Genomic DNA, 144,179 nt, shown 5'->3' with positions numbered 1-144,179 from the left:
CATGAATTTATCCAGTTCCCTTTTAAACATTGTTATAGTCCTATAGTCCTTAATACTGCATGACAGCAAGATTAAAAATACATATCAATAAACACATTAAGTGGATTAACAACTGTCTGACCGATATCAAAAAGTAGTTGTCAATGTGAAATTATTATCAAATAGGGATGTTTCTAGTAGGGTTCATCAGGGACCAGTTCTAGGCCTGACTGTTCAATATTTTTATCAATGGCCTGAAAATAAATGCAAAGTGACTGCTAATAAAATTTGCAGATGACATAAAGATTGGAGGTACAATAAATAATGATGACTTCAGGACAGTCATACAGAGCAATCTGAATCACTTGGCAAACTGGGTCCCATCAAACCAAATGTGTTTTAATATAGCCAAATGCAGTGTCATATATCAAGAAACAAAAATGTCTGCTATACCTACAGAATGGGAGACTACATTCTGGAAAGCAATGACACTGAAAAGGATTTAGGGGTCATACTGGACCAGTAACTCAATGTGAGCTTCCACCGAGATGATGTGAGAAAAAGGGCAAATACAATCTTTGAATGCATGAACAGGAAGTAGCAATAGGGAGGTCATTTTACTTCTGTAAATAGCATTGGTGAGATGAATCCTGGAATTTTGCATATAGTACTCGTGTAAACATTTTTACAAGCATTTTGAAAAATTGAAGGAGATACGAAGAAGAGCCACAAAAATTATTTTAGGGCCAGAAAAAGTGTCTTACAGACAAAAGATTTAAGATGTTTTGCTTATTTAGAGAAGATCAAGAGGTGATTTGATTACAGTGTACCTGTATCTTCCCTGAGGAAATTATTTCATATTTTCTGAGGTTACTTCATGCAGTTTTACATATAAAATAATGTTAGGAGGTTTAGTTTCCTAGAGTTACCTTTATAAATTATTTGAATCACTATCTAAGTAAGGGGAGAACATCTAAAAAAATAATCTCCTGGATTGTATTTTGCACATATAGAGGAGAATTCCATCTCCACGTGGTTATCTAGATAACATAATTGTATTCTCAGACAGGGTATTCAAGTTTTAAGGTTATTATGGAAAGAGAGATTTGATGTACATCCTTCAGATCCTACTTCTGCAGAATGGTTATTCAGAATATGTGGAGGGGGAAAGTGCTCAATGGTATGTAGACTGCATAAATGTGGTTTATTTTGTTTTCATAATGATTGAGAAGATCTGAGCTGCAAAATGTGATACATTAGCAAATTTGGAAATGCCAAGAATTCAAAGTCATTTATAAAGAGATTGATAGATTGTGTTCATCTCCTAATAGGATGAACAAAGGGAAGAAAAAGATATTTGGGACTAGCAATAATTGCCATTCTTGATCTGCCCTGTGTATAAAAAGGGGGCAGGGATGAGGTGAGGATGGCTCATGGAGTTAGTTAATTGTAGAAGTCAACACAAGTTCCTTCCCTTAAGTAGGGAGATTCTGGAGTTTCCTGCATAGCTGTAAGCTCCATGAGGCACAATTTTCCTGGTGTTGCTACTGTAGACATACAGTTCTGTATCACAACCACAAATGAGTCCTAGTGAAAGTACATTCCTGTCTCCTGTCACTTCATTTAATAGGGCTGTGCTAATTTCTAAACTGTGTCACTTAAGCCTAAAGACACCAAGTAGAACAACTAAAATATTTCCCCATGCATCACTCAGATGGCTATTGAATGAAAAATCAGCTTCATGGCAGATGAGCGCCCTGGAGGTTGTTCAGTTTGTCACAACACATAAAGGCTTTTTAACACAACTGCATTAGCTCTCACCCAGGAAAAGCTAAAGATGGATTTAATATTTCATATGGATATGAAGCGTAATGCTTTTTGTAGATTATCTCAACAAAAAGATCTGCCTCCGATGGTCCCACATGACAACATTTGAACCTTTAAACTTGCCAGAGTTTAAAATGTGCATATGAATATTATGGCTTTGCAAAAGTTCCAGCAAACATCATTGAAAAGTTATAAACAATAGTAGAAGAAACAAAACCAAATATAGCTCAAATATATATAATAACAAACATGACAACACATTAGCTGATGATGATACACAAAGTCTGTCAATAGCACTGGAGAAAGCTATAGCTGAAGAATACAGTCTGTTCCCCACCTTACTCTTTTCTGTAAAGGGAATTGTTCTCCAGGGGCATCTACTGAAAGCATGTACCAAAGAAATGAGGTTAGTTTTATTAATTTACTTTCTTCACAACTGAATAGCCATAGCTTTATTCTCTTGTTCCCCTTGGCACTACTTTGTTCCTTTCTTTAATAACAGTAAATGTGAAAAATCAGGATTTGTTCTATTCAGCTTCATTTCACTTTGAGCGCTGTAGGGAGATGAGATTTGAAAATGTTCACTGTAATGTATAGGATATCTGGTGGATTCACTTTACTGATGATGCAGTATCATTGCAGATGGCTCACTTTGGGATGTACAGCTTTATTAGAGCATTAAGTCTTGAACTCCTGACTCCTTTTGAGTGGCACCCAGCAATTTCTAAGGAAGAATTGCTGAGATCTGTAAGTGGTGTTTCTCTTTGAATAGTTCCGTTGTTAGTGCAAACAAAGCCTTCCAGCAGATCCAAACTAAGCTGGAGAATCAAAATGTGAAATATGGGTCCTTCTTCTCCTCTGACTTATATCATGCATACTTAGTTGCAACTGCACAAACTGGGTGCAAAATGGACAATTATGATATGAAAGCAGTTTACACATGCATTGTGCTAACTTTGCACAGCTGTACATGACTGCATAAAGAGAAGGCAGTGGAGAATCAGGCTCAGGGGGCAGATCCCTGGCCAGAGCTGTAGACATTGGGTATTGCCAGACAGGGGAAATACTAGGATGGAATAGAACTGGCATAGCTGGCTTTATGCCACCCATTTGCCCCACCTCCAGAGGGCAGCAAATGGAAGAGCACAAGTCACTTTGATCCTCAGCCAATTAGGTGGTCCCTGTGGGACCAGTGTAGCTGAACTAATTCAGAGCAACCTCTGTGCTCCTCTAAATTACACTGGAGGCCATTTTAGCTCCTGGCTGGAACAGGATCAGGGGCCCAGAAAGGTGATTTCAAGCCACCATTCTGCCTGCTCTCCAGAAATGTGTAAATTTAGCACATGCAAGGCTGTTGTGGTATCCAAGTTATCTTGCTAATTAGCTGCCACCTTAAAGCACATTTTTGCATTAGGGCCAGGGAGCCATGCTGCCCTTAGGTGAGCTCCAGATGGAATTCAGCCTCAGGTAAGCTGAATTCCTTCCTGAACAATCTGGATTGTTGGGTAGCGTGCCTGCTGCTACATCCTTTCAGCATGTTCAGCATTCACACACACTGCTGGCATATACACGAGAGTGAGAGCATGGCTGTGCCTCTTCTGTTGTCCAATATGTAGTTTCTCATGTACTCCTGGACATACATGGTGGGAGAATTCCCTGTTTTCTGGATAGTACAAGGACTGTGGTTGTGCCCCACTTCAGTGCAGGGCTGCGAAGGGGGAAGAGAGTAATAGCCTAATTTGTATGTACCTCTAGATCAGCCAAGCACAATGTGGCCTAAGTATGGCTCTTGATACCAGAAACAGTTTAAATGCTGTTACTGATACAATAAACTTACAATAAATTTCAAAATAGAGATTTTTTAAAACCTGTAAACTGTAAAAACAAGTAGAAAATGTTGGGCATTTCTGAATATGGAATATCAAAGAGAAGAGGATAGATAGTATGATTACAGCTGCTGTCAGTAGCTATGAATTATAGGTAATATAATTTATTATCAATCCCATTATTACCTGTAGGGGTAGTATATTTTTCAGCAGGCCCCCTCCTCTAGAAACCTGCTGAGGTACTAATTTATATTACTATTGCTGCACAGAGTAATTGTGAGTACCTATCAATTGATACATGGCTGTGGCTAGAAATCCTATGAGGTTGGCACAGAAAACAGACTGGGATTTTGTGACTGTCACTGGCTACATTGCTGATCTCAAGTGTTTATGGTGAACGAGCCATACCATTAGATGCAAGTTTAACAATGTTTTGAATTTAATCCATGAACTCTATGGGGACTTCACTATTGTTTTTAACTAGAAGCTGCCCAGATACTAAGATGATGGGCAGCAGTATAAAAGTATCAGGTAGGTAGATATTTAAAACATGATATTTTCCAACATTTCTTTCCCTTTTATTATTAGGTTGGATTTTTAATGATATTTAGGTATAACATCTCAGACACACCTCATTTTATAAGGCATAATTGGTCATTTCTTGGCAGATCTTTAGATTACACAGTTTACTAAAGGGCACAAATATCTTTCATCATAAAATGTTAATTTTAACAACTAAGTAAATACACTGTAACTATATAGCTATGATTTTAATTTTATAAAAGCAATGCTCATACAGATAAGTATGAATGCTACATTTGATACCATCCAATAGGGATATACAAAACTGCTATTTCTTACAAGTATTTTTTCTTCCAATTGAATGAAATGGAAAAAAAAATATGTGTGAGAGGTACATTTTGGGTTTGGCATATGGAGAATGAAACACACAAATAATCGGGTTGTGTGGAACTATCAGTAGAATATTTAAGCCTCAGAGGTTCTGGGGCTTCAGATGGGGAGTATGCACTCTGTATGTAACTAAGGAAGAGGACTCAGGGCCTGAGTCTCAGTTACTCCATTGCTAACCAGGGGCGGCTCTACAAATTTGGCCGCCCCAAGCAGTCATGCCCGGGAGGCGCCCCCGAGCTGCGGGAGCAGCGGACCTCCCGCGGGCATGACTGCGGAGGGTCCGCTGGTCGCGCGGCTCAGCTGGACCTCCCGCAGCTGCGGGCGGTTTGCTGGTCTGGCGGCTTCGGTTGAGCTGCCGCAGGCATGCCTGCGGGAGGTCCAGCCGAGCCGCGGGACCAGCGAACCGTCCGCAGTCATGCCTGCGGCAGGTCCGCTGCTCCCGGGGCTCCGGTGGACCTCCCGCAGGCATGGCTGCGGCAGGTCCGCCGGCCCAGCCTGCCGCCCCCCCAGGAAAGGGCCGCCCCAGGCGGGTGCTTGCCCCGCTGGGCTCTGGAGCCGGCCCTGTTGCTAACCTTAGGAGAAAGGGAGAAGCAGAGCTGTCATTAAGCCAACTTTGCACACACCATGTTCTAGGATTGTGAAGAGGCCTATGACAAGTCAACTAAGCTTCAGTCTAGCTGAGAAAAACCTCAATGGCTGTTGGTTCTTTGACTTTCCATGGGTCTCCTGGGCTTCACAGCTGTAGAAGGATGTTTCTGACTCTTGGAATGAATGCTCTCTCTCCATCAGCCACAGCCTGCCACACTCAGCAATCTGCACTGTCCCCTTTCCTTGTTGCCAACTCTTGGGATGAAATTGCAACTAGCATGGTTTTGGCCCCTGTGGAAACCAGTCTGGCATGAGAATCGCCAGCTCTCACTTGATAGTCCTGGGAAGAGGGAAGGTGGAACTCCTCTGATTGGCTGCCTTCCTCACTTCCCCACCTCCTAGGAAAAAGAAGGGCTGTTGCAGGAAGGAGGCAGGAGCCCAGAAGGGATTTTGAGTAGGAACAATGAGAGAGGGAGCAGCCAGCACTATTCTTACAGGAGGGGAAGAAGAAAGAGGGACCAGAAAGATCCCAGCAGCAGCTCAGGCTAGCCCTGCTCTCTCATTCCCCCTCCCCTACTATGAAAAATGGGCTCTCTGCTTCTCCCCCTCTCCTTTCATCCCTGCAACACCAGGCCTGGGAAAGGGCAGAAGGAGACAAAGAACTCATGGAAGCACCCTTTCTCTCAGGCCTGGCTAGGGGGAGAAGAGAAACTTGCCTCAGCCCTCTAGGCTGAAAGGAGTAGATAAGGAGCGGTGCACTGAGGGGCAAGGGGCAGATGTAGAGCGGGGGGTGGAGTGTGGTAGCATTATGTGGGACTGGGGTGGTGCATAATTAATGAATTGGTTGGTGGACACGTAGATCTAGAGCTGCTGTGGCACATAATTCATTATTTATTTTTTTTAAGGAAGAAACTAGTGGCTCTGCTACCACCAGGGAGTATTTTATACATTTCTATATAATTTCATCTCAGCTTGGTGTTTTAGCAAGAGCTCCCACAAGGGTCAAAACCACCTTACTTTATAAATTTGGAAGAGTTGGCAACATTCACTGGCACACACACATTAGTGATGGCCAGTTAGAGTTATATATGTGTATATATACTATAAAATAATGAATTCATCCCCATAAAGGCATGATAGTTTTTTAAAAATGATTATCTCATGTTTATTGGCCTGCCTCTTGATTTATATATATTAATTCATTATTTTTGAACTTTTGACATTGGCCATGCTCCCCTATTCCATCTTTGATTCCACTGGACTGTCTCCAATTTGTCCACATCTTTTCTAAAGGGGGAATTCCAAAATTGGCGCAGTAGTCCAGTTGAGGCCTCATGCATCCTGAGTAGATTGGGACAATTATATCCCAGGAGTGACATACAACACTCCTGTTAATACATCCCAGAGTGATAGCCTTTTTCACAACTGCATCACATTGTTGACTCATACTCAATCTGTGATCCACTATAAACCTCAGATCCTTTTCAGCAATAGAGCTGGCTAGTCAGTTATTCACCATTTTATAGTTAAGCATTTGATTTTTTTTCTTCCTTTGTGAAGTGCTTTGCACTTCTCTTTAGTGAATTTTATCTTGTTGAATTCAGAGCAATTCTCCAGTCTGTCAAGGTGTTTTTGAATTCTAATCATTTCATCCAAAGTGCTTGCAACCTATCCTAGTGTGGTGTTACACACATATTTTGTAAGCATATTCTTCATTCCATTATCCAAATCATTAATGAAAATATTGAATGGTCCCAATCCAAGATTGTCCCCTGTGGGACTCCAAAAGATCTGACAGACTGTACCCCTATGTTCACCACTTTTACAAGACTCTGGTAATTTTGCACAAAGTATGTCTTGTGAGGTATCATTTAAAAACTCATAATTCACTGATCATTATTGTCCTGGTAAAATATGTGTGGCATCACTGTATGTAAAGTTATAAGATTCTCTATGATGTTACTAAGGCATATTCCAAATCTGGGGAAGCTGCCCAAACCAATTTCTTAGAGACAAAGGGCAAACTGATGCCTCAGCCAGGTGTCAAGAAAATAAAATGGACCTTGGAAAGACAAAAGAAGCATCATTGAACTGGGGGAGGGGTTCTGGCTGAAAGATCCAGCCAGACTGCTGTAAGCATGTGGGAAGAGAAACCTTTTTGCTTTAAGTTCATTTTGCTTGCTAAATTAGGTATTAGTTTGCATTTTACCTTTTATTTCTTAGTAACCAATTATAACTTTTATGTCTCATTACTTGTAATCACTTAAAATATGGCTATCTTTCTGTAGTTGATACACTTGTTTTATTGTTTTATCTAAACCCGAGTGTGTTTGGATTGAAGTGTTTGAGAAATATCATTTGAAATAACAAGGTTTGTGCGTATCATTTTCTATTAATGAAATGACAGACTTTCTATGAGCTTGTGTTGTCCAGGAGGGTACTGGGCAGTAGAAGATGCCCTCATGCTTGTTCCCTGGGCCACTGTTCCTCTGTCTACACAACAGATCTGTCTTGGGATCTCCTTTGGCATCCTCTCAGGTCACTCTTTGGAGCCCCTTCCTCTATCTGCAGTCACTTGTCATCCTCAGCCCCCACAAATTGCAAGGTCTGTGGCAGTTTGACTGTGAGGCCTAGGCCTGGTCCTGGCTGCTTGGAGCCCCAAAAGCTTCTCTACAGGAGGCTGCAGCACCCAACTGCTCTCCAGCTCAGTCAGCCCAAACTGAACTGAGTTGCTCCATTTAGAACTCTGCCTCCACTGGGAGCAGAGGAACATGTGTCTAGAGTAATTCCTTAACCCTCACCTGAACCATGTGGGGTTTGTACACCCTGTCAGAGTGAGGCAGAACTAAGATGATATCAGGGCACTGTGTCTCTGCAATGCAAATATTGGGGGGAAGGATTGTTTTTCCAGCCCTCCCCACATTGTTTACTACCCTCACAATATCTGGCAGAGGCAAGAGTAGGGCCTGGGTATGTTTCCTCCCCCATGCACACATGGGAAGGTTGGTATGAGAGGAGACAAATGCAGGGACCTGAACAGGGTGGGGCAGGAGTAGCCACTGTGTCGCACATAATTAGGTCAGCCACTGGGAAACAGATAGGATTCCCCAACCCATCCCGGTCCCACCTTCCAGCAACCACAGGTCCCATCAGAGACATTTGGCCTGGCAAAGGAGCAGTAGCATGTACACCAGCCACAAAGGTGAGGTGAGGGACAGGAAAGGGTATCAGCAGCTGAGTGGAGGGCAGGGGAAGTTAGTGCACAGGGTGCCAGATGACAAGGAGGGTAGGGCACCAGGTGCCCAGGAGATTCTGTAGGAATGGCAATAGAAACTGCCAGGATATCCCTTCCCAACATGGAGCCAGCTGTCCTCACCTCCTCCCTCAAACCCAGTCTTAGTAGCTCCTCTCACTCCCCTTCCTGTCCCTCCAATCTCACATTGACAGGGTGCTTCCCCTCCCCACTCAAACCCCCAGATATAAAACAGGAGCCTCATGGAAATGATAACCCCCCACTACAATTTAGGAAGTATAGTGTTTGGGATGGCAATGGACATTGTGTGTGTTGGAGGAGAAGCTGGCTCACTATACCAATCTGAATAAAGCTATTGCAGCATTTCACTAGCCTCAGACACTACAGTCCTACTGCTAGGAGTTTGGATCATTATATGTTTTTAAAGTAATTGGGACCTCTGGGAAGGAATATGACCTTTGGTGAGATTTGATTTATGTTTCTGGACATGAGTCTAAACTACAGGACAAAGAAGTTAGCAAGGCAGAAAAGCAGTTTTCTCAGAGCAAAACCTACCCTTCTGGTTGATATTCAGAACTGAGCTTTATACAAATTGGAGCACAAATCAGGCCTAATCTTTTTTTTCTCCTCAACAGTGAGAGGTCTTTTCAGGTGTTTTTAGGTGTTTTCAAATAGAGACACAAATATGAAGCACAGAACTACTCCATACATATAAAATATGCTTTAAAACATATTGCACTCCCTAAATATAAAGCTAGCATGTGAAGTACTCTGCAGCCTGAAGGGGATGTGACTGGATGAGGTGGGGTGTGTGCCTAGGGGCAGACTTCTCCATCTGCTTGCACCTGAAGGTACACACCACACTTTTTTTAAAGCTACCCCTCCAGGGTATGTTCTAGCAACTTCCCAGGAGAGTTAGGTTTTTCGTTTTCTTTTGGTCTGGTTTGCTTTTTGGGAGGAGGGGAGGGGTTGCCTTTGTTCTCCATAAGCAGAATGAATCAACAACTGTCATGCATCCACAATACAGCTGTGGCTACAAGAGTCACAATCTAGCCCAAATTGTGTGTGTGATTCATTTCTTTCCCTAGCCGTATAATGAAGACATATTGTGTTAGACTAAAGAGCTAGATGACAGCAGATTTTTTACCAGAAAAGTTTTGGTTGTTTATTCTTTGTTGAGGCCTTTATCTTTCAGCAGAAACAACTTTTTTCAGATTTTAAATTATTTTCTTCTCAAACTATACTGAATTGGACTGAACATCACACAGCCAATTGCATGCACATTCTCCTGGTTTAAGTCTCCGTTGTGTCTATCACCTTGGGATGATTACCTCTGTATTCCTAATATGAAGATGAAAAGCTGTCTTGACTTATAGCCAAGACAGCTTGCCTTGTTCTGTTTGAGTCCCATATATTAAACCGGCTAATCATGAAGACCAAATGCACAGGTTTTGACAGCTAGGAAACAGAAGCCCCCTAAGAATATTTATCTTAGGTTAAGGATTCACCATCCTACACTGTAGAAAACTGGAGGCTACTAAATTCCTTTGGATTATTACAGTAGTGTCATTAGCCCAATTATGATAAAGGATGTGTCGGTTGTTATATACACCTGAAAATAAATGTAACTCAGCCACAGAAATTCATACTGATCTGTAACCTCCTTGCAGGGCCAAGTCTATGCCTAGTGTAAGACTAAATCATTTTAAAACCACATTTTACACCCACTGTATAGTCTTTATATGAGAGGGAGTCCCATGTCACAGAAGGGATGCACAGTTCAAGAAGAAGGGGATTTCTGAATTTACTGTATGTTCCCTAATTAGACTCAATCCCATGGAAGCCTCCGGTAATTTTGCTAGTGTAGACTATACTTAATCTATATTTGTATTTATTGTTGTTTTCCAAACTAAAAATATTTTAATAGAACAACCTTCTTGGGGTCTGTTTTTCTTCTGTTTTATGATTCTAAAATTTTATTCAAAATATTTATTTTGTTCATTTTTTTTCTTCTCACCCAAAGTCTCAAATAAAAATTAGAATCAGATCCTGCCCTCACTTTCAACCTTGCAACCCTACTGAAATTAACGGGGTTGCACAGGTGTATATGAAGGCAGAATTTGGCCCTGCCTTTAAAAAAAACAGTGTGATCTTAAAGGAATTCTATGGAAATTCAAAGCCCAAGAGATTTCAAATTAAATGAGATAACATTCTCAGAACTACCGCCATTGAAATATCAGAGAATATGACATTTGAGAGGAATTGTAAATTTAGGACCAGATTTTGCTCATACCTAAGGCTATGTTTTAGTCATGGGTATTTTTAGTAAAAGTCATGGACAGGTCATGGGTAGTAATAAAAAATTCATAGCCCATGACCTGCCCATGACTTTTACTATATATCCCTAACTAAAACTTGGGCGGGGGTGCTCGGGGGGGGGCGGGATTGTCCAGGGGTGCTGCAGGTTCTGAGGGAGGTGGCCCAGTACCCCACTGTTGCTGCGGGGGGAGGCGGGAGGAGCACTGCTGGTGCTGTGGGGGGGAAGGGTTGGCTGGGCTGGCAGGTTCCCTACCCGGCTCTGTGTATCCCTGTAGCTCCTAGGTGGTGGAAGGGCCAGGGAGCTCTGCTCGCTGCTTCCGCCACAAGCATTGGCTGTGCAGCTCCCATTGGCCAGGAACCACAGCCCCTGGCCCCTCTACCGCCTTGGAGCTGCAGGGCCATGCCTGTGGGAGCTGAAGAACCCCCCACCCAGAGGTAAGTGCCACCCTGCACCCCAACCTTCTGCCCTTAGCCCTCTCCCACACACCCAAACTGCTGCTGTTGTCCCAGGGACTGCCTGGCTCGGGCAACCCCTGAGCCAGCACCGGCCGCTGAAGAAATCACACTGTGACACTGTGACAGACTCACATCCTTACTCATGCCTCATGAGTTCTTACCTTACTTGGACCGCTTGTGGACTAAAGCACTACTGAAGAGAGTAAGTGTAGCAATGTCTGGCCCTTAGAATAAAAAAGGAACATGTTTAATAGTAGAGATCTTAATATTTAAGTTATCTTGGTCAGAATGTGTTATTTAGTAGTGTAATTTTTAAATTTACTTTTGTTAAAGGATGGATCAGAAGATTGCTTGCTAATGTTATTTTCAGAGGATAAGTAAGTTTAACTATCGAATTTAGAATTCTATGACCCGTTTTTTCTTTCAGTATTTCATCATTTAAATGGCCACTGATATTGTATACACGACAGGAACCTAGGTAGACGTTCTCTTTTATGACTGATCGATCTCACAAACACTAAGTTTTTTCTCTGCAACTTTCTGGGCATTGGAAGCTATTGGTATTTAACTAAAAAAACAGCAAGAGGAAAAAGAAAATTAGAAATTAAAGAAAGAAACAAGTATCCTAAAGAGAGGGGGGATAAGTAAGGGCACAAGGAAGATCTGCTTTCTCTTGCTCCTTTTAAGAGTTAGAGTGTATTGAGAGGGAGAAAGAAGGGGACACTTTCCTCCTCACTCAGAGCCAAGACTGAAATTAAAAAGAGCCGGTGACCTTATGTGTTATTGCTGTGTCATAAGCCGCTGCTGACATTTTCAATGTTGGCAAAGGGACCATTTTCCAAATAACTGAAGGGTTGGACACCCATTCTGGTGAATACAGGATTTTTTGAATGTATTATCTTAATTACTGTTGCCTCCAAATGAATACAGCTTTCCAGCTGTTCTTAAATAGCTCCATCCCCACCATAGCACAAATCTATTAATCCCGTGTGATCTATTTCATATTGCATTTTAATGTTGCATCAGTACATAATGATATTTCATCACAATAGTGCAATATTATAAAAGCCTCAGGATAGAACCAAACCTCTAAAATAATAAATTAATAATAAAATAAAATAATAAAACAATGCAAGAATCTTGAACTGTTCTGAATTTAAGATCCAAAATATTGAATGCTAATCTATATTAATAGATTTTATTTCAAGGATCTTATAGAACTGTCCAGATGCCTTTACCAGTGTGTTGTTTTATAGGGTTTTTGGCCCACTACTCCCATTTATTATAACCAGAAGACAGATCACACCAGGTCTCTGTTTTGAGGCCATCTTTACAGTGTGAACTACCACATTTCCCCACCTCCTTGCACTTCCATGCCATTATGTCTTCCTCAGTCTCTTCCTTCCAACCTTGCTTAAGACAAGATTGTGGCTGGCCTGTATGTGGGTTTCTAGTAAAGAGTGGAGTAGGGTGGAAGGGAGAAGTACCCCCACCTTTTGCACAATATGTGTAATGACTATATGTGTAATTCAGATTTGCAGTCTGAAGCAGGGGAGGTTCCAGGCACGTGTGTGCAAGCGCGTGCCTGGGGTGGCAAACCACAGGGGGCAGCCTGCCGGTTGCCATGAGGGCAGCAGTCAGGCTGCCTTCGGCGGCGTTTTTGCGGGAGGTCCACCGGTCCCGTGGCTTTGGAAGCAATTTGGGGGTGGGTACGCCAAATCCGTGTTACCGGTGGACCTCCCACAGGCGCGCCACCGAATCCACATTACCGGCGGCCCTCCCACAGGCGTGCCGCCGAAAGCCGCCTGCCTGCTGTGCTTGGGGCAGCAAAATACATAGAGCCACCCCTGGTCTGAAGGTCTCCTCTACTGCTTTCTCCTTGGTCCCCAGAGGGTGCATGGTGCCTCAAAAGTGTTTGAGGGAGCAGAGAAGAGCCACAGTGAAGACAGCACAAATAGAAAAGGAAGTTGCACTCTACAAAAGGATGCAGAAGTGGATGTATTCCTCTTCACACTGGGAGACCATTTGCCTCCTTGGGTCAGAATGTTTCCTGGTGCTCCTCTTCAAGAGGTGCAGCTGAGCACTACCTCATACTATGGGCTGTGTCTTAAAGGTAAAACCTTTTATTTATATGAGCAGTTAAAGTTTTTCCACCAATGTACCTAACTCCTTGTAAACCCAGTATCAGCCGATTTGCAATCATATATCAGCTACAAGCTGCAAGATCACTGAAATAATGGGCATTTAAAGGAGAAAAATAGCCAGGATGAGTTAAAACAACTCTGCCAGTCTGAATTTAACATTCATATATTTAAGTCAATCAGCGAACTTTGAGGGTATCAGAGTGACAGAAAAGTAGAAATGAATTTATTCAGGCTCTCCAAATATTTCTATTGCAGTTGCCAAAACAATGCTTGTTAGCACCTTCCATCCTGTTTTCTTTAGAGCAGTGGGTTCAACCTGACTAGTACTGATTTATCTGCTTTATTTATTTAGATATTTTGATGCAAATAAAGTAACATGATAAAACATATTTCCTAGTAGGTATACTTGCCATCTATTAAAAATATAAAATATTGCAAAACCAAAACAGCAGCATATTCTCTTCACCACTATGTACCAGAAACCCCTCAGCAAGAACGTATTTCAGATATAGGCTCTCATTCTTCCATTAACTCAGTGCAAGAATACCCCTCCAGGTGGATGGTACCCCCTAGCTCCATCTTTAGGGGTCTGCTCCTTGTGGCATGCATTGCAGGGTCAAAAGTTATGTCCAAATGTCCCCAAACGTCACATTCCTGAAACAAACAGTCCTGCAAATGTGTCAACCCTCCTAACAAATGGGCTTTTGCACTTGCTTAAAGGTCAACAAATTTGGTTTGTGATCAAAAGCTCACAGGCTTTCCAGAAGAATGCTCTACCAGTAGTTTTGGCTGTTACTGACTTTAGGAGCTAGCTCCTCCTTGAACATTTCTGCTGATCTCTGCTGTGGCATAAAGACACACATAAAAACCCGGAGGAAACTGTAACAAAATCAAGATCTCAAATTCCTTCTGAAAACCAGTGCAGAGCCAAAGCAATGATGGCAAGTTGACATGTTCTCACAATGACATAATCTATTTAACAAGTAAGCTTGTGAAATAGCTTCAACTTCCAACTAGATTTTATGTGTAGCTCCATGTAGGGTGCAATGCCATAAAAAAAATCTAGGTGACCCAATGTGTGAAACATGGTACAGCTGATCAGAAAATGGAAAAGAAAAAGTGATTTTTTTAAAGTTTCTCTTTCTATTTTTAATCAAAACTTCATTTCCACCTTGTTTCCATTTCTTACATTTATAAACATGTTCCATCAACTCTGCCAAGGACTATAGTTGTATTTATAATACCTCAAGTTTTCTGACGTAGAAATCAGCTGATAGAATAGCAACATCATTATGGACACCTGATCACTGTCTATTGCCAACAGAAGGTATTCAAACAAAATGACAAATGCAGTCTCTGTGCTGTAGCCTGATCTTTTGTTAAAGGAAAAAGACAGGTCAAAAAGAATGAAGCATGAAAAGAGATCTGTAGACTTAGCTAAGAAGGGATCTCATTGGAGTGAAAACTGAGGCAAAGAGAGGCAGAGAAGTATAGAGTAGCAAAGTTGTTGAAAAAAAATTGTTCAGCAAAAGAGAAAACAAGGCATGTTTCAATGTAATCTCTAAGGTGAAAGAGTAGTTGAAGATAAAGGGGAAGGAAGAAAAGATGGAAGAAAAAGTGATTATTAGCATCCAGTTCCTTATACTAAGCAATCAATTTTTCATCATTCTTTCATACCATAAATATTTGGGTTTTGCTCTTCATTGTTTGCAATAATGCCTTAGAAGCTCTGATTTTTCTCCCCTTCCTTTGTTTCTCTGTATGGCACAAGTTAACATGGATCTCCCTTATTGTGTGCCAGTCTCATAAATGATGCAATTATATACCATCAGCACAGTTCCAAAACAAGGTTTGTTAGATAAACTTGCCAGCACAGGGAGTACAAATTATGTAGTTCTACAGAAATTGGGCACAAATGTAATAGGTTCATACATAAATTATAGCTATTGTTTGTTTGTTTGCTTTTTACTTTCTTTGCCACAGCAACATGGATTTAACAATAAATATTGAATATCTAGAGCATATTGTATCTGGATTCTACACTACAGAACCTCTTTAAACTAGCCTAAATATGATCTTAGTATATAGCAATTTATAAATGTTGCGTATAATCATCAAAATATGATTTTTCCTCAAAATATTGTTTCCATTTCATAGATGCAAAAATTGAAACAGATTTTGCGTTACCGTAGCCACAGAGGAGGTCAATACCACAACTAGGATTAGATGAGAAGTTAAGGAAATAAAGCTTTATGCTAACACTACTAGGTCACATTTTTTGTTTTGTTTTGTTTTGTTTTCCCCTCTTCTCTGTTTAGCAAGCTTGGAAATTAAAAGAAAGATTAGGAAAGGCTGGTTCTCATGAAGAGGAAGGAGTATTTCATTTTGGGCTCCCAGTTACCTGAATTTAAGGAAGAAACTGCACTAGACAGGGAGTTTCTCTTCAAAAAAACTATGCAGAATTTTGAGATAGTATCTTTACCATCTGATTTGCACCTTTCTGAGAATGGTTGATTAGTTCAGTTAGTTGACAGTGCAGCTAAAATCTCACTGTGGGATTAATGACAGGACATTTGGAATTTGGTTCAATATCAGTTGAAGACAGCAAAAGGCACCTTTGACTTCATTCAGATCTTAAGTAATAAGTTACTCTCTCAATAGAAGTGTATAAAATAGATGAAGGAAACAGTATAAGAGAAGCAGTATTGGCAAATCGCTTGAGTTCCTTTCCAGGGTAACACATATCTCATTGGTTATGGCTCTTAACAAAATAGAAGCAAAGATCAATGGATAAAAGAGAGAAGTATGGATCACTGACCTGTTATGTAGCCAGTTTCTCAGGTCCTATATGTCAGAGGCCTAGGACACACTCAAAAATTCATGAACTCAAGGATTAAGCATTGAGTAAGATAGTTTACGGATCCAAAGGCCTAATTATTGATTAAGCACTATCTCAGATTGTATCAAGAGGGAAGGAAAAAATATTAGTGTTGTTTAGGCTTGTAATGTAATTTACAATAAACTTTAAATTGCTAAATTTGTCTTCCTGTATTTAAGATACTCAGACAGCTATCAATTTCCTTCTGTCATGGTATCTGTTTTGCTAGCTCCTCTTCCTAATTACATATAAGAGAAAGGGATTTGTTCCATTCTTTTCCATTATACTGCTTTTCCTTGTTAGCCTCCAAAACAGCTGCAATGAGTTCTTTTACTTTGCTGCCTCCTTTAACGTTGACTTTCAGGTAAGTCCCTACGGTCACAAGTTAGAAGCATTGGAACATTTATTTCTGGGGAAGAGAGGAAAAATTAAATGGAGTTTGCCAGTCAGGAGACTTAGTTTCTATTGCAGTGCAAATCCCTAATGGTCAGTCACAATTCTGACCATTCCAAATTGTAAATGGCTGTGCAGCGTTCAATACCTTGAGTTTATTTCAGGAGAAAAATTGAAGAAAATGTTCCTACCTAGAGACTTGCTTCTAAATCCATTCTGAATGGCTATGTTGCTGCTGTCTACTTGACAACTGTTCGTTTAAAGTTGATCATCATTTACAAACAAGCAATGATATGTGAAAGTTATGGCTAAGAGTCAGATTTTAAAGGGTGAAATATAAATATCAGAAAGTTTGCACATGAAAAGGTTTATTTTCTGTAAAGAAAGATTATAGGTAGGAAACAAAACCATCATAGGGATCCTGATCATGGTGTATTTTCCTCCATTACCCTTTGTACAATACTATGCTTATCCAGTGCATCAAGAAAAAAACAAAAACAAAAAAGGCAAAAAACCCCAAAACAACCATATGACAAGTAATTTTAATTGTCTCAGAAATACTATATCTTTAAATCAAGCTTTAGCCACACAACTTCAATTAGTATTAAAAGAAGTTGATTGACAAAAGTTCAGTCAAACTGAGCAAATGCCTATGTTAAATACTGTGATTACAGTAAACTCTGAAAATATAATAAAGAGATATACCTTACCTGTAAGGCCTGAATCCTGAACAGTGAGGGGGTGAAGAAAGGATCCCTCAAACCATTCTGAAGCCATTCATGAAGGCTTGTGTTATCTTCCCTTTCTTCAGGGGCTTTGGTGACAGGATCAAGTGGAAACACATCCAGTGGCCCTGCCTCCAAAGCTCCCCTTCATGGTGTGGCAAAGAGATCTCTGTAGACTGTGTCAGTTCTGCAGCATGCAGGAGTCCACACTTCCTACAGGGGATCCCACATCCTGTATTTTCAACTTCATGAGTATGATGTTCAGTGATTGCCGAGGATGGATTCACAAAAGGGACTTAGGCACTGCAAGGTTCAGTGTTGCTAGGGCCGGCTCCAAGCACCAGCTGAGCAAGCTCGTGCTTGGGGCGGCAGATTCTAAGGGGTGGCATTCCCTCGAATCCTTTTTTTTTTTTGCTTTGGCCGCCCTGCAGGTTTTTTTCTTTTTTGTTTTTGGTTCGCTGCTCTGGCTGCCCTGTAGGGGGCGGCGGCGTGGAGGAAGGGAGCACCCTGCTGGGAGCGGGCTGCGCCCTCCGTCTACCCCAGCCTGTGCCAGGTATGCAGCAAGCCCGGCAGCCCGCATCCTTCCCTCCCTGCCGACCGGAGTGGCGCGGAGCCCTCCAGGCAGGCGGCGCAGCGGGAGTCCTGGCCGCCCCCCTTCTCTCTCCCTCCCTGTTCCCTCCTTCTCCCCCTGTTGCCTGGGGCACATCTGCTATGCCAGGAGTCCCCCTGCACACACACTCCTGCTGCTCTGCACGGTTTGCTTTTTTTTTTTTTTTTGCCTGGGGCAGCAAAAAAGCCAGGTGTTGCAGTGCCTAACTTGTAGGCCCTCTGCCTCCTAATGTAATTCACAACCCATGTTAGGTGACCAGGTTCCCTACAACAGGTTTTCTCAAACAGGGGGTGGCCCCTTGTGTAGGGAAAGCCCCTGGTGGGCCAGGCCGGTGTGTTTACCTGCCCCGTCCGCAGGTCCAGCCAATTGTGGCTCCCACTGGCCGCGGATCGCTGCTCTGGGCCAATGGGTGTTGCTGGAAGCGGCAGCCAGTAAGTCCCTCGGCCCACACCGCTTCCAGCAGCTCCCATTGGCCCGGAGCAGTGATCCATGGCCAGTGGGAGCCGCGATCGGCCGGAGCTGTGGTCAGGGCAGGTAAACACACTGGCCTGGCCTGCCCGGGGCTTTCCCTACAAAAGCGGCAACCCCTGTTTGAGAAACCCTGCCTTATACTATGCAAGGGAGAGTTAGGTGCTTAAGGAGTGGGATCCACAAAAAGCCATCACACTGACTAGGATGCCACCTAAACTAGGCAGTAGAAAATGCTGAGGAGAGGGGTGTGGGCTGAGCCTCACCCCTCAAAGGGAGTCAGGTGGCTAAGTCCAAGCCAGAAGTAGGCATCTATTTCCACTCATGCTTCTCAGCTCTGAACCTACTCCTGGAGTTTGATGCCTAAACCAAGTCAGTCCTTTTTCCAGAAAAACTGAGAGAAGGAGGAGGTGGTGCTGGTGCCTCCTTTAGCACTTTTAGCCCAGTAATTAAGGCACTGGCAAAGGATGTGGGAGACCCAGGTTCAATTCCCTCTCTGCCTCATGAGAAGAAATGATATGAACTTGGTCTCTCACCTCCCAGGAAGGCAACCTACCCACCAGAATATGGAGTAGCCCGGGGCAGGTTTCTCTTAGTCTCTTCTGGTGATGTGGTTTCATTTTATCTGAAATACTTGAATAGTCAGAAATTGAGACAGCTGTGGCCTGGCAGCTCAGCCAGTCACCTAAAGGAGGAGTGACCAAGGTTTTAATCCCCCCTGCTCCAATGACTATTTAATTATTAGTACCAAGTGGAATAGCTTCAACAAGAGAACATGAGAGAACAATGCTCCAGAATACCATATAGCTTCGTGGTTAGGGCACTCACGTAACAGATCACAGAACAATGATTCAAAGCTAGGTCTCCTAGGGTGTCCTGATATTTAGGCGTTTGTCCCACGTCCCAACCGATGTTTGGTCAGGACACTATTTGTCCCGCTATTTCGCGGCACTCACCGGCGGCAGTCCATTTTTTTTATTTTATTTTTTTTTGCTCCACCGGCGGCGCTCTGGTTTTTTTGCTCCACCGGCGACCCCTCCTCCCCATGTGTCCTGATATTTTCTATATTCCTCCCATCTGGTCACTCTACCTATACCCAAAGTGAGTGCTCTGACTGCTGGGCTAGAGGGTATAAGGAAAGCAGCACCACATCTTCTCTTGCTGCCATTTTGTAAATCTAACCCCTTAATAATACTTTGAAACAAAACTTTTCACATTGAATGAAACATTCTGTTCAACTTAAAACAGACCAAAAGAGGTCAGCATCAGTTTGATCTGAACCATTATTTCTTCTCAGAATTGCCACCCAACTGGAAAAATCAGTTGTTCTCCCATCTCTACTCATAAAAATTGTCCAGCGTGTTTTTTGGGTTTTTTTTATATACAGTATTTAATATTAGCTAGCCAATCAGCTGGTCAGAAATTCCCAGATAACATTTTTTCATTGGCTAAGGCAGATTTGTCAAAACCAAATATTTCAGAGACTGCTTGATGAAACCTACCAGGATTCCAATGGAATTCTGCCTAGTAAGCATGTTCTGAACCCTATCCTGTTTCCTGACAGCTTGCCCACCCAACACCTAGTGGCCTGATGAAGAGTTGAGAGTTTGGAAGCCCTGGAAGATCCAGAACCCAATCTCCCAACCTCCCAACTCAGCCAGGACTACCATCTCTGACTCAACTCACCAGGCAGGATGATGGAGAGGCAGGAACTTGGAAAGCCTGGCTCTAAGTGCCTCAGTAGCCTGGGCTACAAGGATCCACCAGGTGGAATGTCACAGAGCCAAGGATCTTTTCTATTTTGGAGAGAATATCAGAGTTGTTGGTTTTTGTTCCAAATAACAATTAAACCAAATTTTGAAATATTGAGATCTTCCACCAAATGGAATCATCTTTCTCCACACAGATCAAGGTACAACATGTATGCTATTCAGTTTTACTCTGTTTAGTTTCTCACACTGTTCTGAGTGCCTGCACAGTCTTGAGCAGGGGTGGCCAAACTTACATATGTCTAAGCTACATATGACAGTCTCTAGCAGTTTGAGAGCCAGGACACACCTACCAGGGTTTGGGGCTTCAGCCCCACTCCTACTGAAGTCCAAAGTCCTTGGAAGTGCACCCCAACAAAACTATTTTTGTTACCATAATGTAAGTCCTTGACAAACTTTTGTCTTTACTTACTTTCATTTCCCTGGGTTGGATGCACCCTATTTTGTTCCTGGATGCTACAACTGGTGGAACCAAGAAGTAAGTGAAGAAGGGGAAGAGCAAGAGTTCTATTGCATGGGATCTCCCTGCCCCGAACACGAAGAGTCCCATCTACAGTAAACTACGCAACTGGGGCTTTGTGGGTAGGGAAGGGCTATGTCCAGGTGCAAAGACATAGAACCAAAATCAGTCCATCATTTTCTTGTTTGAACACTTCTGAGTGTAAATGTTTTATTTTAATATTACTTATTGATATCAACATCTATGTATTATTGGAGATGTACAGTGTGCTAAGCACTGAAGAGGCCAGCATCCTTGCTCCTTAATAATGTGCATATCTACAATGCACAGTAAAATGGGAGGTGGTATATACCATTGAACAGCAACCAACAAAACTTGTCAGTGTTTTTTTCCTAACACGGCAAACGTAATAAGTATATAATATAATTTTAGAGGGTTTTTTTAAATTTCTTTCTTCTATCTAAATCTCTCCTCACTTCCCACTCTCCAAAGTAATATGTAAAATAATTACAAACATAAAAATCCCTCCAAACCCATCCTAACCTTGGGGTATGAGAAACCTTCCTCTAAACTCATGTAAATTTGCTGTCAATTAAATAGTGTTGGAGGAAGATTCAAAGACTCATCACTTAATCCACCATCGAGTTCTTAATCGAGTTCTTTCAGGCAGAGAGTTTAAAATAGTCTCCAGACCTTATAGAAACTGTCAGTTTTATTTTTTATTCTTGCTGTTTATTCTTCATGAGCAGGATTCCCAAAATCAGTGATTTCCAGAGTAGTAATGAATGTGGGGAGATTTTATCCAGCTTAGCAGAACTGTTTTCTATGATGCAAAAAAATGACAGCCTGAGGCATCCCTTGACTGAAGGAAGAGAAATTTAATACAGACAATGTCCAGGTAGGTGTACCATAGGGTTTAGACTCTAGAGACTTCAGTACTAAAATTACTACACCTATACTGACATTGTATCTTCTTAGTATGAGACCATGGAACACAAACACCAGCAATAGACCCAATATGCCACTTGTGTACCACATTTCAGAAATGTCAAGTCAGCCCTAGGAATACATTTCTTTCTCAGCAGTTAGTCAATGTTCAATGTATACAGGATTTTCTACTTTGTTTCTCTTTCATCAGCTGCAATGAAATCTCTGGGAATTATCTTTATTACCTCATTCCACCATTATTTATAAGCATACTGTTCCAGGATGCATTCCCACTTAAGTCTAACAAATATTCCTTTTTATTTAATAATGTGTAGGTGGAAGATAGACATTTACAAGGTTTCAGGTGTAATTATTAGATTCCAGGAGTGAATGAGACAGGGAAATATATACATCACACTTCTATAATTTTATAAAAAGTTTCAACTGAAGGTATATATACAAAGTAGACTCTGAGAAGCTTTGAATGTCTTCTATCATGTTGTAGTTCTGAAAAAAGGGGCTGGTATGGGTGGTAAAGATACAGGTCAATGACAGGTCTTTTCTTCGAGGAGAGGTTCAGGGAGAAGTGTCAGGCTCTCTTTGGTAATTGCCAAGGCTCAATCTGCGCCCCCCCCCCAATTGAAGTAAAGAAATAGTCTCCCACTGGGTTCATTGGGAGCAGATAGAGTCCTAGGAACACCACTGACTCTTCTTGCAGTATCTCTAGGTTTTATGAGCTTGGATCCTAGAGATCTGTCATGTGTCCAGGCCACACCCACACCATCAGTGAAAGGCTGGAAAAGTTTCATCTTAAAGAGCAAAATAAGAAGGAAAATCTATGAACAGAGATAACCTTACAGAATTCCCACTAGAGTCCTCCTCCCACTAATGTTTCTTCTGTGGGAGGGGACAATCAGACACCACGTCTTTAAAGATTTGCCTTAAGTCACACCCTAAACCTATATTGACTCAAGAGTAGAATCACAGTAAAAAAGCATGTTGTTAGTCATGTTCTTCACATTTAGAACTGATGAGGTTTATTTTCACTTTTCATCTAAGTTGTGTGATGAGAATGATATTATACTATGTTTAAGCACAAATACCCTGCATGTAATATTCATTATTTAGAAAATAATTCAGCATTTTTGTTAGACAAATAATGGAAATATTGTATAGACCCCCAGCTTTTTGTATGGCAGTGCTCCTGCTAATGTAATGTACTTTACAACAACATTTTTAATAAAGTGTGGGTGCATCTGAGACCCATCTTTTTCTCTAATGCATGGAAACATGCATAATTAATTCCTCATGCTGAACTGAAATTTTTTGACTTAATATCTAGGATGAAGCTTAACAGTTTCTTAGATAAGCTCTCAACTCTTCAGGTTAATGCAGGAGCACTGAAATGTGCTCTCTAATTGGTAAATGGATGGATTGCCTGGAGATGTACTTTGGCCTACAGCAATAAGAGAGAAGGGTTCATTCTTTATACATTATTTATGGCTATTTGTTTTCTCTCATTGCCAGCTGCATTATGATCTGCCATTACCAGTCTGCTGATTTAGATACAGTGAAATGCCTAGACCTTTACATCAGTCCCTTTAGATGAAATGCCCCCCCGTAGGAAAGAATGGAGGAGAAAGTGAGTGAGTTGCACAGTATGCTAAAAGGAAGAAGATCTTTGTTTACCGTTATGGGATAATAGAGTAAAGGTATTAAAATTAGCATGAATTGAGGTCATAATTGAAAGCTTCCTAGAATTCTTCCCCCCTTATACAAAAAGTACTCTAAATGGATCTGACAGCTTCCAACCACAAAGTCAATCTGGGAAATGTATCAACATGGCATTAGAAGAATGTACACTTATACCTTCTAGTCTTCTATTTTCCATAATATGCTTCATAGGTTTCCTGATCTTTTCTTATGCAAAGTAGTGTATATAGTCGTTCATAAGCCGAATATTTTTGGTAAAAAAGTGACACATCGAAGAGTGGAGATTGGCTTATAAATGGGTCTACACCAAAATTTGATGATTTTAAACTCTATGGAATAATTTAATTGAATATCTAATACATTGTCATTTTGTTTACCTGGAGTGTCTGCAGGCATGGAGCTCCTCAGCTCCCTGTGGTCACGTTTGCCGACAATGGGAGCTGCAGGAAGCGGAGGCTGCCACTTACCACAGATCCCATTCGCTGGGAACGGTGAACCGCGGCCAAAGGGAGCTGAGGGGCTCCATGCCTGCGGATACTCCAGGTAAAAAAAAATCTTGACCCACCAGCGGCTTACCCTGATGGGCCGGGAGCCAAAGTCTGGTGACCCATTTATTGATGTCAATACTGCAGCCTTTTAAAGTTGCAAAGGCTTTGTTTAGTGGACTAGATTGGCTTGAAATGAATACTAAAAGAGCAGTGCTGCAGATTTGCATGCTATTTGACCCATGCATTTCACCAAATGATACACCTTCCAAGCCAATCAGAAAACAATAGTACTATAGCACTAGTGTCAATCTGCTACTGTGTAATTTGATTTCTTCATGCATTTCTACCATTGGGCCTCATAAATCTCAAGCCAATATGAAAGTGGGACTATTGAATGGCTGGAAAAAGTGTGGATAAGAGACCAGGAGCACTTTTCAAGAAACCTGCTATGCTCGTTTGGGACATGTTCAGGGTACACAAAATGGGTGAGGTGAAAAATGTGGCCAAAATATGAAAACAACTTTGATGTAATACCTGGAGGCTTAACTTCAGTTCTACAACTGCTTGATATCTACCTGAACAAACCCTTTAAAGACAGGCTACACAAAACATGGTCTGAATGGAAGAGCTCAGGCATGGTGAAGTTGACAAATGGTGGGAATCTTATAAAGCCCGAAATCAATCTGGTCGCCAGTCGATCAAGAATGTGTGGGTGTTCATTTCCTCAGAAATGATAGAAAAATCATTTCGGAAATGCTGTATCAGGAATGCACTTGACAGGTCAGAAGATGATGCCATATTTGATGATGACACAACAGAGGCTGATGATGAGAAGGAATCTGAGTCTGAAGACGACACTGCCAACATCTACGATGACAATGCAGGTACAGCTGTGACTGAAGCCGAGTTTAATGAACTGCTTGCTGAATCAGAGACTGATTCAGACTTTGAAGGATTTTAAAACTTTTTAAAGTCTCATATTGTTCTAAGTTACTTGTTTTAAATATCCATTTACTGATTTTAAATATTGATTGTAATTTTGAAGGTGAATACATATTTCTTCAGTTATTATTATAACAGGTTTTTTGTTAGATTATATTAAAATAATTCTAGCAAAACTTTTGAATGTTTCTTCTGATGCCAACTTTTGAAATATAGCAGTGGTCGGAAAACTTTGGACCCCGGCCCATCAGGGTTAGCCACTGGTGGGTTGGGATGTTTTGTTTACTTGGAGCGTCTGCAGGAACAGAGCCCCTCAGCTCCCAATGGCCACGATTTGCCATTCCCATCCAATGGGAGCTGAGGGGCTCTGTGCCTGTGAAAGCTCCAGGGAAACAAAACATCCAGACCCGCCAGCAACTTACCCTAATGGGCCAGGAGCCAAAGTTTGTCAACCCCTGAAATATAGGGTAGGCTTATGGAAGGGTCACACAGTTTTTGCTATTTTTACCTATCCATCTTCAGAGGTTGGCTTATAAATGAATGGGCTAATGAACGAGTATATATGGTATACTCTATTACAGGGGTCGGCAACCTCTGGCACGCGGCTCGCCAGGCTAAGCACCCTGGCTGGTCGGGCCAGTTTATTTATCTTCCGTGTCGGCAGGTTCAGGGGAACGCGGCTCCCATTGGTCATGGTTTGCCATCCTAGGCCAATGGGGGCTGCGGGAAGCACCACGGTCCAAGGGACGTACTGACCGTGGCTTCCCACCTCCCCCATTGGCCTGGGACGGCAAACTGCAGCCAGTGGGAGCCACGATCAGCTGAACCTGCCGATGCGGCAGATAAACAAACTGGCCAGGCCCACCAGGGTGTTACTCTGGCAAGCGCGTGCCAGAGGTTGCTGACCCCTACTCTATTATATAGTAGACAAACAGTATTTCTTTCTGCACAGTGTCTCAGGAGTTCACTTGACAATAATAAATAATATCATTTTGAGCCAAATTCTGAAACATACTGAGTAGCAACTTACTCAACAAATAGTCCCATTAACTTCTGTGGAATAAAGTACCATGTTGTGTGAGTATGGGTATCACAATTTTGTCCACACAATGTGCTACTTCTGTGAGGTTCATAGTTATCTCAATTCCCATTAATTTCAGGGAGTGGCAGGCTCTTAGTACCTGACAGGAGACATCCAGCTGTTTGCAGCACTGGGCCTAAATCTTCTCTTTTTATTATTTAACAATAGTTAACTATACATAAAAGATTTAAAATTCTGGCCATGCTGAATCATCTCACCAAACTGTTGAAAAATCTTAGCAACGTTACACAAGGCAGTGGCAGGATTTGGCACACACAGACTCCTGACCATGAAATCTCCACTGATTTGGGGTATCTAGAAACATCAGAGTTAACTTCAGCTTTATTTTAGAAAAAGTTTCTAGGTCCTTTCCTTGTGAAGATATCCTTGAAAAAGTAAAATTACAGAAACCAATCCAAACGTTGAAAGTTTGTCACTTATTTTCCTATGGATCACAGGCTCCTTATCCCTTCCCTTACCCATGGCCAGCCAAGGCTTTTAGGTCTGTGCCATGGTCTCTTGTCTTTCAGGTGTCAGTTTGCAGCTGTAGAGAACAATGCCATACATGCTGCCACATATAGTGCTAGGGCCCTTGTAAACTTTCTTCAAGCCAATTGCCTGTAGCTGAGCCACTTCTTCCACTGCCTAGAAGGAGAAGCAGCTTAATACTGTGAGAGACAGTGTGGGCTAATGGACTAAGCTTGTTAGTGAGAGCAATGGGCCCCTGAATTCAAATCCTGACCCTGGCACTAACTACTCCCTTTTGATCTTAAAGCATGTCTACACTGCAAAATTAAGTCAACTTCAGTTACATCAACGTACAGCTACTGCAGTAATTAAATTGGTGTTCTATGTTCACTCTAGCTACTTCTGTTGGTGGTGAGTGTCCTCACCAGGAACGCTTGCACCGGCTGTCAGTGTGGGACATTGTGGGGCATTGACAGCCCCAGTCCTGCCCAGCAGGCCTTTGTCTGGGCTATCGGTTGGCCTACATTGACACTGGGTTGACCTAACTACACCGACCTAAGTGCTACACCTCTCATGGAAGTGAAGAAGTCGGTGTAATGAGTGACTTACATCGGCGGGAGCAACATTGTAGTATAGATGCTTACAGAGTTAGATCAATATAAGCTGCCTTATGTTGATTTAACTCTGTAGACCAGGCATCAGTCAAATTACAATCCTTTTGTCTGAATTTTCCCATCTCTAAACCAGGGAGAACTATATGAGGAAGGAAAATTGTGATATTTATATAGTGTTTTTGTCTTTTATCATTTTCCTGTGTGACTCCATTTCACAGTGTAGCGATTGGTCTGGTTTCATCCACATAATTATTGTTATTTCTAAATATTAGCAGCTATGCATACATCCTGGCACAAGCAGCTGGGCTCCATTTCCACAAGGAGTTTGGCTATGAGGGTTAACTGGTAACCTAAAGATGCAAACACAACCAGTGTGGAGTGTTTCACATGTAAAGGCAACCTAAAATCTGATGAGCAGTATTGACAGTGCAGTGAAATCTGGTCTTGTATTAATGAGAGTGCTGCTCTGTGACCAAAAAGTTACTCCTGCTTAGCAGCAGAAGCAAGCCTATATGAGAATGTGTAGCTAAGCACCTCATTAGAGTGTTGATAATCACCCAGAAACCCCTGTTCTTTCAACATACCTCTATTCATACACTACCCCATTTTACCTTGTGCACTTACAAATTGAGAATAGCTCTCAGGCGGGTTGCAACTTGCTACTGATTGGTGAGGAGCACGATGCTTACATTTATTTTGCACACACAGGTAGCCTCCACTTTCACTGTACTGCAACAGACTTGCACACATTGGTGTACATCACAGAAGGCCTTGCAGAATCAAAGCTTCAGTGGGATTTTTTGTGTGAGTAAGATTATCAATTTGGCCCTGTATATAAATGCATTGATAGAAGCTCAGTTGAGCTATTTTGCACACACAGGGATTGATCATAGAGTCAGTACTGAAGCAAAACTTTCAGTTAAGTCCCGTCGTATCTTTCTCCCCAAATTTCTCTCCATATTCTGCACAGGGGGGAAGAAGGGGGCAAATCATCCATGGGCCAGATCTTCAGTTGGTGTAAATGGGTGTAAAGTACTATTGAGTTCCATGGAGTTACACCAATGAAAAGTGATTTGGAATCTGTTAAAACTGAATTGAGCTATTATTGTCTTTTTAAAGTTTGTACATACATTTATTTTTTAGCTTTGAGATTTCCCCTTCTCTGTTGCCTCTAGAATTGATGGGTTCTGGCTTTGCTTTATCCTATTCCACTGCTCTGTAATAGTTGGGCTAGATCCTTTGCTGATATAAATCCTTGTAGTTCCATTGAAGTTAATGGAGCTATGTTGATTTTCATCAGCTGAATATCTGGCCTGTTTTGCTTTCGAGAGACTGTAAAGAATGGAAGTGAAATATTTTAAGTGGCATTAGTTCATGCTGCAGAGCTGCAGATCCCAAGTTCACATTTTCTTTGTTCTTGTGCTGTTTTGTTTTGCTGCAAGGTTTTGTTTTCTTTAAAGCAGGGGTCGGCAACCTCTGGCACACAGCTCGCCAGGGTAAGCACCCTGGCGGGACGGGCCAGTTTGTTTATCTGTCGCGTCCGCAGGTTCGTCCGATTGCAGCTGCGGGAAGCAGCGTGGGCCAGAGGTTTCCGACCCCTGCTTTAAAGAATTCCTCAAGTACTTTCTCCTATCCTCACAATACAGAAAACACCTGTTCTCATTTTCCAATATCCTCTTTTCAAACAATATTTAACTGTGATGCAATGCACTCTTTGTATTTTATTTTTCACTCTTTTGCATCCCAGTTGGTAATTAGAAGATGATTTGTCATCTGATTTGCAGAAATTATACTTGACAGTGTGTTAAGTAATTGAAACTGAAAGCAAAAAATGCTACTGGGAAAAAGGAGAAAGTAGATTCCCTTATTTACCAAAAAAAAAAAAAAAAGGAAGGAAGGAAGGAAGGATGAAAACGTTTCTTTTAGGCACTTAATATAATACATGGCTGATTTCAGAATTCCCTCAAACCTCTGGTAAATCCTACTCACACAGGTAAATAATACTGATAAATAGATACAATGATTAAAATAATAACTACTTGGACAGTTATTCTGATAAATTAACAGTAAAATGCTAACAGTATCAGAGAGAATTATGGTTTAGCCTATAAATAAAAGCATCTTGCTAGTCTCAGCTGATTTCTTTTTCGAAACAGCCCTTTATGATAGTGGTGTTTTGCATACATCTTGTATATTTTAGCACAACTGTCTCCTAGAAATTGAATTATTCTCTGGGGAAATGATGGTCTGTCTAGGTCATCGTAGGGGCATTTCCAGCAGATCAAGGGATGTGATCATTCCCCTCTACTCAGCACTGGTGAGGCCTCATTTGGAGTACTGTGTCCAGTTTTGGGCCCCACACTACAAGAAGGATGTGGATAAATTGGAGAGAGTCCAGCGGAGGGCAACAAAAATGATTAGGGGGCTGGAGCACATGACTTATGAGGAGAGGCTGAGGGAACTGGGATTGTTTAGTCTGCAGAAGAGAAGAATGAGGGGGGATTTGATAGCTGCTTTCAACTACCTGAAAGGGGGTTCCAAAGAGGATGGATCTAGACTGTTCTCAGTGGTAGAAGATGACAGAACAAGGAGTAATGGTCTCAAGTTGCAGAGGGGGAGGTTTAGGTTGGATATTAGGAAAAACTTTTTCACTAGTAGGGTGGTGAAGAACTGGAATGGGTTACCTAGGGAGGTAGTGGAATCTCCTTCCTTAGAGGTTTTTAAGGTCAGGCTTGACAAAGCCCTGGCTGGGATGACTTAGTTGGGTTTGGTCCTGCTTTGAGCAGGGGGTTGGACTAGATGACCTCCTGAGGTCCCTTCCAACCCTGAGATTCTATGATTCTATGATTCTATGATCGTAAAAGTAGATTAGTTAAACAGTTCTGGAAATCCCACATTTCTTTCCACTTTTAGAGTTAACCTGTGGATTAACAGATGCTTGTTATTATTTAATCCCTTGTCATTTAAAATTAATAATTTTACAACAAACAATGTAAAAAGTAAATTCTAGAGAAAAAAATATTCAAAAATCTATTTCCTGAAATAAGTAATTTAAAGGTTTACATTTAGGACAAGTTACACTCTATATTTTTCTAAAGAGATGCAGTATGGCTGGGATTAACCCTTTTAATTAATATGAAATTCATACTGTTGTGATATACTCATTGTCAGATTGAGGCAATGCAATGAGAATAAGAAAACTAAAATTTTAAAATGTCAAGTCCAAGTTGTCAGCTAACAATGCAGACATCTACTGTCGTGTATGTTAATTTTGAGGTATACTTTAAGGGGACATTTGCTAGCTGGAAAATGAGATTATAGGCAAAATAATATTAACCTCCCTTCATTAAGCCTTCTTGGATGACAACAAGCAAAGAATTTCAGTCTTCAACAGAAATTCCATTGTTCTGGCTAACTCCTTTATGGTAATCTCCAATGGTGTTTACTCAGTTGTCAGACACATAGAAGAACATAAATTGTTGGGCAAAAGTCAGCATGGTTTCTGTAAAGGGAAATCATGTTTTACTAATCTATTAGAGTTCTTTGAAGGCATCAACAAACATGTGGACAAGGGGGATCCAGTAGACATAGTGTACTTAGATTTCCAGAAAACCTTTGACAAGGTCCCTCACCAATGGCTCTTACGTAAATTAAGTTGTCATGGGATAAAAGTGAAGGTCCTTTCATAGACTGAGAACTGGTTAAAAGACAGGGAACAAAGGGTAGGAATAAATGATAAATTCTCAGAATGGAGAGGAGAAACTAGTGGTGTTCCCCAAGGGTCAGTCCTAGGACCAATCCTATTCAACTTATTCATAAATGATCTGGAGAAAGGGGTAAAAAGTCAGATGGCAAAGTTTACAGATGATACTAAACTGATCAGGATAGTTAAGACCAAAGCAGATTGTGAAGAACTTCACAAAGATCTCACAAAACTAAGTAATTGGGCAACGAAATAGCAAATGAAATTTAATGTGGATAAATGTAAAGTAATGCACATTGGAAAAAATAACCCCAGCTATACATACAATATGATGGGGGCTAATTTAGCTACAACAAGTCAGGAAAAAGATCTTGGAGTCATCGTGGATAGTTCTCTGAAGATGTCCGTGCAGTGGCGGTCAAAAAAGCAAACAGGATTTTAGGAATCATTAAAAAGGGGATAGAGAATAAGACGGAGAGTATCTTATTGCCCTTATATAAATCGATGGTTTGTCCACATCTTGAATACTGCGTACAGATGTGGTCTCCTCATCTCACAAAAGATATACTGGCACTAGAAAAGGTTCAAAGAAGGGCAACTAAAATGATTAGGGGTTTTGAATGGGTCCCATATGAGGAGAGATTAAAGAGGCTAGGGCCTTTCAGATTGGAAGAGAGGATACTAAGGGGGAATATGATAGAGGTATATAAAATCATGAGTGATGTGGAGAAAGCAAATAAGGAAAAGTTATTTACTTGTTCTCATAATACAAGAACTTGGGGCCACCAAATGAAATTAATGAGCAGCAGGTTTAAAACAAATAAAAGGATGTTCTTTTTCACACAGCACACAGTCAACTTGTGGAACTCCTTGCTTGATGAGGTCGTGAAGGCTAGGACTATAACAGGGTTTAAAAGAGAACTGGATATATTCATGGAGGTTAAGTCCATTAATGGCTATTAGCCAGGATGGGTAAGGAATGGTGTCCCTAGGCTCTGTTTGTCAGAAGGTGGAGATGGATGGCAGGAGAGAGATCACTTGATCATTACTTGTTAGGTTCACTCCCTCTGGGGCACCTGGCATTGGCCACTGTCGATAGACAGGATACTGGGCTAGATGGACCTTTGGTCTGACTCAGTACGGCCATTCTTATGTTCTTATGTTCAGTCATGTTGCTATAATAGCACAAAGTGACTTTCTCATGAATGGCACTATCTGGCATCCATGATCCTAAATTATCTCTCAGAAAAAGAGTTATTTCTTCTGTTAAATGCTTAGAAAACCTCCAGAACTCTTTTCTGTGAACTAAAGATGCAGTCTTCCTTTAATCCTCTGCCCAAGCCTTCCCCAATGGTTAAATCCTCTTTTCTTACCTGACTAGTAAAGCTGAAGTCAGCAGGGGACCTTGGTGTTTCATTTCTCTTATTGAAATCTGTCCGAAACCGATTGCGGTTCGATAAGCTTTGTATTGGGAGAGGAAAAACCAGCTGGACCAGAATTAAGTTTAAAGCCAAGTGGCTGCGTTTATTTGGGGGAAAGTTACAACTTGGGCCAAGGGAGAGAGGCAATTTTTAGCTGGGATGTTGTTAGGCAATATAAACAACCCAAAAATCATTAACAGTACAATTCTATACTGCTCACTGCACCACACTGGATAGGCAGACACACCAATAACACAAGATGGGAATCGGGTTCGTCAGGGCGGTGCCCGGTGCAACACAGGAAAGAGACCCACAGGCCACTGCCTCAACCGCCCTTGCTTTCACACTAAGGGTAAACCCAGAGTGTGGTGCGGCTGCAGTTGGGCAGATTCCACTCACACAGATCGCGGGGACAGGAACCCCTTGGTCAGCTAATCCCCAGGTGGAGACAGCTCCCAGACACAAACACTCCGGACAAAGACAGAGCAGTGACTCACACACTTAAAACAGTTTACAATAAACAATTTATTAAAACCTTAGAACAACTATACACCTAGGCAATTGTGCAATTATGAGCTCAATACTTTAATCCTTAACACTGTGTACACACGTGGTACTGGGTTAGGGAGGGGAAAAATAGGAGGCTAGATAAGCAAACTGCCAGAAATTAGAAAACAAATACCGCACTCCAGGCGCAGCTGACCAGCAGAGCAGACACCAGAAGCATGATGAGGTGCCAGGAACAGGTCCAAGGCGACAACGAAGACGACACAACACGAGCTAGCTATACCGGGAGGAGACCCTGGCCGAAAGGTTGATCAGGTCCTTCAGCTGACACGCGGATACTCCACACAGATTTTGGGGGGAACCTAGTTTTATAGAAAGGGTCTCACTCACTAGTGTCAACATCTGATTGGTCCCTGGTTCCCCCTCCCTCCAGGCTTCGAGCTGTTGCCCCCCACGCCGGCAGGATTTGCACACGGCACACTGGGGTATCTGGGCACACTGGGCAGAATTAGGTCTCTGCATACAGTACTCTGGAGTTGCTGGGCAGAACTAGCCTGACCTCCAGACGACCGGGCCCAAAAAGAGCGGGAAAATGCATACTACGGAGTTGCTGGGCAGAATCAGGTCTTTGCACACTGCACTAGCCTGACCTTTAGACGGCCCAACAGAAAAAAAAAGCAGGAAAGTACACACAGCACTTTAGTGTTGCTGGGCAGGATTAGGTCTCTGCCCTTTCCTATGCAACAAGAACCTGGTCCAAGATGGAGGCTGCCTTGTCCTTTTAACAGGACAAGATGGCCGTGGACCGACAATTGGCCATACAGAGCCATAACTGCGTATCAGGTTGCGACAAAATCTAGAATGTCTCAATTTAAACCTTGTCGTGAGTTCAGATATCAAGATGAATGCCAAATTAAATATTAGAGAGACACAAGGTGGGCAAGGTAATATCTTTTATTAGACCAACTTCTATTGGTGAGAGAGACAAGCTTATCTATTGTCTCTTTAATATCTTAGGACCAACACAACTACAACACTGCAAACAAATTAAATATTGTCACAGTATTTACTTGTAAATCATCATTAAGATCAAGTCATCCTATGGCTAAACATTTGTAAATAAATCATCTACGTATTGTCAAGAGAATGAACCAACGAACCTATTGCAACATACAGAATATACAGATCATGTTGCTTTTCTCCACTTTACAAGTGTTGCTCATACTTCTTAAGTAGACTTCACTTGGTATCAAATAGGCTTTTTCTGTCCTTCCCCAATTTTCTGTACCATCTTGCTAGCAAACCTTCTGCATACCATATAAATCTGGCCACCTTCTCCCATATCTTCTGTCTGAAACAGGTGTTCCATACTTTGTCACACATTATTATAGCATAGCCTTTGTAATTCCTGAGTCAGACAGTATCTTTTCTCCCTCATCCCCCCACTCCCATCCCCCAGTGCAGGGAAAATTAAGGTAAACAATTGTGACAGTGTACCAAAGAGAACATCCAACTTTCCAAGAAAGGGGTTAAGTCTTGAAATGAGGAGTCATGAAGAGAAATGCCATTACTATCATTAAAATAAATTAATCTGTTTTAGAGGAGACGGTCAAAGGCACAAATGGGAGTTACAAATCTGGCTCCCATTGATTTCCAAATCTCCCCCTTTTACAACTATGAGAGGGAACTGAACAAGGTACAGGAAGGGAGAAAAGACAATATGCTCCAGTGCTTACAGGAGTAGACTGAGAGCCAGCAATCATAGGTTCTGTGACTTTTGGTAAGTCGTTTACCCTTCCTATTTTTCAGATTACCCTTCTATAAAATATGTTTAATAATATTTATTACAGCTGGATGAATGATTTGTAATGAATATCTTTGGATTGTCACTCTTTGTTCACAAATTATCCACAGATTAGTCTCATTAACACTGGGTGGCGGGGCATGGTTAAATGATTTTCTGAATTAATTAATCTAGGCAAGTTTGTGGGTACATTAGGTAAGAGACAAAGAGGAATAAGGGATATAAGGTTTCCTCTTATCCCCCTGTGCTGGTTACCCATACCATGGGTAAAGCCATAATGATCCCAAAGTACTTTGAGATCCTCAGGTGGAAGATACCCTGTGAGTACAAGGTAATAGTATTAATAATGAATATTTACCATTAGAGCCACAGGAGGGTGTAGTGGATGAAGTGGGGGTGTTACTTTAGAGTTTTATATAGTAAAGAGTTATGACATCTCCATTTTTTCATGCAACATTGCACTCCAGCTCAGAGTTTTTGGAAGAAATCTATTTCAATACCTTATGTGAGATCTATCCGTTATTTGTTTAAATATGATCTCTTCATCCAATTTAGCTATCAAATAGGTTTCAAACCTTTTTCCTCATCAGATCTGTTCAGACATCATCATGAAAGCTTTCACTGTGATTTGAAAAAATATGAATTTCTGCCTTAGGTTCTTCTCATTACACTCATTAAAAACTTTTCCCCTCAACTGGATAACACATAATTCCTTAAACATTGTGCTTAAAATAAGATAAAGTTCTTCCTGAAGTGGAGATGGTGCACCTTTCCCAATTTCCTCCAGAAGTAATTATTAAAGGTTCTTGGGTTTTAGGTGTAGTGTGTATCTGAGAATTTTTGGACTAATATAACCCCTATGGAAGCACTACTCTAAATGAGTAAGGATTACTGCCATGAAAACAGGTTGCAGGATTGGACGCTTTGTTAGTTTATAATGACAAACATTAGACCCAGCCTATCACAATCTCCCTGGAACCCTGCAAAAATGTGTGCTTACTTTGACTTTTCCTATGCAGAAATTTTTATTCATACTTATTCACGTACTATCAGGACTAAAGGAATTTTCTTTTAATGATGTTCTTACATCCCGAGGATTCTGATCTCAGTTCTGCTGGTGGAATTCCACTTCAACAGAATTATTTATAATTTACACCAATGTACTATATGGTGTTTGGAATCAGGACACATTCTTTAAGGGCTTGAATCTATCCTTTTTCTCAAATAATCTCAGTGAAAACCATAGCACTACTGAGTAAACTATTATTCATGGAAAGGATGGCTGAATCTGGACCTAAACTTTCAAGGTCCTAATACTCAAGCCAGACTATCTTCTTCCTTAACAAAACAAAATAATACAATTAACTTCCTTCCTCCTTATAGAATTCTTAGCCATCTCTGATTGGCACTCCTGGTTTTCAGAAATTTCCATGAATTGACTGTGTCCTCACCCATTTGTTCTCTTCCTCCAATTCTGGTGCCTCTGTTTGTCTTATAATTGCACAGAGTTGTCCATGAAGTTTTCCTCCACCATCCTGTGTATGCTTTATTAATGCCTGATGGAAATAAGGTGAGGAAGATAGAAAAATGAAAGCCACCCAGAAACAAAATAGGGAGAAATTGGATGGAAAAATGGCAGAATTCAATTGTGATACATCTCCAGAAAAAAAGATGACTTGACAGGAGGAAATAAAATGATGATAATGATGATGGGCAATTGTTCATTGCCGAGTATGATCATCTTCCATTGGAGTTATGGGTCCTCAGGTGGCTAATAACACCAATCCTTGAACCACAAGTTTTATTGCAATGAGGGCAGATGTTTTCAGGCTCAGAAGGAGGCTGTTGACCATGACTGGAAGCCAGTCTCTCCTTCCTTCTGCACCTCTGGTCCTCTTCAGCTTGTCTGCGAGCAAGTTCAAAATGCAGGGGACCATCACGTAAGACTTCACTCCATTTTAAGCGATCCTGGGTAAGTGTCTCCCAAGTGTCAATGTCAATATTACACTTTTTTAGGTTGTCCTTCAGTAAGTCCTTATAATGCTTCCATTGTTCACCCACGTTACGGTACCCTTCTTTCAGCTGAGAGAACAGGACCTGTTTTGGGGGGCGATGGTCTGGCATCCGGACATGTCCAGCAGAATTGCTGATGGCTGATCATTGCCTCGATCCTGGTGGTCTTTGCCTCTTTCAGGTCACTAATATTGGTGCACCTGTCTTCCCATTTGATCTTCAGAATCTTACAAAGGCAGCGTTGATGGTGCCTCTCATGGACTTCCAAGTGATGTCTACAGGTTGTCCAAGTTTCGGACCCATAGAACAGTGCTGAGAGAATAATGGCTTGATAAACAAGAACCTTGGTGTCTGTTTGAATGTCGTGATCTTCAAAAATCCTGTGCCATAAATGAAAAAAAAAACTACACTGGCACAGCTCAGGCGATGTTGAATTTCTTCATCAATATTTGCCTTGGATGAAAGATGACTTCCAAGGTAGAGGAAATGATCAACGTTCTCTAGTGCCACTCCATCGATTTTGATAGATGGGGCATGTAATACTTCATTTGGAGAGGACTGATAGAGCACTTTATTTTTCTGATATTAAGAGTGAGAACAAGACACGTGTAAGCATCAACAAACACATTCAGGATAGTTTGAAGATCTTTCTCAGAGTGGCAAAGAGTGTGTTGTTCATCAGCATACTGAAGTTCCACAATAGATGTTTTGGAGATCTTACTCTTGGCTTTCAGCCTGCTAATCCTAAACAGCTTTCCATCCATTCTGTAAATGATTTCAACGCCAGCTGTAAACTTCCCAGCAACTAGATAAAGAATGATGGTGATAAAAACCACAAATAGGGTTGGAGCGATGATACAGCCCTGTTTTACTTCTGTTTGTACTTTGAAACTTTCATTCTGGGAGCCAGTGCAGCTCAGAACAGTTGCTTTCATGTTATCATTTAGCAAATTTAGGACATAGATGTATTTATCAGGACATCCAATCTTAGAAAATACAGTCCAGAGGGCATGGCGATTCACTGAATCAAAAGCTTTAGTTAAATCAATAAAAGCCATGTACAGTGGTTGGTTTTGCTCCCGACACTTTTCTTATAGCTGCTGTGCTGTGAAGATCATATCCGCAGTTCCATGACATAGTCGGAAACCACTCTGTGATGCTGGTAAAATTTCTTCTGATGGGGCAGAAGGCAAGTTGCAAGGCTCCATGCCAGAACTTTTCCTGTAATGGCTAGGAGGGAGATACCATGATAATTTCTACACTCTGCTTTATCCCCTTTCTTGAAGAGGGTGACAATCAGGGCATCCCTCATTTCACTGGGTATCTCTTACTTAACCAGATTTTAAGGATAAGTAGGTAAAGCTGCTGAATTAGCTCTGGTCCACTTTAAAGATTTCAGCAGGGATTCCATCTAGAGCTGCTGACTTGTGTTCTTCATCTGCTTGGTGGCATTGTGTACCTGATACAAATTAGGACGGTCTCCAAGCTCATCCCTAAATGGTTGTTGAGGCATTTGCTAAATGACTTCATCTGCAACCATAGAATTATGGTTAAGGAGATCTTCAAACTGTTCTTTCCAGCAAGAATTGATAGCTTTGTTGTCCTTCAAAAGTGTGGCTCCATCCTTAGAGAGAAGAGGATTCATACCATGGCAAATTGGCTCATAAACAGTTTTGGTGGCACTAAAGAAACCACATATATTGTGGATGCCAACAAGATGTTGGAGTTTTTGCACTTTCTCAGTTCATCATTTGTTCTTGAGTTCTCTGGTTTTACATTGTACTTCCACCCTTGCCTTCGCATGGGATTCTCTCTTTATATTACAATTTATGTCATTCTGCCAAGCACGAAATGCCATTCTCTTCTCATTAATGAGTTGCTGAATTTCAACATCATTCACATGAAACCAGTCCTGATGTTTTCTGGTTTGGTAGCCTGTGGTTTCTTCACAGGCATTGATGATTACTGCTTTCAACTGACTCTAGTGTTCCTCAATTTCTTCCAGAAACTCCGATGGGAGATTTTCTTCTAAGACTGCTTGAAAGTGGTCACACTGAATAAGGTCCTTCAAATCTTGAATTTTCAACTTGTGCCTGAGCTGCTTCTTTTGCAGCCTCCATTTGAGAGTGATCTTAATTTTCATTGTGGATTGAATAAGGCGATAATCAGTCCAACAGTCATCAGCATTTATCATTGCTCTTGTGAGAAGTATGTTACTACGATCTCGGGCATGAACTATAACGTAGTCAAGCAGATGCCAGTTATTTGATCGTGGATGTCTCCAAGATGTTTTGAACTTTTCCTTTTGTCGGAAGAGAGTGTTCATAATAATAAGTTCATGTTCAGCACACTTGGTCAGAATTCCATTTGAATTGCCTTTGCCAACTCTGTCTTTCCTGATTGTTTCCTTCCACAGGTCTGAGTCTTGTCTCACACTGCATTGAAATCCCCCAGAAGGATGATCTTGTCTTCTGTAGGGGTCTCCGGTAAAATGGTTTCCAACTGAGAATAAAAATCTTTCTTTACATTCTCATAGGCATCCAGTGTTGGTGCATAGGTGCTCACAATATTGCCTGTTGATTTTTGGTAAGCCTCAATCAGAGTGTCGTAAACTGCACATTGATGCCAACTGGTACCTCAGAGAGGCACCTTACGAGCTTGTTCTTTATGACAAAGCCCACTCCATGCAATCGGGGTTCATCTATAGATTTTCCATTCCAGAAATAGGTGTATCCTCCTTTCTCCTCCCTCACCTGTCCTTCATCAGCTCTTCTAGTTTCGAACAAAGCAGCAATTTTGATGTTAAACCGACTCAATTCACGAGCAATAATGGCTGTACATCACTCTGGTCAGTCACTGTTTGAGTTGTCCATCAGGGTACGTACTTTCCAAGTTCCAACTTTGAAGAGTTTCTTACATTTTCGACCACTGAGGTGGTGATCCTGCTGGCGCAGCTATCCATCCAGGAAAAACAGAGGCAAGACTATATTTAGAGGACCTTTTCTAACCCCCTCCCCATGTGGGGTGAGCAGAGTGGATCCTAGAAAGGACTGCTCAGTCGTGGGTGCAGCTGCTGAGATGCTCAACCAGCCTCAATCCTCAAGCAAGATGACTGTATCACACGCCCACCTCCTGTGTGTCGGTCTTTAACTAGGAACTTCCATATTTCACTGTCCTGTTCCCATCACCATTCACCGATTGCCACCAGATTTTTGACTTGTGCAATGTTATTTTTCTCCAAAACTGGAAGATGCCTGTGCAGGACTTCTTTTAAAGTGGGGAGACTGGTGAACAACACTCACCACACTATCATTGACAGATAGAGGACTTGAAACCAATGGCGTGGGCACCCTTCATCCACCTTCACAGCCGTTGTAATATTCCACAACAGTTTCACCTCCATTGTGCAGTTATCCTCTGTCTGCTCTGCTATTAGGGACCTCTTGGATCACACTTTGTCTAGAACCTTGCCCTTGACCGTTCTGCCATGGGTAGCCCAAATGGAGTACATGACTCCAGGCAACATCATTCTCGGGGTCATTGAGACATGCAAGCCTCTCCACCACTACAAGGTGGTGATCCATGCAGAGGAGAAGCAAAATAATGACCACAAGAAAGCTGAAGGAAAGGAGACCTGAATTATATCAGATTCAAATTAAGCACAGGAGGAAATAAGTTGGGGATGGAAGGATGAAAGAGAACCAAGGATAGACTTAAATCAAACCCCCAAGGGTTAAGATTTAGTTTGTGGTGGTGCAAAATCAACATTCTAATGAATCAAAATAGAAATATTTGCAGTATCAGCCAATTCAAAACAATTTTCTATATTGGCCAAAAAATGTTTGAGTATTATTAAGGGTGACACAATCAGGGCCTGATCCAAAGTTCAGTGAAATCAATGGAAGTATTTCTATTGGTTTCAATGGGTTTTTGTCCAAGCCACCAGTCATTAGCAGGACCCTGAAGATTGTAACAGATACTATGATTGAATTAACTGAGGGCCACATTTTGAATTCCTTACTCACAGTAATCAATTACTAAAGTGAGTGATCTCACTGACCCCAATGAGACTCCTCATATGAGCGACAGCTCAGGTGAGTTAGGCATTTGCAATCTGGCCTTTATAGCTAATGGAATAGACTGATCAATAGTCTAACCTGATTGGTCAGAATAGGGTAACCACATACTTCATTTTATTTCCAGTTTACAGGAATTTTTTAATCTGGTTAAAGAAATCTTAATAATTTAAAAGCTGCAGCTTCCTACACCCTTTCCAAAGGGAAAAAAAATCCAGAGAATCGAGAGTGGGGGGGAATTGTTAGAAAATACATACTATGAAAAATGTTAATGTGTTATTCTACTTGACTCCAAAACTTTAGAAAAGGAAGAAAAATATATACAGTATTTGAATAAAGGTGCTTCAAATATGACATATGATGAGATTTTGCATCTATTTTGTAAGATAGTTCTGTTTGTTTAGGTCAGGACAGTGATGTATAGAAAGGCTTAGAAAGAAGACCTTGTGTTCTAATATTGATTAGAAAAACATTTTAATAAGTGTTGCTCTATTATATATATTGAATCAATCATACAAACATTCAAAGGCTAACATTAGGTGAACATATATATATATCAGTCATGCAAGATGTACTATATTACTATATCTCTTAAACATTTTTTCCAGCATACAAAAAAGACTGTAATGTTAAAACAAAGATATTGGTTATAATTGTCTTTCTTAAATCAAGGCAATTTTTTTCATATCTCAATTGCATTATTCTGTAATGTTTATAATTTCTGAATACATAGTACTTCTCTACCTATCATAGTTTGCATCATAATGCAAGCATCTTACCTATTTTTGTATTAGAACAACAGGCTTCAAAGTCTCGAATAAAAATAATCTGATTGAATCAGCCTGGATTTTTCAGAGTGTATTTGTCCTATTGATTAGTAGTGTATTTAATCTGCATACAAACTTGACTAATTCATAAGCCTTTGTTTGCTGCCCTCCTCACCTCCTTTATGAAGGATGCCCTCCATCTTGAATAATAATAAAAAATGCAGATGTAGTAGAATTATTCTATGTATAGTAGGATAATTTTCTATTACACTTAAGCTAATTAAGTGATTAATGGAATAGGGGAAGAATGTAAATACTTCAAAATAATTAGTTTCTTAATAATGCATTGTTACATTAATTTACAGTAGTATAATTGCCATGATATATTGATATGCACTATAATTAACATCCCACAGAGGCAGAGATTAGAAATGGGAAAGATCTATTAGATGACCTAGTCTGCCCCTTGCAAATGCAGCCCTAAATTATAGCCTTGAGTACTTTGTTCAGTTTAGCTTTAACTGACTCACAAGTGTTGGGCTTTCCTCCACTTCCCTAAGGACTTTGTTCCATCATTCAATAACTTTACTAGTCTTATAGATTCTTAATATTCTTCACTTTTAATCTGCTCATTTTTTGTCCCATTTTTCCATGATACATCCTTTGAACAACCCTAATAATTCATCCACCTCTTCAATGTGTTTACACTATTTCAGCATTACAGGCAGTTCTCACAGTGACATTCCTCACTCTTCCTGTTGGTATGCATACTTCCACCTTTTCATGTTCTCTGTATGTATAAATATCTCCTGTCTGTGTGTTCCATTCTATGCATCCGAAGAAGTGAGCTGCAGCTCACGAAAGCTCATGCTAAAATAAATTTGTTAGTCTTTAAGGTGCCACAAGTACTCCTGTTCTTTTTGCAGATACAGACTAACACGGCTGCTACTCTGAAACAATTCCTCACTCTGACATCACAACCCCTCCTGCCCTATTTGTAATTTATTTCTTTAGGTCCACATTTTCAACAGTGCTCAGCACCCAGAAACTTTTCAAAATCTGGCCTTATTTTCTTTGGATTTGAGCATACATATATATATATATATATTCAAACAATGCAAAGAAATAGCTGAATAATGTGTTTTTGTTGGTGGTGCTATAAACAAATTCAGCAGCTCTTCTTACACAAGTAGTGGGTTGCATGGCTCTGACTATGGTCAAGATTTTCAAATATTGAAGTCCATGACATTCTGAGTGCTTGAAAATTTAGTCTGTTTATTTAAGGGTTTAAATAGAGATTAAGGAGCCAAACTTTAGGCATTTTTTTAAAAAAGAGCCAGTACATTTACTAACTTCTCACAGTGCCAGACTCTGCTCCTCCTTTTATTTTTCATGAATAATGCCTTGCTCACTCAATGCTTCCATAGAAGTCAATGTGTCTACTCACAGAGTAAGGGACTACTCATTGTGAATAAGGGTATTGCAATCAAGAGGGAAGTTTTCCAAGGCACAATTAAGAGTTTTGCATTCACTTCCCATTGACTTTCAACTCTCTTTATTCTTTTGAAATCCACTCTCTCCACCCCTTGAGAAAATAGTGAGCAAGTTTATCTGAAACCAGGCAGAGGCTTATGGGATAGGTCCCACTCCCTGTGACATTAAGAGAAAAACCAAAACCAAAAACGCAACAGTTAAATTCAATGGGAATGGAATTAAGCCTTATTGGCCTGATCCAAAGCCTATTGAAGTCAATGGGAATCTCTCCATTGACTTCAGTGTGCTTTGGATTGGTCCTTGTATATAGATCAGGGGTCGGCAACCTCTGGCACGTGGCTCGCCAGGGTAAGCACCCTGGTGGGCCAGGCCAGTTTGTTTACCTGCCACGTCGGCAGGTTTGGTGGACCGCAGCTTCCACTGGCCATGGTTCACTGTCCCAGGCCAATCGGGGCAGCGGGAAGTGGTGCGGGCGAGGGATGTGCTTGCCGCGGCTTCCCTCCAACCCAAACAAACTGGCCCGGCCCACCAGGGTGCTTATCCTGGCGAGCTGCATGCCAGAGGTTGCTGACCCCTGATGTAGATAATACCAGCATTAGAAAGATTGCTCATTATCTCTGAATTTCTTTGCAATTTTATTTCAGGCATCCAATGTATTTTTAATGAATTTCCATTTTTAAATTTTAATTCATTACTAGGTATGCCAAATATTAGAGACACAAGGTGGGGGAGGTAATATCTTGTTTTGGACCAACTTCTGTTGTTAAAGAGACCAGCTGTTTGTGGATAATCCGTGTGCAGAACAGGTAGTAAATGCATAAAATGCTTTAATTGTTAATACATTTATACCCAGCTTTTATTTTACAATAGGCTGAAGAGAAACATCTGGAGCATGGATTGAAGTGCTATATTAATGTTGATCCAGTGTATGGCATTATTTTGTATGTCTAAAAAACACTAATAAAAGATTAAGTGTAAAAAACCCCTCAGAACACAACATGAGGATTGGAAGACAAAATACTGCCAGAAGCAACCACAATAAAATGACCTCTGTCTATTACCCCCTTGACCAGCTTATAAAAAGTAGTATTTTTCAGTCTGCTGTTTTCAGAAGTAACACTAGAGTTATGAAACAGTGCCAGGATTTGGATTTTAGGCTGGCCTCTCTCCTAACAAATGCACATGTGATGTGATTTATGTAGAGCTACAAGGAGCTTCCCCAGCAAAACCTCCATGTCCATCTTCCCGGTCTCTGACACATTCCACTTTCTGTATCAGGGCCTCCCAGCAATAATGCCAACCTATAGCCCCACTGTTACTAAATCCATGTTTTAGTTCATTACTAAATTAACAAGTTTGCTTTATCATTGTTTGTTTCACCTCTTCCAATGTGGCTTCAGTATTTTTGGAGCTATCAAATGGTTTGGGTTTTGTCAGGATGAGTTAGAGCCAACACACATTTGAGCATCTTCAACCATAGTCTCGTCATATTGTTTATTGATTTCATTACAACAGCATTCCTCATAATTATGTTTAATTGAGATGTACCTCTAACACTTCAGAACAGGCACAGTCATTTAATTAAAAGTTGCCAACTTAAAGCTTTTGATAGCAAAATATAAATCTAGGTATCAAGGCCAATCTCAAAGCCAAAACTATGGAGAGAACAAAATTTCTTCCAGATAAATACAAATAAATCAGACATTAAATATAATTGGGCCCTCCTCAATTTAAAAAAGGATCTTTTTACAGTACATGAACAGTATTAAGTTTGTTACTGACATCCATGAAAACTGAGTATAGAAAACTGGACAGTAGAGGAAAAATAAGTCTTTTGACCTTCATTCAAAAACTCAGACATTATTGTGTTAGGGTTTCCCTTTCCAATTTGCATAATAATGATAAGATTATTCTAATGTTTGCCTTAACACTTAGCATCCAGAACTGTTGACTTTATTCTTTTCTCGCCCTGAGAATCAGCTATTGAAATATTGTTGGCTGGTCGCCTGACAAAATTTTTGGCTCAACTTCAGCATGGTTGAAAGCAGCTGCTGCATTACTGGCAATTACTAAAATTAAGTAAGCCCCAAATCACTACATCTCAGTGGTGGGCAACTTGCAGTCCACGGGCCGCATGCAGTTCATCAGGATAATTCACTGGAGGGCTGTGAGACAGTGTTTACATTTGCACAGCCGCCCACAGCTTACAGTGGCCGCGGGTTGCTATTCCCAGCCACTTCTTTACTGAAGTACTGAAAAATGTCTTTGTTGCCTTCAGTGGGTGCTGGTATAGACACTTTCAGATCAACACACTAACAAAGTCATCTAGGCCTATATGAGATCACCAGCCTTATAATTTTGCTTTTGTTTCACAGTGCAGATGGGTGATGTATTTTGGCAGCATTTTTTTTTTTGGTAGAATTTAGCCACACACAACCACATGCTTTACCCCAATTGTCCTGGGAAGGCTTTATATATTCTACATATGAACCCAAATTTTCAGTAGTACACATACAAAGCTTTGCAAGCATAATTTCCATGTACAGTGACAGTTATAATTGTTCGTGCACACATGCTCAGTCTTGTATGTACAATTGCACTCTCACACTTATGAAAAAATCTGGGCCTTGATATTATTCTAGGTAAATGGACATGCAGGCATCTTTTCACTTCTTATTCAGGCAAATGTACCACTGAAACCAAATCCTTTGGCCTGAGCAAGGAGTGAACAAGATGTGTAGAGTATGAGTGAGGTGAAGGTGGAAGCATGGTTAGCAAGTACATCTTTAATAACTTATTTATATTGTGAAGCTACACTGATGAGACACAGAATTCTCCATAGTAATGCCATATTTTTATCTTGGACAAAGGGGATCCAGTGGATATAGTGTACTTAGATTTCCAGAAAGCCTTTGACAAGGTCCCTCACCAAAGGCTCTTACGTAAATTAAGCTGTCATCGGATAAAAGGAAAGGTCCTTTCATGGACTGAGAACTGGTTAAGGGACAGGGAACAAAGGGTAGGAATTAATGGTAAATTCTCAGAATGGAGAGGGGTAACTAGTGGTGTTCCCCAAGGGTCAGTCCTAGGACAAATCCTATTCAATTTATTCATAAATGATCTGCAGAAAGGGGTAAACAGTGAGATGGCAAAGTCTGCAGATGATACTAAACTGCTCAAGATAGTTAAGACCAAAGCAGAATGTGAAGAACTTCAAAAAGATCTCAGGAAACTAAGTGATTGGGCAACAAAATGGCAAATGAAATTTAATGTGGATAAATGTAAAGTAATGCACATTGGAAAAAAATAACCCCAACTATACATACAATATGATGGGGACTAATTTAGCTACAACAAGTCAGGAAAAAAGATCTTGGAGTCATCGTGGATAGTGATCTGAAGATGTCCACGCAGTGTGCAGAGGCGGTCAAAAAAGCAAACAGGATGTTAGGAATCATTAAAAAGGGGATAGAGAATAAGACTGAGAATATATTATTGCCCATATATAAATCAATGGTACGCCCACATCTTGAATACTGCGTACAGATGTGGTCTCCTCACCTCAGAAAAGATATGCTGGCATTATAAAAGGTTTAGAAAAGGGCAACTAAAATGTTTAGGGGTTTGGAGAGGGTCCCATATGAGGAAAGATTAAAGAGGCTAGGACTCTTCAGCTTGGAAAAGAGGAGACTAGGAGGGGATATGATAGAAGTATATAAAATCATGAGTGATGTGGTGGTTAAGTCCATTAATGGCTATTAGCCAGGATGGGTAAGGAATGGTGTCCCTAGCCTCTGTTTGTCAGAGGATGGAGATGCATGGCAGGAGAGAGATCACTTGATCATTGCCTGTTAGATTCACTCCCTCTGGGGCACCTGGCATTGGCCACTGTCAGTAGACAGGATACAGGGCTAGATGGACCTTTGGTCTGACCTGGTAAGGCCGTTCTTATGTTCTTATATTCCTAAAAGTTAATGAATAGGACATGTTTACTTAAGTCATTTATAAAGCTGAGAGGAAAGTACCCTTAGGGTAAGTCTATACTACCCGCTGGATCGGCGGGTAGTAATCGATCTATCAAGGACTGATTGATCACATCTCATCTAGACGTGATAAATCGATCCGTGAATTGATGCCCGTACTCCACCTTGGCAGAAGAAGTAAGCAACGTCGACAGGGTAGCCGCGGCAGTCGACTCGCCACTGTGAGGATGGCCAGGTAAGTCAAACTAAGATACTTCAACTTCAGCTATTCAAATAGCGTTGCTGAGGTTGCGTATCTTAGATCGATTTCCCCTCCCCACCCAGCGTAGACCAGTCCTAAGAAATTCAAATGTACTGTTTTCATAGAGTAGGTTATATTCAGGCTTCTGATGCATTGGCTTTTGCTCATGTGCATAAAGATTATTATGAAACTTATTCATGAAACGTGCAAAATGACTCTCCTAGTTGTGAGCTGCTTCTTCATCTGACCAACACACAGAGATTACTTTCTAAGCATGCAGTGAGTGGATATTAAATTTCTATTCTGCACCCAGCCAGTAATCTTAAACCACAATGCTGGTCTGGGCAAGGACTCAACACCCCAGAAGGTAAAAAGTTTAACATTTTCTACAATTGCTAGTCTTCTTGCTTATTTCTTACTTCTCCATAAATTTGATTCCCCTGTCTCGGAGATTCAGAGCTCCAATGGCTTCTTCAAATTCTCACGCTGATTATAAGATTTACATTTAGCTTTGCTATCATCAGAAACAATGATGTTTATATAACCAGTCACTCCTAGCTGACATCACTCAAAATTTGATCAATGAGTTTCAAATACTTGACCCACACTCTATTGTGTGTGTATATATATATTTACTTTATAACATATGTATGTGTGTGTGTTGTTAAGTAAATGTAAACAACAAAAGAACTTGACCAAAAAAAACCCCTGATCTATTCTCAGACATTCTGTGAACAGAAAGGATAAGGCCTGAATGCACAAAAAGATTTAGGCATTGTTCTGCTGAGTGCCTAGAAAATGACAGGTTCTTAAAGCCTGAGTTAGGTGCCTGAACTCCTACAAAATGAATGGGAAGAGACAGGCATCTTAGGCTATAATTCACAGATGCTATCCAATGAGAGATGCCAACAAGGGGGGTTGGGTGTACTAAGCACTGACCCTCTCATGGCTGCAGAGAGGCACCTCTCTGTTTGGGATATTCAGTTCCAAACTCTTTCTTGATGGTAGGTGCCTATGGTGTTATCATGCAGCAGAGGAGCAGGAAGTTTTATCTTGTAACTTTTAGTCCAGTGGTTAAGATACTCATCTGGCATGTGATAGATTCCTGGTTCAAATACCACCTCCAGAAGGTATTCAAGCAGTGATCAGCCACCTTTCAAGTGTGTGCTTTAACCACTGAGCTATGAGATAGTCTTATATATGGCTCCCTCATTCTCTCTTATTGCCTCTGGATAAGTAATTAAAGAGTAATAGGAGGGAGGGGCAGGATGCTGGGTCTCCCGCATCCTAAGTGCAGTAGGCACTAGGCTACAGAGCATCCCCTCCCTTACCTTCCCTCCCAAATGACTCTAAGCAAGTGAGTTTAGGTAGCTACAGGATTCAGTGGGAATTTTGTGTATTGCAGTGGTCCCCAAACTGGGATTTAAGTACATGAAAGGTAGACTTAGACATCTAACTTCTTTTGTGCATTTCAGACCTATTTTTTTAACTGTTCCCCTCCTCACCAACTTCAGGGTAACCTGGAGGCCCATTGGTAGGTTACATCTGTGTTCATGATTTATTTGATTGTGGCAGTTTGGCATAGGTTCAGAGCAAGTGCTTAAGCAAAGCAGTATTCAATTCCTAGGTAAACCCAAGTTTGGGCACACATGTATAGGGGAGAGTGTCAACATTTGTGTGGGGGAAGGGTAGTGGGGAGCCTGACAATGGTGCTGGAACCTCAGTTATTTGGGAGGAGGAACCTAAGGGTTGTATCTGACATAGAAGAAACCAGCACTGGACTAGTTCTTGCTGAAGAGTTACACAAGTTGTGGATATTCAATATACTGTGCTTGGCATATCCAGGGATATTTTTGTTCCTTGTAAGTAGGGCTGCCAAGCGATTAAAAAAATTAATCACAATTAATCACATGATTAATTGCACTGTTAAACAAGAGAATACCATTTATTTAAATTTGTCTGATGTTTTCTACATTTTCAAATATATTCATTTCAATTATAATAAAGAATACAGTGCTCACTTAATATTTATTTTGATTACAAGTATTTGCACTGTAAAAAAACCAAAAGAAATAGTATTTTTCAGTTAACCTAATACACGTAGTGTAGTGCAATCTTTTAGTCATGAAAGTTGTACTTACAAATGTAGAATTATCTACAAAAAACTGCATTCAAAATTAAAATTGCACATTGTTTTGAGTCTGCAAGTCCACTCACTCCTACTCGTGTACTGCCAATTGCTCAGACAAACAAGTTTGTTTACATTTGGAGGAGACAATGCTGCCCGCTTCTTGTTTACAATGTCACCTGAAAATGAGAACAGGCATTCTCATGGCACTGTTGTAGCTGGTGTCACAAGATATTCATGTGCCAGATGCGCTAAAGATTCATATGTCCCTTCATGCTTCAACCACCATTCCAGGGGACATGCGTCCATGCTGATGACGGGTTCTGCTCGATAACAATCTACAGTACTTGTATGAGGTGAATTGAAAAATACTATTTCTTTTGTTGATAATTTTTACAGTGCAAATATTTGTAATAAAATAATATACACTTTGATTTCAATTACAACACAGAACATTTAGAAAAACATCCAAAGCATGTAATACATTTCAATTGATATTTTATTGTTTAACAGTGCAATTAAAACTACGATTAATCAACAGCCCTAATTGTAAGGCAATGAAGATCAATTCTTACCAACATCAGTGCTGCTATTTACTAGTCAAGTTCTCAGGAAAGTGCTGCTATCAGGCTCATCCCACACTCTCTATTTCCCCTTTCCTCCCCCACCCCCCCCCACCCCAGTCTCTCTAATACTGATAGAAAAAGACTTAAAACTGTTAGGTCCATGTCACACCATTGGTTTGAACCCAAGATGTCCATGGGTTTGGGTTTTTTTGGATGCTCTGTGAATGCATGCAAGGATATGGCCCTATCCGAGAATAATACATACTCTCCTCTTTACTTGACATTTTCAAAAATAACCTAATTATGTATAGAGGCTCAGAGGGAGAAATCCTGGCCCCACTGAAGTCTCTCTCTCTCTCTCTCTCTCTCTCTCTCTCTCTCTCATCTCAATAACCCCCCCACCACTCAGTCCCTCATCCCACTTCTCCTTCATAGTCATTCTCTTCTATTTTAGAAGATTACAGACTGGATCGATTTATTTAAAAATCCCTTGTGTTTCAGTCCAAAATACAGATTAATTTTTTTTCTGATATTAAATGTTATTTGAAGGTGAGTTTATGTGTGGAAAGGACACCACTGTTCAGAATACGTTCTATTTTTCTTTAGAACTTTCTAAGGGATTCTTGACCAACTGCTTGTTTATGGGCCCAGTCCTGCTATTCCATAAGCAGTCTGTGGGGCTGTGTATCCTGTAGACTCAGCTATTGCCCTTGCTCTTGCTGCCCACCTGCTTTTCCACACAGACCAAGACAATATATGCTCACACTGGAGGATATGAACAAGACACCACTGCACATGCCCTCCAGGGTCATAAAATCAGTGTATTGGTTCCATAGAGGGTGTGACACAAAACCAATTAAAATCAATGGAAGGAATCCAATTGACTTCAGATGACTTTTGATGAAACTCTAATTATTCTCCAACTGCACTAGGTGTGACAAGTCACTCAAATATGATGGTAATAGGCACCAATATAAGAACCTAGATAATCATACAATACAGACAATAATAAATCCTATATTTTAGTAGCTCTCTCCTTCTGTGTGTTTCTAAATAAACATAAAAAACCACACTGGACAATATTAAATGAATTAAAGCATAAACCGGCGAAATAAGTTTTTACTCACTTTAAATACTTATATTCAGCAGTTAGTAACTATATGAGGCTACTTGTCTTAATTTCAGATCATTGAACAAAAGACTGCTACTTAATCAAAAGGGTACAATGCCCATTGTATATGTGTCTGAACACACAAACCTGGAAGTTACTGAAGGATCAAGAGGATATATTAATAAAGCAAGATTATAGTTAATTGCACATTTTCTCTGTATACTTAGTGACAAAGTAAGAAACAACATTCTGGAAGATTATATTTGAGTGTTTCCATTAAGACATTGCCAGACTTGCTTGCTAGCTAGATAGTTGTTCCTTATCCTCCAAAAGGTCGGCAGCTTTGCAAATTTGATAGAAAAACAAAAGGCAATTAATAGCTAATCAATGAAAGGTCATTTCTTTTCTGATCTAGATTAGGTGCTTCATCAAAGCTAACATTTTTTCAAGGCATCATCACTGAAGTTAGTAACAATGAGCATATAGATGATTTGTTTATATAAAGTTTATATTTAAATAAAGTCAGGGAAAAATCTGAGCTGGGAAACCTAATTGAAGATTCAGATCTATAAATGATCATTTTTTATTTTTATTTTTTTAAATCAGAGGACCAAATTCAGAATTGATATATTAGTTGGTGCACATTTAGCTCCTTTCCTCTTCCCCTTTATGTTATCTTAAACCTCTTACATTCAAACTCCCTTAGACCTAATTACCTTCACTCTATCCATGTTTAAGGGGTCGTAAATTGGTACAATTTACTATTCAAGAAGATTGAATTACTGTAGAGGGCTACTTAAATTCATACCTTCTGACTTTTCAGTGTGTAAATTACATGAATTTAGATCGGCTTAAGCATTGATAGATCTGAAAGGGTTTTTAGGGCAAGATAATCTAAGTTGGGGTAAGGGGACAAAACTTATTCCACTTTACAAATCACTTCTGACTACAGGCTACTCCTGTCAGTTAAATAATGGACACAACACTGGGTTTCAGTTTGTAATGTTTGTATATGTACGATTATTTTTTAAATTACCTTATAAAATTATATTATACTACCAAATTACATCTAAACTTTTATCACTTTCCCAAACTTCCTCCCTTTAATACACAGAACCATTCATGTCACGGGTTGGCAACCTCTGGCAAGCGGCTCACCAGGGTAAGGACCCTGGCGGGCCGGGCCAGCTTGTTTACCTGCCACGTTGGCAGGTTTGGCCGATTGCGGCTCCCACTGGCCGTGGTTCGCCGTCCCAGGCCAGGTGCTTACTCTGGTGAGGCGCATGCCAGAGGTTGCCGACCCCTGATCTATGTCTAGGTGGTAATGAACATAGATAGTTATAATAAGAAAATTAAGTATATTTCTCAATAGTAACATGATTAAATTGTTCTCTAATAAGTATAAAATCTAAATTCATAGTTTTTAAGGACACGAGGAACCAGTGATCATTTAGTCTGACCTTCATAGCAAAGGCCATAGAATCTCAACCAGAAATTCCTGCAGTGGAGGGAACTACTCAAGAAATGTTTCTACCAATGCCTTATGAAGAACTAATATCACTTCCTCATCCTACTTGACATTCCACTGTTTATACATCAAAATCATAGAATCATAGAATCGTAGAACTTAAGATCAGAAGGGACCATTATGATCATCTAGTCTGACCTCCCGCAAGATGCAGGCCACAAAAGCTGACCCACCCACTCCTGAAATAATTCTCTCCCTTGACTCAGATGCTGAAGTCCCCAAATCCTGATTTAAAGACTTCAAGTAGCAGATAATCCTCCAGCAAGCGACCCCTGCCCCATGCTGCGGAGGAAGGCGAAAAACCTCCAGGGCCACTGACAATCTACCCTGGAGGAAAATTTCTTCCTGACCCCAAATATGGGGATCAGCTGAACCCCGAGCATGTGGGCAAGACTCTCGAGCCAGACACTCAGGAAAAAGACTTTCAATATCCCAACATTGACCCTCAGTACTAATTACCAGTGGTGGCACGTTATTGACCTATTGATTAAATCACGTTATCCTATCAAACCATTCCCTCCATAAACTTATTAAGCTTAATCTTAAAGCCAGAGAGGTCCTTCGCCCCCACTGTTTCCCTCGGTAGGCTGTTCCAGAATTTCACTCCCCTGATGGTTAGAAACCTTCATCTAATTTCAAGCCTAAACTTCCCGACTGCCAATTTATATCCATTTGTTCTCGTGTCCACATTAGTACTGAGCTGAAATAATTCCTCTCCCTCCCTGGTATTTATCCCTCTGATATATTTAAAGAGAGCAATCATATCAAACAAAATCAAACAAAAGTTTGTGATAGCCATTTTCCACCATAGCATCACTCAGGGAGCTCACATTCTAAACTGTTTTTTTTCCTCTGGATAGGTCTTAAATAGATAAGTATCCATAGAGAAGAGGAAATAATCAATGCAGGTTGATCTAAAGAGATGGTGTCGTAGATTTGGTTGAGTACTCCTTGCTAGAAACTTGACAGACAGCTGTGAGGAGATCCAAACACCGAATCTCACATGTCATTCACTTGCAGGGGCTGGGCAGAGTTTTGGTATTGTCCCAGACTTTGGTCTCTGCACTAGGAATGTATTCCAGGTGCAGACATCATATCTGGCACCCATCTTGGCAATGATGATGCTACAGTCCAATTGCGTTGGCCTTGAAACAACTATTGTTTCCCAAAGCCTCAACAGTAGCTCTTGCACATTCCCCAGAATCCCACTGAAAGGCTGGACCTTCTGGTTTACAGTTTACATCTTCAGGGACATGTGGTAGCAGGCACAAATAGACACAGGCTCTGCAAAAGGTTTCTAACTGAAAAACGCGTTACTTAAGAAATAAAGCACCAAAAGAAGACAGATGATTTAGAAAGCCACAGACACCCTGAATGCAATATCCATCCCACTAGCCCAGCCTTCCCTTGACAGTCCTTATTGTGTGTCTGTGCTCAGGTATGCAAGGTTCCCCCCATCTAGGCTTCTGCAGCAGCTCTCCTCAGCTTCAGCTGGTGCCAAGTAGCAAAAGAAACAGAACTTGCTTTTTATAACCTTCCAGTCTCCTCTATTATGTGACCTCATCCCCCTCAACAGGTGAGCAGACCCCTGCCAGATGACTAGTGCCCTGGTGAGCCAGTTATCTTGGTTAGAAGCCAGCTTCTTGTGAAGATGTTTCTACTTGCATAGAGGATCATCAAGGTTTAATGACCCTCTGTTAGCCCTGTGCCACGATCTTTGATATCCCAGTCCAACATGGAGGTAAAAATAACTGAGTAGGCAAACTAACCTCACATCCACAATGGAATTTGCAGACTGATAAAACTTCACATGAGTTCAAATTTCATATAAAATTCATAAATTGTACATAGATTCCCCACTTTGTCACTGATGATTATTTCAAGATGTACTTGTAGCCATGTTGGTCCCAGGATATTAGAGAGAATGTCTTTTATTGGATCAACCTCTGTTGATGAGAGAGATATGCTATTGAACTTACACAGCTCTTCTTCAGAGCTGGGAAATGTAGAGTGTCACAAATAAATACAAGGTGGAACAGATTGTTTACCGTAAGTAGTTAACACTCATTTCAAAGGACCATTCAAGGTGAAGTGGGCCACATTGTATTTAGCTGTGACACTCCACCTTGTGTTTAGCTGTAATATTCTTATGTTTCCAAGACCTAATGGAAAGCTTTGTGTAATGCCGGGTCAACACTGCATACCTATATCAGTGTAACTAAGTAGCTCAGGAGTGTGGATTTAGGGAATGAAGTTATATCAACCTATCCCCCTGTGTAGACAGTGTTATGTCAATAGGAGAGCTTCTCATTGACTGAGGGCTTCTCTACACCACAAAGTTAAGTTGACATAAGGCAGCTTACATTGACCTAACTATGGAGGAGGACACACTGGAATGCTCCTCCCACTGTTTTAACTCTCCTGCTATGCAGACATTGAGAGGCGCAGATCTTAGGACAATGTAGTTAGAGTGATGCAGTGTCACTGTAGACACTGTTGCTTACATCACCCTTTTGGTCTCCAGCAGTATCCCACAATGCCCACCGTGACTGTTCTGGTCACCAATTTGAAGTTCGCTGCCCTGTTGCCGGTACATAGGTTTGTGCCCCTCCCTTTGTAAAGCCCAGGAAGTTTTGAAATTGCTCTTCATGTTTGCTTTGTGTGGAGAGCTCGCAGAACATCTGCCCAGCTGAGCATGCCAGCTCCACATAGCAAACATGCTCCTGCCTGGAGTTCCTGGGAGGTGGTAGATCTCCTGGGTCTGTGGTGAGAAGAGGCTGTGGGGAGAAATCACTGTAGGGAGGTAGGGGAAGAGAATCACAAGGACCTCCCTATACTCTCCATGTATCTTCTGGGGCCTCAGCAATATCCAAGGCACTCCATCCCACAGGAGATTAAACACAATGACAGCCGCACATACAATCAACTGTCACAGCCTTGTTGGTGTATGTGCTTGTGAATTCCCTGCTCCCATCCCCTTTAAGATACTTTCCCATCCATGAATGAAGTTTACCTCAGCATTATATAGGTATGACTGCATGGATGGGGAATAAAAATCTACTTATGGAAATTGAATTTCTCTTTATTATTTTCTATCATATAGAGGCTGCTGCTAACATTCAAGACAATAATAATAGGTTCATGTGCATTGTTATAGTCCAGGGGTTGGCAACCCCACCCTATCCTTGACTGAGCGCCTCTTAAAGCCTTATGTTCATAACACACAGCACAATACTAAAGAGCAGTTCAGGATCCATGATTTCTGACAGAGATGGCTGACCCACAGGTTACCAGGGCAGTTGAAAAGCAACTGGAAACCTAGCAGGATGCTCATGGAATGATGGAATTGAGAAACCTGCATCATGTGATGCTGAACATGCCTCCAAGCTCTTCCCAAAACACCCTGAAGCCAGTTGCACAGCGGGATAGCTCGCCTCACTGCACTGCTCTGCCCTGGTCTACACTGAGCGGGGAGGGGAGGGTCGACCTAAGATACTCAACTTCACGCGAATAGAGTAGCCGAAGTCAGCGTATCTTAGGTCAATTTACCTGGCCGTGAGGACGGCGGTGAGTCGACCGCTGCTCTCCCCCATCAACTCCGCTTCTGCCTCTTGCAAGCTGGAGTTTCGGAGTCAATGCGGAGCTAGTTCAGGGATCGATTTATCCACGTCTGCACGAGACATGGTAAATCTATCCCGGATAGATCAATCACTACTTGCCGATCTAGCAGGTTGTGAAGACCTGCCATCTGTGTCAATGCAAGAGCTGCTACTGTGGACAACACAAGGAGCATAGTGTGGACATGAAACAGTGGTTTAATTATAGTGGTGGCTGTACATTGACATAACTTAAATCCACTTAACTTTGTAGTGTAGATATAGCCTTAGCTATTGCCTCTCAGGGAGGTGGATTAATTATGCCAATGGGAGAAACTTTCCATTGGCATAATAGCATCTTCACTGAAGTGCTAGAGTGGTACAGCTGCATCTGTGCCACTGTATGTGAAGACAAGCCCTAAGTTCAATAGCTTGTCTCTTTCACCACCAGAAGTTGGTCCAATGAAATATATTACTTTACCTAACTTTTCTATCTAGAATAGAATTAAAGAGTCTACTTTTATATTCTTTTTACATAGCATGCAACTGAGTTATTATAAAGGAACTTTATTCTGCTATCTGCTATATCTTTACAGTGTAGTGTTTCATTATCAAGCATGTGACAGCATGCTTATCAGGACGAAAAAAAAGAATAGCAAGCCTAAAATGTATAATATAGGAATGAACAAGAAACATTCAATCACTTCATTTTGCATCCTCCAAAGTGAAAGATAAATTTAAAAGTTTTCTAGTACATTCATTGTTAGAAGTACACATTTTAGTCTTAATAAAAGTGTTTAAATGATAATAAAATATCTGTTGTAGCTATTGAGCTTCAGTAAATATGGGACATAAATTTAGTTGCCACCTCATTATACACTTATTATCTACTAAATTTTTAAATAATTTCATTCTTTGTGATTGAAAGGCATAGTTTAAGTATTTTCATTAGCAATTGATTAGAAAACTACCACTATAGTAAAATAAACGCCAACTAACATGCTAATTTTTGGCAATTAATTGATATCCAATCAACTCACTACAGTTATTTTGTTAAACACCAGTTATATCCTCAAAGTCCTTGCAAGTTAAATGTATCAATTACGGTGGAATAGCACATTTATGGCTTGCATAGTTGGGTTAATGATACAGCCTTATACCATTACTTATTTAACTTTATTAAACCTTATTAAAATGTTTTGTATTTTGTGTTCAATAAACATTGTAATCTAAGTTAGATAGTTGAATTAATTAAGTGTTAAATTTTTATGTAACTTGGAATGTTACAGAAGAACTGAACAATATCTTTGGACAGAAAGATATCTAAACTTTTTCTCCTACTTTTACTTCATTCTGAATTGTATTTAGATTTAAAAGAAATATTAGTGTATAAATAATTCATCCATGCAGCTCTGACAAAAATGCTAGATACAAAAGTAATACTGAGAATAAACTTAAACATGTATGACATCAAGAGTAGAGAAAAACTATCTTACAAACCACACACTCCTTATGCAACAGAAGCATATTATTAGCTGTGTGCCATACCTTAACAGACAGGATATGAAAAACTCACCTACCATGTAGGTTGGTAGATACCTTCCTGTTTACCAGTACTGATTTTATATAACACTTGCTTGTGATCATCTCTGCATGATAGTTAATTCCAGGAAAGATATACAATATGTATCTTGCCTTAATTGGCCACTCAAGGGACAGACAAAATTGGTTTATTAAAGTGGGTAATTTTCTAAATTGGGACAGAATTGTACTCCATACTTTCTCCAGTACTTTGGAGTTGTCTCTTAGGCCTGGTCTACACTGGAGGGGGGCTGGGAATTGATCTAAGATATGCAACTTCAGCTACAAGAATAGCATAGCTGAAGTCGACGTATCTTAGATCAACTTAGAATCACGTACTTTGCATCCTCACGGCATGGGATCAACGGCCGCCACTCCCTTGTCAACTTTCCTTCCGCCTCTCGCCGAGCTGGAGTTCAGCAGTTGACAGGAGAGTGATCGGGGATCGATTTATCATGTCTACACTACACGTGATAAATTGATCCCCGATAGATCGATCGCTACCCACTGATACAGCAGGTAGTGTAGACATACCCTTAGAGCAGAAGAGTGCTGTTGTGTAGAGGTTCCATTGTATGTCACAAGAGGGTCTAAGGAAATGACAATTGCTTCACTGATTGGAAGATCTAACTAGCCCTTCTGCAGACTAATGGGTATTGCTGTTTAGAAAGTGTTCAAACATTATTTTGTAAAATTGTATTTTTATTAAACAAATTAATATCACTGATGCTGAAAATGTGTTGTAGAGTTAATGTTCTACTTCCAGTAATTAAAAATGTGATCTAATACCATGATGCTAACAAAATGTGATCTAATACCATGATGCTAACAAAACATGTCAACAGTGAGAATGAGGGTTTATTCTGTGGAAAGAGATGCTTCCCCCTCAACTCCAGAGAAAGAAGTCATTTGCCTGGTATTAGACTTAAGGTACTATCTAGAGGCTGGATGCACTCATTTACAACACTTTTTTTCTCTAGAAGCAGTGGAGGACAAAGATGGAAGCTTAATTTATCTACAAGAAAGCATAAGGAAAGAGCAGGATCTATTAAGTTAACTGATGGTTCTAGCTATGCATTCATATGAAGACGCTTATTTCCCTCTTGCTGGATATGCCTAACTCCTATTTGAATGAAAGGAAATAAGGAAAACACATCAAGAGGAGACCATACCCCTTAATTATTTTAGGATTGATGCTTAGATTTCTAGCTGATGCTGGTAGGATCAATAGTGTCACCTTTGAACAGATGCCAAGTTGTTTGTATTTAGGTCTCAAATATTGTGATGAAATCCATATGTCTGCTAGACTGGTATTTTAAAAGGGCTTGGGGATAGTATAATGTATTTGTAAAACATTATTTATTTATGCATGTATTTATTTGGGTAGCTTAGTTGGATGTTAACAGACTGATGAATTAAAGAGCCTGGTCCTTCTTTTTCTTTTCTTAATGTGGCATGGTATATGAATCAATAATATTTTTTCACAGTTCTCCTGGCTTCCTCATCTTGCTGATGTTTGTACTATATATCATTTAATATTAAGACTGTCAGCATAACTTCTTTAGTTTTCCTAGACTCAAGAATTAAAAAAACAAACATGTTTTATCATTCTGAAAATGTATTAATATGAAGTTATGAGTTGCATTTAACTGCTAGTCAGTTAGAAAAAGTGAGTTAAATTGGACACTGGTAACATTAGTTGCACAGACATAATTGGATATTAAGTCATTTCCAGACAGATTTCCATTCAGAGTATTTTTCCCTTAATTAAATGTATAACAATGATGCATCAAATAAAATAAAACATAATGTGAACTAAATTGAGCTTGAGAAATTAGAGCTAGATTTTGTAAATGGCTCCTATTTTTCAATCTATTTCATTTTCTCTCTAGTATTTGGGGGCAAGATTCCTTACTTATTTCAGTCCAAGCCAACTACAGTCTTCACTGATTATACAGAATTCAATGACTTGTACATCTTAACTTTGTTGTTCTTAAGTTTAAAAGCTTTATCTAACAATACATGGGTCAAATTCTGCCTCCTCTACTCATGATGAGTAGAACCTTCCTATGTGATTAGTCCCACTTGTTTTCCATTTTCCACCTATAAAGCTCCTGTTTCTACCTCTGAAAGATAGAAATGTGACATGTGACCTTAAACTTGTCACTAGTACAGGATTAACGTCCCAACTATACATACAAAGTGATGTGGTCTAAATAAGCTGATACCAATCAAGAAAAAGATCTTGGACTCATCGTGGATAGTGTTGGAAAACATGTGCTCAGTGTGCAGTGGTAGTCAAAAAAGCTAACAATATTAGCAACCATTAAGAAAGGGATAGAAGGATATCATAATTCCACTATATAAATCCATGGTCAATTCATACCTTGAAAACTGTGTGCATATCTGGTCCCCCATCTCAAAAAAGATGTATTAGAATTGGAAACTGTACAGAGAAGGGCAACAAAAATGATTAGGAGTATGGAACAGCATCCATATGAGGAGAGTTAAGAAAACTGGGACTGTTTAGCTTAGAAAAAAGAGACGACTAAGCGGGGAGGGATACAATAGAGGTCTATAAAATCATGAATCGGGTGGAGAAATTGAATAGGGAAATGTTATTTACCTCTTCACATAACACAAGAACTAGATGTCACCCAATGAAATTAATAGGCAGCAGGTTTAAAACAAACATAAAAAAGTACTTCACACAATGCACAGTCAACTTGTGGAACTATTTGCCAGAGGATGTTGTAAAGGCCAGAAGTATAACTTGGGTTCAAAAAATAACTAGATAAGTTCATGGAGGATAGGTCCATCAACGTGTATTAACCAAGATAGGACACAACCCCATTTTTGTTTAAATGGCAGTTGTTTGGAGCTGTTCATTGGTTAGGTGTACTAGAATAAGTCCCAAAGGAGAGGTATGTGTAACAGATATTAATTCAATAGTGAATCTATCTACAGTAGAACCTGTTTTGTTTTTTGTTTTTTTAACACCAGACTTACAAATGACTAGGTATGCTAATCATTTTTCCCCAATAGGGGGAAAAAATCACATCAAAAAATTAAAGAACGAGTCAACATTCTGATGCCTCCAATATATTGGAAATCACTTTGCAGTGGTTTGAATGATAAGAGGGAAAAGATGCAGTGCACCATACTGCAACTTATGCATCATACCTATTGTCATTTTGAGATGTTCAATTTTATGAACTCCTATTGGACCAACTCCTTTTATTGGACCAACTTTGTCACAAAAGCTTGTCTCTCTCACTGGGACGGGGTGCTCAGCTCAATGCTATGACGGTGCCTCCTCCTGGCCATTCTGGGGATTAGTTTTTCCCACAGTTGTATGCCATCGCTCTGTCCCTCTCAGTCTACAGCCCCACTCTCGCTCCACAAGTTGCTGCTGCCGCTGCATGATTCATCCATCCAGCCACATCACTATTTGCATTTTCCCCCTTCAAGGTACCAAATTCTTCCTTTAACTCAATTCACATTGAGTAGTATTTTTCACTTTGAGTAGACCCATTGTGCGACTCTTTGATGCATAAAATCAAATTCATGTAAATAAGTAGATAGGAAACTGACCCTTTGGACTAAGAGTGTAATTTTCAAAAACACTCAGTGTTTTGGGGCTATCTCTGCTCACATTGATGTGAATGATTAAACTCCATTGAACTCAATGGGAGCAGAGTTAGGCCAGCACTGAGTGCTTTTGAAAATCCTGTCTACGTTCTCAGCTTGCTGTTTAGAGAAAAGAATCAAAGGAGCTTCCTAATTCTAGTCAACATGTAATACAGATCATGAACCAAACAGTCTATACATAAGAGTCCAAATTTTGCTCTGGTGTAAATCTGGAGTAGTGCTACTGACATCTATGAAACTACTTGAAATCTATATCAAGTGTAATACTGAACAGAATTTACCCCACTTTGTACATCTAAGTGGGAAACAGAACTGAAAATAGTTGCTTTTAAACTAAGCCCTTCAAGCTACCAAGTGCATTTAATTTTGGAGGCATATTGCTGAAAAATGCAACAAAAGACTGGGAAAGTTTAATGTGTTTAGCTGTGCTACTAGGCTGAGTCAGTAATGAGATGCAGTGAGAGCCTTAGTGTTGGGATAAGGACAATAAGTTGAAATACAAGAAAATAATTGAAAAGTTTCAGCAATATTGCAGCTGCAGCTGGGTGAATAGAGAAAAAATAATATGTTGTGCTTATAACACACAGAATATTTCATCACATTCTAATTTCACTTTGACTGCGTCAAAGCCTCCCATTTTTATTCCTTCTTTATGAACATTTGTATGAGTAAAATGTGGTGGTATGAATGGCAGCAGAAAATGAATTTCAAGCCCATTCCTGAGGTTTATTTTATCATGCAACAAAAGTAATTTTATGACAAAATTAATTTAATTAAGAGCAGAAGCACCTTCTATCTTACTGGGAAACAGGAAAAATATCTTGTGACTTATGCAGCCAGTCACAAAATATAAAAACTCACAGCGGACAATTAGCTATGTGTAGTCCAAAAGGTACAGCATGCTCGGGGAGTAATCTGTAATAGGAGAAAACCTATCTAATTGAAAAGAATAGTCTACCAGTTGGTAATTAGGTCTGCACCTTTGTCTGGCTCTGAATGCTGGGCACGGAGGAAGAGACAGGTGTAGATCTTGAATACAGTAGAAATGAAAAGGTTAAAATGGATCTCTGGAGTTACAAGGATGGACCATGTGAAGAACAAATGAATTAGGGGAAGGGGAAATTCACTGAGCTTTTCTAGAAAAGCTGTAGGAATACAGGTTTAGATTGTTTAGGCATGTGAAAACAAGATTGATAGAATATATAGGAAACATGTTAAACTTTAGAAGTGTAGGGTAAGAGAAGGTTTTGAGGACCCCCAAACAGATGGATGGATATCATACAAAAGAATTTGACTGGGTACAGATTTTTCACGGAACTGCTTCAAGACAGACTAGAATGGAGAAGGACTCAAAAAGCCAATGCCATATAGACAGGACTAAGGCTAGAACAAGGAGAAGGAATCAAAAGTTAGATCATCATATAAGAAAAAAGAAACAAGACCGGGTGACTCAGATGATGAATCACAAAATATTGAAACTCAGAGGCATACTCACAGCAGATTACAAACCATATACTGAATCATACATTATCATTCTCAGTATTATTTACAGAAATCAGTTCACAATGTGAAATCCAAAGTCTAAAATTAGTTTGTACAAAAGTTTAAACAAATTTGAAGTGTAAAAGAACTTGTAAAAATCACAATCTGTATATGGATGATCTGAGAACAAGAAAAAGGGCTAAACATACCAAATAAATTATTCATTGTGAATTGTTTTCCGAGATTTAATTGCTATCCCAGAAAATATTTGATGTTCAAAAGGCGCATGTTCTTTAGTGGATATCAGAAGATGCAAGAAACAATTGATCATTATCTGGCTGAATTAAGAATCAAGATCAAATTCCTGCGAATTTGTACAACACACAGACAATTCAATTAAACACAAAATTTTGGTATATAATAAATACAAATATAGAAGTAAGATCACTAAGAGAATTTGATTTAGGAAATTGATATCGGCATACATAAAGAAGCAAGCAATGGACAGCTTAAAGCATGTGATCAGGCTGATAGTGTTGCAGTCAGCAAAAGGCAAGGCCAGTTGAGACAGCAGTCAAAACCAAATCAGACAAAGCACAAGTATTAGCACACAGCAGTAATCTGTCAGAGGTGGCAAAAGCCATACCCAAAAAAGGGTCTGGGATATGAAAAGACATATACAGCACACAGAAAGCCAAATCAGTTTGCAACTGAGTCCTGTTGTAAGCATAAAAAACTCATACTTCACATAGGACAGTACATGTACATTCATTAGAATGTAGCCTTATTGAGGAATTGGTGATTAATTGATTAATTAATTAATATAGATTGATCTTTTAGACCACAGTGGTCAATAAAGGTTGAGTCTCCTGAGCGCTATAGCATCGGGAATATTATTTGTATCATTAGAATAAGGGACCCTAGAAGCACACGAGAAACAACTGCAATTTATCAGAAGTCCCTTTAGTAACAAATCTACTAAGCACATAAACAACTCCACAAACAATGAAATAAAATACCAAATAGAGATAGCGCAAAGTATTTAGCCCTAAGACTGGCATTACTCCCATCTCCCATCGCTTGCTGGGGGACTCTGGAATGTCAATCATTATTTTCCTTATCATCACCACCACTTGTTGTGGTCATCCTGGTGTCTCCTCATACATTCTCCTCCTTCTGCTCCCCCAGCAAACAGGCTTGAGCTATGCTTACAATTCTTAAGGCTCATACACATACATAAAAGTTCCAATTCTTTTCCTTATCCTAATCTCCACATCCCACTAATTTAGGGGTGCCCCATTTCTCATTGGCTATCCCCTTAGTTCCCCTTATTTTCATTAACATTTATGACAAATAATTACCATAGCAACTTATGGACAAGCTAAAATTCCCCAAGACATTACTATTGGTCATCTTGAGATATTAATAAACTGCAGCATATTTTCCAGTCTATTGCTGCATAGTTTCCAGAAGATCAGCACTCAACACATCTTTTACTGTAATGTTGCACATTACTGGTACAGGATTATCTTTCAACCAACTAGTCATGCGAACCTGGTTCAGGACTAAGGCCTTGTGTGGCTAAGGAGACTATGGAAGCCGCAGCCACCACATCCCTCGCCCTCACCCCGCGCTTCCCGCAGACCCCATTGGCCTGGGACAGCGAACCACAGCCAGTGGGAGCCGCGATCGGCCAAACCTTCCAACGTGGCAGGTAAATAAACTGGCCGGCCTGCCAGGGTGCTTACCCTGGCGAGCCGCGCGCCAGAGGTTGCCGACCCCTGTTTTAAGATGAATATGTTACAGATCTGAGGCCTGTAGGCCTTGGTTTACAGCTTAATTTTACTTAGATACTTAATACTCTCTCACCAATACTATATACTTATCAATCCTATACCCCTATAATATTATCCTTCATATTTCCTAAATTTATATCTACAACTTAAATCTATTAATCACACATTGATTACATGTGAATTAACCACAAAAAATATATAACACAATTGAATGATTATATAAGGTGATTAGCTATAAGAGGAAGAAACAGAACAAGACAGTAAAACATAACCATACTAATAAAAATGCAAAATATTTTATTGGTTCATGAACAAAAGAACACATGTGACAGTCAGCAAGTACGGCATACAAATCTTTCCCTTAAAAACTCAGGATACCACTAAAGATAAACATAAGTGAAAAAAGTAACATAATTGTAAAGACTATACTAAAATCTATGATTGTGCTTAAGTTGAAACCAAAATTGTACCTTATTGGGCCAGGAATTTTTTTTTTCTCAAAGCCACATTGGCTGGTTAGATTAAAGAAAAATATGAGTTTAGGGAGTTTGAGGTCCTGGAACTAAATTCTCTATTCTATAGAACTTAATTTGTTTCATGAATTTATTTCACACAGTGAATGTAAAAGCTCATGTATATGACATTCTGAAATATGAATCATTTTATGCAACTAGTGGAATAAAAAGGGATAATCCAACTGAACAACTTATTAAAGTGAATCCTAACATCCTTCAAGTGGTGTACGCAACAAATAATGTTATCTGATATTTATCTTATTTTATATCAGGGGTCAGCAACCTCTGGCACGCGGCTTGCCAGGGTAAGTAACCTGGAAGGCCTGGCCAGTTGTTTATCTGCCATGTTGGCAGGTTCAGCAGACTGTGGCTCCCACTGGCTGCGGTTCTCCGTCCCAGGCCAATGGGGGCAGCGGGAAGTGCCGTGGGCTGAGGGACGTATTGGCCTAGATAAATTGGAGGATTGGGCCAAAAGAAATCTGATGAGGTTCAACAACGACAAGTGAAGAGTCTGGCAGGCTGGGGACTGACTGGCTAAGCAGCAGTTCTGGAGAAAAGGTCCTGGAGAATACAGTTGACGAGAAGCTGGATATGAGTCAACAGTATGCCCTTGTTGCCAAGAAGGCTAGCGGCATATTTGGTGGCATTAGTAGAGCATTGCCAGCATATCGAGAGAAGTGATTATTCCCCTCTATTTGGCACTGGTGAGGCCAAATCTGGAGTATTGTGTCCAGTTTTGGGGATCCTATTACAGAAAGAATGTGGACAAATTGGAGAGAATCCAGCAGAGGGCAAGGAAAATGATTATGGGCTAGGGCACATGACTTATGAAGTAAGGCTGAGAGAACTGGGCTCATTTAGTCTACAGAAGAGAAGAGTGACTGAGTGAGGATTCAAAAATTCAGCAAATTGCTGAGCAAAAATACTTTGGTAGATTTCCAGTGACAATTCAATGCCAAATGGCAGCTTTTAAACCTATATCTTTCAAATAAGGTATGAAATATCCTCATACTGGCATTTTCACATCCTAACAGCATCCATTAAATGCCTTGGCAAACATCTAGAAAAAAGATCCCCCTAACAGTGCTCAAAGGAAAGTGCTCAAATTGAATTTTTCTGTTTAGATGTTGAGAACTGAGACAAGTAAATGTTTTATTTAGTTTAATCACTGTCACTATAGTGTTAGTCCAATTAATTGGGTCTGTGACATGATCAGCAATGTTATTTTATACTTGTGTTGACATAAAATACTTAAATTTATATATATATGTAAGTCATTTGACATAGTACAGGATGGCATTTTGATTAAAATAATAACACGATAAAAAATAAAGTAGAACATATTAAATGTATCAACTGGCTAACTAAGAGATCCCAAAGTAATTGTAAATGAGGAATTTTAAATGGGGAATTGTAAATGTGGCATTTCTAGAAGAGACAGTTTCTGGAGGGATCTGTTCTTGGCCTAATACTATTTAATATATTTGTCTATGATCTGCAAGAAAATATAAAATCATTGTTAGTAAAGTTTACAGATGACACCAAAAAACTAGTGGAGTGGTAAATAATGATAGGGGCAGGTCAGGTAACTTGTGCTTACTTGAAGACTGTGACTTAATGCAGCTAAATACAAGATTATACTATCTAGGAACCAAGAATATGGGTCACACTTATAGAAAGGGGGGGTGTCTGTATTCTGAAAAGACATGATTCATAAAAGGACTTAAGGGCCATGTTGGACAGCCAACTTAACATGAGCTGCCAGTGTGATGCAGTGTCTAAGATAGCAAATGACATCCTTGGATATATAAAAAGGGGAATATTGAGTACAAGTAGGAAGGTGTTATTTATTCTGTATATAGTATTAGTGTGATAATTACTGGAATACTACATTCATTTCTAGTGTCAATACTTTAAAAAAAAGGATGTTGACAAATGAAAAGTATTCAGGAAACATTTACAAAAATGATTCAGGGTCTGGAAACCTTGCCTTACAGGGATAGACTAAAGAACCTCAGTTGATATAATTTAGATATGACTTAATCACCATCTATAAGTACTTACTTGGGGAGATGATTTCTGGTAGTAGAGTGCTCTTTATTTTTGCAGCAAAATGTATAGCAAGATCCAGTGGATGCAGCTGAAGTAAAACAAATTCAGATTTGAAATAAGGCATACATTTTTGACAGTAAGGGTAATTCACCAGTGGAATAATCTGTTACTTGCAGATTTTAAATCAAGATTGGATGTCTTCCTAAAAGAAATTCCTTAGCTGAACCAGAATGTATGGGTTTGATGCAGGAATCATGGTATGAAATCCAATGGCTTGTGTTAGACAGGATCGTAGAATCATTGAAGATTAGGGTTGAAAGAGACCTCAGGAAGTCATCTAGTCCAATCCCCTGCTCAAAGCAGGGCCAACACCAAGCCGGGTCTTAAAAACTTCTAAGGATGGAGATTCCACCACCTTCTTAAGTAACCCATTCCAGTGCTTAACCCATTCCAGTGCTTCACCACACTCCAAGTAAAATAGTTTTTTCCTAATATCCAACCTAGACCTCTGCCACTGCAACTTGAGACTGTTGCTCCTTGTTCTGTCATCAGCCACCACTGAGAAGAGACTAGCTCAGGGTTTGGCAACCTTTGGCATGCGGTTTGCCAGGGTAAGCCCCTGGATGGCGGGAAGCAGCAGCCAGCACATCCCTTGGCCCACGCCGCTTCCCGCAGCCCATATTGGCCTGGGACTGCGAACTGTGGCCAGTGGGAGCCACGATCGGCCGAACTTGTGGACGCAGCAGGTAAACAAACCAGCCTGGCCCGCCACGTGCCAAAGGTTGCCAACCCCTGGCCTAGCTCCATCCTCTTTGGAACCCTCGTTCAGGTAGTTGAAGGCTGCTATCAAATACCCCATGAGGAAGTCATTGTATAGCTCTAATACGGAAAGAACACAGCAAAACAAAGACTGGATATAACACTAAAGGAAATAAGAAAAGAAGATAAGTTAAACAAAGCAAAGTACCAATTGAATTGATGCTATTATCTGTATAGGACACATTCAGTGAACATGACCTGAAGCTAAACTTGAAAGATGCATATGAAAATACCACAAGGCAAAATGAACATGATTCATGGATCTGATCTCTTATCTCAGTAAATTAATTCCGCAGAAAAGATGCTTATTAGTATTGGGGGTTATCTAAAAGAAAAATGAATGACATCCTAATCCATGATCCAGCTCCTTTATGCCACATGAAGCAGGTCAGTGAAGCATAAAGGGTATCAAAGAAGGATTTCACTGGCATTGGCATTGTGCATAACAGCCATAAGGCTGCTTTTACGGACACCTCCAACAACCCTGGCATAGGAACTGGCTGGGAATGGGAGATATGGTTGGGGGATGGAGCTGCATCACACAGTTCTATGGAGATTCCAGACAGAATTGTGGCTTCTAGAGCAACCTGGGGAGGCTGCTGTAACCTAGACAGACCCTCAGGGCTCTCTTAGTTACACTGGGGCCCTGGAGCAGTCCTGTCTTGTGAGAGCATAAAAGTGCCTTTAAATCACCTTAGCTTCAAGTCCATTGAAGCATTTAATGCAGTCTTGTAAGAATTTCAGTGGATGTAAGTTCCAATGGTCTAGAAACGTTGCTGTTGCAAGATGGCTGATCGGGAGCATATGCTAAGGGAATAAAAAAAAACACCTAACTAGGTCACAACAAACCTGTGCATGGATCAAAGGATAACTATCAATGTGTTTGGCTGTGATAAATTCCACCAATATATGTACAGCCAAGTTGTAAAGGTGAAAATAGATCAGAAGTCATTCAAGGCCATTCTCAATAAAGAGCTACATCAAGCACTGCTAAGGTTACAAAGTATGAGCATTTTGTAGATTCCAGCTCTATTCCAGACAGACAAACAATTTCAACCTTGCTCACAGCAGTCGGCATGGCTTTGGATCTATCATTGTGTGACCTACTGTCACCACCTATCCCTGGAAATGCCATGTACACTTCAATTACTGCAGCAATGCATGAACATTTCTCTCCTATCCCATCAATGATAGCAGAATGATATTTGTTCTATTAGCAACATCAGGGATGTGGAGAGTAGTAGCACAATTTGTTGCTGTTCTAAGTAAGTTGTCAGAGCATTGTCAATTCAGACAAACATTATGTGATGCCTTGCATGATCAGTTTGTCTCTGGAATATGTAATGATAAGATCCAAAATAAGTTACTGACTGTATCAGCGCTTACATTCAGGAAGGCTGTTAAGGTAGCTATTCCTATCGAAACTGCAGAGAAGGATTCTCTGGAATTTAATGTGAAATCAGAAATACACCTCCTGAATCAGCAAGACTGAGGACTATGTGAACATAAGGAAATTCTGTGTGGCTATTGTGAACAAATTACACATGCTGAGAAGGATTGCTGGGCACACCAGGTTATTTGCAAGAAGTGACCAGAAGAAAGGACACACTACTGTGACCTGTTCCAGAGTTCCATGACCAGCCACAGACTTACTGTCCATGCAAGAAGACACCTTGAAAACTGAACTTAAGAAAGGATGGAAGTCAGAAATTCATAATGTGGAGAAAGACAAGTGCTCTAGTGACACTGATCAAGAACTAGCACAGGCATCAGCAACGTTTGGCACGCAGTCCACCAGCATAAGCACCCTGGCGGGCTGGGCCGGTTTGTTTACCTGCCGCGTCCACAGGTTTGGCCGATCGCGGCTCCCAGATGCGGCAGGTAAATAAACCGGCCCGGCCCGCCAGGGTGCTTACCCTGGCGGGCTGCATGCCAAATGTTGCAGATCCCTGAACTAGCACTTCAGGTGTTATCAGAAGCTGTAGTAAGAGATGGCATCTGGGTAACACCCTTGATCAAAGGAGTTCCTATAAGAATGGAGCTTGATCCAGGAGCTGCATCTTACTGATTTTTGCATCTACCTATCACCAGAGTTTGTCACAAGTTCCTCTGTAAGAAACCTCCATGGTTTAGAAGAATTAACAAGGAGGAGGAAAAATTAGTCCCCCAAAGAGATATTCCAAGTGAAAGATCAGCTTGATGGGCAATCAGTCATTTTACTCTTGTATATGACTGAAGAAAGCTACCCACATCTTTTGGCAGAACTTGGCTTGAGAAGCTCAAGATGAATTGGACCAAGATCAGGGTGATTACAGAAGCACGTGAAAACCATCAAGAAATATCACAGAGACACTGCAAAGTTTTGGAAGAATAGTAAAAGTTTTTGAAAAATAGTACTTGGACAGCTGAGCAACAGGACAGTGAAGCTCACTGTTAAGTCTGACAGCCAGCGTTGTGCCTTATGCTTTGAAGCCTCTGGTGGAAGCTGATTTGGACCATTTAGTGAACACTGGAGTCTTGTCACCAGTTTAATACAATGAGTACGCGACACACATTGTACCAGTGATCAAGAAGAATGGCTCCATCTGAATTTGTGGCGATTTAAAAGCGATATTGAATCCAGTTTTATGTATAGACCTGTATCCACTACCTTGAATTGAAGATTTGTTTACTACTTGTAATAGATGTCTGTGATCCAGCAAATTGGATTTGATCAATACATACCTACAAATGGAGATTGATCCGGTATCTTCCAAATCTCAGTCAACATGCAAAAAGGCTTATTTTCTACAACAAGTTGCCTTTTGGTAACACCTTGACTCCTGCTATGTTCCAGAAAGCCCTGAATGAGACCCTGAAAGGAATGGACAATGTTCAATGCTATTTGCACAACAGCCTTGCTACAGGCAATGATCAAGAGGTTCATCTTGGAAATCTGGGCACTGTCTTGCAATGTTTGGAAGACCATGGACTGAAAGTATGTTGAGGTAAACATTAGTTATTCAAATCTTTAGTTGACTATGTTGGATGTGTAATTGATGCCACAGGCTTAAGAAAATCACCAGAGAAAGAGAAAGTGATTCTTGAAGCACCACTCCAGAGAACCTGTCACAGTTACCTTAGTTCTTGGAACTGCTTAAATACTATTGTAAATTTCTGCCTAATCTGGCAACAATATTGCCACTTTACGTAAACTGTTACAAGCAAAAGAAAGAAATGTGATTGTGTATTTAAGGAAGCAAAGAAACTGTTGACATCAGCCAAAGTTATTACACACTTTTATGCCTCGTTACCCTTACAACTGGCTCGTGATGCTTCACCATATGGAGTGGGTGCAATTATTTCCCACATTTTTCTTGATGGCAGGGAGAAACTAATTGCCTATGCTTCATGAATTTTCACCACCTCTGAGAAGAACTATGCTCAAATAGAGCAAGAAGCTCTCATCATTATCTTTGGAATTTGGCAGTTCCATACCTCTCTATATGACCTGAAGAACTGTTCTGTTTAAGCTCAAAAGCTTGTCTTTCTCACTAACCGAAGTTGGTCCCCCCCCCTAAAAACAAGGTATTACCTCACCTACCTTCTCTTTCTAATATCCTGGGACTGACGTGGCTACAACAATACTGCATATATATCTTTATGGTAGTGTAATGGACTGGAGTATAGGCAGTCTGGCCTAGAGGTTGCACCTGGGCTGACGTCTGCTCACCAGGGGATTGTAGTTGCTGGGCAGGAGCTGGAGGGATCTCATGAGCCAGATTCCATAAGTAAGAGTCTGTGTCAGAGTCAGGCTGGAGTTGGAGACCACAGATCAGAGGCAGAACCAGGTTAGAATCAAGAGGCAGGAATCAAGATCAGAATCAGACTAGAGATCAGAAGATCAAGCAGGGTCTGGCATTGCACCAGGCCAAAGTCTGTGTGGTTGTCCAGAGAACATCCTGGGACCAACCCCTAGAGTTAAATAGGGGGCATAGCCGATCAGACGGCCATTGGGTATTTTCACTCTGGGTCTCTTGTGCGGCACTTCTTGTGGTGCCTACTCTCCACAGTGTTCCCTGGCTGTGCTTCTGCATATCTTCTTGGTGGCACTGTGGGACTACCAGCTCACCCTCAGACTCAGGTTCTAGTTCCTGGGTCCTTACAGATAGATAATTTACTTTGCTGATGAATCACTTCCTTTTATTTTTCAATGTTTGTACTGAAACATGGAATTTTATCATTGGCCACTGGTTGTACACAATGATGGACACTGCTATTTTCAGATCATTCCAATATCATACAATTCTTGAAAGAGAATTAGCACAACAATGCTGATGGGCTGTTGAGCTTGCAATGCACAAGCTCCCATTAACTGAAGGAAATTTTGGACAATGTGTTTTATCTTAATTTGATAGGTAGATTACCTGTCAGTAGCACAGATATCAACAAAGAAACCACTAAGGATGATGAAGGGAATGATACTACATGATACAGTGCTGGGTCATAAGAACCCACAGTTTACACAATTTGTGTTACATCAATGTAAATTATTTGTGAATCAAGGTTGCATTTTATGGGCATTGTGAGTGATCATTCCAAACTCACTTCAATCTCATGTTTTGGAAGCTCGCCATGAAGGTCATTTTGGCACTGTATTGATGAAGACCCTATGCCAGAGTCAGGTCTGATGGCAAGAGATCACTAAAATCATTGAGAGGAAGGTGAAGTGCTGTACTACATGTCAGCAAATTCAGCATGATCCTGGCTCAGCTCATCAACACCTTTGGTCATGGCCAATTCTGCTTGGACATGTATTCACCTGGACTTTGTTGGACCCTTAGAAGATTATATGTTTTAGGTCATAGTCAATGCCTATTTGAAGTGACCAGAAGTTTATAGAAAGACATCTATGAGAGCTACCAAGACCACTTGATATCTTCGTACCTTGTTTAGCCAATTTGAATACAGATGGTGATTGACAATGGACCTCAGTTCTGTTCTGATGAATTTCAGAGGTTACTACCTGAAAATGGAATCCTGCACATATGTTCTGCTCCACACCATCTTGATCCAAATGGATTAGTGGAAAGCATTGACAGAAAGTGGACAATTTCGTGTTTGTCTACAGGAACACACTACATGCTACTACCCAAGAGCCACCTGCAACTCTGTTTTTGAAGTGATCTTTGCTTACCTGTTTGGACCTTACATTCTGATGTTGCCTCACAACATGAAGCCAAATCTCAAGCTATGCAGATTAATTGACGACATGAGACTCATCATCATTCTTTTCAAGTAGGAGACTTAGTGTGGATTTGCAACTGTAGTTTTTGGAGTGAAATGGGTACCTGGAGAACATGTAATATGCATTGAACCTGTTTAATTCATGGTAAAACTATTCAATAGTACTTTATGGAAACATATGGACCAATTGCAACCTCAACCAGTACCAGAATTCAGGGATATTCCAGTCACATTTTCTATTTTTCTGATCGAAACTTCTCCTGTTTCAATTCCTAATTTCACTGACTTGTTGGAAGAAAATTTGGTACCACATCCACCTGATGTCTTACCAGATCCAGCTGATTCCTTACAATTGACTCTTCCTATTGTTCCTATTGCTGAACCACCATCACCAATTATCCCAAGAGAGTGTGAAAACTAGTGCTGTGCCTAAACATATAAATTGTTGCAACATTAAGGATCTGTTTCAAATCCTTTTGATCTTAATTCCTTTCTATCATACCCTCATTTTTCTCATGTGCCCATTACTGTAGTATCTCAGCACTTTCCAGCCTGGAGAATTCCAAAGCTCTTTTGAATATATATAGTTTACAAACTCTATTCCAGGGCAGAATATTCCCTTGCAATTTAAGAGTCTGCACTAGTCCACTCACAACTTTTAGTTAGGTTATATAGTTTGTTCCGTCAGCCATGTAATCAATAATGTGTTTGTGTATGTACATTTGGAAAGTATTTTGGAGGAATTTGATGTCCTATCCCTTTAAATATTTGAGTGCTCTGTACCCACCTTCCTCAGCGCAGAGCCTCACTTAGGCTTGGTTTCTGTTTTGCTGCCAGGATCAGTATTCACCTTGCAATCCAGGTCAGTACCCAGCCCAAGCCGGGGATGGTAATGATCCAACCAGTGGACCAAATTCGGTGATGAATCCTGGTCATGTGCCACCTAAGGCACATTGTGCATATGCTAAGAACAATAAAGTCACCACAGCAGATATCTGTGTTTAAATCATATTGTCCATGTCTATATCCTTTACTGCTTGGTCCAAATATAACAAGTAATACCATAGGGTTCCATGGGACTTACAATGGACATTTATAATTCAGAAATTAATTCCTACTTCTGGGTGCATTGCGCAAACTCACTGTAAGGAAACTGGGATTCCTTGTCTGAAACTACAGTTTGAAATGCCATATCTGCTGAAAATGTTTCATTGCTTTGTCTATCATAGTTGCTGCAGTAGTGTTTAACATTTGTACAGTTCCCAGAAATCTAAATAGTAGTGTACAATAATGAGTTTTTTTATGTGGCTTGCCATGAAAAAAAAATCATTCCTATTTTGCTCCAAGGTCTGTTGGAAATTGTGTATATTTTCATGATCTCTTTTTGCTGCTTGGCCTACATTTCCTCATAGGTATCACAACTGAGCACCAGGTCTCAGATATCCTTACTCACAGTTGGGCAGTATACAGCATCTCTGGCTTTCTGGATACATATTTCTATTCTGGAATGTCTTTGATGTATTCTTGAAAGAATTTCTATCATCAGTGATCTGGGTTTTACAATTGACAGAATGATGGATGTGAGCACTTGTTAATCTTTGTCTTGTATAGTTTGTTCTCAGATTCTTTTTAGCCCCTGTCTTGACACTGGCACATAATTGGCCTGGTTGACGCTCTCTGTGTCAAGCTATGTTTTTCTGTATTTCTACAACTTTAAGAATCTCATATTCTTGTTCAGTTAATATATTTTCTTGCTGCAAGGCTGCTCTGGATAAGAACTCAGCTATGTACATCTCAGTCCCTTGCTTGTAGCATACATACAAGTTGTAGGGTTGCAGTTTAAGTAGTATAGGCTGAAAACATACCGGGGCCGCTAGTAGTTGCTCTTTTAAAAATGTTCTTTAGTGGTTACTGTCTATTCGAATGACTTCCCGCTCTTAAATAGACTGGTCAGACTTTTCTCTTGTGAACACTATTGCAAGACATTGCTCTTCAGTTTGGGCATATCTTTATTTCATGGGCAATAGTGACCTTGATGCAAAAGCTACCAGCTGTCCCTTTTGTAACTGTGATGCCTCAAGCCCTGTCTCAGTGACATCACATTGTGTGGTTGTCCCTTTATTCACATTGTAACATTTCAGGATGGGATATTTAGTCACCAGCTCCTTGATACGTGTGATGGTGATGTCTGAGGATACAATTATGTCATGGTGGTCACCACTGTCATGAAACCTATGAGTTTCAGTTCAACTGTGAAAACAGTGAGAAAGTCTTGTGTAAACAAAACTTGATTGAGACTTTTTGGCAGTGTCAGCAGCCCCATGCTTACAGAAGGGTTATGCTTATGTAAGCCCCACGATAACATAATGGTTCCAACATTCACGTTCACCTCCAGCTCACTGTGGGAAAGGTGAAAAAACACATCTTGCCTTGATCAATCTAGTGGTGAGGAAGAAATCCCTTCCCATGACACCAAGAAAGAAGTGACTAGTGTAATGCCTATAGCAGATCATGACAAAACCTGGTATTTAACTACTAAACACCTGCTTCTGCCTCTGTGGGCGGGTGGGGGCCTCCTTCCCTCTCTGCTCTATGTTCTTACTGGTCTGCTACAGCACCTAGCTGAGTCTGAATCTCCTTCCTATTTCCCCTGTGTTACCAAACACCTGCTTCTACTGCTGTTTGATGGAGGGTGAGGGCTCTTTCTTAGGATGACCAGATGTCCCGATTTTATAGGGCCAATCCCAATATTTGGGGCTTTGTCTTATACAGGCACCTGTTATCTCCCACCCCCCATCCCAATGTTTCACATTTTCTATCTGGTTGCCCTACTCTTTCTCCCTCGACCCCACTCCTCTGTCCTCACTGTTCTGTTACCACATGGAGCCATGAGAGAGTAGAATTTGCTGTGCTGCTGTCCCTGCTGCTCACCCTAGTGCAGGTAAAAGAAGGCATCCTGCATGGATATGAACCTAAATAGTCCTTGCTGTCTTCCAGTCAGGGGGGAGGAAGGAATATGGTTCATAATTCTCATGCTGACCTGGTCTGAAGCTGCCACAGCAAGTCAATCTGGCTCTCTGGACCTTAAAGTGGCCACACACTTCTTCCTCCAATCCAGACAGCAGCCTCCACAACTTCATATGCAGTGATATCATTATACCTCATGCAGACCAGCTTAGAAAGTTTTCCTTATCGGAGGGTTTTTGAGCATCACATACAAGAATTAAAAGAAAAGCCGCAAGCCTTTGAAAGAATCAGCAATTGTAGTTGAAGAAACTACTGTCATTGATACAAATGTGTGCTTAATATTCTTTTATTCCCATCCCAAGAAGCAGTGACAATGTGGATACCTCAGCAGCAAGTAAACACATCAATCTGGATATTTTTGATTGAATTATGAAGTTTTGGAAGCAGTTAATTTGAAAGCAGTAGGCCAGGCAATTAGGGAAACTTGAGAAATTCACAATACTATTCATTCACATCACTACATGTGTGACAGATAATGCCATCTACATAGGTAAAGTTTGGGATTAAGGTTTGAAATCTTTGTATGTAAATGGTGTGCACATGACATGCATGGAACATTTGCTGAACCTTGATGAGTATTTCCGGAGGAAAATATTTTTGAAAGTAAACAAATTAGTTGTGACTATAAAACAGGATTTCACTGTGCGGCACCCTGTACCTCAAAGCAACACCCTGGAAGCCCCATATTCACCAATGTCATATAATTATGGTATGATTTGTATAAAGTAGGCCTTGAGAGGTATCACTTTAAAAGTCTCGATGCGTTGAACACTAATGTCCCGTTTGGTTGTACGTGCTATCATTGTATGTGAAGTTATGAAGTTCTGCTATGTGTGTGTTACTAAAATAAGTTGTGAAGTTGAGAACACTCACAACCAACCTATCAGGTACAACAGTGGAGTAGCCAGATGGGCTGATGGCCCATTAAAGGGAATCCGTTTTCCCAACACTCATCCCAGAAGACTTCTCAGAGAGAGCAGGTAGACAACGGAGGCTGGTTGACCAATGGGGGCGGACTTCCACGTCACAAGCACAGATCATTCCAACAAGCTGGAAGAAACGATAAAGAGGGGAAGTGACATCATGACTTGGCCTCACTCCCCCCACAACTCAACACCTGGAAACACATCTGGAGGATATAAAGTTTGAACTGGGGAGGGTGGTCCCAGACTGAAGGAGAGTTCCAGCCTATGTTCTGAGGAACTATACCATCTGTCAGGGTGAGACACTGCTTGATTCAAATCCTGTTTAATTTACAGAACTTGGACTGCAAATGTATTTTATTTCTTAGGTAACCAACTCTGATCTTCACACTTACTACCTATAATCACTTAAAAACTGTCTTTCTGTAGTTAATAAATCTGTTTATATTTTACCTAAAACAGTGTGTTTTTGCTGAAGTGCTTGGGAAATCTCAGCTCAGTTTGCAAAGGCTAGTGTGTGTCCATATTGAGGGAGGGGCAGACTGGATAATGAACTTACACTGGTCAAGCTTCTAACCAGGTCAAGACAATACAGTTCTGAGGTGCAAAGCTGGGGAGCTGGGAATAATTGGCTGGAGCCTTTCTATTGTTGGTTAATGAATGGCTGGGAAAAGCATTTATGTAACTTGGTGTACCCCTGCCTGTGGATGTCTGTGTAAATGCAGTACCTGCCAGAGATTTGTAACTTGCCAACAGCATCACAGTATGAGAGGGAGCCTAGGTTGGTGGGAAAGAGGGCTCAGAAGTCCCACAGTCCAAATGTCACCCCGGGAAAACCCATCACACCCTGCCTGCCCTACAAGAAAAGCACAGTTTTGTCAATCTCTGATGGAAAGAGGGAAAAGTCCTTGTATCCCATCAATCTCCATAATAACCAGATGGAATAGTTGTTCAAAGCACTTCTTTAGCATTATGTATATGCTGAGAATTAAATTTCATTTTTTACAATGGAGAATGATTGTAGTAGTAATTCATGTGCTGAAGAGGTTGTTCATCTTTGCCAATCTGCAGCAGTTATTGAAAAATTAGAGACTCTAAAGGAGTTTGTGCCCCAAAACATTAATACACACATAGTTTATGAAGAGTCTACGGTTTGTACTCACCAAGTGAAAAGTGACATATGTGATCTTACACTCTGGGCAGAAAACTGCATGGAACTTTGCCAACATACAGCAACAATAACTGCACTGTTAGAAAGCTACAAAAAAATTAATTATATATGAAAATTGACTTAACCTCTCACTTTTTCACCTGCTGCTTCTTTTTTCAGTGTATTTGAGCCAAATCATTCAAAACACCTCAACACCTTAACATTTGTGAGACCACGCTATATTAAAATATCCCACTGTTTGAAGACAACATTCCAGCACAGCAAGAATATTGGCTTTACTGTGAAGTAGTTCAAGAACTGATGTTTTACGGGTCTGGAGAAGCACGCAATTCTGATTTCCATTTCTTGTGGTAATTGCCCTGTAATGCATAACAGTACCAGTCAACAGCGTAGACACAACAGACATACTCAACTTTTACTAACATGCTCAGGCATGACAGGCTACATCAAAAGTGACAATCTCTCAATGTATAACTTCTTGTACCAATATTACAGCCATGTGTAAATGGAAATTCACCAAAAAAGTATTGTTAAGTCAAGCACTTTCCTGTTATGGTTGCTTGAAAAAGTATTGTACATCCCAGCTTTCCACAAACTAATTGTTCATTTAAACAAGCCGAGAGTTTAATGCAATATTGTTTTTTCCCTTGCATTAAACTCTGGGCTTGTCTACACAAACAATTAGTTTGCAGCAAGCTGGGACATTAATTTACATCATGCTAACCTGCTGTAGATGAACTGTCCATGTTGGATCCTGCTGCTTGGCATTAACAGTTGGTTAGTTTGTTTTAATAGTCTTTGAAACAGGACTTGATCAAAACAAACTAAGGCCTGGTCTACACTAGGAGGTTATGTCAAATTTAGCAGCGTTAAATCGAATTAACCCTGCACCCGTCCACACAACGAAGCTATTTAGTTCGACATACAGGTCTCTTTAGTTCGATTTCTGTACTCCTTCCTGACGAGGGGAGTAGCGCTATATTCGACATGGCCATGTCGAATTAGGGTAGGTGTGGATGGAATTCAATGCTAATAGCTCCAGGAACTATCCCACAGTGCACCACTCTGTTGATGCTCTGGACAGCAGTCTGAGCTCGGATGCTCTGACCAGCCACTCAGGAAAAGCCCCGGGAAAATTTGAATTCCTTTTCCTGTCTGGCCAGTTTGAATCTCATTTCCTGTTTGGACATCGTGGCGAGCTCAGCAGCACTGGCAACGATGCAGAGCTCTCCAGCAGAGGTGTCCATGCAATCTCAGAATAGAAAGAGGGCCCCAGCATGGACTGATCGGGAAGTCTTGGATCTGATCTCTGTGTGGGGCGATGAGTCTGTGCTTTCGGAACTGCGCTCCAAAAAACGTGAAGATCTACGAGAAGATCTACAAAGCCATTACAGAGAGAGGATACAGCCAGGATGCAACGCAGTGCCGTGTGAAAATCAAGGAACTGAGACAAGTCTACCAGAAGACCAAAGCGGCAAACGGACGCTCTGGATCCCAGCCCCAGACATGCCGCTTCTATGAGGCACTGCATTCCATTCTAGGTGCGGCCGCCACCACTACCCCACCACTGACCATGGACTCTGAGGATGGGATAGTGTTGACGGCTGGTTCCTCGGAGATGTTCGCAGACGGGGAAGATGAGGCAGGAGATGAGGAGGACGAGGCAGTCGACAGCGCTTACAATGCTGATTTCCCCATCAGACAGGATCTCTTCATCACCCTCATGGAGATCCCCTACCAACCCTCCCCAGCCGTTAACCCGGACCCTGAATCGGGGGAAGGATCAGTCGGTAAGTGCTTTAAACATGTAAACATTTATTTTTAACAGATCAGGAATATTAACAATGGAAAAGAAGGTCAATATGTACGGGCATAGAACAGAAATCCTCATGGGAGATCTCCACGAAGCTCTCCTGGAGGTAATTGAAAAGCCTCTGCATGAGGTTCCTGGGGAGAGCGGCCTTATTGCGTCCTCTGTGGTAGCACACTTTTCCTCGCCAGGCTATCATCAGGTACTCGGGTATCATTGCCTCGCAGAGCATGGCGGCATAGGGCCCTGGTTTTTGCTGGCTTTCACGCAGCATGCGGTCTTTATCTGTGTCACTGATCCTCATCAGGGTGATTTCGCCCATGGTGGCCTGCTTTGAATTAGGGGAATGTTAGTATTGAGACTGCTTGCCTGTTCCTTTACATAACTGTAACCGGCAGTTTACAGCCACGCGGTGGAGGCGGGACAGGGGCAGCATACAGGGATCTTTCCCGGCGACAGCCGCGAGGGGGTGGGACAGGGGCAGAGTTTATGCTTTCCGGATTGCCGGCAGCAGGAACTGGCCAACTCTAGGAGCATTGCTTTGACCGTGAAAGGAGGGCACTGCTATAAATTAAGTTTTAAGCAACCAAAAGTCTACGGCTTACCATGTCTGCCTGCTACACGAATTCTGCTGTCCTGCCCCGCTTGTCTGATCTCCACTGCAAGACCCCAGGCACTGAATGCGAAGGCCGAAAATTCGAACTTGTCCTGAGTGCACATGAGATAGGTGCTGTGCATGGTCTTGTTCACAGAGACAGACTAGACTATGTTCATTGTTCGCAAAACTGTATCTTTGTAAGGAATTCACTCCCTTTTTCCCATCACACAGCTGCGACTGTCTCCCGACCTACCCCGGCATCCCCCTCACAGAGGCTGGCGCGGATTAGGCGGCGAAAGAAAAGGACACAGGACGAGATGTTCTCTGAACTTATGGGCTGCTCCCGAGCTGAGGCGGCCCAGCAGACCCAGTGGAGGAAGAACATGTCGCAGTACCAGCGCTCACACAGCGAACGGGAGGACAGGTGGCGGCAGGAAGACCAGCAGGCGACTCAAACGCTGCTTGGACTAATGAGGGAGCAAACGGACACGCTCCGGCGCCTTGTGGATGTTCTGCAGGACCGGAGGCAGGAGGACAGAGCCCCACTGCAGTCTATCTCTAACCGCCCTCCCCCGCCACAAAGTCTCATACCCCCCTCACACAAAGTAACGAGAAGGAGGGGCGGCAGGGGCCGTGAAAACTGTCACTCCACCCCTGCAGAGTGCTCAAGTACAAGAAGGCTCTCATTCCCAAAATGTTGATAAGTCCTTTCCTTCCCGCCTCACCCAAGCCCCCGTCCCAGTTTCATCCCCTAACTGTCTAGCTGATAATAAAAAATACTTTTCTGTTAATTACTGTTTCCATCATGTTCTTTTAGAGGAGACTGTGTTTGAAGGGGGTCATTCCTCAAGTTTAGAAGCGGTCTTTACATCACTACACACCCTACCCACCACAGTCTGCGTCCCAGTTTCAACCCTTTACCGTGAAATCAGTAATAAAGAAAACGGTGTTAATTAACAAAGATCCATGTATTTTATTTTTAAACGTGTGTTGGAAGGGGGGGGGGAACAAACTTAATAGTCACAGGTTACCCTGCTCACTGAGGAACCTAGCTTTCAAAGCCTCCCGGATGCACAGCGCTTCCCACTGGGCTCTTCTAATCGCACGGCTGTCTGGCTGGGCATAATCAGCAGCCAGGCTATTTGCCTCAACCTCCCATCCCACCATAAAGGTCTCCCCCTTGCTCTCACAGAGATTGTGGAGCACACAGCAAGCTGCAATAACAATGGGGATATTCGTTTCGCTGAGATCTGAGCGAGTCAGTAAGCTTCTCCATCTCCCCTTGAGACGTCCAAAAGCACACTCCACCACCATTCTGCACTTGCTCAGCCGGTAGTTGAAGAGTTCTTTGTCACTGTCCATGGCGCCTGTATAGGGCTTCATGAGCCAGGGCATTAGTGGGTAGGCTGGGTCCCCGAGGATCACTATAGACATCTCCACATCCCCAACAGTTATTTTGTGGTCCGGGAAGAAAATACCTTCCTGCAGGCATCTAAACAGACCAGAGTTCCTGAAAACACGCGCGTCATGAACCTTGCCCGGCCATCCGACGTTGATGTTGGTAAAACATCCCCTATGGTCCACCAGTGCTTGCAGCACCATTGAAAAGTAGCCCTTTCGGTTAATAAACTGGCTGGCCTGGTGGTCCGGTCCCAGGATAGGGATGTGAGTTCCATCTATAGCCCCACCGCAGTTTGGGAATCCCATCGCGGCGAAGCCATCTATGATGACCTGATCGTTTCCCAGGGTCACTACCTTTGAGAGCAGTAGCTCAACGATTGTGTTGGCTACTTGCATCACAGCAACCCTCATGGTAGATTTGCCCACGCCAAAGTGGTTTGCTACTGACCGGTAGCTGTCTGGCGTTGCAAGTTTCCAGAGGGCTATGGCCACTCGCTTCTGCACAGTCAGGGCTGCTCACATCCGGGTGTCCTTGCGCTTCAGGGCAGGGGACAGCAACTCACACAGTTCAAGGAAAGTTCCCTTATGCATCCTAAAGTTTCACAGCCACTGTGATTCATCCCAGACCTGCAGCACTATGCGGTCCCACCAGTCCGTGCTTGTTTCCCGGGCCCAGAATCACCGTTCCACAGCATGAACGTGACCCATTGCCACCATGATGTCCACGGCGTGGGGTCCCGTGCTTTGTGAGAGGTCTGTGCCACTCTCAGACTTCATGTCCTCACCGCGCTGCTGTACCTCCTCGCCCGATTTCTCAGCATCTGACTGTGAAAAAGGTGGACGATAAGGTGCGAGGAGTTGACAACGGCCATAACTGCAGCGATGATCGCAGCGGGCTCCATGCTCGCAGTGCTGTGGCATCCGCGCTGTCACTCACCAGAAAAGTGCGCAAACTGATTGCCCGCCGACGCTTTCAGGGAGGGAGGGCGGGAGTGACGGTTGAATGATGACAGTTACCCAAAACCACCCTCGACACATTTTTTCCCCCAGCAGGCATTAGGGGCTCGACCCAGAATTCCAATGGGCAGCAGGGACTGCGGGAACTGTGGGATAGCTGCCCACAGTGCACCGCTTCCAATGTCGACGCTTGCCCCGTTAGTGTGGACTCACAAAGTCGAATTACTGTCCTTAGTGTGGATACACACGTTCGACTTTGTAATATCGGTTCCACAAATTCGATTTAAGTAGAATCGAACTACTCTGGTAGTGTAGACATACCCTAAGGAACACTTAATGCCTGGAAGCAGGGTTCACATGGATAGTTAATCTATGGCAGGCTAGTGTGGGGTAGATTCACACCGCAGCTTACCACAAACTAAATGTTCATGTAAGCAAGCCGTCTGTTTATTTAGAAGAAATATTAAGCTGTTTTTGTTAATAAATGCATATTTATGTCCGCATTCAGTTAATACACAATTTTGTTGCCATTACCATAGAGTGAAATTATCTATTTTAATGTGATTATGCTGTAAACAATGTAAAATTTTAGTGTGGTAAAATTATATGCATAATCATGTTGAAGTAACCATTTTCATGCCACATCTTTATCTAGTAGTCACTTCAGAGGTTCACACATATCTGAAAGGTTTGGAAAAATAGAAGGTTAGATACTTTACAAATCCCAATAGTCACTGAATTTATTTGATATCTTTAGGTGTTGGAATCTCCTGTATTGCTTTTACCTTTCTGGGGTTAGCAAGTTCCCTTATGTATGGTACTTCAGTAAATCACAATTTCATCTTGCCTTTACTTAATTTCAGATTTACTTCTCTGGCTCTTTCTCAAAGATGGGTGAGGTTGTGGTCATGATTTGCCAGAGCTTCTGCCATGTTGTCTCTGCATCTGGAAACCAGAATGACATCAACTATGTTGCTGATCTCTATGAGTTGTGTCAGTACATCTTGTTGGTGGCAATTAATTTATTCTGCTACAGTTTTGAACTCAAATGGCATTCCCAGCCATCCTCAATCACCTGCTAATGTTCAAAAGGTGTTGAGGTAGCATATTTCCTAATCCAATAGCACTTGCTAATATCTGTCTTTGGCAATGGCAACAAGTATTGAGATTATTTTTGCTTTTGCCAGGTAAGATTCTCTCTCTTCAATTGTAGGCCTTTGGGAGTAGTTCCTCTTAGTGCATTGTTTAAATTGCTCATGTCTATGCTAATGTGCAGCTTGCCAGCTTGTCAATGACTACCATGCTGTTTATCCAACTTCTAGGCTCAGTGGCTTAAGTAACGATGCCTTCCTTTTTCCAGTTGATGTATTGCCCCCTTATATTTTCTTCTGAATGCAATGGGAACTCTGTGAAGTACTTACTGTACTAACAAAATTGTTTTCTCTATTTCCAGGAGTAACAGGCCTGGAAAATATCTCAGTTCTTCAAAAAACTTCAGGATATTTTTTAGCAGCTTTGCTGCAAGGATGGCACAATGCATTCTCTGCTCTGGATATATTTTTTGTTTGTTTGTTTGCTTGTGTGCTATTGTAAGAACTGTTTATACAAAGTTTAGTGATACTAACTTCATGCACTCACAAGTTTTAGCTGAACTGGCTTCTGTGTTGTTGTAAAAGATAATATTTCAGTCTACATGTTTTTCCTTGGTATTCTGCTTTTAATTTACATTGTGCTAGAGGTGTTATAATTGTGTCATCATATAATTTTAATTTGGTTTTGCTTGGTTACAGTTTTGCTTTGTTTTGCATAATTCTGATGAAGTCTTTGTAGCCTACCACATTCACTGAAGCACCACTATCTATCTGGCATTCCATTTCCTGCTGCTTGTGTGCTGCTGCCACATCTTTACTTCTGGTGCTAGTCTGTGCTTTCTAAAGCTTTATTTTGCTGTTTTGAACTGCATTAATTTCATCTATGTGCAACATCTCATCCTCTTTATCACTGCTTCCTTCCTCAATATGATTTTTTCTTCTTTGATTTTCTTGTCTGCAAACTTTGGCATAATTATTTCTCTTGTCAAAATTACTATATATTATCCCATATGTGGGACATTTTCCATTAACATGATTTTTTCCACAGTATTTACAGGTCTTCCTTTGCATTTTGTTTATCTTCTCTGCTTTGTATTTGTCATTTGCTTTTGAACAAATTCTTGTGTATTTTTCCTTTATATTTTATGCTTTCCCTATGATACCTGGTCAATTATCTGTGTCTGCTCCACTTATGCTCTGCATTTGGATGTCAGCTTCATCACTAGCTATTCATAAATCTGTTGCTGTTGGTAAAGTGTGGGCATTCTCTGAGCATTCTTTTTCATGCTCCTGCATCATTTGTCCCTATTACCAATCTATCACTAATTGGTTCATCTTTTAAGGACTAACAGTTGCATTGATGTTCGTCCATCGTTTTCGAAGAAGACCTTGACATCTAGCAGGTTGTGAGCTGTCCACAGTGCGTCCGCAGGTGGCTGATAAGGCCAATACGGGCACGAAATGTTCTGCCACATGTTGGGCAGACATGTGTGGGCACCACTGTTACAACATTTACAGCTCTGGCTTTACGGAGTGCTCGCTTCTCTTGTGCTATAGTTATCCTTCTGGCTTCAGATGTCTGGCAGCCTTGATGGATCAGCGTACGCCATGTCAATGGGTCTTGTGCCAGGGTTTCCCAGGAGGTTATGTCAATATCCAGGGACTTAAGAGAGGCTTTCAGCGTGTCTTTGTATCACTTCTTTTGTCCCCCGTGCGATCGCTTTCCTTGAGACAGCTCACCATAAAAGAGCTGTTTGGGGATGCGGTGGTCTGGTATCCTTACAACATGGCCTGCCCAGCGTCTCTGAGATTTCATAAGCAGAGTATAAACTGACGGCAGGCCTGCTCTGGAGAGGACTTCTGTATCTGGCACCTTATCCTGCCACCGGATCCTCAGACGTCTGCGGAGGCAAGTCATGTGGAAGTGGTTCAGTTGCCTAGCGTGCCTCCTGTATACAGTCCAAGTCTCACTGGCATACATCAGGGTAGTTAGCACTACTGCTCGGTAGACTTTAAGCTTTGTAGCAAGGCTTATTCCACGGCGGGCCCACACGTTGGTCAACAGTCTGCCAAATGCAGAACTTGCCTTAGCGATTCTGCAGTTGACCTCGATGTCAATTGTCACTGCGCGAGAAAGGGTGCTGCCAAGGTATGTAAATTGGTCCACTGCTTGCAGCTTTTTCCCTTCACTATGACGGTGGGCTCTTGGTGTTGGGCTTTCGGAGCTGGCTGGTGCATCACTTCGGTTTTCTTTATGTTGATGAGGAGGCCGAAGTTATTGCATGCTGCTGCAAATTTATCCATGCTAGCTTGCATTTCCTGCTCTGATCCAGCATTCAGGGCACAGTCATCAGCAAAAAGAAGGTCTCTTAGCACAGTCTCCTTTATTTTGGTGACAGCCTGGAGTCTTCGCAGGTTGAACAGTTTCCCATCAGTCCTGTATCTCAGGCTGATTCCCAAGGAACTGTTCTGAAAGGCGTCTGACAGCATAGCTGAAAACATTATGCTGAACAGGGTCGGTGCCAACACACACCCTTGCTTGACGCCGGTTATGACGGGAAAGGCCTCTGAAGCTTCTCCGTCGTCCAGAACACGAGCCGTCATGCCGTCGTGGAACTGATGTACCATCAGGATGAATCTGTCAGGGCACCCAAACTTCGACATGATGCGCCACAGACCTTCGCGACTGACAGTGTCAAAAGCCTTGGTAAGATCCACAAAGATGGTATACAGTTCACGATTCTGCTCTTGACACTTCTCTTGGAGCTGTCGAACTGCGAAGATCATGTCCACAGTGCCACGCTCTTTGCGGAAGCCGCACTGTGTCTCGGGTAGTAAACCCTGTTCCAGGTGGTCAATCAGGCGATTCAGCAACACTCGTGCAAGGATCTTACCTGCGCTAGAAAGCAGTGATATTCCTCTATGATTATCACAGACTTTTCGATTTCCTTTCCTCTTGTAGAGGTGTATGATGGACGCGTCTTTCAGTTCCTGAGGAATGGACCCTTGATTCTAGAAGGACTGGAACAGCTGAGTGAGTTTGTCAACAAGCATTGCACCACCATCCTTATAGATTTCCGCTGGAATCGCATCAGATCCTGAGGCCTTGCCACTAGACAGCTGACTGATTGCCTGTAGGGTTTCAGTCTCTGATGGTGGAACGTCCAGGCTGTAATTAATATCCGCCTGGGGCATTCTGTCAATCGCCTCATTATTGATGGAAGATGGGCGGTTCAGTATGGATTGGAAATGCTCAGCCCAACGCTGTAGAATCAGAGTCTTCTCAGTAATGAGAGTTACACCATCTAAGTCCAGTAGAGGGGAACTCCCTGAAGGCCGAGGTCCGTACAAGGATCTAAGGGCTTCGTAGAACCGTTTGGCATCGTTTCTATCAGCAAACTTCTGGATTTCATCTGCTTTGGCACTCAACCAGGAGTCCTGCATCTTACGAAGCTTGCTCTGTACGGTCCTGCGAATGTTGTTGAAGGCATTTTTCTTAGCTGTTGACGACGGGTCGTTCTAATGAGCACGGTGAAGGCGGTGCTTTTCAGCAAGTAAAGCCTTGATCTCTTCGTCATTTTCATCAAACCAGTCCTGCTGTTTCCTGTGTGAGGGTCCAAGAACCTTTAGTGCAGAAAAGTGCACAATATTTCAAAAGCGTTCCCAGTTCCTCTCAACATTTTCCTCTAATTGGAGCTCTGAGAGTTGGTTGTCGAGATCTTCTACTAGTGAAGCTGCTGTGTTGTGGTTCCTCAGTTTACTGACGTTGATCTTTTTCATCACAGCTTTATTTCCCTGCGGACGTCTCTTTGGCTTGATGTGAAGGCTTAATTTAGAGATGATAAGTCTATGATCAGTCCAACAGTCAGCACTCGGCATGGCCTTAGTCACCCTTACATCCTGTCTATCTTTCTTCCTCACGATGACATAATCAATGAGATGCCAGTGCTTGGAACATGGGTGCATCCAGGACATCTTTTTGCGAGTGGGCAGGCGGAAGATGGTATTGGTGATGATCAGATCATGAGCCGCACATGTCTTCAATAGTAGTAGGCCATTGCTGTTGCATTTGCCGATTTCATTTTTTCCAATGACGCCATCCCAGGCAGAGTGATCAGATCCTACTCTCGCGTTAAAATCGCCAAGTAGAATCAGCCTGTCGGTGCGCTTCATGGATGAAAGTAGGGCATCCAGATCTTCATAAAACTTGTCCTTTACTTCATCCGGATTCGTCATTGTGGGTGCATAAGCGCTGTTTAGTATAACTCGCTTTCCTCTCGGTAGTGGAAGATGCAGTGTCATGAGTTGATCGTTCACGCCCTTGGGAAGACTGGCAAGTTTGCGGACAAGATGATTCTTAACCGCAAAGCCAACTCCAGATTCATGACGTTCATCACTGCTGCGTCCACACCAGAAGAATGTGTAACCTTCTCCTGTTTCTGTGAGCTGACCTTCGTTGGCTAGACGAGTTTCACACAGGGCCGCAATATCGATGTTAAATCTTGCGAGCTCTCTGGCGACCAGAGCTGTTCTTCTTTCTGGTCGATCTGCTGAGGGGTTGTCTTGAAGCATGCGTACATTCCATGTACCAATAATGAGTGGTGTCACCTTGCGTTTTGTTGTTTGAAATTTTGTTATTCGACCGCATAAGATGGGATCCCCTCTAGCCGCGGTAAGCTGGCCAGGGTTCTGTGAAGCAAACAATGTTTAGGGCACCTTTTCTAGCCCCTTCCTCTTACTATGGAGGTGAGCAGTGCAGTCCTAAAGAGGGCTGCTCAGTCACTCAGGTAGACGCCGAATCCAGCTGTTGCTTTGGTCAGCAAGAAGACGTCCATTAGACCTGAGCCGCCTGTGTGCAGGTCCGCGGCTACAGCTCCCAGTGTATCCACACCTGCTGCTTCGTCGCTCGCCCATCGCCACAGGACTTTAAAGTTGGTTCATCTTTTAAGGACTTTTAAGGACTAACAGTTGCATTTGTCAGCCATTCTTGTACAGTTTGGCATTATAGTGATCTATTGTTTCCCCAGAGTCTTCATTATTCTTGTTGCAAATATAAGATTTTTACAAAGTTTTCATATATCATATCTTTTGTGGGTTGAAATGTTTTTGGCGCACACCTGGGATTTTACATGAATCATACCAGTCCTCTGTCAACATACTAAGAGCATGTGGCAGCTTTTGCCCATTACAGCTAATAGTGTGGCTGCTCCTATTTTGTTTTCCTTTTGACCCAGCTTGTTACAATTTTGTAGTTTTCCCATTTTGATCCAAAGAATAGCCAGTTGCTAAAGACATCTCTTTTAATGTCTATTTTACCTGCAAACAGGAATCTTGCTGCCATGATTGTTTTCTCTCTCTTTTTATTATTTTTTTTTCAATATTCTTAGTTTCTGATTTCACATACCTTCAGGAGCTTACTCATTTCTGACATGATGTTCAATGTGCAAACATAAAAAGAGAGACATTATTTGTTCCTCCATATATATTCTCCCCTATGATCAAACAATTCCTGAAAGCAAAGTTCTCTAAGTTCCTAGATGCTGCCTTGTACATAATCATGCTGTACCATCCCAGCTGGAAGATATTTTGGATACTAACAAATGGCATCTTCCTGTGAAACATATTCAAATTTGGCCAAGATATATGGCTCCTAAAAATCTCACATGCTCAGTTTAGTATTCAACAGCTAAATTCTCTGAAGATTCTATCTGATTGAGCATGACTCATTCCAGGGCTTTAGGGGATGAAGAGGACTTTCCCTGTCACTGCCTCTCCTGACTGCTGGGAAATGCTGTGGTTCTGCACACCAGAATCTTTTCTATGCTCTCAATGCTCTGGCTGCTGGTGCTCAGGATGTGAGGCACAGAAGAGGGAGTACCCTGACAGAAACGCAAAGGTTTTAGGAATGGGGAGGGGAAAACAGGATGTATGGGGACCCCTGGGGTACAACCTGGAACTGCGATACTGCTGTGCCCCCTTAACTATCCAGCCTGCAGTGTCTCTCACAATGCTTTCACAGTGGCAAGCAGAAAACCCCTCCAGGTGCTGTTATCACTAAGTCACCGGCATGCAGAGGCACACCCAGCTACTTTGCGTAAATGCTTTCTGAGCCACTCATGAGCTATACACAGGGAAACACCAGCAAGTCTCCTGATCACCCAGCTTTACACCCAAGAAATATACCATTTTGCACTGCTCAAGACCTCATTTTTAACAGTGCAAACTTATTAGATTGTCACTTAGTTCACCACATTGTCAAATGAAAGTGGACCCGCACCAGCTTTTGTAACTTGAACTGATTTCTCAAGCACTTCAGACAAACTCACTGGGAAAGATAAAACACTGAAATAAATGTATTAACTACAGAAAATAGATTTTAAGTGATTATAAGTAGCAGACATAAAGATCAGAGATACTTTCCAAAGAAAATAAAAGTAAGCATGCAGTCTAAATCCTAAACCTTATTAGACTAAGCCAGGGATTGGCAACCTTTGGTCGGCGGCCCACTAGAGTAAGCACCCTGGTGGGCCGGGCCAGTTTGTTTACCTGCCGTGTCCACAGTTTTGGCCAGTCACGGTTCCCACTGGCCGCAGTTTGCCATCCCAGGCCAACGGGGACTGTGGGAAGAGGCACGGGTCGAGGGATGTCCTGGCCGCCGCAGCCCGCAGCCCCCATTGGCCTGGAGCGGCAAACCACAGACAGTGGGAGCCATGATTGGCCGAACCTGCGGACACGGCAGGTAAACAATCCGTCCTGGCCTGCCAGGGTGTTTATCCTGGGGGGCCATATGTCAAGGGTTGCCGATCCCTGGACTAAGCGATATTTGAATCAAGCAGTTTTTATCACCCACTGGATGTTGCAGGTAGGTTACAGTTCTTAATACACAGGCTGACTTTCCTTCTCAACTGGAATCAGCCTTCTTAGTTCAAGTTTGTTTGTCCCTAGCATTTTTTGTTGCCATCAACTTAGGTGGGGGAGGAGAAAGGTAATTGCATGATGCCACTGTCCCTTATTTTATACCCTCAGTACATGTGCCTGGAAAATACTAGCCCAGACATGTCCTGGTGGGCTTTGCTGAGTCCCAGATTTGAGCAATCCCACTGGTGTGGTCTTGTGCACCTGAATCATATTGTTGAGCAAGCTCCATTGTGTGGTACTTGCGCAACTCTCTTACAGTATTATAAATACTTTGTTTACAACTCCCCAGGTGATTAATGATTGTTTAAGCCCCCTTCCCCTGGTGTTGGTCACTGTCGCAACCTGATACGCAGTTATGGCTCTGTATGGCCAATTGTCGGTCCACGGCCATCTTGTCCTGTTAAAAGGACAAGGCAGCCTCCATCTTGGACCAGGTTCTTGTTGCATAGGAAAGGGCAGAGACCTAATCCTGCCCAGCAACACTAAAGTGCTGTGTGTACTTTCCTGCTTTTTTTTTCTGTTGGGCCGTCTAAAGGTCAGGCTAGTGCAGTGTGCAAAGACCTGATTCTGCCCAGCAACTCCGTAGTATGCATTTTCCCACTCTTTTTGGGCCTGGTCGTCTGGAGGTCAGGCTAGTTCTGCCCAGCAACTCCAGAGTACTGTATACAGAGACCTAATTCTGCCCAGATACCCCAGTGTGCCGTGTGCAAATCCTGCTGGTGTGGGGGGCAACAGCTCGGAGCCTGGAGGGAGGGGGAACCAGGGACCAATCAGATGTTGACACTAGTGAGTGAGACCCTTTCTATAAAACTAGGTTTCCCCCCAAAATCTGTGTAGCGTATCCGCGTGTCAGCTGAAGGACCTGATCAACCTTTCGGCCAGGGTCTCCTCCCGGTATAGCTAGCTCGTGTCGTGTCGTCTTCATTGTCGCCTTGGACCTGTTCCTGGCACCTCATCATGCTTCTGGTGTCTGCTCTGCTGGTCAGCTGCGCCTGGAGTGCGGTATTTGTTTTCTAATTTCTGGCAGTTTGCTTATCTAGCCTCCTATTTTTCCCCTCCCTAACCCAGTACCAAGTGTGTATACAGTGTTAAGGATTAAAGTATTGAGCTCATAATTGCACAATTGCCTAGGTGTATAGTTGTTCTAAGGTTTTAATAAATTGTTTATTGTAAACTGTTTTAAGTGTGTGAGTCACTGCTCTGTCTTTGTCCGGAGTGTTTGTGTCTGGGAGCTGTCTCCACCTGGGGATTAGCTGACCAAGGGGTTCCTGTCCCAGCGATCTGTGTGAGTGGAATCTGCCCAACTGCAGCCGCACCACACTTTGGGTTTACCCTTAGTGTGAAAGCAAGGGCGGTTGAGGCAGTGGCCTGTGGGTCTCTTTCCTGTGTTGCACCAGGCACCGCCCTGACGAACCCGGTTCCCATCTTGTGTGATTGGTGTGTCTGCCTATCCAGTGTGGTGCAGTGAGCAGTATAGAATTGTACTGTTAATGATTTTTGGGTTGTTTATATTGCCTAACAAATCCCAGCTAAAAATTGCCTCTCTCCCTTGGCCCAAGTTGTAACTTTCCCCCAAATAAATGCAGCCACTTGGCTTTGCACCTTATTCTGGTCCTGCCTGATTTTCCTCTCCCAATATAAAGCTGATCAAACCGCAATCTATTTCGGACAGTCACCTCCTTCATTATTGTCACTGGAGAACTAGCATTGGACAACTCCCAAACTCACAACATATTTCAATGACAACTATACAGCAAAAGCTCATAACGTCACACACACTAAAGATGCACATATTTTGACAGAACAATTGGTTTCAGCAGATCGTGACCTTTCCTATGATATCTTACATGGCATGCTTTATATCAAGGGTCAGCAACCTCTGGCACCAGGTAAGCACCCTGGCAGGCTGAGCTGGTTTGTTTACCTGCCGGATCGGCAGGTTTGGAGGACCGTGGCTCCCACTGGCCGCAGTTCACCGTCACAGGCCAATGGGGGCGGCAGGAAGCAGCGCGGGCAAGGGATGTGCTGGCCACAGCTTCCCGCCACCCCCATTGGCCTGGGATGGCGAACCGTGGCCAGTGGGAGCGATGATCATCCGAACCTGCTGATGCAGCAGGTAAACAAACTGGCCCGACCTGCCAGGGTGCTTACCCTGGTGAGCCACGTGCCAGAGGTTGCCGACCCTTGCTTTATATGAAATATCACAACCATATATGAATATGGGGGTTATAGGCTGCAACTTTGGGGTACAGTTTGTCACAGAGGGAAAAGGGGAGAATTGCGTGGGAATAGGAGGGGTACAAGAGCTGGTATGAGGGAGCTGGATAGGAGCACAGTGGGGGAGGTAGTTAGCGACTATATAGATGTAGAGTCTTGGGAAGCAGGATACAGGTAGGAAATTTTGGGTAGGAAGATTTCCTATCATTTGACTGCTTGATTTTGCAATTTTTAAAATTCTTTGAATGTAGAATTTTTTATGTAATGCTCACATGGCTTGTACTTGTGTCAATTACTTCCAAGGCTTATGAGAAAGAATCTTTCTTTTTTTAGTCATTAAAAATGATAAATACATATAACAGGCATTTCTTTTTCACATTTTTTTAATTAGATTATAAATTGTTCAGGGCAGTGACTTGTGTTTCTTCAATGCCATTGCCTCATGTCATCCACCTTATAATATAAAATTGTGTGACAAAATTGAAACACTCCTCCAGCTAGACAAGTTCCAAGGGAAAGGGAGAAACAGTTAATCCTTTTGGTGACTCTAAAACGTGATTGCTGTATCTGTATAAAATGAAAAATTGTCAGTGAAAAATCAAAATAGCCTATGCAAATACTGGTGTGTATCGGCAGTTTCCTGTATCATAGGTAACTGCTGACATTTTGTTATCTGCATAGGAGAGTTACAAATGAGACAAAAAAAAGTTGTTTTTTTAAAATATTCTTTTTACATTAGAATTATAATGATTAATTTTGGTCTTGCTCAGGCTGCTCATTACCAACATCTGTAATAAATCACGATTCTTTGTGTCAGAGGCAATCATGAAGAAAAAAACTTGTTCACCTTAGCCTCTGAGGATAGAACAAGAAGCAATGGGCTTAAACTGCAGCAAGGGAGGTTTAGGTTGGACATTAGGAAAAAGTTCCTAACTGTCAGGGTGGTTAAACATTGGAATAAACTGCCTAGGGAGGTTGTGGAATCTCCATCTCTGGAGATATTTAAGAGTAAGTTAGATAAATGTCTATCAGGGATGCACTAGACAGTATTTGGTTCTGCCATGAGGGCAGGGGACTGGGACTCTCAAGGTCCCTTCCAATCCTAGAGTCTATGAATCTATGAATCACATGGTATTGATTCAGGGACTGGAATTGTAATAAAGAGGGTAAAGGCACTGGGCCTTGGTATGATGAGGGCTAAAATTATACAGGGTGTTAGGAGGATGTGAATTAGTAGGATTTGGAAAATTAAGGAATGGGTTTTGTCATTAAGGATACGGAAGGAATATCATAGCTCAGTTTCTGACCCAAAGCCAGTTGGAGCAGGGATTGATTACTGCCATTTAAAGTGCGGTGTATGTGATGGGGTTTACTCGCTTCAGGCTTCTGTGAGCAGTAAAGGCCACATCTGAAGAGGCTCTTAGAAGGAAGACCATATAGATCATCAAGACCTGTCCATCAAAACTTGTAAACAGATTGGCATTAAAGGAAGTAACCAGGTGGAGAGGGGCACTACACTAGCTCTGTGTGACGATAAGATGCTGGCCCCGATCCAAGGTCACAGCGCCAGATGAGAAATCTGCAGCTGCATTTGTCTCTCACTCAGCCACAGACAGCCATGAGAAAAGAAAATGTACACTGCACCAGGGCTGCAGAGATGAAAAACACAGGCGAGATGATGAGGGGGGGAGCAGAGCTTCATGTCCCTGGAGCTGGTGTGTTTTTTGGGAAAGCGGAGAAGACCACAGAAAGCCAGTTTGGATTGGTACACAAAGCACCAGGAACAGAGGTCACAGAATGGAATACCCCCAAAGGAACCCAGGACTTAAAACTCTCCTGAAAGCTGGAGCAATTCAGAGATCAACAGTGGACCTCGGATGACCTGGGCCCAGGACAGAACTCCCGTCCACCCTTCCCCTTTGTCTTCTTGCATTACACCCGGGTTTGGCCAGCCTCAGGTAGAGTGTGTGTGAGTATGAAAGTGGGTTAGGGCTTGTGGCACTAACGCTTTCTTCCTTCCTTTGAGTGATGTGGGGAGCACCTATCACTCTCCACAATTTTATTATTTTATTAATAAAGCGAGTAAACCCCATCATGGCATGGGCGAGGGATGTGCTGGCTGCGGCTTCCCACCACCCTCATTGGCCTGTGACGGCAAACCACAGCCAGTGGGAGCCGCGATTGGCCGAACCTGCTGATGCGGCAGGTAAACAAACTGGCCCGGCCCGCCAGGGTGCTTACCCTGGAGAGCCGTGTGCCAGAGGTTGCCGACCCCTGGCATAGCTGCTGCTACCTCTTCCTGCTCCAGTCAATTCTATTTCTCAGTTCAGGTTTGGACACTGCCCAATACCACTCAGATCCAATTATTGTCTCCCCGCTGTCTGATTAGTTCTCCGCTCCCATACAGTCAGGTTCTTGTCTATTCCCCGCAACCAGCAGTGAGCAGGACACACCTCCACCAATGGGGAGGAAGTAACCAGAGCTGAGTGGTGTAACAGAAAAGCCCCTTACCTGCAGCCATGCTGGACAGATGGCTGGGTGAAATGTGAGATGGCACTTGGGCTTCTGCTCCCAGTTCTGGGCTCTGTGCTGTGAGATTTCATGAGGTATGTGTGAGTATCTGAGACAGGTTTTGTAGAAGATTATAATTTAGAGACACTCCCTCATAAGGGACAGTATTATGAACATAGGACTTTGGAGAAGTGTCCTGAAGCTGGGGGCTTAGGAACTCCACATAGCTATAGGGCTGCCAGGTGTCTGGTTTTCAACCAGAACGCCCATTCAAAAAGGGACCTTGGCGGCTCCAGTCAGCACAACTGACCAGGCCACTAAAAGCCTGGCTCTGCATGGCTCCCAGAAGCAGACAGCATGTCCCTGCAGCCCCTAGGCACAGCCACAGGGGCTCCACACATTGTCCTCACCCCGAGCACCAGTTACACAGTCAGGTAGTTTGCAGAGCCCTTCTAGACATGCCTCCCACCATTGGTTACTGTCAGTAGACAGGATATTGGGCTGGATGGACCTTTGTTCTGACCCAGTATGACCATCCTTATGTTCTCCGCCTAGGGGCTTCAGGGACATACCGACTGCTTCCGGGAGTTGCATGAGGTAAGCGCTGCCCTGCTGGAGCCCACACCCCCTTCTCCCCCTAAAACCCTCCTTGAGCCAGTACTCCTCACCCCCTCCAATATCCAAACATCCTGACCCAGCCCTAAACCCCCTCCTGCACAACACCCTTAACCCCTAATTTCTGGCCCCACCCTGGAGCCCACATCCCCAGCTGGAGCCCTCACCCCCTCCCATACCCCAACCCCCGTCCCAGCCCGTGCAAGTGAGGGTGGGGGAGAGCGAGTGACGGAGGGAGTGGAGATGTATTGAGCAGGGGCGAGGCCTCAGAGCAAGAGGTGAGGCAAATGTGTTCAGTTTTGTGCAATTAGAAAGTGGGCAACCCTATGTGGCTATGTGCAGCATTTCATTAGAGACTCTCTCCAGTTTTTTGTATTCCTTTTTCATTCTTTTTTTTTCCATGTAATGAACCTCAAGATCTTTACAGCTTTTGAATTCATAAATCTCACAATTTAGGCATGAGACTTGAATTGCATCACAAAAGTCATGTGACTAAAATCAGGCACCAGGCTCTGGGGGGTGAGAAAGAGACCCGTGGACAGCTGGAACAGATAGTAAGAGAGTAGACACGTCATTTCCTCCATCTAGGGAGGCAAATAGGCCCCAGTCCATCTGGGACACAGCCTATCTTCCTTTAAAGAGCTAGGCACCCTGTGACACTTTTCAGAACAGCAGCCGTGTTAGTCTGTATCCACAAAAAGAACGGGAGTACTTTGTGATACTCTGATTAGCTGCTCTGTTTTTCCTGGAGGTGAATGTTCAGATGTTAGGTCTGCTGTTCTGGGGTCTCCCAAGAGTTCTCCAAAATTGCCAATTGTTCTGAGAATCTGGTGGCAAATACCATAAATTCACCTGAAAGTGCCAAATCTAGCCAGAATGATTTAAAAAATATTAATTTAGTCCTGGTATTTCTTTGTTTTCTTCCTTAAAAATGTAGTCTGTTACCTACTCAAGAATAATAATTAACCACTCCTCCCGAGAGGCCTTTTTAGTAAAGACTGAAGCAAAATAGTTATTTAGCAATTCACTCCTTTACTGCTCTCAATTTATTTCCTCATTGTTAATTAGTCCCTAACTTTTCCCTTATCTTCCCTTTTCTTCCTACTTGTTTTTTTTCCCTTTAATATCATTTAAGTAATTATGTGCTTTTGCTTATGAAATTTTACTCCTAGAACTCCTCATCATTTCTCTATCCTCACTGCAATGCATTGTCCTGTGGTATGTAGTGTCTTAAGCATTTTTTTTTTCTCTCCAACCCTTACTGTAGAGCAGATATGTTGTTCATTCCACACTCATTTCACATGTGGAACTTCCATCATGTCAGTGGACCCAGTGTAGATCAGAAATGATTTTGCTCTTAGGCACTAATCCAGCACATCATTTAAGTACATGAGTAACTGTATATGATATGGACACTCTGGTTTCTGGAAGCAGAGGGTTCTTTATGCTTGCAGACAAAGTCATATCAGGATCTGTTATCCCAAAAGTCATTTTTGGGGTGTTGCTACACTAACCTGCCTATTTTCCCCCATAATATGTTCTTCTCAAGGTAAACCTTCTCAGGGTTGCTAAGGAAACACTTAAAGGACATGGATATAACCTTCTGATAAAGTAATTGAAAACAAAGTATTTTTATTAAAATAACAATCCCAATACAGTATCTTAAAAATCCTAAATAAAGCACAACAATCCCTGAGACACAAATCCCTTATTGCAAGTTAAAGAGCACTTAGCATATATTTCTAATACTATTATTGTTTAAGTGAAACAATTTTTTGCAAGTGGCCAGTTTGCAACAAATTGCTAGCAGCAGATCTTAAATTGCTTTAAAGTTCACATAGATTAAAATACAATTAAAACACACACATTTCAAACATACACATATTAAATACTGTAAAAAGAAAAAAAACTATCCTAAACCATACTTAAACTAAACTCTAATTAAATAATGTTAAGCTTACTCTATAAAACCACTGCTTCTTTCTTTTAAAAATCAAATCACTGCTGCTGTTTGGCTCCTGGTCAGTCAGGTCTGCTCCACTCTGGCTTTCTTTTCTCTCTCTGCAACAGTTTTTTTAGATTCTCTTGCTGGCTTTCTGGCTCCTCCCGCATAGCTCCTGCCTTCTCAGGTGCAGCCTTCACACTACCAAAACTACTGCTGGCAGCTGGCCTTTTATGCTACATAGTAGCTCTGTCTTACATAGCTTACCTCACTCACACATACTCAGTCTTGGCCATTACCTCAGAATTCTGATTGACAAGACTGACCTTTAAAACAAGTTGTGACCAGTATGAATGGGTTCTGACCAGCTAGAAGCTTAATTGACTGACTTATGTCACCCCTTCCTTTACTGCACATGCTTAGTAGTACTATACTGTTGACTGTCAGGCCTTTGCCTGCTCATGTTTGATCTTTGCCTAGACTTTCTTTGCTCATGATCATTAATTGCCAATATTGCACATGCTTACTGATGTCCTTTACTTCAGAGCTTTGATTCTGCTGGACCACACTCACATACACTTGGCTCTTTGACAGGGCACCTTTTTATTTTTTATAGAAATCCTTAGCTCCCACTGAGCATGCTCAGGGTTCTCAGCATCCATCTCAGAGTGAAATGATTTTTGCTTATTCAGAATAGAGATCAGAAATGCAAAGTAGAAACTGGAGAGTTTTCTCTGGTAATAGACACAAGTGGTTGGAAGCTAAAGCTAGTCAAATTCAGAATAGTAGTAAGACGCACATTTTAACAGTGAGGATAAATTAACCATTGAAACAGGTTGTCATAAACAGGTAGTTAAGGGTTAATGCCTCTTTTACCTGTAAAGGGTTAAGAAGTTCACCTAGCCTAGCTGACACCTGACCAGAGGAACCAATGCGGGGACAGGATGTTTCAAAAGGAAGGAGGGAAGTTCCCTTTGTTTTGGTCAGTTTCAGTTTCAGCTGGAGTGGAAAAGATCAAGGAACCAGCCTCTTATCAGAGTAGTAAGTTTTAGAAAAGAATAAATAGGTTTATGTTTATTTTCCTTTGTGACTTTGTCTTTGTGCAATTAGAGGAATAATCAAATTGGGAATTTTTTTGTGTACTAAGTTTTGCCCAGGGGAACATCCTCTGCATTTTAAATCGGTTGTCTGTGAGAGTAGCTGGTATGCTAATCTCTCCCAGAGGTTTTTTTTCTTTTACCTTTCTTTTCTTTAATAAAAAGTCTTATTTTTAAGAACCTGATTGATTTTTTCCTTGTGTTAGAATCCAAGGGGATTGGATCTGGACTCACCAGGAATTGGTGGGGGAAAGAAGGGGGGATGGTTAAATTCTCCTTGTGTTAAGATCTAAGGGGTTGGATTGGTGTTCACCAGGAAATTGGTGAAGAAGTCTCTCAGTACTACCCAGGGAAGGGAGTTAGCACGTGGGAGTGGTGGCAGCAAAACCAGATATAAGCTGGTAATTCAGTTTAGGGGTTCACATGCAGGTCCTCATATCTGTACTCTAAAGTCTAGAGTGGGGGTGAAACCTATGACACAGGGTAATTTGATTTGTGGTGGATTCTCAAATTTAAGAGGTGAATGAGTTCCATGAAACTCTTTACAGGCCTGAAGAAGGCTAACAGGAGTTAGGCTCCTGATTTCTGTTTAGGTTCCTGACATCTATTCATTTCAATGGAATTTCAGAGTTCAACTCCTTTTGATAATTTGTTCCTTATTGCTTTGCTGGCTGAGGGACTTTGCTGGCTGAGGGCCTGATTCAAAACCCATTTAAACCAATGAGCATCTTACCATTCACATCAATGGGCTTTGGATCAGACACTTATGATCTGTACTATAATAGCAACATAGTCATGCTAATGAGCACCTCTCCATTTTATTTGTTTGTAGATGTCAACATACCAGACCCAGATTTGCCTTAGAGATATAAGCAGTATTGCCACTGATGTCAGTGGAATATGGTGCTTGTTTGTGTTCTGAAATAGGCCCACTGTGTTTTCTTTACACGTTTTCCTTTTTACAGTTTTTAATGTAAAATTAAGGGTCTATGGTAGAGCAACCTGCATGGAATTTAGAAGGACAGGTTGTGAAAGAGAAGAGTTTGTAGGAGGAACCAGGAAGACACTCTGAGCACCTGGCTGAAATGCTGTTTTAATAAAGAGTTAGTTTAGTTTTAGGAGAATGGAGTTCTGTTCTCATTACACAACACATGTTACATAAAATATAGTGTCAGCACTACAGAGTGGTGCTGATGCTTTCTGAATTTATACAAAAATAGTGAGCACTTTGAAAAGGGGAATTTATGAATGATTAGTATTTCAAGTCTGAGGCAGCTGCGGGTGATAATCGTTTGAAAGAGGGTTAAGACTCAGTAGGATGAGACATAAAAAACATACTTTTCCCTCATTATCGAGCTATTTTTCATTTAACAATCAAACAAAACATACCCTTTGGTCTGCTCATATAGTTAAGACCATCAGCATTTTAAAAGAGGGTGATCCTGAAACTCTACTACAGGAATGTCTATTATTCTCCAGTGAAGGTGCTGAACTTTCATCTAGCAAAGCATGTATTGTGTAAGCACTTTCATTCCCATCTCTTTAATTCAAGAACCTCACTCTTCTAACAGCCTATGTAAGAATGAGTATTTACAGTAAGCACATTTCTGAAACCATAATACTAAAGCAAACAAGAGCATTTTTAAGCTGAATGACATTTGTCAGTTGTGTAACTGTTTGCCAGTTGCAAACATACACCTAATAATCAGAGCAGAGTGAATATTACTCTTCAGCCTCTGGAAGGAAAGAAGAATAAATAAATGCAATAGATAGTATTATTCAAGAACAGCCTGGTTTGTTTGCTAAATAAATAAGTCTACAAGAACAGAAGAGTAAAACTTTGAAACACTAAATGATATAGCTCTTCTGAGGAAAAAGTGTGTCACTACAGTTTAATTAGAATCAGTCAAATAAACCAGGTTCTAGTTTATACTATAATTTACTCAAGAGCACAGCTGTATACTGGATATTTTGCAGATAAAAGGACTCAACAATTTTGTGGCCTAATTCAAATCAACATATTATTCAGAGTCACTGATTGATTGGGTAAATTGGTGTTTGTAAATGTTGTTGAATCAATAGGACATTAGAAGGTAATTCAACCAATGGGAAACAAATGGCCAGTTTTGTGGATGAAAATGAAGCGTAAACCTTTATTTGAGACTTTCTTTCGTCAGTTGCTCTCTAGCTGGATCATTCTTTTCCTTTTGTTACCAAGCGATATCACAACTGGAAAAACTATGTGAGTATTCAGTGTAGCAGAGAAGGAAAAATAGATCCCACCAGCAAGCGATGTTTGTTATTTCTAAAGTGATATCATCTTATAATTAAAGAACACTTCATTAATATTTATCTTTAATATATATTAATATATAGCTATGTTGGATGTTACATTTATTGCTTTTGTGATTCTTAGAAAAAACCCATAACATTACACAAAACAGTATTTTATGTAAGAGTTACTTCTCACATGGGATCTGTGATGCCTTTGAACATATCTCACATATCTATGAGGTGCAAGGAGCAAACTCTGCTCCTCTCCAAAAGTACAAGCCTTGGACATTCTACACAAGAAAGAAAACAAAAATTATGTCTCAACTTTCACCTCTTTCTGTTGGTTAAAGGATGGGGTTGCCAGGATCATACGGTGGTATGTTTTCGTTTAGGTTTTTTGGTCCGTTTTCTTTTTTTTTTCTGTAGAATTTTTCCAGAATTTTGTTTCATTTAACTACTGAAAAATAGAGTAACATGCAGTGTCTTAATTCTATAAAATTTCAAAACTCTATTAGCTTGCAAAAAATTGTCCATGACTTCTATAATGTCCTAATCTAGAAATATTGAACTTGTAATGTGCCCAGAGAATAGCTTTCCTCACTGTCCCTTGGGAGGTCTTTCAGAGAGCCCCTCTTTTAAAACTTAGAAGCTCCTCAGCTGGCAAATTTGTTTAAGTATGTGGGAGTGGAAGTAGAGGACAGAAGATGGAAGTTTCTTGGATGACTACTTATGCTAGACAATCTCTTTGACTTTATATTTAGCCGTGACACTCTGAGTATCTTTCCCAAACCTGAAGAAAAGTTCTGTGTCACTTTAAAATTCGTTTCTTTAACCAACAGCAGTTGGTTCATTAAAAGATATTACCGCATCCACCTTGTGGTTGTTGGATGACTTTGTTAGCCCTCAACCTACAGACTGCTCCACATTTTCATGGAGCCACAAGAAAATCAGTAGGACGCCTCACAGCTGCAGGAAACCATCACATAGGGCAGGTGAAGGAGTCAGGCTTGTGTTTGCATTTGATTTACAAATCTACTTTAGATAGTTGAGATGTCTGAGATTTAATTATTTCAGTAACTGGTATTTTGCTGGTTATGGAGTATTATTAAAACAAATATGTAGTATTTAGATGAATCATAGAATATCAGGGTTGGAAGGGACCTCAGGAGGTCATCTAGTCCAACCCCCTGGTCAAAGCAGGACCAATTCCCAACTAAATCATCCCAGAATTGGTCCTGCTTTGACCAGGGGGTTGGACTAGATGATCTCCTGAGGTCCCTTCCAACCCTGATATTCTATGATTCTATGATTTTATGAATTCCCAACTAAATCATACCAGCCAGGGCTTTCTCAAGCCTGACCTCAAAAACCTCTAAGGATGGAGATTCTACCACCTCCCTAGGTAACCCATTCCAGTGCTTCACCGTCTTCCTAGTGAAAAAGGTTTCCTAATATCCAACCTAAACCTCCCCCACTTCAACTTGAGACCATTACTCCTTGTTATGTCATTTGGTACCATTGAGAACAGTCTAGATCCATCATTTTTGGAACCCCCTTTGGGGTAGTTGAAAGCAGACATTGAATTCCTCTTCATTCTTCTCTTCTGCAGACTAAACAATCCCAGTTCCCTCAGCCTCTCCTCATAAGTCATGTGTTCCGGCCCGCTAATCATTTTTGTTGCCCTCCGCTGGACTCTTTCCAATTTTTCCACATCCTTCTTGTAGTGTGGGGCCCAAAACTGGACACGATACTCCAAATGAGGCCTCAAATAGAGGGGAATGATCACGTCCCTCGATCTGCTGGCAATGCCCTACTTATAAAGCCCAAAATGCTGTTAGCCTTCTTGGCAACAAAGGCACATTGTTGACTCATATCCAGCTTCTCGTTCACTGTAACCCCTAGGTCCTTTTCTGCAGAACTGCTGCCTAGCCATTCAGTCTCAAGTCTGTAGCAGTGCATGGCAATTCCCTTAAGTTTTTTTCTGGATTTGAACTTCTGTGTAACTAACTTTGGTTTCTATCTGTTTGTTACTGATTTTTTACTAGCATTTTTTAGTTTTTTTAATTGTTTGTATACAGAATGCAACAAAAACACTACTGATTTGTGTTTAATATACTAGCAAATAGATAATATTTAGACAAGCTTGATTTAAGCCACTATTTAATATGGACATGTAATGCAGCCTTTTCTCTATTAAAAGACAGATTATGTAGTCCAAATACTGGATTTATGTCATCTCTTATTTTTATTTGAGACCATGAAAGGTGATGCACACAGCTCGTCCACTGCTTCTTTATTGTTCACTATAACATCAAGCCAAGCATTAGGAAACAGCTTTTTAAACAAGCAGAAACCTAGAATTTATTTATTTTATTTTTAAAGGATGATCTATTTTGGTCTCAAGTTCCAGGATGGCTTTGGTCATTACTATAATTCAAATTAGCTGGGATGATCTTATATTGAAGAGTTTATTTTTGCATGGTCACAAATTCAGGGCCCACTTGTCTACTGCCTTGAAGTCTGTATTATCTTTTACATCTGTATAAGTAGATGTAAAGTTCTACCAAGCCAGTTAGTATGTTTTATACTTACTTTTGTACTCACTCTCAGCAGAGGGCAAATTTGTAGAAGATTAGAGTCTGTTCAATACAAATATTGCTAGAGCATGCAGGGGTGTAATCAGGAAGACCAAGGCACAATTGGAGTTGCAGCTAGCAAGGGATGTGAAGGGTAACAAGAAGGGTTTCTACAGGTATGTTAGCAACAAGAAGAAGGTCAGGGAAATTGTGGGACCCTTACTAGATGGTGGAGACAACATAGTGACAGATGATTTGGAAAAAGTTGAAGTACTCAATGCTTTTTTTTGCCTCAGTCTTCACAGACAAGGTCAGCTCCCAGACTGCTGCACTGGGCAACACAGTATGGGGAGGAGGTGAGTAGTCCTCAGTAGTGAAAGAACAAGTTAAGGACTATTTAGAAAATCTGGACATCCACAAGTCCATGAGTCCAGATCTAATGCATCCTAGGGTGCTGAGGGATTTGGCTGATATGATTGCACAGCCATTGGCCATTATCTCTGAAAATTTGTGGCAATCAGGGGAGGTCCTGGATGATTGGAAAAAGGGAAATATAGTGCCCATATTTTAAAAAGGGAAGAAAAAAAACCCTGGGGAACTACAGACTCACTTCACTCCTTGGCAAAATCATAGAGCAGGTCCTCAAGTAATCCATTTTGAAGCACTTGGGGGAGAGGAAGGTGATTAGGAACAGCCAACATGGATTCACCTTCTATTATGAGATAACTGGCTCTGTGGATATGGGGAAAGCGGTGGATGTGATATATCTTGACTTTAGCAAAGCTTTTGATACAGTCTCCAAAAGTATTCTTGCCAGCAAGTTAAAGAACTACAGATTGGATGAATAGACTATAAGGTGGACAGAAAGCTGGCTAGACTGTTGTGCTCAACAGGTAGTGATCAACGACTCAGTGTCTAGTTGGCAGCCGGTATCAAGCAGAGTGCCCCAGGGGTTGGTCCTGAGGCCGGTTTTGTTCAATATCTTTATTAATGATCTGGATGATGGGATGAATTGCACCTTCAGCAAGTTCACAGATAACACTAAGCTGGGGGGAGAGGTAGATACGCTGAAGGGTAGGGATAAGGTCCAGAGTGACCTAGACAAATTGGAGGATTGGGCCAAAATAAATCTGTTGAGGTTCAACAAGGACATGTGCAGAGTCCTGCATTTAGGAATGAAGAATCCCATGCACAACTACAGGATGGGGGCCAACTGTCTAAACAGCAGTTCTGCAGAAAAGAACCTGGGGATTACAGTAGACGAGAAGCTGGTTATGAGTCAGCAGTGCCTTGTTGCCAAGAAAGCCAATTGTATTTTGGATTGTATCAGTGGGAGCATTGCCAGCAGATCAAGGGAAATGATTATTCCTCTCAATTTGGCACTGGTGAGGCCATACCTGGAGTATTGCAACCAGTTTTGCCCCCCCGCCCCCCGCTACAGAAGGAATGTGGACAAATTGGAGAAAGTCCAGCAGAGGGCAACGAAAATGATTAGGGAACTGTGGCACATGACTTACAAGGAGAGCCTTAGGGATCTAGGGTTATTTAGTCTGCAGAACAGAAGAGTGAGGAGGGATTTGATAGCAGGCTTCAACTACCTGAAGGTGGGTTCCAAAAAGGATGGAGCTAGGTGTTCTCAGTGGTGGCAGATGACAGAACAAGAAACAATGTTCTCAAATTGCAGTGTGGGAGGTCTAGGTTGGATAGTAGGAAACACTATTTCACTAGGAGGGTGATGAAGCACTGGAATGGGTTACCTAGGGAGGTGGTAGAATCTCTCTCCTTAGAGGTTTTTAAGGCCCAGCTGGACAAAGCTCTGGCTGGGATGATTTAGTTGGTGTTGATTCTGCTTTGAGCAGGGGATTGGAATACATGATCTCCTGAGGTCTCTTCCGACCCTAATATTCTATGATTCTTTCTTCTTACCTTTCCCTGGGAGCCTTACAAGAACATTCTAAACTTAACATGGAAAATAATGAGATCAGGCAAAAACTCAAATGATTGAGTTCTTTGGTTGCATAAGAATAGCTCTCTTCAAAATGTCACATATTTTGAAAAAAATATTTCCGCTTAGGACCTGAACCCCAAACTCTCTGTTCCAGAAGTAGCAACAATGCCAATATTTCCAATCTCTGTGCTATAAATTAGGCACCAGAATAAATGTCCAGACTTCCATGGTGACTGAATACCTAAAACTCCCACTGATGTCAGTAGGAGCTACCAGAGTTCAGTACCTCTGAAAATGCATCTTATTCCTGTGTCTAAGCATAGGGGGTTTCTTTGTGGCTAACTTTAGGAATCCAAGTTTGAAAACAAATAATGTGTGCTGGAAAATAAATTTAACTTGATGGAGTAACATTGCCAGAGAAAATCTTAACTTTTGGACTCTGTTTACTTTTGACTTCCTCCCACTGCAAACTTACGGCTATTTTTGTTTATAGTTAGAAGGCAAAAAAAAGTATGACTTTGCTGTTATAACCTTATGCCTTACCATAAATTATGCAAACATAATTAATATTTATTTATTTATTTCTAACTGTGCAGTGGGGGAGCATTAAAAACTGGTGCTTGGGGTGGGATTCACAGCGGTATTTAGGTGCCTAACTTCCATTGATTTCAATGGGAAATAAAATGCTTAGAGTGCTTTTGTGAATGCCACCCTTCACACCACAAGTAATTAAATTTACTATGGTATATGAGTGGGTTTTTTTTTCCTTTCTCAGGATTCGTCTACACTACATACTTAAATATCACTATGTTGCTCGGGCTGTGAAAAATCCACACCCCCTAGTGACGTAATTATACCAACCTTAACCCCCCATTTAGACAGCCCTATGTCAGCAGTAGAGCTTCTCCCACTGACATTGCTACATGTCTCGAGGAGGTGGAATTATTAAGCCGACACGAGAGTCTCTTCCATTGTCTCAGACTGTTTTCATGATATGCGCCACAGAGGTGCAGCTGCATCAATGCAACTGAGCTGATGTAAATTTGTAGTATAGACCTGCCCTTAGTATCACACACTATACCATAGAAGTGCAATAATGACTGTTTTTTTTAACTATTAGCTTCTCCATTCTTCAACATATTCATTATTTGTCACATATTTACAGTTTGGTCCATTGATACATGATGCTACATAGCACTGTGAAAACAATGTTGGGGAAAAAAGTATTTAACTATATGCTGGCTTTCTGTAGGTTTAGACTAAAGAGCATGGGCCTGCTAAACCCAGGGTTGTGAATTCAATCCTTGAGAAGGCCATTTAGGCATATGGGGAAAAAATCTGTCTGGGGATTGGTCTTGCTTTGAGCAGGGGGTTGGACTAGATGACCTCTTGAGGTCCTTTCCAACCCTGATATTCTAAGGTGAGAGCAGCTTGCTAGAGAGGACCAAAAGTGAGGGCTGAGCAGCCCTCAGATGAGCTATGACAGCAGCCAACCCCAAGAAAAGGTGTGGGTTGACTTTTCGGGGGAGTGATAGCTCAGTGTTTTGAGCATTGGCCTGCTAAACCCAGCATTGTGAGCTCAATCCTTGAGGGGGCCATTTAGGGATATAGGACATTACATTAATGGAGCTACTTTCCATGAATCACATATGTGCTCATCTAATTGGAATATTTAGATTATTCATGTCTCCTTGTAGATGACTACAGTTAAATGAATGTTAAATATTTTTATTCTAGATTAGAATTTAATCAAAGGCTCTCAACATGGATATATTTTACTTGGTAAAGATTGTGAGAAAGAGAGAATGTTTTCTTCTTTTTTTAATACCAGATTTCTATTTGTAAACAGAACAGTTTATTGGAAGTATGCATCAAGATATTTAAGACTCAAATGACTGCAGTGGTGTTGCATGAGGATAAATATGGCCTAGCGACTATTACCATTTTTCACTATTTGCAGCAGATCTCTGCTATTGAACTGTGCCCACCAGAGGAAAAACCTCCATCTTTGGATCAAAAAATCTGCTATCAGTTACATGGTATTCAGTTACTGTTATTGGCATGCATGTTATTAGTGATCATAAAATTATCTAGCTCTTTCAAAACAAACCAACAAAAAGCAGCCACACCATCTGAATTTCCAACACTTGCAAGAATGAACTCAGTATGATATGTAAAGGGGGAGGGAAGACTTGGCATAATGTCTTCGATAAGAGCCTTTTAGCTAAATCCTCGCCAAGCCTATGATGAATATGTAATATAAACTAATTTATAAGTAAAAAAGAGCCGCCAGACGGAAACACACAGTTTCTGTGAAGACATCACTTCATCCACATTACTTCACCTTGCGTACAAGGAGGTAGTTTAAAAATAAACAAAATGTGTGTAAATATAGTAGATGCACATATGAATAGTTTAAACACTCAACTCCAGGTGATTGACATATTGGTTCTTAATTTCAAAGGCTATAATGACAGGAATAGTGTCCACTCAGCATTGACTGGCACTATGATACAGCTCCAGGAAGGGCTGTGCCTTCTTCAAGGTTGAAACAAGCCAAATGAGAACTGCAAATACCAAGAACTGATTATTGAATTGAAAAGCTGACAGAGGACATATGCATAGTAAACAATATGGGGCATTGCTAAATAAAATATAATTTAGTAAACAGAAATAGTGAAATTAAAAACTACTGAGGCATAAAAGGAGAAATTCTACAGCCCTTGAGTCAGAAAGACAAGTTAATCTTACAGATTTTTCTTTACATCATGATTCCAAGGTAAGGGGATGTAATCTAAGCAGAGTTTCTATAAAGGTTAAGATGATTCCTTGACACGTTACAAATATGTGCCCAATCAACTATTAATCTGGTTCAGTTTTGTGTTGGCATAACATCATTAATTTAAATAGTTATACTGGCTTCAAACTGGAGTAACACGGTGGTGAATCTGGCCACTAGTTTATATTGCAAGTGTGAGATCTACATGCCCCCTTTTTTTTTTTTTTTTAATTTCCCACATGGCTATTTATAATCCTATTTAAAAAGGTGTGTGCCCAGTGCAGGGTAGTTTATAGCATCTTATAAAACTGAATGTATATTAATATGTAAATATATGGGCTAGATCATCAGCTGGTGTAAACCAGTGGGTTCAGTAGCTTTATACTGATTTGTACAGTGAAGATCTGGCCCATTCAGAAACTTCTATTTTTTAAAATGTGTATCTGGGTGACTACATTGTTGCCCCTCCTTCTAAAACAAGTGTCTTATTTCTGACACCATCATCATTTGTCTGCCAAAGGGGCTGCAGGTGAGTTTCCTAGTGTAGTATAAATCAATGATATGTAGTGTGGATATATTGACACATCTACACCAATCCTGGAACAGAGGCAGTCACAAACAGCATACAGGCAAACCTACCTTCAGAAATCTCAGCTCACTTACTAAAGTCTGGTTCCCAGGAAGTAATTCTGCACCAAGAACCTATTCTAGCAGAGAAAGCACATCTTCTTTCTGCTTGCAACAGCTTCCTCTACACAGAATATTAAACAATGAAAAAAAAATCAACAATACAGTCTTTCTTCGTAGACTAAAAAATGTCTTGCAGATTAAGGAAAAACAACCTGGAACACTGTAACTGTACCACCTACTGACATCTGCCATATCAATGTAATCAGTGGGATTTCTTTTTGTTTATTTTTCATTCATCTATCATAGAAGGACTAGACTGAATCTTCCAGAACTGGATACCGAGTTTTAAGGTATCTAAGTATTTCATCCTGGATACCAGATCACTATGTATGCATCCATTTTCTATATTCTCTCATTCTTCTTCTACTTTTCCCCTTACGGCCTATGCACAATGGTCTGGCAGAAGAACATCATTTTAGAGCTCACTGTATCATTAATTTTAATTTGAAATTCTATTAAACCAAATTATTTTGTTATTAATATGCGCAAAATATATGTAAGTAACCCTTGATTGTATTTTTTTTCCAGCATTCATTTTTTCCCCCCTGTAGTAGTTAATGTAGGTGGTATCCTATGTTATCTATGTATATTTGCATTTGCTGCTGCTTTTTAGTCAAACAGGGTTATTCCTTTGTGTTTCTGTGTACTGTGTGTTGTGTTCATATAATTTTTGGCAATTTGTCCTACAGTGTGATATATTATTCTGGAGTGCTTTGGTATAATATGTGAGGTGATTCCTCAAATAAAATGAATTTCTACAAGAGTCAGGCAATTTTAATAGAAATGTAACTGAAATGTATTTATAAACACAAACGTGTATTTATATACCTTTGAGACAGATATATAAATAATATATACTTTATATGTCTGCCAATAGATGCTGATGGCTGTTTTCAATGTGGCCTTGTTTAGCATCTCTCCCCGACTTTTTCTCCCAGTCTCAGTCATTCATAAATTACAATTTTATATTATCCAGTCTGCAACCCAAGATCCTCAACAACCAGACCTGGACACAGACCCCCCCACTCTGCCTCTCATACCACATTTATATAGCAACTAATAACCCCAATAATACAAATTTACTAAAAATAACAAAATTTAAAATTTACAGATTGGAAAACTGAGAATATGTGACTTGCTCAAGGTCACACATCAAGTCAGCCTCAGAGTACGGCCCAGAACCCAAGTTCTCCCAGACCATTCACCTCATAATTACCACCAACTAAATAAAAGTGTACTCACTGTTTTTATCAAATGTTCCTCTGCCTCTCCAATATGAAAGACAAAATTAATGTGTTTGGTGCAGGCTGTATATTTCTATAGTTACTGTATACAATATATATAATACAAAAGTAAATAGCGAATTAAAATTGTACCAGTTGAATTTTCCCACACTAGAGAAAAGACAGAATTCTATTGTAATGCATGTAATGGTTATCAGTAACAAAAGCTGCTGAGCATGGATTCCTTATTGTTCTCTCTGGCTCTCAAACTCACTAATATAGCCTTTGGTGCCTGCCTTTGACTCCATATTTTGTCTCACTAAATCCATACTTGGACTAAGCATTTATTCAGAGGATTACATTTGAATTTCAACTTGCCATTGGCTTGTGCAGATCTTCCCAAAAGTGCCCCATATTTTCTTTAAACTGACTCTCTTTGAACAGCTGCTATGTGATTGACAAATTAGAGAGGAAAAAAGCAGCTGGTGACACCATACTGTATATGTAGGTATTAAAAGAGGATGAGATAAGATAAAATTACAAAGGCTATCAGTCATGCTTCAGGACATAAACCTATCAGCAGCTAGGATTCTGAGAAAAAAGTCATGTTAGGAAAATTATTTGTGGATGGGTGACTTATGTCTTACTGTGAAATATTCAACATTAGCCACTGCCATAGTCAAACTACCAGTATAGAAATACTGTTTGTCGGCTCTAGCATTTTTTTTCAATTTGGGAGCTATTACCTGAGTATCTAGCATTTATTCTAATCACATCTAAATTGTTGTCTGGTTTCATTCAGTATTACATGGTTAGACAACTACTTTATCTACTATCTTCTTTATATAGATCTGATCTTTTTAGAGAGCAGTTAATACATACATATATATCTGCCCATGCTGATGATTACAACAGCAATATAATATAATATAATATAATTAATTGTATTCTGTGTTGTAATATAAATCAATATATTTGAAAATATAGAAAAATATCAAAAAATATGTATTAAATTTCAATTGATATTCTATTGTTTAACAGTGTGATTAATCTTTTAAATCACAGTTAATTTTTTGAGTTAATCATGTGAGTTAACTGCGATTAATCGACAACACACACATATATATATATGTTCCCATGATGTCTCATTGCCCCATTCTCCTTTATAAGTTGTGTAAAAGTGTTATACTAAAATGGACAAATAATCTTTCAGTAGCTTGGCTCTGTGTGTGTGTGTGTGCGCGCACTGTTTGCTAGACAGTGATTTCAAATCTGGTTTCAAAAAATAGAACCTCAGAGAAAGATAAATCTTTTTAGTCTCAAAATGAATAGTAAGATCAGTGGATCAGACTTGTGTAATATCTCATTAACCTTGTAAAAAGCGACAAAGAGTCCTGTGGCACCTTATAGACTAACAGACGTATTGGAGCATGAGCTTTCATGGGTGAATACCCACTTTGTCGGATATGCACCCATATGGACTTTTTGTCGCTTTTTACAGATCCAGACTAACACGGCTCCCCTCTGATCATTAACCTTGGTTAGTCATACCCTCCCTGTGCAGTACTAGCCAAGCATGGCAAGGTTCTGGCAACAAAATTTCAACACAATAATGAAAGAAGTTTACCCAGCAATATATTAAGAATAGATGATAATGAAAAACCTACATGCAGTCTTGATGGCTACCACACTCTTATTGCACATAGCTCGTATTCTAAATACATGGGGAATCATGCAAATGATAGCTAGGCTGAGCACATTAGGACCACATTATTTTATTAGTTATAATCATCTTTCCTCCTCACTACCCTTCTACTTTTTGTTAAAGTCATTTGTTGAAGTTCATTTCAAATTATATCTGCTCATTGAGGCAGGTATAATAATTTCTTTTGTATTTGTACCTTGTTGAGCACAATAGTGCCCTGCTCCTATCTGCGACCTTTGGGACTACCACAATTCAGATAATAAATAACGTTATTAATTATAACTATTAATCTCAGGCACCATTCTATGTTAATGATAGTATATGATTTTTTATCTCAATAACCTAACTCAGGGATTGGCAACCTTTCGCACGCAGTCCGCCAGGTTTGTTTACCTGCCGCGTCCGCAGGTTTGGCTGATCGTGGCTCCCACTCCCGCTCCTTCCAAATGGGGGCTGTGGAAAGTGGCACGGGCTGAAGTATGTGCTGGCTGCTGCTTCCTACTGCCCCCATTGGCCTGGAGCGGTGAACTGTGGCCAGTGGGAGCCACGATCTGCCAAACCTGCAGACACAGCAGGTAAACAAACCGGCCTGGCCCGCCAGGGTGCTTACCCTGTCAGGCCACATGCCAAAGGTTGCTGATCCCTGACCTAATTGATGAGTGATAAGCATTATATTTTACAGCACAGCTGTTTGCATTAAAATGACATATTGTAGACTGCTTTAAAATTCACTTTATCTTATATACACCTGTCACAAAAATGCAGCTGTACTCACAATTTCTTCATATTTCTAGAAATTAAAAGGTACAGTTTGGCATAAGTTATTATTTATTCCACTTTTAAAACATCTCATACCATTTCCCATGAGAGCTTATGATGGGTTTAAGTACCTCATGTTACTATTTCTAGTGTAAATAATGACACCTCTTCATGGTAACTCATGTAACATAGAGTATTACGATTACATTATCTTTTGACAATCTGGCTAATAATGTGTGTCACACTAAACTATAATTTGTGTATTCCATATAGGCCATCATAAAACCTACTACTTTACCCACTGCTAGATGATGCACATGATACAGAGGTTATCTACAAGATCAAAAATGCATCAATCTATGATATAACAGATTCATGTTCAATTTTCTTTCATAATGTTGATGAATTTCACAAGTAACTCCAAGCCACCTTGTTCACTGGACAACGATGAGTGTCTTTGTGGAAATATTATTCACCTGCTCAGCTAATGTACAGTATCTGGGGTGAAATATAGGTCACATTAAAGTCAACAGAGAAATTTTTATTGACTTCAGTGGGTCCAGGATTTCACCACTGCTCATTGTTTGTTTTCCTCAATCAGCTTATAGACAGTCTTATTTACATCCATGCCCCAAGAAATTCTATTCTATTCCATTCAGCTAAACAAAACCTACTGACACATTAATAAATGTGTACATTAGGTAATCTGCACTTCATTTTACCTTTTAAATAGCTGAACTTGTTGAACTCATTTTGATGCAGCTTTTTTTGGCTTTGGCTCCTGAAGACCCTCATCCATTTGAGCGATGACTAAAGACCATGGTCATCTCATGTTTAAATGCAACTACTAAATTTTAATAAAAAGTGTGACTATAATCAGACCCCCTGATTTGTGAAGAACTAGGGAACAGAGGGCAGCAAACAGGGGAGCCTGAGAGTGAGATCTCCTGCTGAGGAAATAGCAAACAGTAATACTTGAGGTGAGTGGGTAAGCCTTCTTGTCTGTCTGGTTTTTCTTTTAGCTTAAAGTTTCCAGTGTGATCTCTTGGGGATTGTGTATTTGGGTATGTCTACATAGCAAACAAAAACCTGCAACTGGCCCTAGCCAACTGACTCGGGCTTGCCAGGCTCCGGCTGCAAGGCTGTTTCATTGCTGTATACATTTCCAGGCCTGGGCTGGAGCCCAAGCTCTAGGACCATCTGACCCCTGAGCCCCTTGAGCTTCAGTAGGGCAACCACTCTTGCCAGCTTATTGGCATTTCTGCAGTTCTATGCACTGTGGTAAAAAGTGCTGCCAGCCATTCCTGTCCCTGTCTCTCCAGGTTCTTGAAAAACTCTGAAGGAATGCCATCTACAGCTTTCCGGCTTTTGGTTTCTTACAGCACAACATTGATCTCCTCAACAGAGTATAGGGAGGAGAGTGGAGATTACTCAGGGCATTGGTGATGGTTTCTGTGGAATTCCTGCTGGACCCTCCTGGCGTGTAATCTTGTCTGATGGCATCTTACTGTTAGAAAGAAGATAAGAGGTGACAGCATTTGCAGTCACCTTTGCCGGGCTATGTGTAACTGGCTAATATCCTGCAAGTTGCCACAATAGAACCCATGCTTTAGGGTTGAATGGGTGAAATCAAGGCTTTCAACACTCTTTCCACCTTTCCAGGTACACCGAATTCAAGGACTCAAGCAGCGCAGTGGCTTTATCTGGGTTGCTGCTCCTGGGTGACAGGGGATATATCATTTGATAATTACCTGTTCTGTTCATTCCCTCTGAAGCATCTGGCATTGGCCTCTGTGGAAAGACAGACTACTGAGCTAGATGGACCTTTGGTCTGACCCAGTATGATCGTTCATATGTTCTTATGTTCTGTTCTTATGTTCCTTTCATATTCCCTCATACCATTCATACCAATGTCGTCAACTGGCCACTGGTTATTGCATTACTGACCTCCCAGTCAAAATAGCAATGATTATACATGCAGAAACATTTAGAATACTTATTTGGGCACCCACTGCTATGTGACCCACTCCACAAAGCCTAAATACAGACCTGTTCCTTAAAAACACACTGTAGCCTAAGCTAGTTAAGTGTGTTAGTGTTGAAGAAAAAACCACAGGTACAGTATGTAAGATTATTCTTTTATTCTAAAAGGTGACTTGAATTTCCTCAGCTTGCTTTCTACTGCTGAAATCACCCTACCTATTAACCCACGGCACCTCCAGACTACTGTGATCTAACAATAGTACTTCTAACATGCTGTATGGTCCTGCTATATTTACTTTGAAAATTCTTTGTTCTATAATAAGTCTTTTGAGGTACCATTCAGTTAATCATCTATAGACTTTCACTCTTAGAGGCATTTTGTTGGGAACAGATCAAGAAGAAGACTTTATAATATCTAGCATTTTCCAGAAATACTTGGAAGTGGCCCATTTGTTCCAATTCACAGGACTAAAGAGTTGGTGTTAAATTAAGCACACACGCAATGCAGCCTACCTTCACTTGGAATAATGCTAAGAATTCTACCAACTGTAGTGCCCCTGTAAAAAAGAGTTGACTGTCAAAAGAACTCAGTCAAATCAAAACCAAATTGAAATGGATTACACAAGAGTATTTAATCCTCATTGAGGACAATTAGCCAGGTAACTTCTTTTCCTCACATTTTTTAGCTGAAAATGTCTAAAACGGTTTTAATATTGGGAAAGGTTAGTTTGTTCACTTGTCTTATGCCGAAAGAAAGCGTTGAACTATTTTTGTTCAAACTTTTCTTTAAAAACATTTTTGGTTTTCTGGTAAAGTCCTCAAAATTTTGTAGAAAAAGTTGGTCATTTTTTCAATGGGAAAATACATTTCCATACCAGTTTTGTCATGGAGCAGATAAAGTATAGAACCAAATTTAGTTTTTCTGATAGGTAGTTCTATTATATTGGATGAGTGCCCATGCCATGGTAAGGTCCTGGACAGCAAGGGAAAGCTCTTGAAATACCTAAGATCCATTGTCACAATGTGATTTGCTCCTCTAATAGCCTCGGGAGGAGGGCTGACAAGAGCAACTGACCTCTACTCCGCAAGGAAGCGCAGCAGACAGGTGCTAGGAATCAGCTGACATAGCTGAGCAGCCCCTTATGACTGGCCCACATTCTCACCTGGAATTTAAAGGAGAGCTAAGGCATGAAAGTGGGAGGGGAAACCAGGAGAGAGGTTATTCTCTGGGAAACAGAGCAGGAGACTATGACCTCAGTTGAAACCCCCTAATGAGACTGTTGTTAGTTTTGGTTTTGTATACTTTTCTTGCTTTTTGGAGGAGGACAATAAACAGAGCCCTGAAGAAAGGGACAGAAACCTAACATGGGTGTGGCTGTCCATCTATCCCCAACTGATGACTAAGGGGCATCCCATTAAGAGCTTTGAAAATCAAGATTAAGATTTTAAATTGGTTCAAACTGAGAATTCTCTGGGAAGCCAGTGAGGTGACAAGAGCACTGCGTCGACATGTTTTTACGGAAGTGTTACCTATTAGGTATGATGCTGAATGTTTCTTCAAGGCTGCAGCCTTCATTTACAAATAGTGTGCACTAAAGTAAGAAGAGTATATTAAAGTAGTCAAACAGAGATATCATGTGGATCACTGTTGCAAGTCCCCTTGATCAGCATAGAGGCCAAGTTTTTTGGCTAACTAAAGGTAGTAGGAAGTGTTTCTGACCACTGTATCTACTCATGTATCCAGTAGCAGAGACCAGCCTGGAATGCTGAGGGCTGAAGCTTGCATTCCATCAGTGAGCACGTGCTCTCTAAGGGTGATGTGTTGTTTACTAGCTTGTCTCAATGTTTTCTCTTATGACCCAGTTTCACCTCCATTTGTACTACGTTCAACTTTTAACAGCTGCTGTTCATTCAAGTACTGATTTTTCTTGGTCACTGGGACAGGCAGAGGATGATACACTTGGTATTCAAAGTGAAGTAAAAGTGACATTGTAATGACATTGTATGCTGCTTTTTTTGTCTCGGCTCCAAGGAGAATGTCCTTGGCTCAGATGATCTTTTCCAGAAAATAGGCTGATCATTCATTGCAGTGATTAGTAGCATAGACGGGAGTGCATCTAGTCCAGGTAGATATCAATTTATTGTCCAAAATAGCTTTTCTGGGCATCACTTTGCAGTTGCTATGGCAAAGAAAAAAGTATACTCTATGACTTCCATGTATTTGGAGCAGATCTTACAAAGTCCATGTGATACAGCCTATCCAGGTCTGCTTTCACCAACATTATTTGAGTCCCTATCATTCACTTATTTTTCTGCCACTTAAACCACAGGGTGATCTTTGGTGATGATGCAATGGCTGGAGTGCTTTGGTGCTGTACCAATAGTAATGGAACATAAGTGGTCATAGTATTTAACGTGTTCATCTGTAAAAAATCAAGAAGACCCTGTTTTGTAGCTTGAACCTCTTTTTTGCCAGCGGGAGATATTTTAGCTTCAGCTTGGTGGAAGTGTTTGTCCAACAAAATATGGGTATAGAATCGTAAGACTGAAAGGGACCTTGAAAGATTTTCTAGTCCAGTCCCCTGCACGCAAAGACAGGGCTAAGTATTATCTATACCATCCAGGTGATTTACACCTGTATACAAATATGCATTGTAAGAAACAGATGTGATTTATATGTTTGTACAGTACATGCATCTAGAAGTCTCAACAGGTGCATTTTATAAATTGAAGAAAAAAATTCCAAAGCTATCTTTGCACTTTCACAGATGACTGTCCCAGCTAACAAGACTTTCTGCAGCTATTAATTTTCCTTTCTTCATGTAGAAATTCCTGGTACTGATGATGAATAGAAATAGTCCAGAAAAGTTTCCGTAATGAAACAGCACCACAACTTTTTTGACAGTTCCAATCATTTACCACACAACAAACGAAGATGTGCTAGAACAGAAATAACTAGGATAAAGCATACTATCTTCTGTGTCATTTAAATATTGGCTTGTAGAAAATTTCACCCTTTTGAAAAGGTTACCCATTCATCTCTAAAGCCATTTAGCATTCTTACTGGAGCTAGAAGCTAGGGAAGGCTGATATAACTATTTCTAAATTTTGTTTTATTTGTTTGGTGTCTTTTCTTGTCAACGGGATCACAGCCTCACTCATCATTTGGCAGCTGGTTTCTTTCAAGGGATTTTTACTTAAAATATATTTTTTTAAATATTATAATTTACTGCTCAATGAACCTTGCAATAACAACATTTTAGCATCTATCCACCATGGCAGATGGCAAACTAATGAGGCCTGCTGTATCTGCATACAGATATGTTCTGTTCACAACATTTTGGTGTTCCAAAGGGAGGTCAAAGAGTATCTTTTATTTATCTTTTGTTGTATTTGATCCTTGAAAATCATAAAATAGATTATTAGAGAAAACATTTTTGCACCTTTTAATTAGATTTATGAGGGTTTTTTGCATGTAATCGAATCACAGAGCTAAAAAAGACAGTACTATCTGCAGTATGCTCTAATCTGCTTTTTTTTACAGCAAAAACTATTATTCCCAGATATTTCACAGCATTCTAGTTAAAGTGCACCTAAGAAATGAAACCAAAAATGCTTTTCCTGTGCATATCCTTTAGTCATTTCAGTGAATTTGAGTACATTCCTTTTATTAGCTTTCAGGTATTAGAGATATAATTAACATTCTTACGTGGTTTCTCCCAGGGCTGGCTCTGCCTTTTTTGCCACCTCAAGCAAAAAAAAAGTGGGGGGGGGGACGCGGCCGGGGCAGCAAAGCAGGGGAAAAAACAAAACAAAACAAAACAAAACACTTTGTGGCCGGAGCGGCAAAGCGGAGGGAGGGGGGACAAAACAAAAACGGCGCGGCTGGAGCAGCAAAGCGGGGGGCAGGGGGAGAAACAACGGTGCAGCCGGCAAAGCGGGGGAGAAAACAAAACAAAAAACCCTACAGGGTGGCCAGAGCCAGGGGGACTCCCTCTGCTGCAGAGTGTGTGCCTGGTCTAGTGTGGGGGAGGGAGAGCGGGGGAAAGAGAGAAGGGCGGCGGACAGCGCTTCAGCGGGGTGCTCACCCCGCAGCCCCAATCGCTGTGCCGCCTGCCGGGAGGGCTCCGATCCGGTCAGCGGGGGCGGAAGGACAGGGGCTGGTCTGCCGAGTTTGCTTCAGGGCGCTCCCTTCCTCCGCGCCGCCGCCCCCTACAGGGCAGCTGGAGCAGTGAATAAAAAAAAAAAACGTCCGTTCCACCCTAGGATTGGGCGGAATGCTGCCCCCTAGAATCTGCCGCCCCAAGCATGAGCTTGCTCAGCTGGTGCCTGGAGCCGGCCCTGGTTTCTGCTCCAGGGCAACAATACATATTTTTGGGGGATTCTATATGTTTCTACAATGCAGATGTTAGACAGTTTTCATTAAATCTAGTGAAAAGCCAACCTAGTATACTTTTATGATCAGGTGACCTACTGAACAGTAATACAATAATGCTAAATCATAAATCTCTTAATGCCTGATTCTGCTACCTTTACTCACATTGGTTTCAGTGGAGCTACTTGCAGCTGTGTGCTGCTCCGTGTGAGTAAAGGTAGGGGTCTCTAATCCTTGATAAATAAAATCTCATCTTGATTATTTTACAGCCTTTCCTAATGTTGATCTCAGACATGAAATCAAGTTTGAAGCTATCCCAGCAATGATTCTTCAAATTGGGATTACACAGTTTAAATATTTGGTTTTAAATGGTTTTTTAAATTCGTAGATATATTCAATTCAAGTTGTGTTTAATGTGAAAGGTAGCTTTCATTTTAATACAAATTCATTGGTTCACTGATCCAGAATGCTATCTTTTTTGTGTCAATATTATACAAGTATGACTATTACTGAGCACATCTTGTGGGATAAGTGTGAGCTTTGAAGTAATTAATTTTAAAAAGGCAATAATCTGTATCAGAACTTCAGCTGTACTTGAAAGCTCTAATTTTTTCAACTCTTTTGGCAGAATTTTTATTTTTTTTAATCTATATCTTACAAGACATCTACTGTAGTGCTGGACAAAAGACATCATTAACTGCACATTCCCAGCTGCTTGAAAGAATTCTTACAGTACCTTAGACTGTTCAATATTTTTAATAATAACAAAAGTTATTAAAACTGATTTATTTACTATAAATTTTTAGGGCTGGATTCTTCTTTCAGTAAGCCCATTCTACACCAGAGTAACTCCACTAACTTCATTGCAGATACTCATGATTTACACCAGTGTGAAGGGATTCCTAGGCCTTTGGAGTATGAGCTTAAAAACCTGATTTTAACTTAACTAACTTCTAATTTAACACTGCTCAATAATATCAGGACACAATAATGGAAGATTAAACCTATTTCTTTTGTCCAAAATGTAAAATTTGATCATTATAGTTCTTTATCCTTTCTCAATAGCCCCATGAGCTGTCTTCCTCACCTTTCAGGCCAATAGATTGCTCTGAAATGACCTGACAGAATGGTTTTGTGATGATTTCAGAAGAATAATGGTCAAGGCAGGGCTGGCTTCAGGCACCAGCCGACCAAGCACGTGCTTGGGGTGGCACCTCATAAGGGGCAGCCAATCTTGGTTCGGCGGGATGGCACTCGGGGTTTGTATTTTTTTTTTTGTGGTTCGGCGGGACGGCGCTCCGAGGTGGGGAATTGATTTTCTTTTTGGTTCGGCGAGACAGTGATCCGGGGGCGGGGGGGTTGATTTTGGTTCGGCGGGGCAGCGCTGGGTTTTTTGTTGTTGTTGTTGGTTTTGGTTCGGTGGAGCGGCACTCTGGGGGGGTGATTATCTTTTTGGTTTGGCAGGGCGGCGCTGTGGGGGGTTGGTTTTGGTTCAGCAGGGCGGTCCTTTTTTTTTTTTTTTTTTTTTTTTTTTATTGGGGCGGCCCTGGGTCAAGGAGAGGAAAACGATGTCACCCAAGCTTTTGCCTGTGCTCACTCCTTTGCTGTCATCTTAACATCCATATTCTTACCCTTACCTCTTCTATCACCCATTGACTTCCGTGGAAAGATCAAGCAAACAGTCTTCTTATATAGTCAAAGCTATTTTAACTGTACACTAGCTTCATCACTGATTTACAATGAGAAAAGCAATTGATTCCTCTACTGAGAAAACCAGAGGGCTGTATATCTTCCCTGTAATGCAAATTAGATAGTTTCTAATCATGTCTTCCACAACATAGAAAGTAGAAGTAGAAAAATCCTCTAGGAGCCTGAGAGACCCTTTCTCTCACTATACCTTTCTGCATGGTTATAGATCCCTGTGGCAATGCCAAAATCAGTGTCTCCTTAAGGAAAATAACCTACATATTAATTTTACCAGTTTGAATTTCTGTGTTTATCTACATATTATTTAGGGGATATTTAAAATGTCTACTCAACATAAGAGGCTTTTAAGAATATCATTAAATACTGAGTAATCTATTCATTATCTTAATAATTTGCCATGTAATGCAAATTATAGTCAGAAGCTGCTCAATCAGTGTATTTTTGGAAAAGTCATGCGGAGACTCAACATTAAACAAGTATTTGCTTTCAATTAGGCATGTGTGATTTTCATACAGCCTATCATTTGAAAATATAATTTGCACATTAATTCTAAATTGCAGTCATCTTGTAGACTAGTTGCTTGATAGTCTTTCATTTGACAACAATATTCTTGTATCCCTAGATGGTGCTATATGTACCTTTATTGAAAGGAGCAGTATAGATAATTTTAATATAAAATTATAGAAAATCCTATGTAAGACATAACTACTAGAACCAAACAAACACAGAAAAAAATCCCTCTAGTTTTGCTATAGGCCAAAAAAGCATGTGTTGTCATATGATTGTACTCATGAGAAAGTTATTTCTGTGCTGTATTTAGTAGGAATAACAAATAAATACTATAGAAAGCAACCCACATTTTGGGGGGAAATGTCAGGCCAATTCCTTGGTAGGTTTAAAATGGCAAAGCTCCTTTAATGTCACTAATGCTGATCTACAGTAGCTGAGGATCTGCTCCTTTCAATATGTTTAGCAAATTTTGTTTTTGCCTTACCTTCAGTCATGTTGAATTCCTATATTTACAGGCCCATACGTGAATATGCAAAGTATGATTTTTAATAGCTATGTATTTTCAACCAGAAAAACAAAACAACAGATTATCAGCCATTGAAGAGAAGAATATGCTGGGCCTTTTCAGTAAGCAGCAGCTACTCTTTTTCAGTAGAAATGGATTGGTACCAAAGTCAGTACAGATTTGCCTTATCTATTGATGAGTAGCTTTATCATGGTGTAACACATTCTGGGATGAAAACTAGGCCTTGATCTTGCAAAAACATATACATATGGGTAACTATGTGAGTCTCTAAGTGCATAAAGTTATTCATGTGCATAAGTGTTTGCAAGATCAGGTCCTTAATATTGTAACATTATTATGTATCATTGTGTATGTTGAGCATTGAAGTATTGAGTCTTGGATTTTGTGATTGCTTTTACTAATATGTGTATTTTTGTTTGCATTACATGAGTGCTCAGAATTGCTTTGTTCTGACTCTTTGTGTGGTTTCATTTAGGTCAATTGTTCGTATAAATATGCTAAAATATTTTAATTTGATATAGTCATATGATTACTAATGGAGATGGCAGTCATTAACCACCCCATCCCTCGATACACACACACACTGACACCCACACAATGAAAATCTGATACCTATTGTGGTTAGATGAGTTTTCTGCTATTACAATGAGGACTGAAGCTGATTTCAAAATAATGTGTGTATTTAAATAACAATAAGAAATGAATACATCTCTGCTTTCTACTCAAGCATTAAGCCTAGCTGCACTGACTGCCTCAATACCTGCACCTAGTTTGTATGTGTGTAAGAAATAGAAAGAGAGAATTTGTATGAATCCATTTACAATGTGGCACTGCATAGTGTCCACAGGATATATGGCAAGTTTAAACATCCTGCTGGGCTTTATTGACGGGGTTCATGGAAATTGCTCACAAAGGCTAATTTAAAATTAACTTCCTCCAGAATAGACATAAATGAGAAACAGGGGGACACAGTATAATGACATACAGACCTGACTCTCTTGTCATTTACATCAGCAGTAATTTCATTGACTTTAACTGAGTTATAGTTGATGTCAATGAATGAGATTGGAGAATATGGCTAATGCTCATTTTTACATGACTATCAGGACAGTCTGCACTCTACCACTGTTACTGATGCAGTGCACTACATTCAAACCAGAAATCTTGACCCAGACTCTCATGTATTTGAGATCACGTCTGCATCCCACAATTCCCTCTCCCCATGTCCAGAAACTAAGACCTAGGGGTTCCATAAGGCAAATGTAAAGGGCTAGACTTAGGGAAGAAAAACCAAATGTATAAATACAGAATGGGGGATAACTGGTTGGCAGCAGCATTGCTGAGAAGGCTCTGGGAGCTGTGGTGGATCACAACCTCAACATGAATCAATAATGTGATGCTGTTGCAAAACAAGCAAATGAATTGTTGGGTTGCATTGACAGAGGCATAGCATGCAAACCACAGGAGGTGATATTACCACTCTACCCGGACCTGGTTAGGCCTCAGCTGGAGTACCGTATATTCCGGCGTATAAGACGACTTTCTATATTAAAAAACAACCCCCAAAAATCGGGTGTCGTCTTATACGCCGGGTATAAACAGCGGGCGGCTGGGATTTAAAAGGCTCTGTGCTCCCCGCCGCAGCGGGCAGCCCAGAGCCCTCTGACTCCCCGCCGCGGCTGGGATTTAAAAGGCTCTGGGCTCCCCGCTGCAGCGGGCAGCCCAGAGCCCTCTGACTCCCCGCCGCGGCTGGGATTTAAAAGGCTCTGGGCTCCCCGCCGCAGCGGGCAGCCCAGAGCCCTCTGACTCCCCGCCGCGGCTGGGATTTAAAAGGCTCTGGGCTCCCCGCCGCAGCGGGCAGCCCAGAGCCCTCTGACTCCCCGCCGCGGCTGGGATTTAAAAGGCTCTGGGCTCCCCGCCGCAGCGGGCAGCCCAGAGCCCTCTGACTCCCCGCCGCGGCTGGGATTTAAAAGGCTCTGGGCTCCCCGCCGCAGCGGGCAGCCCAGAGCCCTCTGATTCCCGGCTGCGGCTGGGATTTAAAAGGCTCTGGGCTCCCCCCCTCGGAAGGGGGGGGTCGTCTTATAGGGCGAGTATAGGCCAAAAGCTATATTTTAACTGTAAAATTAGGAGGTCGTCTTATACGCCCCGTCGCCTTATACGCCGGAAAATACGGTACTGTGTCTAGTTTTGGTCACTGCTGTACAGAAAGGATGTAGAGAAACTGGGAAGTATCCAGAGGAGAGTGACACTGATGATCAAGGTGATTGAATGCAAGCCATATGAGCAGAGACTGAAGGAACTGGTTATGTTTAGTTTGTAAAAGAGGAAATTAAGGAGTACATGATAGCAGTCTTCAAATACTTGAAAGGCTGCCAAAAAAAGATGAAGAAAAGTTGTTCTCTCTCACTACAGAGAGCAGGACAAGAGGCAATGGGTTCAAACTACATCAGAGCAGATTTAGATTAAATCTCAGGAAGCATTTCCTAACTGTAAGAAGGATAGGACTATGTAACAAACTTCCTCAGAAAGTCCTGGAATCTCCTTCTCTGGACATTTTCAAAAACAGGCTGGATAGCCATCTGTCTTGGATGGTTTAGACACAACATATCCTTCATCTTGGCAGAATTTGTGATTTCTTCTAACCCTACAGTTCTGTGATTCTATGATAATGCAATATAGTAAAGCTAGGCTTCCATAATGCAAATAGAGTCCTCATCCCACCCTATCTCTTCCTTTTGGCTATCTCCCATTTCTGCTATCTTTCAAAGGAAACCCTCTTATGGTGTAATTATCTCTTATTAGTTTCCATACCTCATATGATTCAGAATGGGAAGAGGCAGTATAAAGGATAAAAAGGGCAAATCTTCCCTAAAGGAATATGGTCTCATTATATAGCCATTCTGCATCAGTCTGCATCTCCAAGAATTATCTTACAGCTACCCTGCCCATAAATAGCAGAAAACTTTTTTTGGATCAGTCCAGTTCTACAAATTTTGCTACTGTTTCTTGAACTTATTAACTGTGTAACACTCGCTGATGTTTAAAACAATAGCCCTGTGTCCTGCAAACTGAAATTGGGAAAAGTTAGTAGGGGAGAAAATCCATGAAGCACTGGGTTGGTTGATTGATTGGTTGGTTGGTTGGTAGGTAGGTGGGTAGCTAGAGCGATAGGCAGGCTTGGTGAGAGGGAGAATTAAAAGTCCCCAGATGTAACACAAACATACACACACAAAATAAATTGTTCAAGCTAATCAGGGCCAGTTTTTTGTTTCCCTAAGAAATCATGGAAAATTAAATTATGGAAATATTCAAAACATAAGACACTGGGCATGTTTCCATGATTTTTTATGCAAATACTAAAATGTGGGGAAACTGCTGGTTATGCATGCCTCTGTGGTCTCCTTGTCTGCTCATTTCTTTTCAGAGTTGCAGAATCAAGACAGCTTTTCCTTGCACCTGCTCAAACAAGAAGCAGTGACCAAAAGGGACTCTACCTCTTGTAAGCTTAAGTTCCTTTATAATATTAACATCTATAACTCTAAGCTTTCCTTCATATCTGTAGAGAGACTAGGGATTTTATAGTATGCATCCATGAGCACCCTTCCATCCCACGTTTTCCTTGTTGTGAGAGCTTGTGTGTGTGATGATATCCAAATGGGTATTGAACCATTTAAGAAAACATGTCATAGCAATCAAAATGTGCCCTTTAACATTCAATATATCTTACCCCTGATATTTATAAGCACCTGAGGGTTAGGGGCTAAAAGATAAAATAGGAATCAATCAAAACTATCACAAATCCCTCAAACCGTTAGAAAAAGAAGTCTAGTGACTTAAAGGAAAAAGTAGTCTATACGTCCATGCTTCCTGAGATGTTTCTAAATCTGGGAGAGTTTTAAACTAAAATTGTGGATACCAGTTCAGACCTGAATTTGAACTTTCTAAAATAACAGGGTGCTCAAATTCAGACCATTATAGTGGCAAGTTTGAGCTGAGACTTTGGATTGTAACTCAGACTGTGAGCATGAATCTAAGCTTTTGGTTTTGGCCTATTTCTACTTCTTGCCGCAATTTGAAATACCATGAGAGAGGCTTTCAAAACATGGGAAATACTGAAAACTTTATATGAAACTTTCAAGTAAGCCAGTTTTATGTTTGCAAGGAGGGAAAGGGGTGAGTGAGTATTCTAAACTTAAATTTGTGTTCTTGTTGTTCACACTTTTAGACCCTGAAATTACAGTAGTCCAGTTGAAATCAAGGCGTATGAGTAAGTCTTTGATGGATTGGAGCCTTAGAGAACTAACATCTGTCTGGTTTCTGCAGTTCCATAAAGAACTGGGAGCAAGTCATTAATAGTTTTGTATTTTGTGCTTTGTTATCAGTTTATTTCATACTGATGTTTCCACATCCTGCTGGACCTGAGAAAGAAAATAATGTAAAAGACATGAGAACCTGTCAGTGAAAAGACAGACAGGTAGGTCAACCAATGTCAGGGTAGGGCAATCGCAAAAGGGATTGTATATAGATATCAACAGGATTCCCTAAAGGAAGCATGACAGAAGTGTTGTTTTATTTTAAAGGGATTTCATAGTGGACAGAGTAGGGGCTTGCCAATTAATTCAGAGAAGTTGAACCATGCATAAGAGCCAAGTGAAAAAAGTCACAGACTGTCTGAGATACTTGGAGATTGGTAATGAAGGATAGGACTATTGACAATAAGAGTGGGTGGAAATTGATATGAAGCTTGACAATGGAGGATAAGCAAGAATGGGCAGCTTTATGTAGAACATCGTAGGAGGTGACCAGGTGTTTAAATCTGATGTGCTGATGAGGCAATAGAGAGATCCAAAAAGTGGAGTGATATAATTAGATTATATTATTGATTGTATTTTCTATGTTCTGAAGAGGTGTAATGTGATGTGTTGGAGAGGCCAGTGAGGAGGATGTTGCAGTAATCAAGGAACAATAAAGTGGGGACCTAAACAAGATATTTTGCTTTGAGGATGTAAAGAAAAGGTGATGGTGAGCAGGAAGAAGTTGTTGGATTTGTATATAGCCTGGAGGTGCAGCACAAGGAAAAGTAACATATCAAAAGTAATCCCCAGATTGTTGGATAAACAAAAGGAAGAATTGTGGTGATGTTGACAGTGATGTAGAACAGAGGTAATGGAAAATGTTTGGGAAGAAAGATTAGGAGTTCAGTTTTCTGTTACAAAAATTGCAGCACTGTCACAGCTTTCAGTTGATGGCTAATAAGGATGCCAGTGTACACTCCACTTGCAACTCAATAAAAAAGCACAGAGTCTTCAAGTCGTATATGCAATTATTATTTTTTCTGAATCATTGAATTACGATATACAGCAGTTTTCAAGTACTATCATACAGAATAGGTTGTGTTAATAAGGAATAACCATGAATAGATTCAAAGGCATAGTAAACGGGGTCCCTCCAGAAGGCACTGTGAAACTGAGGAGTCTACAACATATTCTCACTTCAAAGGTAGCAGCTCCACTGGCCAGTAAGAAGGTGGAGAGAAGCCATGGTCTTATATCTTCCTATCCCTTCCTTTTCTGAAGAGTCTAATATCCATAAGGACACTACCCATCAGTAGCTCCCTGTCTGGTTAGGGGAGCAGAAACAACCTGTTCGTAGCACTTCCCTTGTATCTGCTTACATGACACAAGCTCCTTCCATTTTTCCACAGCTGCATGTGCATTATCTCTCTCTCTCTCTCTCCCTTTCTCTCTCTCTCACATACACATACAGAAGCCAACCAAACTGTGTCCTTTTAGGATGAATGTGGAGAATATATGCATTGTCAGACTCATGCACAAACAAATGTCTATCTCTCCATTACACATTTTACCTAATTATTACTTTATTATTATTTACACATGTGTTTAAAAGCCTGCAAATAACCAATTCTGATATAAGTAACACTAGGCCAAATGCACTTCTCTGTGGGGCTACACCACTATAAATGAGAGCAGAATTCACCTCTGTAGGGCTTCCTAAAGCCTATTACTCCTTCTGCTGCTGATGATGATTTGGAGATGTTATTTAGGTGCACCTTTCTCATTATCTGGCCCTGGCCCAAAAGTTCAGAGGGCTATAATTAAGGTCTTCACATGCCAAAAAGTGAATGAAAAACTCATGAAACATTACCAAGTAGTGTTTAGGGACTAAATTTTAAAGGAGATCTTGCCAGGAATATGGGAAATGATACAGGATCTGGAAGAGATCTATGCCTTTGGGATATTTTGAAAGAGTCAGACAGCTGCTCAGGAAACTGAAAACATGCCACCATAGTCATTATTCCTCATGCCTGTAGAGCAGTTGAAGTTGGGAGCAATTCAAAGTGAGGGTCAAAGAAGCAGAAAGCATATCTTATTCTTCAAAACATACACTTGCTGGGAAAGCTTGACTGTCATGCCACATTAAGCAAGTTTCTATTATGTGCAGAAAAACACAGAAAATATTAAACCATTACACACATGAGTAATTTCTGCCATATACTTTATAAAGAACAGATCATCGAGACAGTAATACTTATCATTTATATTCTATAGTGCTTTATATACACTATATGTCACTATATATCCATTATAAACATAAAATTTCATTTAAACATGTACTTTATGGCAATCATTCCAGTTGGACTCCTAGTAAGGGTGGCAGAGTCAGACCCATAAATATTAAGAATTAATATTTTGATCTGTATCTGATCTATGAGAATACATTATGTATTGTGGTTAAAGCTAGAAACTAGTAAATGGGATTCTTGGGTTCCATTCTTGGCTTCCCCACTAATCTGGAGCTCACTACTGCAAATAGGTGCGCCAAGGCACAAGGATATGCCAGAGCTGATCCATTTGCAGGATCTAGTTTTTGGGAAAGGAATTTGGCAAGCCACCTAACTTTCCTGCACTTCATGTTTCCTGTCTATAAAACAAATGTAATAATGCTTACTGAGCTCTAGTTAAGAGAGTGGTTTTCTGGTTTAATTAAACATTACACATTGTTTGTAACATGCTTTGAATATCTTGAATGACAGTTTGTAATTGATCACTTAATGCCCAAATATGCACCAGGTGTTACTTAAGCATTAAATATTCTACTAAGATATTATATTATAAAATACATTAAACATTACTTTTAGTGGAACATTTATTGATTTAGGAGAGGAAAAAAAGACAGCAACCACAGAGGAATATTACCTTCTTCTCAGGGTCATTCATTAGCAAACCATTTCTAACCTCATGCTTATTGATAGTCTTACATTGCACATTTTTATACCTAACAAATGGACAAGCTTCCATTACATATCCAACAGTCTCCTTCAGACTACATCTGTATAAATAGCCAATGAACCCGCTGTTTTATCCTACAGCAATCTATCGGCAAAAGTTAATTAAATGCAAAGACACTATTGCATTTAATACATTGTAAAGATACCTGATACTTTGGTGACAAATTAATTTCATTTCTATCAGCAGAGACTAGATGAGTATGCTGGCTAAGAGACTAGAGGAACCCACTACATATTGATCAACCTACTCAGTAAGGGACAAAGTTTGAACACCTCACTCACTCTGGTGAGGAATTACTCACTGAGTATCTATGGCATCACAATCTGTCCCTAAAAATGCACAGGAAATAGTCCTTGGATTTATAACATGCTGAAATGATGAGAAGATTAAAGAAAATTACTCATTTCAAAACTAACCATTATTATTCTAGCATAGCAGACAGTATACCAAACATCACCAAAGGGTGCCTCAGGAACAAATTGAACTCTTATTTTAAGGGCAGCCAGGATCAGAGTCATGAATAAGTGACCTGAATTCAAGGATAAAGTGGAGTGTGTATTTATGGCACCCAAATGATGCCATAAGTAGCCAGTGAGGACCTGTGAGGGCATGGAGGACAGGTAAGGGATACTAACTCTGCTTTCATAAAGAGGAGGGATGATCACATGCAAAAGAAAGACAGGGACTCGGGAAATGTGGGTTTATTTCTCTGCCACAGACTTCCAGTGTGACCTTTGTCATTTTTTTAAAATTCCTGTGTGTGTCAGTTCCCCAAATATAAAATGTGATATTTCCCTACCTCACAAGCATCTTATGAGGTGCCCAGACACTGTGGTGATGGGACCACATAAAAACCCAGGTAGATAAAGCTACACACCAGGAAGTATACAGAACCCCATTCAACCTGAAATTTTGCTTCACTGACAAAGAATAAAAAATATATCTCCCGTCCAGAAAATTTTTACTCATACAATTTTCCTTTTAAAATGTGTACTTAATGTTAAAGGGTTTTGTTTTTTGTTTTGTTTTTTACTGAAGCAATAATTATTTCTATGACAATCCAAACAATAAGGGGCATTGGGTGATTACTGCCACGGAATCAATGAAGCTTTCAGTGTTGCTACCATGCAGCTCTTATTAAAATTCAAGCCAGCTACTGAGCATTCAATTCTTTCACTAGAAAACCATTAAACAATGAAAAGAAACATGAGCAGGAAGAAAGATCTGTTCCAAATACTCTTGCATGATCCCCCTTGCCAGGGAATTGATTCCTGGGCCCTTGTATATTTGGCTTGCAACCTCTATTCAGCTTTCATTTTTAAACCATGAATAATGTGTCACAGTGTCAATTGAAAATGAATGAAAACAAATGGAGGGTTATATTTTTAACAATGAGTGTCTAAAACTTTCTAAAAGGTATTAAAAATAGCAATGTACGGTGTTGGGAGTTGATTTTAGGACTCTGCTGCAGTCTGTAAGTCAAAATATAGGATTCTGCTCACAGGTTCTGGGACGTTTCCAAGAGGTAAAAAAGTTTTCACACAAATGGAAAAGATATTCAAAATATTAAAAATCAGTTATTGATTATCTATAAACTGGAACTCGGAAGAGGTTTAATATCTGGCTCTGTCCATTTATGGGTATAACAAGAATTTTCGGAGTTACAGAAGTAAGGATTAATTAATAAAAAAACTTGGAAGAGATGTAAATTCTCATGATGTTGAATGTATGGGAAGATTATTCCACACCTGCCTATTTCAGGGTTGTTTCTTTCACCTTTCCATAGTACTCTCTACTGTTGGAAACAGGATACTGAGCTAGATAGATGTCACATCTGATCCAGTATTCTAATTCTTATATATTCTCTTTCTCTCCCTCTCTCATTCATTTCAAGAACTTTAAAGACCAAGAAGGAAGTCAAACCTTCTAACTTCACATTGTTTCTTTTATTTTCTCTTTCCCACCTCCAATAAAAAAATTTTCACTACGTGAAAATTTCAAGAAAACCCATTCTAAACAATATTTATTTACAGTAAGTATTTCACAGCACAAGAAGGTGCCCTATTCTTCTAATATTAGATAATCCCAATTAAGAATTGTAAAATAAAGATTTTACAGATTTTATCTGCAGAAAACAAAAGGCATCAACTGATGCCAAAAAATTACTGAAGAGAAAAGAAGAAGTTAAGATTATGATACTTGTTTAGTACTTATTAGATAAAAACTGTTGTGTCTATTAAGGGTTAGTATTTCCCACTATATAATAATGAGGAGAGGGGAATTTGGCTCTTTGACTGTGCCATTATAAGGTTTTCCTTACCTGATACATTATGCAAACATCATCCCCTTTCAATTTTCTTATTTCCTGGTTTTCAGCCAAAAACCTTACTGCTGTAATTACAGCTACTATTTCTATTTGCTCTGAATTAACATGGAAACATTCCCAGGCAAGATGGGAGTATATTGGCTTGAGTGACTGAAACAAGTAGTAGTTATTTCAGTACACTAGCAGCAGTGCAGGAAGTTGTTAAGCAGGCTCAGTAGCTGTTTTGAAGCTACTGTGGAAGGCTTTAATAAAGGCAGATATTCCTGCACATAGACACATATCCCCTTAGTTAGAACCTGGAAGCTCCTGGCCAATCAGTATTGAGTGCTGCCCGGGGTACAGCACCAGTCAGATTCAGCCCAACCCTTCAGGGAAAAGAGCTGTCAGGGATCACTGTAATTTTACAGAAATCAGTGGGTTGAGAGGGGAAAACACCATAAATGAGGAATCATAACCAGGAGGTCACATGTCGTTGTCAGTTGTAGCACATCGTTGAAACAAAGTATCAGAGGGGTAGCCATGTTAGTCTGGATTTGTAAAAGCAGCAAAGAATCCTGTGGCACCTTATAGACTAACAGACGTTTTGCAGCATGAGCTTTCGTGGGTAAATACCCACTTCATCGGATGCAAGTCATTGAAACAAAGACACCATGTGAGTCTAGCAGCTTCAGTGATGGTCAGTTTTTTCTCATTTTAAATTCTGTATGTGCTCAATAGTGTAGATGCTGAAACTATTGGTTATGTGGTGCAACTAAATGATGTATCTAAGGCCTGGTCTACACTGCGAGTTTAGGTCAAATTTAGCAGCTTTACCTTGATTTAAGCTTGGACCCGTCCACACGACAAAGCCCTTTTTTCAACTTAAAGGGCTCTTTAAATCAATTTCTTTACTCCACCTCCAACAAGGGGATTAGCGCTGAAATCAGCCTTGCTGGGTCGAATTTGGGATAGTGTGTACGCAATTCGATGGTATTGGCCTCCGGGAGCTATCCCAGAGTGCTCCATTGTGACCGCTCTGGACAGCGCTCTCAACTCAGATGTACTGGCCAGGCAGAAAGGAAAAGGTCCACAAACTTTTGAATTTAATTTCCTGTTTGGCCATCATGTTTGCAGAGCTCATGCAGAGCTCATCAGCATGATGTGCATATTGCCGGGGCACATTACCCGGCCTGTACTTTGTGAGAAGTCTATGACCATGTCCCTCTCGTCACCATGCTGCTGTCGCCTCCTCACCTGGTGTTGCGCGAAACAATTGTCTGCCGTTGCTCTGACGGAGGGAGGAGCGACTGACGACATGGCTTACAGGGAATTAAAATCAACAAAAGGGGTGGCTTTGCATCAAGGAGAAACATAAACAACTGTCACACAGAATGGCCCCCTCAAGGATTGATCTCAAAACCCAGGGTTTAGCAGGCTGTTGATTTCACAAAACAAATTTCTTGTTTTGATCCATCTATCTTTTACATCGTAGGCTGGCAGCAGACGGTGCAGTACGACTGCTAGTCATCGTCACCTCCTGGCTGCTCGCCAGAAGATGGTGCAGTATGAGTGCTAGCCATCATCATCTCCTGGGTGCTCAGCAGAAGAGAGGAATGATCTGGCTGAGTCACTCCCATGTCTGCCCAGGCGCCCCTGACCATTCTCACCGAGGTCGGCAAAAGGAGCGCCCAGGAATATGATGAAGATGGCTACCAATCATAATGCACCATCTGCTGCCAAAAGGCAATGAGCTGTTGCTGTGTAGCAATGCAGTCCCATATCTGCCAGCACCCAGGAGACGTACGGTGACTGTGAGCTGAGTGGGCTCCATGCTTGCCGTGGTATGGCATCTGCTCAGGTAACCCAGGAAAAAAGGTGTGAAACGATTGTCTGCCGTTTCTTTCACGGAGGGAGGGAGGGGAGGCCTGACGACATGTACCCAGAACCACCCGCAACACTGTTTTTGCCCCATCAGGCATTCGGATCTCAACCCAGAATCCCAATGGGTAGTGGAGACTGCGGGAACTGTGGGATAGCTACCCACAGTACAACACTTCAGAAGTTGACGCTAGCTTCAGTACTGTGGATGCAGTCCACTGACTTAATGCACTTGTGTGGGGACACACAAAATTGACTGTATAAAAATGATTTCTAAAAAACCGACTCCTATAAATTCGACCTAATTTCGTAGCGCAGACATACCCTAATTATCAATAAATATACAGCAGTGGTGAGAACCTGTGGCATGCGGGCCACACGCAGCCAATCAGGGTAATCTGCTGGCAGGCCACCAGACAGTTTGTTTACATTTTCATGTCTGCCCGCAGGTCCCAGTGGCCGTGGTTTGCCATTCCCGGCCAATGGGAGCTGCAGGAAGTGGCAGCCATCATGTCCCTGTGGCCCGCGCCACTTCCAGCAGCTCCCAGCAACTCCCATTGGCCGGGAACAGCGAACCACAGCCACTGGGAGCTGCGAGCAACTGTGGAAATGTAAACAAACTGTCTGGCCTCCCAACAACAGATTTCCCTGATGGGCCGGTTGCCCACTACTGAAATACAGGGTGAGCAAAAATGAAAGCAGAAGATATCTGATTGTCAGAACTCCAAATTCCTGTATTTATTTTGTAAGTTTTACATATATTATAGTTTAGGCCCTGTGTTAACATTTCATTTTAAATGAATGACAAATCTCTAGTTAGTGACATTAGTCTAGTGATGGTGTGTTGTAACTGCTGTACTGTTGGTTTATCGTTGGAGTGTTATTCATTAAAAAAAGAAATTTGAAACAATTAATTGTGTGTGTTTAATTGTCTGATTCTGAAGACAGGTACTGTTTTCCTTAGAAGATAAAGAAAGTGAATCCTATTATAATTTCCACTGCCAGTGTTTAGAGGGATCCTATAGAAAATCCAGCTGTAGTGTCTTGCAACGATATGAATTCATGGTCTGTGCAAATACTTTGAATCAGAGAGACTCATAGAAATACAGGACTGGATGACCTTGATAGGTCATCTAGTCCAGTAACTAAGACAGGTATTTGTCTATCCTGTTCTTAAAACCTCCAATGATAGGGACTCCACAACCTTCTTAGATAATTTGTTCCAGTGCTTAACTACTTTTACCATTAGTAAGTTTTTCCTAATGTCTAACCTAAATCTCCCTTGCAGCAATTTAAGCCCATTACTTCTTGCCCTGTCCTTGGTGCTTAAGAAGAACAATTTATCACCCTCTTCTTTATAACAACTTTTCATGTATTTGAAGATTGTTGTTCTGTCACCCTTCAGTCTATTCTCCAGAATAAACAAACCCATTTTTTTCAATATTTTCCAGACTTTTAATCTCCTCTGGACTTTCTCCAATTTGTACACATCTTTCCCGAAGTGTGGTACCCAGAATTGGACAAAATAATCCAATTGAAGCCTTATCTGTGCTGAGTAGACTTTCTTGTGTCTTGCTTTCAACACTCCTGCTAATACATCCCAGAATGATGTTTCCTTTTTGCAACAGTATAACACTGTTGACTCATATTTTGTGATCCACTATAACGCTCAGATTCTTTTCACAGTGCTCCTTCCTAGGCAGTCATATACCATTTTGTATTTGTGCAATTGATTATTCCTTCCTAAGTGTATTACTTTGCATTTGTCCTTATTGAATTTCATCCTATTTATTTCATATCATTTCTCCAGTTTGTCAAGATGATATTGAATTCTAATTCTGTCCTCCAAAGCACGTGCAATCCCTCTCAGCTCCGTACCATCAGCAAACTTAATAAGTATACTCTCTATGCCATTATCCAAACCATTTATGAAGATACTGAATAGAAAGAGCCTCAGGAAAGATCCTTGTGAGACCCCACTTGTTATGCCCTTCCAGCTTGATTTTGAACCTTTGATAACTATTTTCTAAATTTGGTTTTCCAACCTGTTGTGCACCTATCTTATAGCACGTTTGTCTAGGCTATGTTTCTATAGTTTGTTTATGAGAAGGTCATGTGAGACAGTGTCAAAAGCCTTACTAAACTTGATATATATGACATGTACTACTTTCCCCCATCCACAAGGCTTGTTACCTTGTCAAAGGTTGGTTTGATGTGATTTGTTCTTGACAGATCCATGTTGATTGTTATTTATCTTCTACATGTTTATAAACTGATTGTTTGATTATTTGCTCCATTATCTTTTCAGATACCTAAATTAAGCTGAATGGTCTATACTCCTCAGGGTTGTCTTTATTCCCCTTTCTAAAGGTAGGTACTCTATTTGACATTTCCCAGTCCTCAGCTATTTCTCCTGACCTCCACAAATTCTCAAAGATAATGGCAAATGGCTCAGAGATCTCCTTAGCCAGTGTCTTAAGTATTATAGGATGTATTTCATCAGACTCTGCCAATTAGAAGATTTCTAACTTGTCTAAGTAATTTTTAACTTTTTCTTTTCCTATTTTAGCATCAGATTCTTCCCCATTTACACTGATGGTCAATATGTTAGTTGTACAATCACTGCTAAAGTTTTTGGTAAAAATATGAAACAAAAAAGGCATTTAACACATTGGCCACTGCTGTATTTTCTGTTATTGTCTTTCCCTCGCCATTGAATAATGGGCCTACCCTGTTATTGGTCTTCCTCGTGCTTCTCATATATTTGTAAAATGTATTTGTTACTCTATATGCCCCTAGCTATTCTAACGTCATTTCCAGTTTTCTCCCTACATGATTATATTTGTTTTTTTAATATTCATCCTTTGTAATTTTACCTAGTTTCCACTTTTTTATGACTCTTTCTTGAGTGTCAGGTCGCTGAATATCTCCTGGTTAAGCCAGAATGGTCTCTTACTATACTTCCTATCTTTCCTATGTGTTGGGATAGTTTGCTCCTGTGCCCTTAATAATGTTTCTTTAAAGAACTGCCCACACTCCAGAAATCATTTTTCCCTCAAGAAACTCAAACCAATTCTCTGAGTTTCTATAGTCTTCCTTCTTAAACTCCATTGTCTTTATTCGGCTGTTTTCCCTCCTATCATCCCTTAGAATCATGAACTCTATCATTTCATGATCACTTTCACCCAAGCTGCCTTCCACCATCAAATTCACAACTAGTTCCTCCCTATTTCTCATAATCAAATCTATAGTAGCCTCTCCACCAGTTGCTTTCTCCACCTTCTGTAATAAAAAAGTAGTCTCCAATGCATTCCAAAAACTTATTGTATAATCTCTGCCCTGCTACATTATTTTCCCAACGGATTTCTGGTAGCTTTAATCCTCCATCACTAATAAGTCTTCTGTTTTGGAGGATTTTGTTAGTTGTTTAAAAAGAGCCTCATCCACCTCTTCTTCCTGGTTAGTTGGTCTGTAGTAGACATTTACCATGATATCACCCTTCTTTTTACCACTTTTATCCTTTCTCAGAGACTTTCAACAGGTCTGCTTCCACTTTCACAGTGCGAATGTATACATCTTTGATATAGACAATAACACCTCCTCCCTTTTTTCCCATTTGTCCTTCATGAATAAGCAGAATCCTTTTATACCAATATTTCAGTCATGTGAATTATCCCACTTCATGATGCCAATTGTCATAATTGTGATTTCTCGTTCTTCCTGCTATTCCCCATACTTCTTGCATTAGTATACAGACATCTAAGATGTTTATTACATGTACCCTCTATAGTACCTCATCTCTCCTTTGTCCCTGTTGTGATTGCCTATGTTCCCCCCAGATCTGACCCTTCACCCCAGTCTCCATGTTTTGGACTTACCTGTGGGCTTTTGTCTCGTGCCCCCATTGAACCCAGTTTACGGCCTGCCTCTCTAGGTTAGCAAGTCAGTACACAAAAACACTCTTCCTTTTAATTAATAGGTGGTCCCCATCTCTGCTCCAAAGTACTTCTTGGAACAGAATCCCCTAGTCGAGGAAGCTGAAGCCCTCCTGGCAACACAATCCATGCAGTCATTAATTTACCTCCAGGATGTGTCTATCTCTGCCAGGGCCTGTATCCTTGTCCAGAAGGTTTGATGAGACCACCAGTTGTGGTCCCACCTCCTTCACCCTCATTCCTAGTGCCCTGTCATCACCTCTGATCTGCAGAATTCATACCTTGCAGTATCATTAGCAGTATGGGATAGTAGTCAGATGGATGGATGATCCTTGGCAATCCTTGCATAATGGTACAGATATGAGCCCCTGGCAGGTGGCATATCTCCCAGCATTAGAGAGCAGGCTGGCAGATGGATTTTTCCATCCCCCTTAGAAGGGAGTCACCAATCGCTACCATCACCACTCTTCATTTTCTCTTAGGAGTGGTGGCTGAAATCCTCTCAGCATTGGGGTAAATGGTTTCTGCTCCTCCACCTTTGGGGGAGATTCATCATCCCTTGTTGCCGGGGCAGCATCCTGTTTTATTGATGGTATGGACAGTGGGTTGGCAGCAGGGATAGAGCACTGCCTGCTGTCAAAGTAACCAGCAGCCAGTTTTCCTCCCTGTGAAGGAGCCATTTCCACCACCCCTAGGGGTGTTACTGCAGTCCTCTCCAGTCTGACCTTTTCCCTCAAACTTGGAGGTCTTGGTATGCATGTTTTCCAAAAATTCTTTGTCCACACAGATGCTCCTCAGACAAGATACCTCTTACTGTAACTCCCCCCACCTGCTCTCTGAGAGATTCTTCCAGTAGACACCTCTCACACTTGATGGTCTCCCCAGCCTGGCTTTCTATGACAGGGAACTGCAGGCCACAGTCTCCTCAAATCCCTACCAGGACCTACGCATGACCTATGGTCTAGTTCTCGATCTAGACACAGGAGCAGGCGGGGCACCCAGGAGCAATTTTGGCATTGGCAATGCTGCCTTTCTTTCTTCTTCTTCAGCAGGAAATCTCCCCCTCAGACTCTCCTGTTTGCTAGCTCTCCTTGGTCACTTAGTGTCTGGCTTTTAAGCCCTCTCTCCTAGGTCAGTCCTGCCTCCTTCTTAACACACAGGGGAAGGGTGATCAAGAATCAAAGGACAGGAAGCTGAGCATTGCTAGTGCCCACTCAGCTAACAGCTAGTTGTCCTCTGTCCCCCAATTCCAGACAGTCTTCAATACTCAATCCTCAACAGAACACACTGTAAACTTTAAGCTAACAAAACACACACACACACACACACACACACACAGAGAAAAGCTCACCCCCACACCCTGACAATTAGTACCTCCCCTCCTTCTTCAGCAAGTGATCTCCCTCTCAAGCTCTCCTGTTTGTTGCACCTTGTTCACTAGCTAGCTAGAGAAGTTCTGTAGCACATAATTTTTAAGTACATTGACTTACCTCCCCCTCTATGTAGGTTACAGCTGTATTCTTATATCTGTTACATTTTTTCTTGCATACAGCTTGTGTTTGCTAAAACAAATTAAGGTATGTGTGACATTACCCAGGGTACAATCTGGACTGATGAACAGCTGTTTCCCCTCAGTGCTCCAACCTGGAGTTCCTTTTACACTGCTTTGCTGTCCGAGCTACCACTCCCTGGTCTACTCACACACAATCTCCAGCATATAAATTACTCCCAGTTATATTGTGTGAGTGCTACAGCCAGCGATTCTTGAATTACACTGCAAAACAACACTAGCAAATTCCCAGTCCCAGACTTTCCCCATAAATGTATGTCTTCCACTCTCCTGGACAATACAAGCTCATATTCAGTCCATCATTTTACTAATAGAAAATGATAAGCACAAATCCTGTTATCCCAAATGGTGTTTTCCAAGCATCCTGGTTTAGATAAAACAATAATACAAATTTATTTACTATAAAAAGATAGATTTTAAGTGAATACAAGTAATGGAGTATAAGATTCAGAATAGGTTATAAGAAAAATAGAAGTAAAATACATCTAATGCCTAATTTAACAAGCTAAGTGAATTCAAAGCAAAGTCTCTCTCACCACATGTTTCAGCAGTCTAAGGCCTTGTCTACACTGCAAGTTTCTCTGCAGTAAAGCAGTTGTGGAAAATGTGGGGACAGGAATGATTATAAGGTGCCCCCTACAGTGCTGGCTCTCCCCAAGAGCCACGTGCCTAGTGTACAGTATTGGTCCTGGAACACTGATTTCCCCTGGCCCCTCCCCAGTTAGTGACAGGTATGTGAATAGTGGCTGTGTTTTAAATCAGTGGTCTCTGTGTTGCAAACAATACTGCTTCTTTAAAATGTTGCATTTTGGATTAAAAAATATTACCTTGGGAACCCAGCCTCCCTCTTTGTTATTGTCGGCTGAATGGCTGCACAGAATTAGAAAGTGGCCACGAAGAACTAAAGAGGACTTTCTGTGTGAGGTCATCATGAACTCTGTAGCCAAAAAAACAATAATTGAAGGAGTGGTGGGACAGCGAGAAGAGGGACCAAAAGGAGAATGTGGCACACCAGAACAAAGCCATAGAGCAACTGTTAAATGTTATGGGGCACCAAGCGGACATGCTCCAGGTGCTACTAGCACTGCAAATCGAGCAGCTCCGCACCCGCCCTCCCCTGCAGCCACTGTCACAAAACTCTTTCCCATGCACCTCCCCCAGACACTGCCAATACACTCTTATCAACCTCCTGGCTCCAGTATGTATCTGCTGCATTCCACTCCTACCCCATCACAATCCAGCCCTGTGGACTCCCTGTACCCATCCCTCTGCAGTTTAGCCCTGCTGAAGTACAGTACCCACTGCACTGTACTCCAAAGGAGAAGGTTGCATACCTGGACATACACAAGTCTTTAACCATCCCGGGACCCCCCACCCTTCCCCATCCTCCATAGTGCTGATGTGTTTTTTTTTTGTTTGCCTCCATCCTCTGGCTGTTGTTTTTTAATAAAAGAATTGTTTTGGTTTGAAAGCAATCTCTCTTCCATTAATTGAAAGCAAACAGAGTCCTACAAAGCAACAGACAATTTTCTTACAGCTTCATAGCGCATTTTCTGCACCAATCAGAATCACCTCCTAGCATTATAAGCACTGCACTCCTGAGCATAGCAACAAATTTTAGTGGCTTTCAGTTTCAAATTACTGCCTCAAGACATCCCTGATCTTTGCCCCATGCTGCACCCCTCTAATAGCCCTGGTCTCTGGCTGTTCAAATTCAGCCACCAGGCACTAAGCCTCAGCAGTCCAGCCCTTTGTGAAGCTTTCACCCTACCTTTCACAAATATTATGGCGCATACAGCACACAGCTATAAGCATAGGAATATTATCATCACCCAGGTCTAGCCTCCCATATAGGCAGCGCCAGTGGGCCTTTAAATGGCCAAAAGCACACTCAACAGCCATTCTGGACTTGCTTAGTCTGATGTTGAACTGCTCCTTGCTACTGTCAAGGTGCCCTGTGTATGGCTTCATAAGCCACGCCATTAAGGGGTAGGCAGGATCTCCCAGGATCACAATGGGCATTTCAACTTCCCCTACAGTGATCTTCTGGTCCCGGAAGAAAGTCCCTGCTTGCAGCTTCCTGAACAGGCCAGTGTTCCAAAAGATGCATTTGTCATGCACCTTTCTGGACCAGCCTGTGTTAATGTCTTTGAAATGCCCATGGTGATCCACAAGCACTTGGAGAACCATTGAGAAGTACTCGGTGGCTAGGCGTTCTGGTGACAGAATTGGAATATGCATGCCTTCTATCACGCCTCCATAGTTAGGGAAGCCCATTTGTGCAAAGCCATCTGCAATGTCATGCACGTTGCCCAGAGTAACAGTCTTTCGGAGCAGGATGTGATTAATAGCCCTGCACGCTTCCATCAACACGAGTCCAACAGTCGACTTTCCCACTCCGAACTGGTTAGGTATAGATTAGGTATAAGGAATAACTCCACTGTCACTCATGATGTGTTAGTCAGAACAAGCAGCATATTGGTCAACAGTGCCGGATTCATTCCTGCAGACCAAAGAGGCAGAGTGCTCAGTACACAAACCGTTGAAAGATGGTGCCAAATGCAGACAGAAGCACAGGTATTGCTGGGATGTGAAGCAATGCCTCACAGGGCATTGGGGCAGTACTCAGGATGCCCCGTAAGCCCCTCCGCCTTCACACAACTCTTAGTGGCAGAAGAGGAAGAGATGCTCTGTGTGATAGCTGGCCAGAGTGCACTGCTCCAAATACCGATGCAAGTGCCACAAGTGTGATTATGCTATTGCGCAGGCAGCTGACAGGGTGAACACACAATAGCAGTTTCTCTGAGCAGCGCTGTAACTGCCAGTGCTGTGACTCTGCCAGTGCAGACATACCCTAACTGATTGAATTCCTTTAAGTCAGGATCCCTCCCACAGTCCACAGCTGTTCCCTTTGTTCTACAGGTGTTGTGGCTAGAGAGAAAGGGAGGAATATTATTGGACATCAGCTCTCTATTCTTATAGTTCTTTCTCTTTTTCAAGAATCATCTCCAGCTGAGGTTAAGGAGACAGAAAGTCTTTGTGGATGGGAACCCCAAGCTATTTCTTTAACAAGATGTAGATTTTCCTCCCACGTCCTCTTTCCTGCCAAAGAGTGGCCACTTAACTAGGTGATGGTCCATTTGGTTTTGTTTGGTTTACCTAAGGCGTAAGAATTTATTTTGTATCTGAAAAATTGGTTTGTGGCTGCTCCCCAGACTTGGAACTTATCTTAGTAATATCATCCAGAGGAATTTTACCGGTATAACTTGATATGCAATGTTGCAACACATTTTACCAGGACAATAATGATCAGCAAATCATGAGTTTTCGAATAATACCTCACAAGGCATACTTTGTATAAAATTTATCATAGTCTTGGACAAGGGGTGAACTTAGGGGTACAGACTGTCACAGTATGTTTGGATGGCTTTACTTTTTTTTCTATCATTGGATAGGAAAAATCAGTTATGAGTGTTATATTCATAATTGAACAAAATGTGAGCCTACTATCTACTATACAGTCTGGATTTTATGTTTATTTCATTAAACATCTCATAAAATGTAGTTATGGTGAAACTCTCATTGTTTTCCACACACAAAAATAGTCCTACTATAGGATGAACTGGTAGAAACTATTATGTTAAGGTTGCATAACACTTATGATTACAAAGGATTCTTGTGACCTTTTCTTTGAGAAGCATTAAAACCGGCAAAGTTTGCAATGGGACTTTGATATTCCACAGGGAGAAGTCCCTCAGGCTCCATGTCCTTTGAAATGCCAATCAGATTCTACCAAGTTGCAAAGTGTTAAAAAACACAAACAAGAAGCTATACCAGGGGTCGGCGATCTCTGGCACACGCCAGGGCAAGCACTCTGGTCGGCCGGGCCAGTTTGTTTATCTGTCGTGTCGGCAAGTTTGGCTGATCGTGGATCCCACTGGCCGCAGTTCACCGTCTCACCATTTTGACTTTACAAATTACACCAATGTAATACCAAGGCCTGTATCTATGCCTTGCCAGGAGCTCTAGACCTATATCAGAGGTAACTCAACCAATCACCACCCTTACTCTACAGCCAATTAAATTAGTTGTAAGAAGGAGACTGCACAGAGGATGAATTATTTAGCCCAACTGTGACAGTTCTTCAAAACCACCCAGAAAACAACTCAACCAGCACAAGCAATAACCCCAAACACATATGACCCGTATGGCAGCTCAATATACCTCAATAATTAACTTCACAAATCTCCCAGCACAACCCCCACATAACATCAAATACCCAAACACAACCCCTCAAACACAAAAATCAACACAATAACCATCAAAAAAACACAACAGGCACACACAACAACCACAAATATGCATAGCCCCTCACCAGAGTACTTGCCAATTGCAGAAATCAACACATTTATCAGTATAACCCCTGAGACACAAACCAACATAAGTCTCCCATTACAAGACCACGATCAGCACATAAAATAACCCTAAACCATGGATCGGCAACCTCTGGCACGCGGCTTGCCAGGGTAAGCACCTTGGCAGGCCGGGCCAGTTTGTTTACCTGCCGCATTGGCAGGTTCGGCCGATCACGGCTCCCCCTGGCCGCTGTTCACCATCCCAGACCACTGGGGGCTGCGGGAAGTGGTGCGGGCTGAGGGATATACACACACACATATATAACTCAAGTATATATATTTCTCCTTCTATTAATAAGAGACTTGCATGGCCAACCAGGGCAGATTTTACCTTGAAACACTATTACTGTGACCAGTCTAGCAAGATAAAAGCAATGCTGTTTGCTGTACCCTGTGGTGTTCCCATAACTGCAAGTATTGTAGATGGAAACTGCATTTTCTATCTTGTGCTGTTTCTTTTTTCCTTCTTCTTTCCTTTCAGTATGTGTTTGTCTTAAAAAAAGATACAGGGTCTGATTTGAACAATAAAAAAT

General features: G+C 41.1%; 1 protein-coding gene across 1 annotated transcript; it reads right to left on the bottom strand.

Moving 5' to 3' along the window:
* Positions 1–38,269: 38,269 nt before the first annotated feature.
* LOC123360847 lies at positions 38,270–88,414 on the bottom strand (the record flags this gene model as incomplete). Its single annotated transcript, XM_045001281.1, is given in 5 exon segments — positions 38,270–38,790; positions 70,399–70,528; positions 85,587–86,056; positions 86,059–86,836; positions 87,698–88,414. Coding segments are annotated over 5 exon segments (2,616 nt in total), but the record flags the coding sequence as incomplete, so codon positions are not given.
* Between the last annotated feature and the right edge of the window lie 55,765 nt (positions 88,415–144,179).

The sequence above is a fragment of the Mauremys mutica genome, chromosome 1 (genome assembly GCF_020497125.1).
Source record: "Mauremys mutica isolate MM-2020 ecotype Southern chromosome 1, ASM2049712v1, whole genome shotgun sequence".
NCBI lineage: Eukaryota > Metazoa > Chordata > Testudines > Geoemydidae > Mauremys > Mauremys mutica.
Note: the sequence above shows the minus strand (reverse complement) of the source record. Positions and strands in the feature narration are given on the sequence as shown.